The following is a 142038-nucleotide window of genomic DNA, read 5'->3' on the forward strand; positions in this document are numbered from 1 at the left end:
GCCCTTCAGTCCGTTCCCAGACTTGAGCCAGTGTATAGGCCAAGGAGCTCTTGAATGAAGTGAAGGCCAGGTCCCTTGAGGAAGGGCTCTGCTAACACGGCCATATTTTTATACAGCCCTGACAATCATTTTCTCAGTCTTCCCCAAAGGGACATGATCTGCTAGCCAAATGCCATAGGTCTCTGTGAGTCAGATTCCTGGGATGACTGCTTTGGCGCAGCTGTCCATCATGGTAACCACACCCATCTTTTGTGATTGAGTCTGTCCCTTGGTGTCGGCCACTCTGGGGATCTCCTCATCCCCTCGCAGTAGGGATCCCGGTGTGGTGGATGTAGTTCCTATGGCAATGTTTGACCTACAGAGAGAAGTGGCCACAGAACTCCTCAAGGGGGCCGAGGCTCCCCTCCGTCTAAGACACTGAATCCGGAATCTCTGCTGTGGGCTCAGATCAATACACGCTGTCTGATCCAACTTTATATTCTTCCTCCCATAATCCTAGACTTTTAGGGTCTATTCTACACTATATTCCCCAGATCGCTATACATGTAAATTGGAAAAGTCATGCAGTTTTTGGTTTGTTTGTTTTTGGCCACACCACACGGCTCGTGAGATCTTAGTTCCTCGACCAGGGGTTCGAATCCGGGCCCCAGCAGTGACAGTGCTGAGTCCTAACCACTGGACTGCCAGGGAATTTCCCATGTAGTGTTTTGGGGGTTTTTTTTTGTTTTGTTTTGTTTGTTTTGAGCATCGTAGATCTCCTCATGGATCACACTTGGTATCTCACTTGGGCCCTGCTGGGACTTGAGTCTAATTATAGTCCGAGAGGTTTAGGGTTGCATCAGGGAAAGCAAACTCATACAGGCCCTAACTAAGGCACGGTGGTGGGGTGGGTAGGAAGATGTGTCAGCTTGACTGGGCCATGGGGCGCACATTATTCTGGCTGTTTCTGTGAGGACAGTTTCGGCTGAGATTAACATCTAGATCGGGGGCCCAGCTAAGATGATTGCCCTCTCTAATGTGGGAGGGCCTCGCCCAATCTGTTGACGGTCTGAATAGAACCAAAAGGCTGACCCTCCCACAAGTAAGAAATAATTCTACCTACCTGACTGCCTTCAGACTGGGGCATTAGGCTTTTTCCTGCCCTTAGACTCACACTGAAACATTGGCTCTTCCTGGGCATTGAGCCTGCCAGCCTTCGAAGGAGAACTTTACCACCAGCTCTCCTGGTTCTGCCTGGAACTACACCATTGGGTCCCCAGCTCGCAGACTGTAGGAACTGCCAGCCTCAGCTCTGTAATAGTGTTATACATAATAAGGATTTGGCTTATATAAATCTATATCTGTCTATCTATATCTACCTATCTATCTATCTATCTATCTATCTATCTATCTATCTATCTACCCATTATCTCTTATTGGTTCTCTTTCTCTGAAGAATCCCGATTAATACAGAGGAGAAGGATGAGAGAGACATTAAGGAGGAAGATGGATATCTTGGCAACTGATAAAATACAGATTTGAAAGACAGGGGAAAACACAAGAATGAGTTTTATCTTGGAGACCCAACCTGTGGAGAGTGTGCTTAATTGAGATAAGGAAGTCAGGATGACAGGTAGGTTTGGAGAAGAGCGTGCACCCGATTTAGCAGGCCTGAGTCTGAGTGGCACAAGATACATCCAGGGCAGATGTGTAGGTTCCTGGAGGGAACTTGGGACTAACTCTTGGAAAATAAGGCTAGTCATGAGAAAACAATGGAAGTCACCTCCACAGGGAGAGTTAACATTTCAGAGTGGATAAGACAATATAGATGATTTCAACAATCATGTACAACTTTGACTCTGATGAGTTTGAATTCTGGGATAACAATAGTCTTAGTTCTGAATATTCTTTAAATTATCTTGATGTGCAAGTCTCTCAATAGTTACAGATTTATATTGTTGAGTAGTACCTCAGAGACCACTGCTGGCATCCCTGTCACACCACCCCTGCCAGATGGTCACCCTGCGTCTACTCACCCCTGCAGCGGCAGGAAGCTCGCTGCCTCCCGAGGCAGCCCATTCCCCTTTAGTCGGGATGGTTAGGGTTCGTCAGAAGTCCAGGATGCAAAAGGGTTGGGGAGAAGGTATGCCATTAAAATAGAGAAAGCAGTAGGGGGACCAAAGGGGAGCAAAGGGATGTAGGTACCAGGGAAGCCAGCGGAGGAGAAGGTCAGGAGAGGACAGGGGAATGAGAATTTAGGCTCCTGGAGTTAGGGATTCGGAGGCCCCTGACGACTGAGGAGAGGATGATTCCCAAGGAGTGGTAGAGACCAAAGTCAGATTCCCACTCTTAAGAGAGGTTTGGTGGGAGGAGTGGAAAGTTAACTGCTTATTCAAACCATGGCTCCTTTAGTGGACTTTGTATGGCCTCCTCCATCCACAAGGTGCATTTGCACCTTCCCAGGTACTGGCGGGTGGAGGACCCACCTCAATTATGAACACTCAAGACTACATGAATGCAATTTAGAAGGCGGGGGTAGAAGCTTCCAGCTTTGAATGGTTGCTTTATAAAGCAGGATGAGCTTCGCAGAGAGAATCTTATGTCGGCTCGTATCCTACACAACTAGGCTGGAGGCCTCTATTGCTGTGTCACAAGTCACCCCCACACCTTAGTGGCAGAAAACAACAGTAATGACTTATTATCCCATTATTTTTGTGAGTCAGAAATTCAGACGGCACACAGCAGGGACAGCTTATCTTTGATCCCTGATGTCTGGGGTCTTTGCTGAAGACTCAGATGCTGAGGAGCTGGAGTCATCGGAAGGCTTGACTGGGACTGGAGCATCTGCTTCCAGATGTAGCTCATTCAAGTGTCGGGCAAGTTCATGCTGGAGGCTGGCTCCTCCCGACATGCTCTCTCCACGGTGTTGCTTGACTCTCCTCCCGATATGGCGGTTGGCTTCCCCAAGGGCCCGAGGCGGAAGCCGAAATCGTTGTGAATGGTCTTCTCGGGAAGCCGCACACCATCAGGTCCGCAATATCCTATCGGTCACACGGGTCCGCCCTCTTCGCTGTGCAAGGGGATTACGCAGCTGTGAAAACCAAGCGATGAGGCGTCCCCTGGGAGGCTGGCGGCCGCACCTGCCATGGCAGCGGCCGGGTAAAGCCAGATGGAAGCAGTACGGACAGACAGCTAAAGGGCAGGTGGCTGAGAGGAGTGCGTCACTGTCCTGGCTATTTCAGCCCAGGGCTCTGTGGATGGGGTTCTTGGTCTATCAGATTTTTCATCAGCCCAAATAACCTTCCAAAGGTGAGGCGTTTATAGTTTCCCGAAAGGGAAGGATCAGCCGGGAACCTCAAAGCCAAGGCACACAAAGCTGCTTTGCGTGGCTGCACAAACTCCTTGTCGGCTACGTGTCTGGGCTGCCCAGTTTCCTGATGCGTATTGTCTATGGCTGGGAAAGGGTAGGGAAACAACAGCAGGGCTTCAGAAGTGGTTCTCCACTGAGCAAAGCTGAAGAGAAATCTACATGGCGTGCTGGATGTGGAAGACAACCGGCTTCTCGCTCTCGGCCGACAGAACGCCATAAATCTGTATGTATGTTTGGTGATGGGCGGCACTCTGTAGGACCCGCCAGTGTCCACTTTGGCACAGTGTGATTTCACGCCAGAGCACCTCAGTGTCTATTCTACTGCCCACAGGACAACTGAAAGCCTGACATTTTTCCTTCTCATCACCTCTCCACCCCCTGGTGGGAGGTTTCCTGTCATTTTGCCTTTCCGGATGGAGTGATGCGGAGGGGACCTCTGGGGACAGCCGAGAGAGCTCATGCCTGAACGTGAGGGGTGGGGAAAACCAGTGGACAAGACGTGAAAGAGCTTGATAAACATGTGAAAGATATTGAAGTGCCAAGACACAGCCGCAGAGCTGCCCCATGAGAGAAGTGTTGCCTGGGGTGTGCTCTCTCTTCTTGCTGGGACTCGAGAAGGGCAGAAGCACCTCTGGCAGGTGTGACCCTGTTCTTCATGGAGCTGCCCAGCCAAGACCTGATGCTTCTGCACAGCTAAGTCATGCTGAAAAGGGAGGGATTTTCCTCCAGGACGAGGGTTTCTGTTTCCAGTACGCAGCCCCTGCTCTTACGGTGCTGTGAGACCAGGGCAAAGTCTCAACCCTTCCATCTGTAGTTTTGTCATCTGTGGATAATAACAACCTGCTTCTCTGGGGCTTGGACCACTTAGTCTTCAAGTGCAGGAGGAACGAGGAAATAGTCACTGAACCCCAAAACATCATTAGGTAAAAGACTTATGGGGGAACTTTGGGCAAAAGTGTCATTTTTCTCTCCAGTAATTCCCAGCACTGTGTGGCAGTAAGACAGGGCCACTGACTTGGGGACTGGATGTCTGAACACCTGATGGCAGTGCCTTGCCTCGTACCTGGAACACATCCCCTCAGGGTGTCCCTGTATACTACTGTCTGCTCTGGTCTTTCATGGCCTTGAGTCTAAAGGCTGCAGTGGCCGCATGGTACGTTGGTGCATTGTGGAATGTCAACCAGATGGACACAAGCATTCAGGTGCTTGTCCAGCTCTTCCCAGCAGCTCAGAAATTCACATACTCTGTTTCTTCGCCTTCTCTATGCAATAGATCATCTAGGGGAACTTGTAAAAAATACCACCTGCCTTATGCAGACCAACTGAATAAGAATCTGAGGGTGGGGCCCTGTTTAGGTTTTTTTTTTTTTTTTAAAACTCCCCACGTGATTCCAATGTGTTTTCAAGGCTGAACTCACTTGACCCCTCACCATCTACAGCTCTGGGAGGAGAGAAGCTCAGGTCCAGGGCTGACTCAGACACCCTGTTAGCTGGCTGCAGAGCCAGGACTGGGCCTCAACGCTTGTGGCCCTTAATCCTTGAAAAGTACCTAGAAGTGACGTATGGAAATTGCTGCCTTCCCTGTCTATGGAAACTGTTCGGTTTCCTCGATAAAAATCATCCCCCATTCTAAAAATATCCATGGAGGGGCATCCCCTTCCACACCAGAGGGCAGCTGGACCACACACTGCAGTGGCCGGAAGTCACCTTCACCTGGGTGGACTCACTCATCACAGATGCGGCTGCAAAGCTGGACAGGGGACCCCTCATCCCCAACGAAACACAGCGGTCCTAAAAAGTGGAGGGACACCTGATGCGAAGTAGCCGCAGAACGTCACCTCTACCAAGAAAATCTGTTCCCACCGTCACTCACTCATCTTCTGAAAGTGTTACCAGACAGAACCGGGGTCCACTCACCCACCACGTAGCAAAGCCAACTTACTGCCACTAGGTTGTGGTGAAGGAACGTACAGCGTTCACTTGCAGGGCCCCAAGCGAGGGGTGTGGGGGGCTCGTGCTGAAAAGACCCAAACTCCCCAATGGAGTTCAGGGAAGGGTTTTTGTTTTTATTTTATTTTATTTTATTTTATTTTATTTTATTATTTTACTTTATTTTATTATATGGAAGGGTTTTAAAGACAACATTTGAGGCGAGGGCTGCAGGGGACATGGCTCTTTTCTGAGTGGTTGGTGGTGAGGTCACAGGGCGGTGTTTGGGGAATCCATCATCGACCTTCTGGTTCCGACCAGACAGGGTCTGCACGCTCAGCCTGTAGTTGCCATCCTCCACGTCGGGGCGGGGGGCGGCGGCGGTTAGATCCTGCAGAGCAATTCGAAGACGTGTCAGGTTGTTCTCTGCATCCTTTGAGGAAGAACTCTGTTTCGTGGCTGAACGATCGCCTTTCCTTTTCTTGTTGGTCTGTTTCCCTTTGTTTCTGCATCCCCCTGCTACCCTGGTGACTAACTGCTGTGCCTGCTCCTTTGAGTTCAGGGAAAGCCTAGGAGACTAAAGCCTCGTGCTGCAGGCAAGGAACAGGGAACACGGAAGGACTTCTGTACCCAGAAAGGCCCCACAGGGTCCGGCTTCGTTTCAAGAGGGATGCCTGTCAGCTACCCCCACGCCGGGGACGTGTGGCGAGGCTGTTCTCTTTCCCAGCAGACCAGGCGGTTCCATCAGGCCTGATGGTGGTCTGTCAAGTCCAGAGCAAGGGAGAAATGCCAGGAGGCAGTCTAAGGTCCATCTTCTCTCCTTGATAATTGACACTTGGAAGGGCTACCTCCCCTCTAGTCTCACGTCTCCCACATTCCCACCGCTGTAATACCTCACCTGGTCCCCTTCTCCCTTTCAGGAAATGCACTGAGAATAAGTAGTAGAGGGGTGGTTTTGCTATCCTAGCTACGAGACCCAGGATCCTGTCGTCATAGAAGGAACTTCTGGCCCTCTAGCCAGCAGGTCTGGATACAGGTATTGAGTGTTTCATTTACTTGCTGCAAGACCTTGGGTCAGTTCCTTAATTCCTCTGAGCGTTTGGCATTACAACTTCAGAACGGGAATCTAGAAACTCGTCCTGCTTACTTCTCAGAGTTGTGACAAAGATCAGCCTCATTAGTGTTATTTGAAAGACCTTTGTATACTGTAAAAACTGAATGAGGGCCTTTATAATTAGGGAATTAAGGGTTGGATGGGCATACAAATACTCAAAAGAATTGATTTTTCAGAGAATTAACGCAAATCACTTTGGAGTTGAGAAATAGCTTCAAGGGATCTTTTTTTTAAGGGACCCTTGCTAAAGGGTCTACAAAGGAACACCGCTGGCATTTATGGGCTCCCCAAGGCTTACAGAGGGAGGTCTAAACGTAGACCCTATCCTCTCCTGGGTGGCAGAAGCTTTCCCAGAGCCAACACCTCTATAGGGAAGGCTACATGCACCTGTGTTGTTGCAATAATCTTCACTACAATCATTTACTGGGCTGGTACATGGCAGACACCAGTTAATGTTGGTTGAGTGAATTGATTCCAATATAAGGTAATGCCCATGCTAGTCCCACACTCTCCTGAGATCTGCAACATGTCAAGGCAGAAGTGATAGACATTACTGAGGATTAAATTAATCGGGGGGGAAAAGAAGTAATCAAACCTCTCCAATTATAGGATGCTACACACTGCATATATTTATCGTAGCTAAGGAGTATTATAGAAATGTGTTATACATAACAACAAAAAGAAGTAAGAACACAATTCAGTGTCATAAAACTTTACTAGTGACCGTTATTCATATAGGCCCCAAACCAGGCTGGGCATTGCTGTAGGCAGAAAGAAATCACCCATAGTTATCATTGAGGTGAAGCATTGAATGGTGCTTGACGGGTGTCAGGAAGGATTTAAGGAAGAGATGGCATTTGATGTGTCAGAGAAGGGGAACTGGGAGAATAAGCCAAGCAGGGAACCATGTGACAAGTGGAACTCTGGGCGTATCGTGATTAAGTCACAAGAGCTACCGCATTTGCTGTGTGGACACTGTGCTAAGTGTTCTCTGTACACTATCTTATTTGTTCCCCGTGATAACGCTACGGGGTAGGTACTTTTATTCCCATTGTACACATGAAGAAACTGGAGTCCAGGTGGTCATGAAGCGAGTTGACGGCAGGAATAGTATTCGGACATTGGCCTGACCGCCCCCCCCCCACCTCCCAGGTCCTTGCTCTCACGTCGTCCAGCGTGGGTGGCGTTAGCTGCTCGTGGAGCCACGCACTGGGAGGAAAGAAAGGACGGAGACAAGTCACGGAACATCTTGTTTATGGATTCGGAGGCGCTTTGTTGAACGCAGAGATGGAGGGGCATGGGGGTTTTACGGAAGGGGAGGAACACAACTAGAAATGTGCCCCGAAAGAGTGGATGTACGCACGTGTATAAGGGAGTCACTTTGCTGCACACCTGAAATGAACGCAGCATGGCAAATCAACGATATCCCGAGAAAAACATTTTTTTAAATGTGCATCAAGGTCACTCCTGCGGCCAGAGGGAGGGTGGACTAGAGATTAGTTAGGAGGCCGTGACCAGGATCCAAGCTTGGGGAGAGAGGATCACTGCTTGCCTTCAAGCTCTGCTAACCAGACAGTGTGGGCCCAGGGCCAGCAGCCTCCACATCACCTAGGGCTTGTCAGAGATGCAGGCTCTTGAGTCCCACCCAGACCTAAGGCATTAGAATTTACATTTTAATTTGATACCCAGCTAATTATTTTTTTAATTAATTAATTAATTAATTGGCTGCATTGGGTCTTCGTGGCTGCACATGGGCTTTCTCTAGTTGTGGTGAGCAGGGGCTACTCTTCATTGTGGTGCACGGGCTCCTCATTGCAGTGGCTTCTCTTGTTGCAGAGCATGGGCTCTAGGCACACGGGCTTCAGTAGTTGTGGCACATGGGTGCAACCGTTGTGGCACACGGGCTCTAGGGCGCAGGCTCAATAATTGTGACGCATGGGCTTCGTTGCTCCGTGGCGTGTGGGCTTTTCCTGGAGCAGGGATCGAACCTGTGTCCCCTGCCTTGGCAGGCAGATTCTTAACCACCGCGCCACCAGGGAAGTCCTGATACCCAGCTAATCCTAACGCACATGGATATTTGCCCAGCATTGCCACAAAGAACAGGAGTTCTCCCTGGGGCCGGGTGAGAGGTGGGGGGACCCTCTGCCTACAGGGGCACCTCTCTTTTGGATGGCAGACTCCTCTGAGCATCGGAGGAATGAGAAGGCCCCTTGCCCCAGAAAAAAGGGCCCGTGGTTAGCAACATTTCACCTGCACCTTCAGGGCCTTCACAGAGCCCTGAAGAGCACAAAGACCCCTGCCGGGTCTGTAAGGAATCCCCAAGTCTTAATCCATTAAATTGGGGAGGAGTGTCGAGGAGTTTACAGCTTAAAAACGTTCAAGTCTGACGCCACGGGCTGCCATTTTAGAGAACCCTTCAGAGCCTGGACAAGCCTTGGTCCCCGCGGCCAGAGCCAGGACTCTGTTCCCGTCCCCCTCCCCCCTGCATTGTTCTCCAAATCCCCTGTGATCTAAGCAGACGCCCTGGAGCGATGCACCAAGGCCCAGCCCCGCTGCCTTGAGCTGCCGGGGCCTGCCTGCCTGCCTGCCTGCTTTCCTTTAGTCCCAGAAAAGCCAGAACGAGCCTCGCTGTTGTTTCTTTTCTCAGGAGCCGTCACACTGCATCTCAGGAAAGGACTGCCGTGCTCTGGGGACCCTGTCTTATCGTGGGGGAGGCGAAGAGTGGGAGGAGAACGGTCTTTGACAAATTGGTCGAATTCGGACAATCCCGCGACTTTCCAGTACTTGCCCACCGCTGCTTCAGTAAGGCTATTGTTTCAGCTCCCAAATATTTAGCCAAGTAGGAGGCCGTGGCGGGTTGGGGAGGGTTGGGGAGCGGTCAGAGGTCTGAGAGCTTGATGATGTGGGGAAAGGACTTTTCTGGTGACCCTCTGGCATTTTGATGGAAATGGTGATACCAGGAGGCTCTGGCCCCATGACTTCTTTATCACTAACTGAGTTCTTTGGGGGTAAGGGGACACCTTGGGGTCACTGCCAGCATGCAGAGGGCAGGGGAGAGACTCTTTCCGAGGGGTGGGTTCTGGAGGCTCTGAGCATTTGAGCCTCATTTGCTTCCGCAATCCCCTGCGTCATGGCTGGACAGGCCGCCTTGCTGACGCCTCTGGAGAGATAGGGAAATATTCATTTACTTCTCACAACGAGCACTGCTCAGAAAAACAAAACCAGGCACAGGGCGTCAGGGGGCAAAGGTGACTTGAGATGTCAGAGCTAACGTTTTCACACAAAAAATTCAAGGCACAATCACGCGTTTGCCCTTAGACAGCTTTTCAAAAACTCCTGCGTCTCCAGGGAGCGCGTTCCCGCTGACCTCAGCCAGGCTTGCTCAGGCTGACATCATGGGACATTTGGGAGATGAGGCCAGCAGCGCCGGCAGCACGTGAGCGCGTGCGTTATCGACGGGGAACACTTTTCCCCTGCGCTCATGCGGTCATCTGTCTGATATGCCTGTGGGTGGAGGTGGGCGGAGGGGAAGGGTGTGTCCAGTCCCCGGCGACAGAAAAGAGCCATGAGGTCATCGGAGCCCAAGGCTTTCCTCGCTCACCAGTGGCAGCAATTGTCTCCCCGGCTCGCCTTCCCAGGGGTGCACCTCCGCGCCCGCGGAGGGTTCTGATACTGGGATTCCTGCTTTGGACATACGTTTTCTTCCATCTGAAAATATGCCCTGGGCAAGCCACTTGAGCTTTCATTTTGAGACCTGCACAGAGGACAGCCCCCTCCGGTCTGAGCCTCCCTGAGAAGCCCCGCTGCCTTGCATAAGCCCCTGCTTCCGCGCCACGCTGTGGGCAGCCCTCCACCCGCTACGCCCCCACCCTCCCCACGGGCCTCTTCCATGGCATCGCCCTGGGGTTTGGGATTTCTCCCCACGGCTCCACCCCCAGACCTCCCGAATCAACAAGACTCGAGAATCTCTGATGGGCAGACCCCGGGGATCCTGCTGCCCTGAGTCTGGGAATCATTGAGTCAGCTGATCTCTAGGGACGGATTTAGCTCTGGTATTGCCGGGTCAGAATGTTCTGAGGCATGGCAGCCTCCAGGGAGGAAGCCCACAGCCTCCCTTTGGTACAGCTGAATTTTCCTAACCATTAGGTCTCCATCTTCTTACTTGAGTGATTCTTACCCTGGCAGCATATTGTTGACAGAATCACGCATGGGGTTTTTTAAAAACTACATATCGTATGATTTCCAAGCAGAGATTAGACCTGTGGAGTTTCTCCTCTCCTCTAACAAGCAAAAAGGGCACTTTAGAATCCCTGGCAGTGGTCCCACCAGAAGGGTATGTGTTGACACCTGCTCATCTCTTGGGGCATCTCCCTAATGAGGGCCAATCGCTTGGTGCCGCAGAGGACAGACAGCCCTCCCAACAAAGAGGGGCGGGGGGACCCCACGACTTACCCTAACTTCCTTCAGAAGAGTAGCCTGGGGAAAGGGATGTGTTCAGATGCTTTAGGCTCCAAGGTGGTCACAGAAACCTCAGACACCAGGGTCGATCTTTGCGGGGAAGAAGGTGGGCGGCTCTGCCAGCTGCTGGGGCTGGCACTGGGCCTGACTCAGCACTGCAGGGCCAGCTGGTGTCCTGGGAGGAGGCTGTGTAGGTGAACTGCTATATCAGGAGCCCACGTCTCCCCTGGCCACGGTTAGCAAAGGGAGAGGCAATGGTCCCCTCTTGGAGGGCCACAGCTGGGCCTGAAAGGCTGCTGGGAGCACCGGCGGGCACCAGCTGAGGAGGGGGTGGGACCAATGTCCAACAGTGACACCACGAGGCAGCCAGAGGTCACAGCAGAAGCCAGGATACCTGCTAATATTTCTTTGGTGTGGTTTGGCGCCGATCTAAGTGCCAAGCCCTTATTCATTTATTTAATAACAGTTTTGTGAGGGAGTTATTATTACCCCTTTCGTACTGAAAAGGAAATTGAGGCACGTAGGTCATATGGAGAGCAGCTGGCAGATGGAAGCAGGCAGCCTGGCTCCAGAGCCCACACCCCCACTGGCAGGCAGGCCTGGCTGCCTGCATAACATTAGCCACTGTTTCCTGAGGGCTCACCACGTGCCTTCCTGTCCTCTGAGTTCACCACTAACTTATGAGGTGGGAACTGTTCTTATTCCCATTTCACAGGTGAGGAAAGTGAGGCTCAGAGAAGATCAGTAGTGGACTGCTCACCATCCATTCTCTCCCCTATGGGAACGGAGGCCAGACTAATCCCACCTAACCCCACCACAGCTCCTCCGCTTTTTGGAACTTCTAAGCCTTTAGGGTTCCTAGAAAACTGCAGCTAGGTAGGAATCTTGACTAGGGGATACTGGGCTTCCTGCCATAAAACATGTGCAGTCTTTAGCGAGGAAGTGGAAAAACAAAAGTGGGACAATATTGCTACCTCCAATTTCATGAAAACAGATCACACCAATTTCAGGGGTCCGGACCCAGATTTACTTTTTTTAATTTATTACTTATTTTTGGCTGCCTTGGGTCTTCGTTGCTGCGGACGGGCTTCCTCTAGTTGCAGCAAGCAGGAGCTACTCTTTGTTGTGGTTCCCGGGCTTCTCATCGCAGAGGCTTCTCTTGTTGCGGAGCATGGGCTCTAGGCACGAGGGCTTCAGTAGTTGTGGCATGCAGGCTCAGTAGTTGTGGTGCAGGGCTTAGTTACTGCACAGCATGTGGGATCTTCCCGGGCCAGGGATCGAACCCGTGTTCCCCGCATTGGCAGGCAGATCTTAACCACCGCCTGTCAATGGAGCCACCAGGGAAGTCCCCAGATTTACTGAACGAGAGTTCATGAAGGGTGGGGCCAGGAAATGTGAATTTAAAACAAAACGAAAAACAAACCTCAGGTGATGCTGGTGCACAGTCTGGGTTGAGAATTACTGCCTTTATTTCATAGTAATATTTCACAGCCCCCAATGACCAGACAGCAGTGTTTCCAGGAACTGTTTCTAGTTTCCAAATCCTCCTGCATAGAAGGAAGCTGCCTGTGGGAGCTGACCAGAGGGAAGGAGCTGGCTAAGGACCGCAGCAGAGCAGCCAGCCTGCAGGGCGCAAGATCCACATCCACACGCTTTGTTCACGCCCTCCGCTTGCCTTCTCTCCTTGGGAAGTGATCTGTTGAGAGACAGGTTCAAGCGTCTTACTCTCCCCCTGTCCAGCCTGCCTTCCCGGCCTCACTGCCACAAAGGCTTGTGCCCTGTGAGCCCCAGCCCAACCCGCCCTCAGAGCCCTGCCTGCCTCTTCCCGCCTCACGCCAGGCAAGACACACGGGCAGGACTGCGTATTTTTAACATGCGCCCCAGCCCAGCAGGGTGTCTGAGATATGGGACCCTCTCAGAAAGTGCCAGCTGACCGAGCATAAGGGAAAGGAAGAAGAGAAGGGTAAAGATGGAGGGCTGGGGAAGCCAGAAAGGGCAAGGTGCTGAGCAGGGACAGAGGATGGCCAATGCCGTCGGAGTCAGCGCTGACCCCTGAGCATTTGTGACCTCTGCCCTGACCCGCAGGACATGCCAGTCCAGGCGCTCTCCTGGTCACCCAGGAACTGTGGGCAGAGGACTGAGGGAGGGGGGAGAACGTTTATGGTTTCACCAGCAATCGTTTTGCATCTGTATTGATGCTTCTAGCAACCGGATAAGTAGGGTAGGTGTTAATAATCTCATTTTACATCTGAGAAAACCAAGGGTCAGAACGCTAAGGAACATGTCCAAGGTCACATGACCAGTAAGCAGAGGATAGCTTAATGCAAATTCATTGCTGGACAAAAAGAGCTCCGATTCTTAAGGTTGGAAGAGCCCTGGAATATCATCTGATCCATCTCTGGTCAGTGGTGCATCTTTCCAAAACATCTTAAAGGAGGGGTGATGGAGCTGTGTGGGATGATTTCAGTACCAGGGAACTCCCAGCCACCACTGCAGCTGGGACAGGGCCAAAGGAAAGTTCTGCTTTGCACGGCGTTGAACTCCTTCTCTGTAGCATATAACCACTAGCTCAATCCTCTCCTGAAGGCAAGCTAAAGGCATTGCTCCCTTTGCACTCTGTCAGCTCTGCCCTACCGCCCCTGAGATGCCAAGGCCAAAATCCTGGACTGAGTCGAGGCCCAGGTTCCCCTCCCTTGCGGCACTCTGGCTGAGGGCCACCCGTCCCCCGCTCGCTCAGCTGGGACACTCACTCACTCACTCAGGACGGTGTGGGGGTGAGTCATGGCTCGCCTATGGGGATTTTTTCCCAGTTAACGTAAATCAAAGGGGGTAACGTTCTCTGCCACTCTCTGCCTGTTCAGCAGAAACTAGAGCATCTCAAAGCATCTCCATCCTGCCTCCTCAGAAGTGTGAAAGGTTTTACTCATACAACCTCATAATAAAAATGTACTCAGGGCCTAAAAGACATCCAGGTGAGCTGGGCCTGAAGAGGGGGAAAGCTACAAAATGAATTGCTTCCTGCCTAGGAAGTCCTGATAATAACTGATATCTCGATGGCCTTTGGGAGTTGAAAAATTCTTTCGTGGTTTGTTTTCAGTTTCTGCAACCCATCAGTAAGGCAGGTAGGAGAGAAGCAGACATTTCTTTTGTGAACAAGCGTAACAGAATCAGTCTCGGAGCTGGCGAGCGGTGGGATTAGGACTTGCCCCCAGGCCTTCTGGGTCTGAGGTCACGGACTTTGCCCCCTGTGTGGCGGGCCAGAGTGAGCCCTCGAGAGACCCCCCAGGTGCCGGACAGCACCAGGCACCCACGTGCCGCGCGTCGGGCCGGTGCTGGCTGCTCCCGCTGGTGGCAGCATTCCTGGTCTGGCGCTTTACTGCACACTATCTTATCTCAATAGGAAAAGGCAATTCAGGGAAGAATTTCCTCATCACGGTGCCCCCGGCTTTGCACTGTCCAGCTCCGCAGCCCGGGCGCATCCTCTGGCTCTGGCCATTACTCACGTCCACGCAGGCGCCTCATCAGGAATGTCTGAGATACAGGGCCTGTTTTTTCCCTCAGGACCAGACAAACAGGAATCTGCCCACCCTTCGTGGCCTGACATCATCCCACAGTTAGCCGGCTCCGAAGCCAGCTGCACGGGGAAGCCGCTCTACCTCGTAACCCAGCTGTTTCCTCCGCAAAGCCCTAGGACTGCAGGGTCCCCTGCCGGCAAGGACGATGGAGAGCTGCCTCTCGGTGAAGCCGACAGTGACAGCGTTCACTCCTGTAACTCCTCCCTCAAATTTTACTCTGAAAAACTTCAAACCTACAGAAAAGTTGCAACAAGAATACAATGGACACGCTTACGCTATTCACGTGGATGCATCAGTTGATCCTATTTTGTCACTTTCGTTTTATCTCTTTCTCTGCATAGACACATATACCTGAAAAATATATGCTTTTTTTTTGTCTGACCGTTTCATAGTTGCCAAATCACGATGCTTCTCTCCTAAAGAGCTGGCACGTCTATCCTAAGAATAGGCCGTTCTCCTCTACAAACATGTTATCATCATTCTCAAGAAAGTGAAATCATAATGTTAACTAATATAACGTGCATATCCCAATGTCCTCCATCGTCCCAATAATCCCATGTAGCTTCCCACGTACCTCCCCCGCCGGCCGACACTAGTCCTGTAACTTCTGGGGACAGCATACTTTCCCAGTCCTGGAGGGGGTCGTGCTGACTTGCAGGCGCTTTGCACGTGCTCATCTCGACTGCACAACCGTGGTGAACTTCATGTAAAACATCATTTGCTGTATGACCCTTTGTCTTGAAAATGCATATGACTATGCCCTCCACTTCTAACAGCAGGAGCAGTTCTCAGAGCTCTCTGAGAGTCTGTTTCCTGGGTTATAATCCTCAGTTTGGCTCAAATAAAATTCCCCTTTTCTTTCTGCTTAGCTTGATTATCAATTGAATTTTCATCGATGGGTGGGACTTTGAGAGTCTGTGATTATCCTATTCCCAATAACCTTTCTCCTGTTTTTAGCAACTACTGAGGTCCTTGCCTGTCAATTATTATGGTGGGTTACATTGTTTTTAACCTAAAAAAGAAATACTCTTTATGGAAAAGGTATAAAATAAGGAGAAGAACAACAGAAATATAACTTCCACATACACACAGAAAGCACGATAAAAATACATGCACAATACACAGTATAGTTACTTATAAATTTCCCCTCTTCTACTATTTCTGTGAATGTTATCTGGAGGAGCATTTATGTATTTATAACTTGCTTCAGTTCATTTTGTCTGATTATATAATAGACATATACGGGTACTAACTGAAAAAAGTTTATAATATTCTGTAACAACCTACATGGGAAAAGAATCTGAAAAGGAATATGAATATATATTATCTATAAACGGATTCACTTTGCTGTACATCTGAAATGAACAACATTGTAAATCAACTGTACTCCAATAAAAATTTTTTAAAGTTTATGAAGCACCAAGTGTTAAAAAGCATAACATTCATGAACATAGGTGACAGAGTTACTTCTATATTCTTTTCATAGGCCTCTTTTCTTATTCATACTAAGAACTTTAAAAAAAATTTTTGTCCTTTTAATTCTTCTGCCTTGCTTTTAAGTAGCAACTAGGCAGTCATATTTTCTCAGGCGCTTCCTCCTGCCTATTTTCCCTGGTTTGGGAGTGATGCTATCTGGCCTCCACTTACCTTTCTTTGGTCTTGGGGGACGTGATTGGCAGTGAGCTGGAACTACAGCAGCTGCTTGAGCCAAGGGGTATCTCTTGGAACCAAAGGTTTACGCTGCAAACTTGAAAGGGAATTTGGGGGAAATATTCTTTAATTGGGGGATGTAGTCAACTGCTTCCACAGTCAGAAACCACTATGTTCTACAACATAATTCCCTTACGACGTCTGGAAAGTCTCATAATAAGACTCATCTGATACTGTCAGAGCACAATGTTTTGAAAATAATTGCTAAAAGTGGCATGCAGTCTCTTGGTTCTACTTTTGTTACGTGGCATTGTCTTCTGCAGATTTTTCTTACCATGTCAGAATTGGGAATTCATGCTGTGAGAACGAGCAAGCCACTCAGGCGCTGAAGTGGATGATTTCAAGGTAACTCAGGTCTGTTCCTCAGTCTATGGGTCTGTGATCTTTTAGGTTTAATGTCAAAATAGCATTTCTTCATGAAACTGTAATGTTTAATCTTTCCCAACAAGTGGAGTTTGGGGGCCTTATCACTTTTCCCCCCTATTGCAAATAGTTTTATGAGAACATCTCACACAAATAGATCCACTTTATAAGTAATTTCCTTAGGGCAGTGTTCTCAAAGACTCACGTGAAGAGCTTGTTAAAGATTCCCAGACCCTGCCCAGATGCAGGAAATCACTGGGGTAAAGACGAAGAGCCTATATCGGAACAGACATCACACACATCAGAGCTTCAGGACCCACATATTCCAAAAGGCAACTGCTGGTCAGAAGGAAAGGCTTATGGGATAGCTTGTCTCACACGTGGTCAGGCTGCCCTTGGGAAAGACTGTGGTGGTTGCAGTGTATGAGAGCCCTTGCTCCAGCTGTGGGTTTAGACAATTTCTCAGACTTGCATTGGAGACGCCCCAAGTACTAGGACACCTGCAGGAAAGATAAAAGGATGAAGGTCAAGGTCAAGTTCCGAGCAGAGGCATGAGACTTGCCAGGTTGCCCTGAAAGCAGATTTGAGTTGGTGCGGTCTGGACTCAGAAGCTGGACACCAGCTCAGGAATAACCGCGTGGAGAAGGGCCCTCGCACGGATTGCACAGCAACCGCAGGATGTGAAGACAGTTTTGACAAACAGTTCTCGATACTCTGCTGGCCTTGTCCTAGCTGCGCTGTCTCATTAGCCTGTACTTAATGGAAGTTGAAGGTAATCTACCTGAAACAAACAAACCAAAAAATGGTATAATCTTAGAACCTTACAGCTAGAAAGCATGTTTGATATCAAACCTAAAGGAGAAAACTGCTAGGGATCTCCCTGGTGGCGCAGTGGTTAAGAATCCGCCTGCCCATGCAGGGGACATTGGTTTGATCCCTGGTCCGGGAAGATCCCACATGCCAGGGAGCAACTAAGCCCCTGCGCCACAACTACTGAGTCTGCACGCTAGAGCCCGCGAGCCACAACTACTAAAGCCCGGCGCCTAGAGCCCCTGCTCCACAAGAGAAACCACCGCACTGAGAAGCCCGTGCACGAAGAGTAGCCCCCGCTCGACACAACTAGAGAAAGCCCGTGTGCAGAAACGAAGACCCAACACAGCGTTCCACACGCCCCCTCCCCCCCCAAAAGAATCTGCCTGCCAATGCAAGGGAAACAGGTTTGATCCCTGGTCCAGAAAGATGCCACATGCCCCGGAGCAACAAAGCCTGTGCGCCACAACTACTGCATCGGCGCTGCACAGCAAGAGAAGCCACGGCAGGAAGCAGCAGCACGAAGAGCAGCGCCTGCTGAAAGTCCCAGCGTAGCACCAAAGGCCCGGCACAGCCAAAACATATCAGCTTAAGAAAAAGAAAGAAAAGAACACTGCTAGAACAAACAAAACAGTTTAAAAACTGATGGCCTCCAGAAAAAAAAAAAGTGGATGCGTGAGAAGCAGGACCTTCGGGGGCGGAAGGAAGGAGGAGGAGGGCACTAATGTTTTCCTTCATAAGCCTTAGCCTTTTGTTACAATCTGATTCTCTTTTTTAAAAGACTGTGTACCTGCCCTATATTTCAAAACATATTAAACATGTTTAAAAACAAAGAAGAGGAGGCGTCCCAGGACACCATGAAACGGGCTCAAACACTTTGAGAACCGCAATCCTGTCATTCCCTTACAAAACCAGAGGCGTGAGACGCACGGCAGGAGCCGCCCCCCGCAGCTCCCCGAAGCCCCGGGCACGGAGGCGGCGGCACAGGCACCCGGCGCGGCGTGGGGCTCGGGGGGCCGCGCCCGGCCTCTCCTCCTGGGAGTCCCGGGCGGGGGCTGGACGGGGCCGCGGGACGCCGGGCTTCGGCAGCTTCTGCCGGGCAGAGGGAGCAGGTAGGAGCCGGGATGCTCTTCCGACGGCGCCAGCGGGGGCCTCCTCTACTGCCCGCCAGGCTGGCGGTGGAGGAGCCCGGGGGAGGGGGAGGGAGGCGCGCGCCCCCGACTCCCGCTAGGGGCTCAGCCCTCCTGCAGCCACAGCTGCGGGAAGCAGGGAGCCAGGCCCTCGGCCGCCAGCACCTGCCGCGGGTGCGGCGTTTCCAGTGCAGTCGGGAGGCGGTGCTGAGTTCTCCCCGGCAGGTAAGCGGAGACCCTAGACGTTAAGGCGCTATTCAAGGAAGGGTCCTGTCCAAAAGCAGCGGCGTTGGATGCCTTGTTTGGCTTTCAGAGTTGGGTAAAGAAAAAGCAAATCAGATTTGCTCTAAGTCACTTGATTTAGCAGCATTCCTTGAGCGCTAAGATTGTCTCTCTCACTTGATGATGACCTTTGGGATAATGGCAGACAGGCGCGCGTAAACTCCTTGAAGAGATGTTCCTCGCCATCACAGCACAGCCTGGGTTTGTTCAAGGCAGAGCCTCTTCTGCCAAAATATGACTTGAACATCAGGGAAAACAATGAAAAGTGGAAGAGAGTAGAGCGATACCCTCATGGTTGGAAATGTGGAGGGGATGATCAAGAAGGGATAGAAAAAGCGGAAAGAATCTTGGAAATGCGGCGAAATTAGTCTTGAAACACGGAGACACTGCTCTTCTTTTTCTTAATGATTGATACAGAATTCTTTTTCTGTCTCTGTGGAAGATATTATTCACATATCGTATTTTAAATTTTTCAGTGCTGGAAGGAAACTGCAAAAATTTTAAATGTCAAATGCTGTGATCTCTTCTTGTTAGAGCAAAGCCTGGGTTCTTCATAAAAGGGGAATTTTATCTTAAATGGATAGTAAAATCCAAACAGAGAGAAGTGTGCAGTATATGATGAAACCTATTTTTAAAGTGTATCTGAAATCTCTTGATATTTCTCTTTCTTGAGAGTTTTATGAAGATGGCACTCTAATGCAGGAAACAGAAACTCACTGGCATATTCATAAAAGGGAACAAAAAGGAAAGAAATCTGTCCTTTCATTTTACAGATGAGGAAACTGTGGCCAGAAAGGGAAATGACTTGGCGGGGATCACACCAAATGAGACCTAGGAGTGGAGCCCAGCCATGCTTCTTGGCCCAGTGCCTCTCCCTGCTCTGGAGGAGCTCAGCCTCCACTGTGACCGTCACATGTGAGAGTGGCATCAGAGGACTGCTCATAAATCTCTTCATCATACTGAAGCACGGGGGAGATAAGGGGATGGGTTCTTCAGGATCTAGACAGGATCTTAACAAAATCTTATTGATAGAGCTCTCCCTAAATCACAGACTTCTTTCTTTGGGAGATTAAAATGGTCCTTTTTTTTTTTTTTTTTTTTTTTTTTGAGTAGCTTGAGCAGGGGCTGGGTAATCACTTTACTCACTTATTGGGGTTGCTGTCAAGGCGATTCAACCCTCTGAAGTCCCTTCCATCTGTGGATCTGATTCTTTGGTTACCAACTGGCTTTCAGGGCATATGTGGCCAGGAATCATAGGAAGGATGGAAACTAAACCCTCTTCAGTGGCTACTTTGAGTCATGTAGTGTTATGCATTTCACATATGTTACGTAATCTTCACAACAAGCTTTCTAGATAGGTATTATTCTCCGTCTACCCCAGGAGCTGACAGAGGTTAGATAACAAGCTCCAACCCATGCAGATAATAGGCAGCACAACTATACCTATCGCACTATCTCTCATCTCCAGATAAGTGGGCACGAGAGGATACTTACACAGTTGGTTCCCAGGCTTCTCCCTAGTGTAGGTAACCCCCTTGCACTGCCCAGTGAGGCTTCAGGGCAAGTAACTCCCGTTATCCTCCCAGTCTGACTAACAGCTAGGGGTGAGGCTACAATGGAGGCCCAGGGCTTCCAACCCTGCTACTAGGAGGAAGGCATTTGGGTTCGCACCTCTCCACAAAGGCTGCAGAGTCCCAGAGCCTTGCAGATTGGTTCTTGCCTATTACAGGCAGATTCCCATTGAACAAGGCCAAACTTTGCTTCCAGATTCTCAGTTTAAAGGTCACTCTGGGGACTTCGCTGTTCAGGCAGTGGTTAAGAATCCACCTGCCAGTGCAGGGGACATGGGTTTGATCCCTGGTCCGGGAAGATCCCATATGCCTTGGAGCAACTAAGCCCATGCGCCACAACTACTGAGCCTGTGCTCTAGGGCCCGTGAGCCACAACTATTGAGCCCGAGTGCCACAACTACTGAAGCCTGCGTGCCTAGAGCCCGTGCTCCACAACAATAGAGGAGCCACTGCTATGAGAAGCCTGTACGCTGCAGCGAACAGCAGGCCCTGCTCGCCGCAACTAGAGAAAGCCCATGTGCAGCAACGAAGATCCAATAAATAAAAAAATTTATTTAAAAATAAAAAGAAAGTTTCACTCTGGATGAAGAGATTTGGGATTCCATTTGTTTTTTGTTTTTGTTTTTTAATTAATTAATTAATTTGTTTATTTTATTGGCTGTGTTGGGTCTTTTTTGCTGTGCGTGGGCTTTCTTTTTAGTTGCGGTGAGTGGAAGCTACTCTTCGTTGTGGTGCGCGGGCTCCTCACTGCCGTGGTTTCTCTTGTTGCGGAGCACGGGCTCTAGGCACATGGGCTTCAGTAGTTGCAGCACACAGGCTCGATATTTGTGACTCACAGGCTCTAAAGCACAGGCTCAATAATTGTGACGCACGGGCCTAGTTGCTCCGCGGCATGTGGGGTCTTCCCGGACCAGGGATCAAACCTGTGTCCCCTGCAATGGCAAGTGGATTCTCAACCACTGCACCACCTAGGAGGCCCCCATTTGTTAATTGAAAAAAAAAAAATTTTTTTTTTTGGCTGCATTGGCTCTTCATTGCTGCACACGGGCTTTCTCTAGTTGCAGTGAACGGCAGCTGCTCTTCATTGTGGTGCTCAGACTTCTCAGTGCAGTGGCTTCTCTTGTTGCTGAGCACAGGCTCTAGGTGTGTGGGCTTCAGTAGCTGCAGTACAAGGCCTCAGTAGTTGTGGCACAAAGGCTTCGTTGCTCTGAGGCATGGGGGATCTTCCTGGACCAGGGCTCGAACCCATGTCCCCTGCACTGGCAGGCAGATTCTTAACCACGGCGCCACCAGCGAAGTCCACAGCTTCAGTGACTAAGATCACAAAGTAAAACTGACTTTAGCAAACTGCATTACAAGACAACCAGGGTCCAAGCAGCTGGATAAACAGGGTGGCGTGGGGCTCACTTCTGGTTCCGAGGTCTCACAGGGGACTGAGATCTGTGCGGAGACCTGTGGGAACAGCCTGCCCCCCTGAGGCACCCCTCTTTCATGCTGCTGGGACTCGCGTGGCCCCCCAGGAGCGACGGCACAGCTGCAGCTGAGTCACACAGGCCGCCGGGGCCAGCCAGCAGCGGAGCTGGGCGTCTTGGCATTTCTCCCAGATCCCCCCGTGGCCAACGCTGTGGCTGTGCAGAGACTCAGACCGGGCTCTGTGCTTCACGGTGAGAGGCTTCAGTGCACTCACTCAGCATTTATTCATGCCAGCGTTCCTCCCATCTTAGCGCCAAAATAATCCTGAGAGGGGATTTCGGTCCTTGGATTTAACCCCTCCCGCCATGCCTCTGGCCCTTTGCATGTTTTCATTACCTCCTGAAGCAGACCGTTCCCCGCACCTGCAGACCCTCGCCCAGCACACACCTTGCCAGACTGGGGCCAGTCCTGGTGCCTAGAGCAGTTTGCTTGGCTTGCCCTCACACCACCAGTGACCTTGCAAGCACTTGGTTGACCACACAGTCCTCTCTCAGCTTCCAGCAGCACACTCAAGCAGGGGACTGGAGGGCGGGAGCCAGGTCCCGTCAGAACCTGTGATTGTGCCCCAGACCCCCAAACCGGGGGCCCACCCCTCTCTAGGCTCAGCCAGGTCTTACAGAGCGGGGCTTTCCTGAGACCCAAACATATTCGATGTTTGTTAGGTGAACGCGTTTGTAGCAGATATTCAGAGTATGGTTGAATCCAAAGGGAAAGGGAAAAGAGGGTCCAAAGTATTTTAGATTATATTTCAAAGCAGGAGTGGTTTGTGAACTTCGAATTTTCAGAACAAACTCTGGGTGTGTCCAGGTCTATCCACAGGGCCCAATCTTAGCTCCATTCTGAGCCATGGTGCAGACCAGCCAAGCTCCGTGACAGCTCCTGGTTCCTCACTTGCATGGGCGGCCTCAGCAGAAGTTTAAGTTCCTGCCGTGGCTGTTTCTGCAGGTTGATCTCTGCTCAGTTCCTGACAAATCTTTGACCTTGGGCTCTGAGCTGCTGAGCTGGCTCCAGAAAGGCTTACTCATCCGCGGTCAAGTCCACTGGCTTCACAGACCACCTGTGCACCTGGGGTCTGAGTATCTCCATGCTGTCTTTGTTCCCTCCAAGGTTTACATCTTCAGGATCCCACTGTGGAGAAAAGACACAAAAGATACCTTGGTGGAATAGGCCCTTCCCATCTCGTACAATTTCCCCAACAGCGGCTCCAGTCCTGGTTCTCGTGGCCCAGGCACAGACGAGAACAAACAGGTAAGGACAAGTTAACCAGGCCTGTGTTTCTAGAACCTAACAGGGCAAGTATAACTTTATATCAAGGAATTAATGGACAGCCACCCTGAACAGAGCAGCCCTACTTCCCCTCCTACTCCCTTTTCCCCTGTCTTCAGCAAGTCCTTCTCCAGTGAGACCGAGTCATGTTCCCTTTATCCTGAAAATTCCCATCTCTGTGCCTAACTCATTCCTGGCAAAGACCAGGCAAACTCAACCCATTCTTTATGGCCCCAGTAAAGTCCTCTCTTCCAAGAAGCCTACCCTGACACGCATTGAGTCCTCCCCTCCTTCTCTCTACTGCCTGTACCACTGGTTTGCAGCTGAGCACGGGCACCCGGCCCTGGGCGTCCACCTGGTGCTCTCAGGTAGGTGACAGAGCTCCTTCAGAGCAAGCCGCTGGTCTGTCCTCGCCCCCCACATGGTGTTTCCTCTAAACCTGAGGTCAGCAGACTTGTCGAGAACAAACACTTAAAACCTAATGCAGAGTGGTGGTCGCTGCCGGCGACGGTTTCATCACTCTGACTCAGACAAGTCTGGGAAATTGAAATGTGCAGGGGTAGGAGTACAAGGTTAAAAAAAAACAGGTGAGCACCCAAGCCCTGATGAAGCTGCTTGAGTTCTAACGTGACGGGTGAGAGAGAGAGGGCCTTGCGTGTGGGCCAGGAGCCAGGGAATCACCTTCAGTGATTCCAGCCACACAGGCGAGTGGGGCTCAGGCTCAGGTCCACCTCTGCCACTAAACTGCTTTCTCTCCTCTGGACCTTGATGTCTCCATGTGCAAACTGGGAGGCTGAATCAGCAACTAGATTAGACGATCTCTCATTCCTGAGTGTCTATGACCGGAGATTCTGAGTCACCAGGTTGCACCTGACAGTAACAAAAGACCCAGGAAACACAAGCAAAGGCTACACAGGATGTGTCAGCCCGGGCCAGACAAGCTCTTTGGGCAAGAAAATAGAGCCAGGCTTGGACATGCACTCCAAGAAAAGTGTTCCACCAGCTACTCAGGCCTGAGCAGAATCAAAGCGTCCAGTCCTTAGAGGGTCAGGACAAGGTCCTCAAGGCTCCCTGAGCCACTGACAGACAGTTCATGCCCGCAGCCTGCTAGGTATAAATCACGACTTGTAGCTTTGTTTTGAACAGAAGGAAAGAGTTCACTTCAATAGTGATTTACTGATAAAAACTGAATTGAGTTCTACAACTTGGTTGTGAAAAACAGCATCATGGTAAAAAGACCACCTCATCCCCAGTGACCCTGCAGGCCAGGGAATGAGTGGATTTCACTGGTGCAGCTCAGCCCCCTGTACGTGTCTGGGGCTGTGTCAGGCACTTCTAGCGCTAACTTCTCATCTACTTGTAGCTATGGACATAGGCGGACACCCCTAAGCAAATTCTTTCCAGTTGTTATCAGAGCTCCCAAGTAAAAGAGCTCCCCGACCGCTCAGCCTCCGAGACCCAGTGGCCTAGTAGTGGAAGTGGGGGCCTGTTCCATTCTCTGAGAATGGACAGTGTGCTTTTTCATAAATTCTGTTTTCAAGTGGAGACCCATGTTCTAGATCTCAGTTCTGGCCCAGCCTCACTGGGAGGGCCCAGGGTGCTCATTAAAAAGACGGATGCTGGGGAACCCCCCAGACCCTATCTGTGGGTTGGGACCTAAGGGCTTGGCATTTGAACAAGCTCCTAGGGTGTTTCTTAGCCACCCTGATGGGTCAGAACCACTGCTCCAGCTCCTAAAACGTCGTCTTAAGAGTTATCCTTGCTACTCCTGACCAATTCAGCTGCCAGCAAACAGAAACCCACCTCTCTGACCAGGTGCACTCTTTAAAGTGGGTTAAGCCTTCGAAAACATTTTAAATCTCTTCCTTCTGAGTTCCCAAAATAATGTGTTTTTAAAAAAAGTCATTTTAAGTATTAAAAACATCGCTGGAATCCAGGCATTCAGAGAATTTGAGCAAAAGATAATCTAGTCTTTTATAAGAAAAAAAATCCTGGGAGGTGACAGGCACAGGTGGCTGTCATGAATCATGTGCTTATTTGTCACTTGGAGGCCAGAATGGCATGGAGACCGCAGCCAGCTGCCCAAGGCCCCACAGTGACAAAACAGGGGAATGCGGGTCTCAGCTCCCGCGGCCACTCCCGGCACCACTCCCGTTAGTGACCTGCTGGGCTTCCTCTCGTCCAGAGACTTTTGTTCCAAGCACTTTTCCTCTCTGGGTTATGCATCTTCCCTGAGTCCCTACTAGATGGTTTGGACAAAGCAGAAAGAACTCTGAACTGAGAGCCTGTAAAAAAACCTCGACATTCAGACTCTCCTCTCATTTCCACATTCTTTTTTTTCTTAGAGGAATGTGGCGTGGGCCCAGCCATCCAAGGGGACCTCACAAAAACAGGAACCACAATCAAGCTGCAGGAAGTCCCTTCTGGAATAAAGAGACAGCACGACTGTCCATACCTGCTCCGAGTTCAGGGCCTCCCAATACTTCTGCTGCAGAATAAAAAGAGAGAGGGGGATAAAAGTGTTGACTAGATTCTGCCACCATCACAGAGCAGAACAGAGATCAGCGCCAGCCCGTCTGCTCAGTGAGCCAGGAGGCAGGCCCTCCGCTGGTCTAGAGGCAAAGGAATAGCTGACTTCAGCAAGCAGAAAGGCAGCAGCTACTCGCGGCTACACTTTAGTTAAATGCTCAGTAGGATAACTGTGATAACTATGAAGGGCTATAGGTCCTCGAAAAAATTATCATCTATGCAGATTTTTAAATTACTACTATTAGAAATTATTAGGCATCATAATCATCATCATAAAAAAGATTCCATTTATTAACCACATGGCTGAGATGAGTCAACTCAAACCCATAAAGCTAAGAAAGAGATGCAAATAAAATCCTCACCTTGAAAAGGTTCATTTTTTAATCAGCCTCTAATGAACGGTTGATTCCACCTCAAGCCTCAAGTATGTCTGACTCAGGTTCTTAAAGGGTGGCATCGCTGTCTGCTCTCCTTCCTCCAGCACCTCCTGCCGCGCCCGGGACACGTGTGTGTGTGTGTGTGTGTGTGTGTGTGTGTAAGCTATGAACCTGCAAATGTCTGCTATAGTGCTCTGTGTGTGTCGGTTACACTGAATAGCTGCTAACCTGAGCAGTACGCAGGATTTGGCATTATTGTCACATTAAAACAAAGCCCCCAACTATTCAATTCCTTTAAATCTCCATTTCGAACAACGTCTGTTTGTTTGCTTTCTTTGCTCTTTCTGAGCTCCTTGAGGGCTGCAGTTTAACTCAACGTTGAGTCTTAGGGCCTGGCAAGGCTGCGTGGCATGCACTCAGCAAGTCTGTTTTGGGAATCTGTGTGTGCATGCATGTGTGGGGCTGTATCTGAGTTAAGATTACAAAAACTTTATTGAACACCTCTACTTGTCTGCTGATAACTGTGCTAGCCCAGAGATGGGGCTCTGCTCTGGGGCCTGCACACGTCCCGCTCTGAGTCAGAGCTGGAGGTAGGGGTAGAGTCAGGCAGAGAGATGTCCCAGGCTGTGCCCCAAGGTCAGTGCCAGCGCGCCTGGCAGACCGGGGGCAAAGGGCAGAGGCCGCATCTTGAAACTGAGGAGGGCAGGGAAGGGGCACCAAAGCTGGGTCCTTGGTCAGCGCCCCCCACACGAGTTCCCTGCCCCCCTGCTGGGCAGGATGTGGTGACTGCTGCAGGAGGGAGGGCAGGATATGGGGGTGGGGGTGACAGAAATGAAACCTGACAATAGTCTCCCCAGTTCCTCCCTCTCCCCTCCCTCCCACCCACCCTCTCCAGGTCACATGCTTCCAGCCAGGTACCTATGAACTCCTTCCCCCTTTCCTCGGGAGTACAGAATGGACCTAGAAAACTTGTCACCACTGACTTCAGCTGTACCATGGCTTTTTCTTTTGAACAACTTTTTAATTATAAGATTTTCAACCATAAGCAAAAGAATAATCTAATAAACACCATGCACATATCCTCTTTCATTTGCTCTAGCTCCCCCCAATTTTTTATTTGCTGAAGTATTTTAAAGTAAATAGTTTCATCTGTAAATGCTTCAGTATGCATCTCATAGGCAAGGACTTAAAAAAATTCCCAAGCACGATGCCTTTAATACCTAACAGAACTGTGATAATTCCATAGCATGCATCCTTTAACGACACCCTGCTGGGGGAACATAAACTGAAAAAAAAAAGATTAATTGGGGGACACACAGAATTACTCAAAATGATGGTTCCACACAACACTGCAAATGACGGAAATGTTGATGACAGCACAGGGGTTGAAAAAGTTACACAACTTCTGCAAATGTAACGGAAATAAAAAGGGATGAAAGAGAAAATGCTAATAAAAAGAACAGCAGGGACTTCCCTGGTGGAAGCGTGGTTAAGAATCCGCCTACCAGAACACTCTACGACGTAAACCAAAGCAAGATCCTTTTTGACCCACCTCCCAGAATAATGGAAATAAAAACAAAAATAAACAAATGGGACCTAATGAAACTTAAAGGAAACCATAAACAAGACAAAAAAAACAATCCTCAGAATGGGAGAAAATATTTGTAAATGAAGCAACGGACAAAGGATTAACCTCCAAAGTACACAAAGCAGCTCATGCAGCTCAATATCAAAAAAGCAAACAACCCAATCCAACATCACTAATTATTAGAGAAATGCAAATCAAAACCACAGTGAGGTATCACCTCACACTGGTCAGAACGGCCATCATCAAAAAATCTAGAAACAATAAATGCTGGAGAGGGTACACAGAAAAGGGAACTCTCCTGCACTGTTGGTAGGAATGTAAATTGATACAGCCACTATGGAAAACAGTATGGAGGTTCCTTAAAAAACTAAAAACAGAACTACCATATGATCCAGTAATCCCACTCCTGGGCATATACCCAGAGAAAACCATAATCCAAAAAGAAACATGTACCATAATGTTCACTGTAGCACTATTTACAATAGCCAGGACATGGAAGCAACCTAAATGTCCATCAACAGATGAATGGATAAAGAAGATGTGGTACATATATACAATGGAATACTACTCAGCCATAAAAAGGGATGAAATTGAGCTATTCGTAGTGAGGTGGATGGACCTAGAGTCTGTCATACAGACTGAAGTAAGCCAGAAAGAGAAAAACAAATATCATATGCTAACACATATTTACAGAATCTGGAAAAATGATACTGATGAACCTAGTGGCAGGGTAGGAACAGAGATGCAGACGTAGAGAACAGACTTGAGGACACCACGGGGAGGGGAAGCTGGGACGTAGTGAGAGAGTAGCATCCACAATATACACAAATGTAAAACAGATGGCTAGTGGGAAGCTACTGCAGAGCACAGGGAGACCAGCTTGATGCTTTGTGAAGACCTAAAGGGGTGGGATAGGGAGGTTGGGAGGGAGGCTCAAGAGGGAGGGGATATGGGGATATACGTATACATGTGGCTCTTTCACTTTGTTGTACAGCAGAAACTGACACAATACTGTAAAGCAATTATACTCCAATAAAGATTAAAAAAAAAAAAAGAATCCGCCTGCCAATGTGGTTCGATCCCTGGTCCAGGAAGATGCCACATGCTGTGGAGCAACTAAGCCCGTGCGCCACAACTACTGAGCCTGTGCTCTAGGACCCACGAGCCACAACTACTGAGCCCGGGCACCTAGAGCCCGTGCTCCACAACAGGAGAAGCCCATGCTCCACAACGAAGAGTCGTTCCTACTTGCCACAGCTAGAGAAAGCCCCTGCGCAGCAATGAAGACCCAACGAAGCCAAAAAAAAAAAAAAAAAAATTAATGGAAAAATTGGTGAAATTCAAATAAAGCCTGTACTTTAGTTAATAGCAGTGTACTGATGTTACTTTCTCACTGTTGACAAATGCAGTATGGCGGTGCAAGATGCTAACATTAGGGGGAACTGAGTGAAGGTATACAGGAACACTCTGTCCTACCTTCGCACTTTTCTGTATATCTAAAATTATTCCAAAAGAAAAAGTGTACTTAAAGACAAGCAAAGAAACAAAGAAGCTTAAGAGTCCTCCAAATGAATTTGAAATGAAATCTTGAAACCTCCTTTTCAAAATCTTCAGTATCACAGGCAATCTAAAATTTCAGAAGCGTACCCTTTAGTGGAAGTAGTAGCCAGGATTTCTTTTTTAAGTTACTTTCTAAACCAACGATAATATGCTAAGGAATACAATTAACCTAAACCTTTGTAACTGAGGTCTCTCCACTCCCCACAAAAAAGTAAAAATAAACACTTGTTTATTTCAAGACCAAAATTTGTTCATTCTTGTATAGAAACTTTTTCAAAAACCAAAATAAAGATTGTCCATAATTCTATTCCTAAAAGAGAGCCTCTATGAACAGTTATGGAATACTCTCTGAAATACACACACACACACACACACACACATGGCACAAATCAAATTATGCAATGGCTTTTCTCTCTTAACATATAATGAACATTTCCACATATCCTTAAATTGTCTTTAGGACCACAATTCCATCACCTCCAAGAACCACAGCATGTAGGACTTCAATTCACCTCATTTCTAAAAGCACATTTTTTCATGCTTCTGAAACCAAGAAGCATCCTGTAGCCCCCTGTCCGCAGGGCATGTGGTAACTTCTCCTGTGTTCTTTTTTTTTAAATGGAAGGCCCAGTTGAGTCTATTTATTTACTTATTGGCTGTGTTGGGTCTTCATTGCTGCACACGGGCTTTCTCTAGTTTTCGGACAGCCGGGGCTACTCTTCATTGCGGTGCGCAGGCTTCTCAGTGCAGTGGCTTCTCTTGCTGCAGAGCACAGGCTCTAGGCGCGTGGGCTTCAGTAGTTGCAGCAGCACAGGCTCAGTAGTTGTGGCGCACAGGCTTAGTTTGCTCCGAGGCATGTGGGATCTTCCTGGCCCAGGGATCGAACCTGTGTTGCCTACATTGGCAGGGATTCTTAACCACTGCGCCACCAGGGAAGCCCTCTCCTTGTTCTTGAAGGCCCTGAGCTGCGTCTCAGCCACTGAGGAAACAGGGTCACTTTCCAGGCTTGGGAGCTGGATGGGCCCTCAGAGACCATTTGTCCAGTTCCTTCCTGCGGGGAGCTGCCCTGAACAGGGGTCCTGGTTTCCGTAGTTGCCCCCAACAAGGGCCTTGGTCTCCAGGACATAGCCCTGGGAGCTGCCTTACTGTAAGGGCTTGCCTAGGCAAGCATAGCTCTCTGTCCCGCCACCCCTGACCTTTGAGTAAGTGCTTAAACAAAGAGCATGTGATCCCCTGGGCTGCACGATGTGCGCCCACAGGTCTGTGATCTCGCTAGTACACCTAGAAACAATCAACAGGAGGTCTTATGCTCGCTACGGTAGATGGTTATGGGAAAAACACATTGTTCTCTAAAGAAAGAATCATTTTTCTGTCAGCCTTGCTGTCAATGACTCCTCTGCTTTAATCTGTATAAAAAGCCACTGTAAAATAAAGACGTTTGTCAGTTGCCTATGAGCTTCTGACCCTCTCGACCCCACCTTTTGTGTGTCTGTCTGTCTTTCTTTCTTAGCCGCATCGTGTTTGCCTAAGGACCTGATCGATTCTGCCGGCAGGCTCCGGCACCTTCCTCTTACATCTGGGGAGAAGTGACTCCCCCACGACTGCGGAGGTGAAATGGTGCAGGACTCAGGACCCATTACAAAGGTTTCGTTTTTTCTGACCATGAAGTTTCCAGACTGGCCAGATACACACCAGCTACATTTCCATCTTAGATTTCATCAAGTAGATTTCGTTTTTGATATTCCTGGCACCTTACAGGCTTTTAAACCTTGACACCGTATGCTTCAAAATCTCATCCTTTCTATTTCTTTGGTTAACTAAGCAGTTTTATAGCACTCACTCTGGATCGAGCATGGTTTCACCTCTCATACTTTCTTTCCTCCTCTCTACCAGCCCAAACTCCCCACGCAGCTCTTCCTTCCCGGCTGTCGTGAGGAAAGCGGGACGTGAGATGGGAACACGGATCGCAGACCGAGCAGTGCTGTACGCAAGGCCCGCGGTGAACCGCATCAGTGAGAGACGTTCTGACCGCCACTGGGCCGCTTTCCTTTACGAAGACGACGGTTTCACCGCAGGGACATCCCACGGTTGGGACGAAGGGCCGAGGTGAGAAGCCACGTGCGTGACGAGGGTGAGGAGCAGGGGTCGGCAGCGAGCACCTCCGAACTCTGCTCACCGGGAGGAGGTACAGACACTGCAATCAGGCAAACCCCAGGACCACCAGTGGGGGCCTTGGCCACCTGGCTCCTGTTCCTGATTTCTTTTTTATTATTCTTTCCCATGAAAACATGAGATATGATTGACACATAACATCGTATGCTCGGACTTTTTTTTTGGAAGAAATTTTGCTATGCATATGCTGCTCAAAACCAAAGAGGTGGCCCAGGGATGGGCCGGAAATGGGCACGATTAAGTTTGATTCAGGAGCAGGGTTGCAGATAAAACACAGGATACCCAAAGGACTTCCCTGGTGGTGCGGTGGAAGAGACGCCACGCTCCCAATGCAGGGGGCCCGGGTTCCATCCCTGGTCAGGGAACTAGATCCCACATGCATGCTGCAACTGAGAGTTCACATGCCGCAGCTAAGGAGCCCGCCTGCCAAAACTAACACCAGTGCAAACAAATAAACAAATATTAAAAGCAAACAAAATCCAAACACAGGATACCCAGTGAAATCTGAATTTTGGATAACAAATAATGGTTTACTATAGGTGTTTATCTGAAATTCAAATTCACTGGCCCTCCTGTACTTTTTGACTGTTAAATCTAGCAACCCTACTCAGGAATGCAGGGAAGGCTTCCTGGAGGAAGCAAGATTTAGCCAGGGACTTGAGGGGCACGGGAAGGAGGGAAAGGAACCCAGAGAAGGGAAAGCTGGCTGGATGTATAGAGTGAAACCTAGAGAGGTGGCCCAGGACAAGACAGAGAAATGTCCTGGAGGTCAGGCTAAGGGGTCTGGACATACGCTGTAAGCAGTAAGGAGCCACAGAGGGCTTCAGAGCAGGGGGCCCTGGGGCTGCTCGAGTGTGAGGAAGATCTTGGGTAGGACAGTGACGAGAGGAGAGGAGACGGAGGCAGGAGCTCAGTCAGGAGCACCTGTGCTGGTCCAGGCAGAAGTAATCCGGCTCTTCCCTGGGTTTCAGCCGGAAATGCTTCTAGAGACCGCAGAGGCCAGAGGAGGTCTTCTGAGTGGCACCCAGGGAGACGCAGCAGCCCATTTTGCTGGTGGATGACCCTGCTGTGTCCTGATGAAAGCCTTTCCATTTCTAAGAACCGACTCAGGGCAATAACCTCCGCCTACCTCCCCCAACAATACACTTTCCCACTCAGGGTCACTTGCTAAATGGGACCTGAACGATGGCCCAGTTCACAGCTGAGCACGTGTGGGAACAGTGCTCTGCTGGAAGCCTCACCAGCTCCCTGAGCTCATCATCTCCACTTACAGAGCAAGCCCAGAAAAACGAACGGCGTCGCCTGCTTCAAGTGCTCCCAGGGCCGGCGTGGGTGTCCGAGCCCACCTGCACCCCACTGTCCACTGCGCTGCATCGAGCACCATCAGCAGGCTTGCAGGGCCCCGGCAGCACCCCATTCGGTCCTCATAACCACTCTGTAATGTAAGTAGGGCAGGTCTCCTGACTGCCATTTACAGAGGGAGAAACCAAAACCCAAGAAGTCCAGTGCGGAACCAAGGCTGCCTGGCAGGTCAGGGAGAGCCTGGAGCCCTGGTCAGCGCTCTCCCCCCTGCTCAGCCCCGCTGCCCTGGGTGGGGGCTGGGGGGGTCCAGTGCAGAGTCTTTCCTCACCAGCTGACTGTCTACACATTTCCGGATGTACTGTCTGTCACAGCTACAGGGCACACAGGAGCACACATCTGTGCAGGGCACATGCCACGTCCTGATTTCTGGCCTTTGGGACTTGTTAGAAAGTTCTGGTCTCTTTCTTCATATGTATATGCATTTTCTTCTAAAATTAGCATTTTTAGAGTTTCTGTGTGTGTGTGTGTGTGTGTGTGTGTGTCTATCCTTTTTACTAACTAATGAATTGTTTTCTCCTTAAAAGAATGATTTGGCTTTAAGAATGACAAACGTCCAAGGGACTCTGCCCTGGTCTGCTGGTGCTGGAAGCAGGGTTGGGAGAGGGAACAAGCAGTGCTGGTTGTTAAGAGCCTTAGGCAGCGAACTAGCAGGACACAGGGACCTGGGACTCAAGCGTCTTCAGACAGCTATCTGGTGTCTGGCTCTGTACACACACATACACACACACACAACGGCACCAGCTCCAGGCACAGTCATTCTCAACGTGCAGACTTTCTTGCATTGACAGAAACAGCTTCCTTGCAGAATTCCTACAAAACTTCTGACACTAGGTCAATGGCTTTGCCAGGAAACACAGAAGGAAAAAAACGACTCAGTGCTCCTTCGTCATAAAGCTGGACTCAACCTTTTCTTGCATCCCAGAGGCCAGGGGAAGAAAGCCTTTAAAAGGCACAGGAGCAGCCTCAACACTGTGGGCGTTCAACCCTGCACTCCTAAGGCAGGTGCTGGCTGCCCCGACTTGTGAGGAGGCCGCTCCGGGGAGCCCTGCTCCCTCTGGCCCCGGTCCCCCAGCTACAGACCACGGGTCAGGGACCCTTCCTCCACATGTGTTCAGGACGCCCTCCGACGGCTGTGCCAGGAGCGGGGCTGCCTCGTGTCGGACGGCTGAGTGAGCGAGCGGGAGGGCGCGCGATCTCCGCGGACTGTGCCTTGTCTCGTGGAGATGTCCAGAAATCCGCACAGCCCGCGCACACGGCCTCTCTTGAGGGGCAGAGGTCACATTCAAGCTCCATCACCACCTGTCTGGTGCCCTGACCCGTCCATCCAGTGGACACTTGAGGAAAGGCGGAAATGATCCAATTCTCCCTCCGCGCGAGCTCCCACGCCTTAGCTGTCTCTGCCTACCTCTTCTCATGGGTGTTCTGCATCCCTGGAATTCCTTGTAAATCCCAGTGCTTCATCCTGTCTATTAGACAGGGCCCTGCCCGAGAACACAGGCAGAGCCCAGGCATGTGGAGAGAGTCCTGCGGAGAGAACTTTCTCATCTCTGAAATGGGAATGACAGATAACAAACCCGGTCCTGCCTACCGCCCTGGGTGGCTCCTGCTGAGGCAGTGGGGGCATGGAGGGTAACAACAGGGTTTCAGAGCCAGACAGAGCTGGGCTCGGATCCCCGGGTCTGCCAATTATAACGACGACGTTTTCTCCATCATCGATGACGACGTTTACGTAACCTTAGTAACCAACAGCCTACGTTTAATCCACCAGCAGCTGCCTTAAACGTAAACCTTAAGTTTAAGGCTACTTTGCACTCACTGAACCCCAGTCTTCTCTTCTGGGAGACAGGAATATTTAAAGGTCCTTGCCTCAGGGCCGTCAGCAGGATTATAACAACCAGTGCTTGTCATGTAGAGAGCACAGCACACCTGGCTCAGGACGCACGCGCGGTCCCGCGAGCAGCGGGTGTTACAACGCTCCGTGAGCTGAGCACCGTGCATGGAGTGTAGGTCGTGTTGAGGGACCGCTCTTCTCTCCCCCTCCCCCAGCACAGCAAGAAGAGGGCTTCAGACCTGTCAGAATGTGCCCCAAGGACATGGACACAAAACCACCCTGAGAGTGGTTCCCGGGCCTCCACAGCGGCGGCGCCCAAGCCTTCACTTATGGACCGAGGGTCAAGCAGAGGCCCAGCTTGTTGGCAGAAGACACAGACAACGCGAGGTGGGCGGGGACACGGAAGCCCACTGCAGCCAGAGAGTAGACAGATGCCCTGGGTGTCTCAGGCCAGTGTGATGAAATATCTGAACTGTGTAATCCTGAGAGCAAGAGGAGAAGCAGACCACAGGAAATGACGAGATCTGGGGCCCGGCATCCGTCCACAGGCTTCAGTCCCTTGGGGGTGTGGTCTGGAGGAGCAAGGTCACGATCAGACTGTGACCAGTCCGTCCAGCACCTCCCACCCCTTGAGGTGGGTCAGACTGAGGCAGGAGACAGATGGGCCCCCAGGGCAAACGATCTGAGCGCATTCCCTGTGGACCGATACTCTGAGACAGGAATAACAGGGCACCTGGGAGAGGAGGCTGGGCCCTGCCCAGACAGGAGGTAAGAGACAGCACAGTCCTCATTCTCCAAGTCAGCAGAACTCCCCCGACCACACATGTGCAGAAAGCCTCCTTGGAGGTCAAAAGGGGAGTGATGCCAAGTGGCCAAACCTACCCATAGGCCTCTTTGGTGGAATCCATCTTGGCTAAGAGCTGCGCCCGCACACGTGGGAAAATCCTGAGATACACCAAATACGGACTCTGAACCAGGCAACTCAAAATGACTGGTCAAAGGAAACATGGAAGAAATGCCCCATATAAGTGATTCAAACTGCCACAAGGGCATGACGCTCTCTCTGAGCCCGCCCCTGTGTCTATCCACACGCATTCTGCTCCTTTTCTTTTTTTTCCTAATAAATACTGTACTTGTTTCACTACTCTCCATCTTTGTGGGAATTCTCTTCTGCAAAGCTGCAGGGCCAGGGCCTTGTCACCGACCACTGGTCTAGTGACTAGGATTCAGAGCTCTCACTGCCACGACCCGACCTCAGTCACCCACTGGGAGCTGAAACCCTGCTTCAAGCCACTACGGGCTGAGGCCACCTGAGATGGAGACCAGCCCATGTGTCCTCATGCATTTTTCTTTGAAATCCTCCCCCCACCCCCCAGGACATGTTTGCTGAATGAGTGACCAGACAGGTGGGTGAAATGCTCTGTCACACTCATCGGCTAAAAGACACCCCTTGCTCGCCTCCAGCCACCCAGGAACCAGAACTTTTAAGGAATATTGCTCTGAGAAACCAGGGAGTCCACCTAATCCCAGCACCCCGAGGCAGCTGCTGGTTGATAGGCTTGTGGCTTAATTTTAATTTTCTTCTTTACATCTTCCAAAATTTCTACAATAAACATGTATTACTTTTTTTTTTTTTTAAACACCATGACAAAGTGGGATTTATTCCAAGGATGCAAGGAAGGCTCCGTATTTAAAGAACAATCAAACATGTATTACTTTTAAGAAGAGGACATACAGATTACCAGAAGGCCCGATGGGCCACATCCCTGACAAGCTACCCTGTCCCCCGCTCACACTTTATCCGTGTCTATGTTTACTGAGATTCTACGTTATTTCCATTCAGGACTCAGAGCTTTGCCGTGTGCAGCGTACGTGTGTGTTAGGGAATGAAGTCAGGGAATGAAGTCGGGGGACGGCGCTGAGGGTTCTGGAGGGGGTGGGTGGGGTGGGCGGGGCAGCTGAGCATCTACAAACATCCTCCTTGTTTAACAAGGGCAAAAGCATTCATTTCCATTCATCTCACTGATGAGTGTGCCCCTGGGATTTACACAGTCAAACAAATAAATGTCTAAAAAGAGAGAGCGCGAATAGAGGGAAGGGAGAGAAGGGCTGCAGAACAGAAACGGCCCAAAACAGCCACAAGACCAACTTCCGAGCTTTCAAGGGCACTGTCCAGTCCTCACCTCAGCTGAGGGTTTCCACAGAGCGAGTGTCGCTTCCACCCTCCCCAGCGCCCCCTCGCCCATCTCACCAACTCAACTGTCCTTGCCCTCACTGGGCACACTCTGCTGTCAGGCTCCCGCTCCCTTTAGCCTTAGGCTCCGCCCAGACTGCCAAGCCATGCGCCTTGGGCTGTCCTACACATTCTGAGACCAGATCCAAGAAACAGCACCAAACGAAGGACTCGGGGATACACGGACCCCAAAAGGTCCTCCGTCTGGAGCAGAATTTCTTCCTCAAAACCCAGCTCTGAATGACCCGCTGTGTTTGTTCCAGGATGGAGACATAAAGAGGGCAGCCCAGGCTCCTAGACCTGAAATTTGTGCACAGCCTGGTGGGGGAGACAGGTCCCTGTAACCCTCCAGGTGACACGGCAACAAACAAGGGGCAGAAGAGCCCTGGTCACCCAAGGGAAGGAGCCTTTACTCTCTGGTGTGTATGTGGGGAGCAGGTACGTTCACACAGCAGGTGGCATCTGGGCAGGATTCTGACACACGGAAACTGGGCCTGAGAAAATCCCAGGAAGAAAGGCCCAGGGTCCCGGGGACGGGGACGAGGGAACAGTCCACGGCCAAGGAGGACATGTAGGTAAGGGCAGAGGACAGGCACGAGGCTGGGGCAGGGGTGCAAGGCCTCTACCCCCCGCCCTAAGGGATCTGGACTCTACCCGGAAGGTCACGGGCTCTGAGACCTTCAGATTTCAGGATGCGCTACACGTTGAACATATTTGGGAGACTGACTCAGGACCGCTGATTGATTCCTTTGCCAAATAAGGCCATTAAGACCAAGAGCAAAACCTCCACACCCACTTAGCACTTCCTATTATCATCAGTTCATCAAAGGGCATTTAAATATCAAAAGAACCCAACAAACCCAGAACAAAGGGCGGCTCCTGCCCCCCCGCTGACACCACCTGTCCTGGTTCTCACTGGCCACACACAAAGGGAAACTTCCTTCTGACGGGGGCCACAGCTGTGGGGCCGAGAGTGACAGGACCGCAGTCCTGACAGACCCATTTCCGGTGTCCAAAATGTGATGTGTTTTGTTCGCCGATCGAAAAATTCAAAACGAGGCAACGCTTATGAAAGTGCCAGGCACGAAGCCCACCGAGGGCCCCCGTGCCCGTGTACGACCCCGACAGTACCCCAGGGAGCAGCCGGTGCTCCTTGCAGGGAAGAAAGGCTTTCATGGTCAAGTGGGTTTGGGAAACATTGAGACACTTCGTTGGTCAGCATTTGCTTCTGTAAGACTTGACTGTACCCAGTGACTCAGTGTGCAGCGTTTCCCTGACTCACTTGACCACGGAGAGGCCCCCTCAGCACGGACAGTGTGGGAAAGTCCCGGGCAGACGCTTGCTCACTACTGAGCGGGCGCGGTGCTGGCTCGGGCAGAGGCAGCAGAGCAGTGCAGGCCCCACGGAGGCACCGGCCAGCACAGGTGAAGGAGGACCGCCGGCAGACACAGCACGTACCTCGAGGTCAGAGCTGATGGAGGAGACCTGGGAGGAGCTGCTGGAGGACACGCGGGCCCGGATGACCTGAACCGGAGGGTATGAGGGGGGCTCCTGCAGGGACGCGGCTCCCGAGCTTGTCTGTCCATCTCCAGGCAGCCTGATGGCACTGCAGCTAGCCTGCAAGGTGTGCGGGAAAGGGCAGGCAGGAGACTTGGTTTGCATCTTTATTGTTTGCACTGTCAGGGTATTTACACCCTTCAGGATTCAAAAGGTAGGAAAGGGTGCAGCCTGCAGCGCCCGCCTCCACCCTCCTCCTGCAGCCACCCGGCTCTCCTTGGGGCAGCCAGCCCTTGTTTGTGTGTCCTTCCAAGTCTTCTGTGCACACACAAATGCATGTACATATGTCCCCCGTTTCCGCTAATGGTAGTATACTCTGTACTCCCTTATGCATCTTGCTTTTTTTTCACTTAACAACGTGCCTTAGAAATAGTTCTACAGCAGGCTTTTTGGTAGCACCGTATAGACGTTCACAGTCTATGTAACCAGTCCCCGGCGCATGGACGTTTAGGGTATTCCCAATATCTTTCTTTTACAATCAGTACCGATGGCAGTAAATCATACTGTACACTCAAAGTTTCAGCATATAAAGGATCAATTCCTAGAAGTGGAATTGCTGGGTCAGAGGGTATGAGCACTTGTAACTTGGGTAGCTCCTGCCAAAAGCGCACATCCTCCAACAGCACATGGGGGTGAGCTGGGAAGGGTTAAGGGAGGAAGAAACTTGTGAGATTACCTATCTATCTTTCTGTCTATCATCTATCTAGCTCAGAAAAGATCTTCCTCCCACAGGCCTCAGAGGGGTTTCCACGAGACCCTCGAGGCTCTGGGCTGGGGTCTCAGAGTCGGGCAGTCATCCCACAGACACAGCACAGGGGGAACAACCTGCCTCTGGACCATGTCTTCCACCAACTAACCACATGACCTTGGCAGAAAACGTATCCTCCTGAGTCTCAGTGTCCTAAACTATAGAAGGGGCTCGTAATCCCTGCCTTGCCTCCTTTGAAGTGGTGTCACGGGGCTCAGATTTAGTAAACGCCCTGGACACATGAGAAGAACAGCTGCCTGTACTGGTCCCCAAATCATGAAGGGCTCCAGCCCTGGATGGATCAAGGGGACAGCTCCCTGTGAGAGTCAGCTGGAGGGGGGAAAGTCCGCAAAGGAGACAAAGGCAGCTTTCTAGGTGGGGGAGGGAGGAGGCGGGGCAGCAGAGGCCTCCCCGGCCACAGCAACGAAAGAATCTATAAATTCCCCAGGCTTGACCACATCTGAGTCCATAGATAAAATGCAGTTTTCAAATACTGCAAGCTGTTGACCCCATGCCCCGGGCCCCTCGGGCTCAGCCTGTCCCCAGCCGCATCTCCTGGAAAATCTCTCCTTCGGCCGGTGCTCAGGAGGGGATGCCGGGAAGGTGAGCAGCGGCCCGCTCTCTTGCCCACTCCAGATGGCCGTCCAGACAGGGCGCGCATCAAGGCACACGGCAGCGGGGTGCCGATATCACCACAACATGCCCGCCGGGACATGCTCACAAGAAAAAGGAAGAAAATTCGCTACCGTAGCAGGCGTGGAATGGTGGCGTAAAAAGCATGTCCCCTCTACAAAAGCTCAGGTCCCAGAATCAGGCAGGCTCCGTCTGAAACCTGTTTGTGATGTTCTAGCTATGGGATCTCGGGCGAGTGAGTTAACCTTCTCTGTGGCTCATTTGAAAATAATAATACAATGATTCGCTATTAATAAATAATAGAAGTAGTAACAGTATCTACCTCAGGCTGTTATAAAAATTTGTGTTGATAACAATTTACAAACACATGTATCAAGCGCTTGCTTGGTGGCAGCCGTTAGGCCAAGTAAGCAGCAGCACAGCACTGACTCCTGGCTCTGCCACCAACAGACCCTGTGGCCGCGAACAAGCTGCTCAACCTCTCTGGGCCGTTTTCCTCCTCTCGGAAATGAGCACACTACCTCCAGGGCTGGCTGTTGGGATTAAGTGAGTTAATCTATGTAAAGCACTGAGACCAGTTCTCTAAGCACGATAAGCATCACGGCAGTGTGGGCTGTTATTATTTACTCAGAGCCTGGCAAGGAGTGGGCCTAGAGCCAGGGAGGTGGCTTCTGCCCAGGCAAGAGGGTGGGGCTCCAGGCTCCCTGCTGGGAGCTGTCTAGAAGGCAACTCTCACCCTCTGGTGGACGCAGAAGGAAGAGGCCGAGCGGAAGTATTTGCTCACACATGTGCCGGCGGGCCTCCGTGGGAGAGAACGAAAGAGGATCGCAGTCTTCTCTCAAGGAGTCTGTTCCCCAGAGGGCATCCACTCAAGATTCAGGTACCGGAAGGGCTCAAGTGAATGCAACGTTTGCACTATTATTTGTCAGAAGTTCCGCGATTTAAAAATTTCTAGTGCACGACGTTGGCCGGATGCTGCCAAGGCTCCCTGTGCATCGCCCAGACACCCTCCTGTCAGAAGAGCTTAACGGCCGAAGTGGGCTCTTAATGGTGCACGCATTCTCTGAATCTCCCTGGAGGTCACTTACATCACATACAGCTTATTCACACCCACTTTCCAAGGAACAGCAACGAAGGGTAAAACCTCTCTCTCAGGCCCAAACTCTGAGCATCAGCAAGTCCCAAGAGCAGCTCAGCAGGGCCACCCCCACTGAACGCCGAGTTCCAAACACACCTGTACCGAGAGCCCGTGACCTGACGCAAACAAGACGGAGGAGACAAAGTTTACATCCCAGCAGGAAACAGAAAACAGACAAAAGGAAGAGACCAGGATAAGTACTTTGCAGAGCATTTCAAAAGATAATAAAATAACCCAGCAGAGGGGTGGAAACAACTTTTGAATGGGTGGTGGGGGAAGGCCTTTGGAGGAGGGGACATTTTTACTGAAATCGGAGCGACAGGAAAGACGCATCGACGTAAAATATCAGGAGTAAGAGCCTGCAGGCAGGGGCCGGAGAGCCAGTCTGTGCGGCCAGAGAAGCGTGGGGGGCAGAGAGCAGGAGGCGGCCCGGAGGCGACAAGCAGCAGGCTGTTAGATGGGGTTCTATTCTGCCTGGAATGGGAAGCCAGGGGGGTGCTTGAAACCGGAGAGGAACAAGGTGTAATTTACATGTGCAAGGGACCCTTCCGCTTACGGGTTGTAAATGAAGGGGGCAGGACAAGAGCAGTGAGAGGGGAACCGGTGAGGAGGCTCCTGGATCTGCTGCCCATCCCCCGTTTTACAGTGACGTGTAGCTGATTCACAACGTTATGTTAGTTTCAGATGTCCGGCACGGTGATTCGGTTACACATATTCATCTGCATATGCCTGTATTCTGTGTTTCAATTCCTTTCCATTGTCGTTTATGGCAAGATGCTGAGCACCGTGCCCTGTGCTGGGCGGTGAAGCCTCGCCGCTTACCTGTGTGCATACGGTTGTGTGCACCTGTGAATCCCATACCCCACTGTGTCCCGCCCCTCACCCTTCCACTTGGGTAACTGTGAGTCTGTTTTCTGCGTCTGTGAGTCTGTTTCTGTTTCGTGGATAAGTTCATCTGAACTACTTTTTATAAGCGATATAATATCTGTCTTCCCCACGTCCCTTACTGTGACGATCTCCAGGCTGGATCTACCTTAAAAGAAGTATTTACGACTCGCACGCGGCTGAGAGGGGCAGCGGCGCGCGGTGAGCGGAAGAGGGGAACCAAGGTCGGACCCGCTGTCCGGACAGCCGTGTTGCTAACTGACACAGGAAGGTGGCGAGGGGAGCAGGTCTGGACGTGGACACTGAGAACCCGCGCCGGACACGGCCCGTGTGAGACGCCACGTGGGGACGACGGAGGGCCGGGACGGAGAGGCGGCGGGGCCGCCGGGCCTGGCCCTGAGGGCGCGGATGAGGACGCAGACGCCGGCCGGCGGGGCTGCGGGACCAGGAGCGTGCGTCCTGGGAAGGGCGCCCTCCGGGGCCGGAGCTGGGATGCTGCCACCTTGAAGTCAGCCCCCCAGGAGGAGCCCGCAGAGGTCAGGGTGGCACCAAAACCAGGGCAGGGAGGGCCTCAGAAATCAGGTGGCCGAATGAGCTGAACCTCCACTAGGACAGAAATGACCCCGGGATTTAGCAACTGGGAGGTCACTGTAGCCTCGACAGGGATGTCTTGGTGGGGTGTGGAACACAGAGTGGGCGTCTCATCACCTCTTTCCCTCTCTTCTCCAACCCTCTTCCTCCTGAGCACCCCACGTGCAGACCAGGAGCCTGGGGGGCACCCCCACATGCTCACCGCCCCCCTGCTCTACCTGCTGACTCCACCGCAGCTCTGCTTCTCCATGGGCTCCAGCCTTGGTTCAGGCCACACCACCTCTTTCCTGGACTTACAACTGTCCCTCACTGACCCCCTGCTTCTAGTCTCCACTCCCTAGTCTGCCCCCAACACTGCCTGAGTGACGGCTCTCAAATGCACATCTCTGCAGCGCAACTAAGCCCACGCACCACAACTACTGAGCCTGCGCTCTACAACCCGTGAGCCATAACTACTGAGCCAACACACCACCACTACTGAAGCCTACGTGCCTAGAGACCATGCTCCGCAACAAGAGAAGCCACCACAATGAGAAGCCCATGCACCGCAACAAAGAGTAGCCCCCATTCACTGCAACTAGAGAAAGCCCGCGTGCATCAACAGACCCAACACAGCCAAAAAAAAAAATGTTTTTTTAATTAAAAAGATTTTTCTTAATGATTAAAATACATGCATAAATAAAATGCACGTCTGACCCTGAGTCTCTGGTCCTGAAGCCTCCTGGACTCCTGTCACCCTCAGGATGATGGTCAGACTCTGCAGTGTGAAGATCTCACCATCTCACTCTTGCCTCCTCTCCACCCTTTCATCTCCCGAACTCCCCTCCATCTGAGAGCTCCTTCCTTCTTTTACATGCTCCCCTGGCCTCATCCTGTCCCTTCTGCAGCTAAACTGTTACCTCCTCCAGGAAGCCTTCCAGGATTACCTCCCATCCATCTGGACACCCGGCAGTGGCCCACAGCCACTTACCTGCTGCACCGGCTCAATGGTCAGCTCCATGTAGCGACTGATGGCTGCCATGCTCCTGAGCGGCTTGCAGTGCGGTAGTGTGGTGAGAGGCACCCAATCCGAATTCTTTCAAGAGGAGACAGGGAGACAAAAAGTCAGGAGACGTTTTCTAAAAACAAGATCCCATTTTCTTCGAAAGAACCCCTACAGTATTTTTTCTGTTCTTTTACAGCACACCTCACTTTCTGCTTCCTACAAGATGTCTCTATCTGTCTCTTTGAGGTCAGAGTAGGTGGGCGAATCCCAAAGTTTGCTGCACAGTGGAATCACCTGGGCTTCTTAAAAAACAACTGATGGTTACCTCTCATCCCCCCACCCCAGACATTCTGATTTAACTGGTATGAAAGTGACCTGGAGAGTTTAAAAGCCCCTAGATAATTCTAAAGTTTGGCAAAGTTTGGGAGCCACTTCAGTGGGTGCTAAATTAATGCTTTTGTAAAGAAGTGATTCTTGAACTTTACTGTGCATGGGAAGCACCCAGAGGACTTATTAAAACACCTTGAGCTTAGGATTTGGTGGAGCTCGGTGGAGCCCTAGAATCTGCATTTCTAACAAGTTCGCAGGTGATGCTGGTCCAGGGACCACACTTTGAGAACCACTGCTGTAAAGATTGCTTAAGAGATTGTGAAGGCTCTACTTCCTCTCTTCAGAATCCTAAACACGTGGGGCTCTCTTGAAATATTTTAGCTCCCTTTTGAAATATAATTTTATAACAGTTTCTAGAGTGGAATGAAAATAACACCCATTAGAGCCTTTTTGGGAACTTGGATCTTTGGTCCAAGCACCTGTATCACCCTTTACCTTGATCATACCCACACTACCTTCTGTTTCATTAACTCAGTCAGGTTATGCAGTTAACCCTAGAACATCTGGAGGAGTGGACCCGGTTCACCCACAGGGAGTCTCATTTCCACTCTGAAACAATGAGGACAGTGAGGAGCCCAGGTAGCAGATGAGACTTTTTCCCTCAATTCATGGGGGTTGGGATGGATTGGGAGATTGGGATTAACATATATACACTACTATGTATAAAACAGAGAACTAACGAGAACCTACTGTGTAGCACAGGGAACTCTACTCAATGCTCTGTGGTGACCTAAATGAGAAGGGAATCCGAAAAAGAGGGGATCTATGTGTACATATAGCTGATTCACTTTGTTGTACAGTAGAAACAAACACAATATTGTAAAGCAACTATACTCCAATAAAAAAACTATCTTAGAAAAGCGGGAGCTGCTTTATGTTCAAGTCTTTACAAGTTCTCTTGTTATTATGAGGTACTTTCCAATGATTTGCAGTCAAGGACTTTTGATAAGCTGCCTCAGCTGGCATGGTTCTGCTTACTCACAGGGTCACCTGATTAAATCAGCAAAAGACGGAGACAGACACATTTACTGGTATGACAATTGTAAAGGGTGGACGTGATTGTAAACACTTAAAAATCAGCCTCTTAGCGATGCCAACTTAAAAAGCTGTGTCAGTGGTGGCAATGCGGTGGATGTCAGATGCATGCAAAAACGGGAACATCCGGTTTTACGAAATGAGGGCAAAAAGCACATGACTTCTAAACTAACGTATTAATTTATATAGTATGTGAACTTATATATATACACACACACACACACATATATGTAAATTACCCAGTAGCATAAGTGGACACTTGACTATTTTATCTACACTGCTAAAAACATATTCAAGTTTACTCAGTGATCAAAAAAACTTTAAAAATATTTTGTACTTGGGAAAACAGAGGATCCTATTTATTCAGGGCACTTAGCATTGGGTGTAACAGTAGTGTTTTAAAGTGACCGACTGGCTAAGCTCGTAGGGACCCCCAGATTCCCAGGCCCGGCCCTGGTGAGGCCCGCTGCCTCTGCCCGCGCTCTGCACAACGCTGGCGGGCCGCGTCCAGCTGTGAGACCACACCTCGGTCCTTGCCTCCTGGTTTTCTCCCTCCTCTGCACAGGTCAAAAGGGCTTGGGTGTCGAGGTTCTCTCTGGCTTCAGAGGCAAATCCCAAGGCCTGTCTCATCTTGCTCTTCATCACCCAGGAAAGGAAAATGATCTGAGAAGTGAAGTTAAGGTCCCGAGAAGCAGAGAACGTCAGTCCCCAGGCTGCCTTCACCTCTGCATCCCGAGGGCTCCACCAAGGGCTGGTTCCCTCCCTCCCCGGGATCATCCCACTAGGGTCGGCCCCAGAACCAACACGAGCTCATCTGAGGACAGAGACTCCCTCTAGCGCCTGTCCCCCCGAGGGCCCAGCACCCAGCCAGACGCGGCCTCTAACAGCACTCAGTAAATCCCTGTTAAACAAGAGGATGTTGAGAACCACCCTTCTTGGCTTACAGGGACAGCACGTGTAAATTCACATCCACCCGGAACCTCAGCACGTGACCTTACCTGCAAACAGGATCTTGGCTGATACAATCAGTTAAAAGAGGTGGCTGCAGATTAGGGTGGATAAGCTGAGTCCCATGGCAGGACCCTCATAGGAAGAGAAGACACGCAGAGATACACAAAGGGAAAAAGGCCAGGTGAAGATGGAGGCAGAAATTAAAATTGTGCTGCCAGGAGCCACCAGAAGCTGGAAGAGGCAGGGAAGGGAAGTTTCTAGTTTCCCCTAGAAACTTTGGAGAGAGTATATCTCTGGATTTCGGGCTTCTGGCCTGCAAAGCTGAAAGAATAAATTCCTGCCGTTAAAGCCATCCAGTTCGGCAGCCCTCGCAGACTCAAACAGTACATGAGAAAACCCATTTTTGAACTATGTAATCGAAATCCACAGGTTTTCCCACCCCTCCCCCACCCCACCCCCCAGCAGAGCATCTCCACCTGGCACTGTCTGAGCTTAGCTTGCCTTTGAGGCCCTCACACCAAGGTCCCTGGGGTGTCAGCACATCAGGCAACACCCCCCCGGGGATCAGAAAGGGGCTCAGTGATCACTGACAGCTTTCCTCTCTGCTGCCCCACCCCGTGCTCCAGCACCAAAGAGGACAGAAAACGGATGGTCACTCCTGCAAGTGTGCAGGGCAGAGCATCTGGCAAAGCCCTGTGAGGAAAACCTGCTCACAGAGGGTGGGGACCATCCCAGGTGGGGAGCAGACGCAGACAGGAGCCTGGCTCTTCTCTGAACCCAGGGCCAAGGAGCTCCGTGCTCCCCTCTGCTTCACAGAGCTCTAGTCTAGCGCTCTCGTCACAGAGCTCTAGATACTTCTTATTTAAAAAAAAAAAAAAAAAAAAGGAAACACAAAATTGCACACTGCCGTTGTGTCTGCCTGTCCCAGGCTTCAAACCACCCCCTTGGCCACTGGGAAAGAATTCCTCCTCTCAAGAGGGTAGGAGGGCATGGCGGGGCCGAGCCCTCTGGGCCTGGGGTGGATACAGTGAGGTCCAGCGCCGCACGGCCGAGGGAGGTCAGGAACCAGGGCGTGGCCCGCAGCAGGTACTCAGGCCGCCGGTCATGGGCCACGATGGCAGAGGCGTAGAGGAGGCCGGCCAGGGCCGACAGGAGCCGGGTCCACAGGAGGAGGGAGGGAAATGTCTTACCCCGGCACTGGGCAGAGAGAGAAGGGGGCTGGGCTGGGAGGAACACCGCCACCTCCCCCAGCTCCCTTAAAGCTGATTCTAAGACCCAGGTCATGTAAGAGGTTGGAGGGCAAGCCCTCTGCCCGTGGCCAGTCCGCAAAGGTGTCACTTCTGTTGGGCTTCAAGCTGCTTCCCGGAATTCCCTGGCAATCCAGTGGTTAGGGCTCCGTGCACATCCACTTCAAGGGGCATGGGTTCAATCCCTAGTTGGGGAACTAAGATCCTGTAAACCATGGGGCATGGTCAAAAAAAAAAAAAAAAAGTGCTTCCTTTGTCTGGTGAACTTCTACTCATCCCTCATAGCCTGGCTTAAACTCAACTTTGGGAAACCACCCCTTACCACCTCCACCCTAAGGGGAACAAGTAATTTCCTCTTCTGGGCCCCTCACACCTGACATATCCCTCTACTGGAGTGCGTTTCACCCTGACCATGACTTAGCTCCTTGAACGCCTGTCCACCCAACAGAGGGCTCCTGAGAGCAGGGCTGAGGTCCGCACCATCTTGATGCCCCAGAACCCCGCACTGGGCAGGGGCTCATGAATGTCAGTGGGGAGAGCAGGATGGAGACTGAACTATGGAAAGCCAGGGCCTGACCCTTCTCTTCCCAGGGCCACCAGCTCTGAACCAGGCCCGACGGGAACATCAGGAAAATCAGAGATAACATTCTGGAAATTTTGAAGCCAAGGGGATATTTTCAGAGAATGACTAATGGAAATGTTGGTTTTTAAAAAAGGAAACATATGCAATATTTATACGTAAATACCCTTTACAGGTATAAAGTCACTTTATATATATATACACATTAAGTGTATATACAAATATTACAGGTATTTAAATTAATACATAAATTATATTATATATATAATATATACATATGTATTGTATATATATATATACACGTGTAAACATATATATATATAAAACTTAGTTCGCTCATTAGATGACCATATTTAGAGGCATACAGGCCTTGGTCAAGAATGGAAAACAATTCAAGAGAAAAAGCATGCTTTAGCCAATTTCTCTCATTTTAATATTTTAACCCTCAAAAAGATTCCTGGGAATTCCCCGGCGGTCCAGTGGTGGGGACTCTGCGCTCTCACTGCTGAGGGCCCAGGTTCAATCCCCGGTCAGGGACCTAGGATCCTGCAAGCCGCGCAGCGTGGCCAAGAAAAGGGAAAGAAAAAAAAAGCTTCCTCAGGAGTGTTACATCTCCCTCTGCCTCTCTTCTAGGTTTGTTCCCAGCCTGTCTCTTTCTGGCCCGCCACCCCCTGAACAGATGGCACCTGGCTGGGGATGGTGGCCCTTGGCCCGCTGGCCCCAGAGGCTGTGGGTAGACCGACACCCCTTCCCACTGGCCCTTCCCACCTCACATGGCCCAGGCAGCGCCCCTGTGGTGAGAAGCCTCTGGGGTCCCCCAGCCCAGCCACCCCCATTTTACAGAGGACACTGACGGCCAGAGAGGGCGGTGACTTGCAGAGCTGGGCTGGGCCCTGAGCCTCCTGCTTCTGGGCCCTGCTCTGGATGAGGCCGGGCTAGGGGAGCCCCCTGCTCTCACTCCCGTGCCAACCCATGCCCGGCGTCCACTGACTCAACACTCAAGCTTTTCTCAGGGTCGGTGCTAGGGCCTAGAGGGCTCTGTTTGCCTGCGGCGCTGGACACTGCTTGAAGACTGGAACTGGCCTGGTGACTGGAGTAGCGGCAGAATTTCTCCAGCACACGCAGGCCTGTCTCGCAGGTCAGGACGGCCGGGAGGACGACCTGCCTGGTGGCTGCCTGGCAAGTCCGTGCTGGGGACTGGAAGTGGGCCACGCCTCAGCCGCTCCTGCAGCTGTCATGATTCCGGACGCTGTCCGCACCGTGCTTCACTGACCAGCGCATGTTTCACGCCCCTTGTCCCACTCAAGGACCCGCTCCTGGAAAAATGGGAACTTCTCCCACCAAAGCCACCCAGCCAGGCTGCTCCTCAACACTAAATCAGAAGCAGCTTCTGGGGGATCCAGGGTTCAAGGCCACACTGGCTCAGCTTCCCATAGCACCCCAAGCCTGCTGGCTTTCTCCCTAATGAGGGAAGCCTAGCTCTGCACTCTCATTCACGGGACCAGAGACACTCAGGGCCGGCAGCCCCCCTGAGACTGCCCAGCCCCCATGCAATCTCCCTCTCTCTTCCTGCCAAGGGGCCACCAGGCTTGAATGCCTCTGGCGATGAGGGGCCCGCTACCTCCTAAAGCAGGGATAACAATATCAATTGCTCTCAACATGCCAGGCACGGGGCAAAGTGTCTAACCCATGGCCTACTTTCTTTCACTGAACGGAAAGCGGCCCTACCAGTAATCTCTTGGTTATTGGTTCTGGTCTCGGTCTTGTTCTCCAAGATTGCAAAGAACAAGGCTTCTCTTTCTGCCCCAAGACAGCCCTCTGTTTCCTGCATCCGTGAGCTTTCTTTTTTCTAGGCCAGATCCAGTCACACACAAACAAGTATCTGCTGGCACCTACCCTGGGCAGAGCCTAAGCGCCCAGAACACAGCGGGGATGAGACAGACAGGGCCACGGCTCTCACGGTGCTGACCCTCCACGGGGGACCAGGCGGCGACTTGGTGAGTAACTAAAGGAGCTAATTTCAGGCTGTGATAGAGGCTATGAGAAAATGAAGCGGAGGGAGGACGCAGAGGTGGGGCTGGCCGGGGCTATTTTAGGTGGGGCAGTGTTATGGGGTGAGTCATGTCCCACCCCCCCAAAAGACGCTGGAGTCCCAACTCCCAGAGCTAGAAGTGAATGTGGCCTTATTTGGAAATAGGGTCTCTGCAGATGGTCAAAGTAAGCTGAGGTTATTAGGGTGGCGCAAATCCAAGATGATTGTGTCCTTAGGAGAAGGGGAAAGTCAGACACAGAAACCTATGGAGGGAAACCACATGAAGACACACACACACACAGGGAGGACACCACACGAATCCCGGGGCTGTGCTGTCACCGGCCAAGGAACTGCCGGAGGCTTGGAGAAGGGCCTGGAACAGAGTCCTCTCTGGGGCCTTCAGAAAGCACGTGGGCCTGCTGGCACGTTGCTACAGGACGCCTGGCCTCCAGGACTTAAAGAGAGTACATTTCTGTTGTTCAAAGTCCGTGATCCTTTGTTACGGCAGCAGCAGGAAACTAATACAGGTGGTCAGGGCACGGCAGCGGTTCCTTCAAAGGTCTTCATGTGACCTGGCCTCCCAGTCGCCACGCCACCCTGGAGACCCATCCCAGGGGTGGCTGAACCAAGCGCAGTGCTCCCCACGCTCCCCTCCCTTGATCTGGAGACGGCACCTTTACTGATGGGGCCCTGTGCCCTGGCAGGTTTCAGGCTGCAGCTCCCATGGGTGGTCAACTCAGCACTGTCCTCAAATCCTGTTCTCCTGGAATTGCTATTAAACCACAGTGCTCTTGGGCAAGTGGTTGCTTTAAGACTAAATGATGGTCCGTCACATTTCTGGTGTCGGAAACGGCCATTTTCACGCGCCCATAACACACGGCTCTTCTGCAGGTACCCTCCTGCCTCGGGGGCCTTTCCCGCACTCTCCTCTGTCCTGCATGCCGTCCCCTCACCTCTGCCTCCTCAGACCCCACCTGGCCTTCGCTGCCAATCCGGGGCCCCCTGGTACTCAGCGGCTGGCAGTGTGGCCAGTTTTCAGTTCTGCTCATTTGAATAACGTAGGTGGCTTCTCTCTTCTTCCAAAACCCCAAACACCTGATAATTCCTTAGAGCATTCAAACATCCTGCTTTCCATTTCTGTGTCTTCCGTGAGACTGTGAGCTCCCCAAGGACAAGCAGGGTGTCTTAAGGCACATCTGCTTCCCCCACGGGACTGGCCATCACAGGGCTTCCCTCACCCCCGATGCCTGGAAAATACCTGCCAACAAGACACTCAGGAGTACACAGAGCAGGAGTGGAATGATCCTATTCTCTAAAACCTCAAAGCTTCTCATTCCTTAATAGGTGCTTGTGCATCCAAACTCAGGGGCTACAAGAAATGGAGAGAACACAGTGCCCTCTCCCTGTGAGCCTCAGGACCCTCCAGGCCTGGGGGTGGCTGTCCACTGCCTGAACACACATATACACACCCACACACCCCCACGTACACACAGGCACACACACACGTGCACATGGAGACACCACCTCTCCACCCCGGTGGCGTGGAGCTGGGAGGACGCTCCCAGATGCCCTAAGACCTGCCAGGACGACCACAGCCCCAGCCCCAGCCTCACGATTCTGGAGAGTGGGGGGATCCGGGATGCCCAGGAGCCCAAGGCTGCGATGCCGCCCAGCAGGTAGCCGAGGATTTCAGTATCGTCCTGCGGGAACAGGGACACACTCAGCACCCTGAGGAGAGGCCCATGCACCCCGGACCCACCCTCTCCTGCTTTCAGGAGGTTCTTCCCACCAAGGCCTAACCCTGACCCCCACCCCCACGGTATCTGTGGGGACGAGGAGGAGGGGAGGGACTCTCCTTCCCCCACATCCCGGGCCCCCGAGCAGGCTCGGCCTCACCTGCACCAGGCTCCCCAGCAGCCTCCGCTGCGGCCCTCGGACGGGGCCCGGAGCCTTCAGGACAGCGGCCCACAGAGCCCAGCCTGGGCCCAGGCTCAGCGGCAGGGCCAGGGCAAATACGCTGGCCCTGAGCGGCCGCCTCCTCTTCCTCTCCCGGGAGCCCCGACCTGCAACAGACACCACGGTCCCACAGGGCTCCCGGAAGCTGCAACTTGACAGACTGCTGCGTGGGGAGGCCTGGTGTCGACCCCAGCCCCGGGGCCAGGACGGGCTCCCAGCCTGTTCCCCGTCCAGACCCTCCACACTCTTCAAGGGCCTGTGGCTGTCCCCCCAGCTCCCCCACGCCCGGTGCTCTCCCCCTCGCTCGGCCTCTCACAGCGTTCGGCGTTTCAAGGTGGGTCCACGTCACCCTTCATCACACGCATGTGTGTGTGCAGTGTCGCCCATCCTCCACTGGAGCCCCTGAGGGCAGCCAGGGCGGTTCTATAACCTGCACAGAGCCCGGCACAGGGGGGCACCGGCGCACGCTTGGTGAGTGTATTCTGACTGGGCACACGGCTGCCAAGGCCCCAAAACTGGGAGTAGGATAAGCATCGTCTTTGAAAGTCTCCTTGAAATAGAAGGCAGATCCTCCTCTGCGCAATTCCAGAAAAAACATCCCTCCTCTGGCAGCATCGGGCAGTCGAGGGCAACGTACACGACCCTCCAACGCACGCGTTTCCTTTCGGGACACGTGGCCAAGCACAGTGCTGCCCCTTCTCAGGAACGTCCTGGTCCCAGGTACTCAGGGCTACGCATCCCGTCTCCGTCACTTCCAGCCCCTGCTCTGCCTGAGGCCACCCAGACCCGTTCCTGGCATCCATCTCCAGAAGGGACGGGGCTTCGCCCGGAGCCCCCAGACTGGCACACCGGGTATCGCTGCCCCTCCCCAAAGCCCTGCCTCCTCCCCTTCCTGACCTCTGCCCATGCCGTTGTTTCAGCCGGAATGCCCGTCCCTAGGTCCCAGCTCAGACGTCACATCCTTCCCTGACACCGGCAGCGCGTCCCCTCCTCCGGCTGCCCACCGTGTGCCCACAGCCCCTCACGAGCAGCACTGACTACCTTTTAGGGCCCTGACTCCCCCGCTCTGGTGGAGGCCAGGGAGCGCACCCATGAGTCTGTGCCCAGCAGGGACCCGGCTCGGGCGTGACAGGGACAGGTACTCAGCACACCGATGGATGAAATGAGGGCATGGATGAAGACAGGAACAGATGGCAGTGTACGTACCCGAATGAGACGTGAACTTGGAGCCGCAGGCTGGGAAGAGAAGGGACACAAAGTTCACCAGGTCGATCGCTGCTAGGTAGGCACCGGTAAAGACCTGGGAGCAAAGGAAAGAGAGTCTTGGTGTTCCAATCTCTTTCAGCAACTGTAGCACCTCGCGTTCTGGATCTCCTCCACGTGTGCTCCACTGATGTGGGGCTTCCAGGGACACCTCCAACCGCAAGAAAGGCTGGTTGTCACCTCCATTTGACTGATGAGAAACTGGGGTGCTTAAGTGACCAATCCCACTATGCAGACACCCATCACAGAAACAGGACAAGAACCCAGCCCACCACACTTCCCACTGTACAGCACAGTCTCTGCTGTGCAACTTTGGCCCGGCCACTGAACTCTGGGCCTCAGGTTCCCCATCTATAAAGCAAGGATAACAACAGCACCTCCCTCATTGTTAAGTAGATTCTACGGGCCGATACCTGGAGAGCTGCTTAGGCCTGTGACTGGAGGAAAGTAAAATGACCTACTCATACATGCACTAGCGACTGAGAGGACAGTTGACACGTGAACAACTTGGGAACTGAGGCACCGACTCCCTTGCGGTGGAAACTCCGAGCATAACTTCACAGTCAGCCCTCTGTATCCGAGGTTCCGCATCCACAGATTCAACCAACAGTGGATCGTGCAGTGCTGTAGTGTGTTTTTATTGAAAAAAAATCCAGGTATAAGTGGATGCACACAGTTCAAACCCCTGCTGTTCAAGGGTCCACTGTATTTAGTGCGTGCGTTCTGGGGTTTGAATCCCGGCCCTGCTACTTACTAGAAGTGACTTTAGTGAGGTTACTGAACCTCTTTATGACTCAGTTTCCACACGTGTCAAACAGGTTAGTGAGAGCACCCATGATCTGAGGATTAAATGAGTTAATACATGAAAAGCCCGTAGTGCCAAGTATGTAGTTAAGTATTGAATAAATATCAGCTATTATTATTGGACTTGAGCTGGGCCCCGTGATAGTCTAGCAGCTAATGAGAAGGGGCTCCCAAAGTGAAAGGTGATTTGTTTCTGATAAAATGCTGCTCACAGCAGGGTCTACAACTCTTCAAATCTCTGTCCAACCCACAGGCTGCCATCCTTCACATCACCTGGGTGGCGAAAGGCCAGGACCTGCCCCCTGAAGTGGAGCCCATAGGTCCTCCTTGGGATATATGTGTTTTGGGATAGGCCCCTTCTACACAGATTTGTTTGAGGGAATAGACTTTGGAAAAACTTGAAATTGCTTCTCACATGCTCCAGAGCCCACATCACCACCTGGGAAAGGATTCAGACACCCCCGCACGAGCAGGGGCTGGGCCACAGCCTCTAAAAACACTAACAGCAACAATCCCTTTTTATTGGACATCTACTGTGGGTCAGCTGCTGTTTTGAGTGATGGGGATATGGCAGTGAAGAAAAATTTTTGCCCTTATGGAACTGACATTCTAGTAGAGGTTAACAGACAATAAGCAATAAACATAAAGAATAAGTAAAGTCGATGGTATATTAGGGGAAAAACAGAGCAGGATGAGGGGGTCTGGAGCCCCTGTGGTAGAGGCGGGCACAATTTTAAACAGGTGGTCAGGGAGGCCTTATTGAGAAGGTGAAATCTGAGCAAAGACTTGAGGGAGGTGAGCAGTGAGACACGTGGGTATTGGAGAAGCAGGAAGACCAGTAGGGGCACAGGTCCTGAGGCAAAACTGCCTCACACGGGGAAAGAACAAGACAGAAGTCACTGTCACCTGTGGGCCCAACACACCTGGATGGTGAGCTGTTTGGCCAGAATCGCCCCAATGGTGTCACACAGGCTGGTCAGGAGGCAGCACGCAGCACACAGCACTGACTGGTCCCGGCCAGATTTCCTCCCACATCTCAGATAGAGAAGCCTGTGGGGACAGACAGGGGTGGGGACAGAACACAGAGATGTGAGTTTGGGCTCCCAAAGCAGGTGTCTGAAAAGGGCAATTGTGACTTTGTGTCCTTCTGAATCACCTTCTTCCCCAGATATTTAGCAGGTTTTTTTTTTCTTTTTTTCAAATCTTTATTGGAGTATAATTGCTTTACAGTATGGGATCAGTTTCTGCTGTACAACAAAGTGAAAGAGCCACATGTATACATATATCCCCATATCCTCTCCCTCTTGAGCCTCCCTCCCAATCTCCCTATCCCACCCCTTTAGGTCTTCACAAAGCATCTAGCTGGTCTCCCTGTGCTCTGCATTAGTTTTCCACTAGACATTTATTTTACATTTGTGTATACTGTGGATGCTACTCTCTCACTACGTCCCAGCTTCCGCTCCCCCTCAGTGTCCTCAAGTCCACTCTCTACATTTAGCAGGCGTTTTTTTTTTTTTAAGAACTTTTATTGAGATACAGTTAACAGACAATAAACTGCATATATTTAGAGTATACAATTTGGTATCCCAAACTCCCAATTCACTCCCCCACAACCCTCCCTGCTTTTCCCACTTGGTGTCCACATCTTTGCGCTCTACATCTTTGTCTCTGTTTCTGCTTTGCAAACCGGTTGATGTGTACCATTTTTCTATAGTCCGCATATATGTGTTAATATATGATATTTGTTTTTCTCTTTCTGACTTCACTCTGTATGAGAGTCTCTAGGTCCAACCATGTCTCAACAAACGTCCTAGTGTCACTCTTTTTTACAGCTGAGTAATATTCCATTGTATATATGTACATCTTTTTTATCCATTCATCTGTTGATGGACATTTAGGTTGCTTCCATGTCCTGGCTATTGTAAATAGTGCTGCAATGAACATTGGAGTGCATGTGTCTTTTTGAATTATGGTTTTCTCTGGGTATATGCCCAGTAGTGGGATTGCTGGGTCACATGGTAGTTCTATTTTCAGTTTTTTAAGGAATCTCCATACTGTTCTCCATAGTGGCTGTATCAATTTACATTCCCACCAACAGGGCAAGAGCATTCCCTTTTCTCCACACCCTCTCCAGCATCTACTGTTTGTAGATTTTCTGATGATGCCCATTCTAACTGGTGTGAGGTGATACCTCATTGTAGTTTGGATTTGCATTTCTCTAATAATTAGTGATGTTGAGCAGCTTTTCTTGTGCCTCTTGGCCATTCATGTCTTCTTTGGAGAAATGCCTATTTAGGTCTTCTGCCCATTTTTTGATTGGGTTGTTTGTTTGTTTTTGATATTGAGCTGGATGAACTGTTTATATATTTTGGAGATTAATCCTTTGTCTGTTGATTCGTTTGCAAATATTTTCTCCCATTCTGAGGGTTGTCTTTTCGTCTTGCTTATAGTTTCCTTTGCTGTGCAGAAGCTTTGAAGTTTCATTAGGTCTCACTTATTTTTGTTTTTATTTCCATTGCCCTAGGGGGTGGATCAAAAAAGATCTTGCTGTTATTTACGTCAAAGAGTGTTCTTCCTACGTTTTCTTCTAGGAGTTTTACAGTGTCTGGCCTTACATTTAGGTCTTTAATCTACTTTGAGTTTATTTTTGTGTATGGTGTTAAGGAGTGTTCTAATTTCATTCTTTTACGTGTAGCTGTCCAGTTTTCCCAGCACCACTTATTGAAGAGGCTGCCTTTTCTCCATTGTATATCCTTGGCTCCTTTGTCATAGATTAGCTGACCATAGTTTATCCCTGGGCTTTCTATCCTGTTCCATTGATCTATATTTCTGTTTTTGTGCCAGCACCATACTGTCGTGATCACTGTAGCCTTGTAGTATAGCCTCAAGTCAGGAAGCCTGATTCCACCAACTCCATCTTTCCTTCACAAGATTGCTTTGGATATTTGGGGTCTTTTGTGTTTCCAAACAAATCGTAAAATTTCTTGTTCTAGTTCTGTGAAAAATGCCATTGGTAATTTGATAGGGATTGCATTGAATCTGTAAATTGCTTTGGGTAGTACAGTCATTTTCACAATGTTGATTCTTCCAATCTAAGAACATGGTATGTCCCTCCATCTGTTTGTGTCATCTTTGATTTCTTTCATTAGTGTCTTATAGTTTTCTGAGTACAGGTCTTTTGCCTCCTTGGTTAGGTATATTCCTCGGTATTTTACTCTTTTTGTTACAATGGTGAATGGGATTGTTTCCTTAATGTCTCTTTCTGATCTTTCATTGTTAGTGTGCAGAAATGCAAGAGATTTCTGTGTGTTAATTTTGTATCCCACAACTTTACCAAAGTCATTGATTAGCTCAAGCAGTTTTCTGGTGGCATCTTTAGGATTTTCTATGTATAATATCATGTCATCTGCAAACAGCAACAGTTTTACTTCTTCTTTTCCAATTTGGATTCCTTTTACTTCTTTTTCTTCTCTGATTGCTGTGGCAAGGACTTCCAAAACTACATTGAATAGGAGTGGTGAGAGTGGACATCCTTGTCTTGTTCCTGATCTTAGAGGGAATGCTTTCAGTTCTTCACCACTGAGAACGATGTTTGCTGTGGGTTTGTCATATATGGCCTTTATTATGTTGAGGTAGGTTCCCTCTATGCCCACCTTCTAGCAGGTGTTTTTGACCTTAGTTTACAGATGGGAAAAGAGCGTATGGGAAGGCTGCAAGCCTCTGACCAACAAGCCCAATGCAGGAACCAGACCTCATGAATGGAGGAATTTCTTTCCTCCTACAAATCTGACCGCCTCACGTTAACAACCCACCACTCAGTGCTGACAAATGAGCTGCCAGCTTTTATTTTTTGAAAGGAAACAGGCGGGTTATAAAAGTAACCCAATGACTGCAGTTTAACTGCAGAGCAGAGTTAACTGTCTACGTTCAAAAGGCAACTTGCTTCTCTGAAATTAAAATGAAATCCTACTACTCCATCTGTGCAGCGAAGCGGCCTGGCTTCTGCCAGCTGCATCCAAACTGACTTTATTTGGGGTGCATGCTCTTCACACACCAGGGGGGACTCATCGAAGATGCCACGGCACTTTGGGCTGACCCTCCCTTAGGGGCCCCCCTGCTGGCATCTCTCTCCTACTGCCCGCTTTCCACGCCCACATTCGCCCAGGAACAATCGCAGGAAGGCGGGACAGGCTGCAAGGGGCCAGATGTCTCTCCGTCAGCATTGTTGATAGGATCTTGGAAATACTTTGTTCTGGATGTTTCCCTGCCCCATTTCTATGGGGAAACTGAGGCGCAATTCGCAGCTCTGGTCTCACTTCCTTTAACCATGGGGTGGGACCGTTGGCTGGCTCTGAGCCTCAGCCCTTGGGACCAGTGGGTGAGGAGAGACGTCCACTGGGTTCCCAGACGTCCCCCGACCGGCCAGCCAAAGCCTAAAGCTCCCAGTGGGAACATCAACCATCCACGTGGGTCCTGAAACTGTTTCAAGGCCCTAAGAATGAAGACGCTGCACTGGAGACTCTCTGAGTTGGACCCAAATTACAAATAATTCCTTTCAACCCTCTCATGGGAGAGAGGAGAGAACTGAGGCCTGTGGTGAAAGGGGAGTGAATGGAGGCCTCCGTGTGCGGAAGCTCTGGGTGCCCCGCTGCTCCTCCGCCGCTTCCCCGGCTCGCAGGGGTCCGGGCTCCCGCGCTGGCCCCGAGCCAGCCCCCCCCAGCCCAGGCAAGGTGAAATGGCGGAGGCCCGGCTCCCGGCCTGGCTCCTGGCCGTCTCATCAGACCGGCCGCAGCGGCGCCGAGGAGCACGTGAAACAATGCACGGGAAGCGCCTCCTGAGTGCCCCTCCTCTGACCCGGGTGGTCTGCCCCACCAGCCTGCCCCTTTCTCGCAGACTCTGGGGTTCGGTTCTCCCCCATTTGGTCGCGCACGTTAGTCAGGCGCTCAGACCCTCGGGCTTCCTCATCTAAACGGGTCGTGACCGTCCCTACCTCATGGGGTGGTGGCAGGGATTCGTGACTAATGGACGCAGCACCAGGCCCTCCGGACCTGTTCTAAGCGTCTTCCCAGTCACATCTCGGAGAGCGGGCAGCGGGGCCGCAGACTCTCCAACCACGGCACCCGCCTGAGGGCAAGAGCCACTAAATGCCCACGGTGAGCCGCTGGCGGCCTCCCCCCGGGGCGGGCCCTCTCCCCTGCCAGGGAACACGTGGGTGGCACCATCGCCCGGAGCTTGGGACGGGTGGCACGAGCCCTGGAGACCGTCCTTAGCCAGACTTCACCCTTAGAACCCAGGCTGTGGGGACCACTTGGCCAAACCACGCCAGGTGTCGGGCGGGCCAAGGCGAAGTCTGCGGCCGGAGTCAGACAACCGCCTCCGCTCTTCTCAGCTAAGAGGAGGGCCTCGGGTAAACTGAGGCCGGAGACACTGAGAGGCTTGTCCGGGGCCCCGGCCCTCGGCCGAGGGCTGATGGCGGAGCCGCGTAGCGAGCGCTCAGGAAGCGCTTCACCGGCCCTGGCTGATGCTCCCAGCCGCCCCACCTGCCGTCACCCCCACTCAGCGAGGAAGACGAGCCCGGGGATGTACAGCTCGCCCCCCGCCTCACACGGCCGGCCGCCGGGGAGCCGCGGGCAGCGGGACCCAGCACCGGCTGCTTCCAGCCCGCCGCCCCGCCCGGCCTCCCCGCGCGTGGAGCCCGCAGAGAAGGGTCCGCTTTGCGTCCACAGCACAGCGCTCCTTCCGATCCCGCGAGGGTGCGGCCTCGCGCATCCTCCCTTCCTCGCCCTTCCCCCGGGCTTCCCAGAGCGCGCCCCCGGCCCCGGCCCCCTTACAGCGCGTGGGCGGCGACCCAGCAGCAGGAGGCGCAGATCCACAGGCCGAAGGACACGCAGACGCGGTGGCGGGCGAAGCAGCGCTCCAGGTAGCCCCAGTCCCCGGGCGCGGGCGCCTCCCCCATGGCTGCTCGGCCGCCCCCGCCCGGAGCCTCCCCGCCGCCCGCCCCGCGCGCCCCCCGCCGGCGGCAGAAGCGCGCGCCAGCCCCGGGCTCCCCGCCCCTCGCGCAGCGGCCGGGGGTGGGGGGCGGGGGCGGGCGCGCGCGCGGGCGGGAGGCCGCCCCCCAGCGGCGGGCGCCGGGAGCAGCGCTGCACGCCGGCGGCGCCCCCGTCCCCAGGAGGCCCCGGCGGGCCCCTGCGCCATCGCGCGCCGCGAGCGCGGCGGCCGGAGCGGAGGGCCGCGACCCGCCGTGTGTCCCGAGCCGCACAGGACGTGCCTGGCGCGCGCGGGGCTGCTGGGGCGCCGCGGACCCCGAGGCGCTCGGGTGGCCCACGACGCGGGCGCGGGCGCGGGGCAGGGCCCGCAAGGAGGGGCGCCGCGCGCCCTCGGCCTCGCGTCTCGCCCTCTCTCCTGGGGCTGCAGCGGCGCCCCGTGTCTCCCACCCGGTTGCCCAAGCGGGGCCCGGGCCGTTTGCAGTCTGTCCCCTCCCATGCGGCCACACGGCCACTCAATTCAAGTTCCCAGGGCTGTCTTTCTTTTCATGTTTTAAAATTCATTTATTTGTTTATTTAATTGGCTGTGTTGGGTCTTCGTTGCTGCACCGGGGCTTTCTCTAGTTGCTGAGAGCGGGGGCTCCTCATTGTGGGGGCCTCTCCTGCTGCGGAGGCCGGGCTGCAGGCACGTGGACCTCAGTAGTTGTGGCGCACGGGCTTAGTTGCTCCGCGGCGCGTGGGATCTTCCTGGGGCGGGGATTGAACCCGTGTGCCCTGCATTGGCAGGTGGATTCTTAACCACTGCGCCACCAGGGAATTCCCAGGGCTGTTTTTCTTGAAAACAAACTATAATTTTAAATTCTCCTTGTTGATTTTAATAACTTAAAGAAGGACATGGCTGTATCGTTTCTTTTTTTTTCAATTTTAATAGCTTTACTGAGATCCCATTCTTATACCATAAGAGTCACCATTTTAAAGAGTATAATTCAGTGGTTTTTAATACATCCACAGAGCTGTGCAACCACCACAATCATCTAATCTGAGAACATTCTCATTAGCTGCCCAAAAACCCTAGTACCCAGCAGTTACTCTCCACCCGCCTCAAGCGCCCCCAGCCCTGGGCAACCCCGCATCAACCTCTGTCTCAGTGGATTTGCCTGTGCTGGACACTCCTCGTAAATGAAATCACCCAATAGGGACCTTTCTGTGACTGGCTTCTCTCAGTTACTGTGATGTTTTTAAGGGTCATCCGTATTGTGGCATGTATCCATATGTCATTTCTTTTTATGGCTGAAACATGTCCATCCTATGCATGTACCACATTTATTTATCCTTTCAGGAGTTGATGGACATGTGGGTTCTTTCCGCTTTTTGGCTATTATGAATAGTGCTGCTGTGAACATTTGTGTACAAGTTTTTGTGCGGATGTAGGTTTTCAGTTTTCCTGGGCATACACCTCGGAGTGGAATTGCTGGATCCCATGATACTCTGTGTTTCGAGTTTGAAGGAACTGGACTGTTTTCCAAAGTGGCTGTGCTATTACTGGTTCGTTCACTTTTTAAAGTTATGACCACTCGCAGGAGAAATGAAACACTGTCAGGCATTGTACTAGGAGCTGGGAACACATTATTGAGAAAAACAGACATGGTCCCTTAACTTCATGGAATTCACAGTCCAGTAGAAGAGAGATTAACAAGCAATCGAGCAAATAAAGATAACATTAAAATATGTTATTAAGGGATTTCCCTGGTGGTCCAGTGGTAAAGAATCCACTTTGCAATGCAGGGGATGCTGATTCCATCCCTGGTCGGGGAACTGAGATCTCACATGCTGTGGGGCAACTAAGCCTGCGTGCCACAACTAGAGAGCACTCGTGCCGCAAGCTACAGACCCCGTGTGTCCTGGAGCCCTCGCCACTACTAGAGAGAAAACCCACATGCCACAACTGGAGAGAAGCCCGTGAGCCACAACAAAAGAGCCCGCATGCTACAACTAAGACCCAATGCAGCCAAGAAAAAAAAAAGTGACTTTGCCTATTAAAATATATATATGTTATTAAAAAAGGGGGGGGCTAAAATTGAAATAGTAAAATAATTAAGATGAAGTGATATAAAATTAATGCCAACTAAGATAAGATTAAATGGTTAAATTAAAAGGAAAACTATATGTAACCCAAGTTTCTCATAGTCCATAAACAATAAATACCCCTAGCCTGTTTCTTCTTTTCTTTCCTTTCCTTTTCTTTCCTTCCCTTCCCTTTCCTTTCCTTTTCTATTCTTTTCTCTTTCTTTTCCTTTTTTCTTCTTTTCTTTTTCTTCTTGCCTTTTTTTTTTTTGTGGGCTCTTCTTGAGTTTGTCCTCTGTGCTTCCAAACGGTCGTCTCTGCCTTGATCTCCCATGGGTGCTGACCAGTGACTGTCTAGATCCTGGGTTTCTCTGGTGATGCTGTCTACCTACTGCTCCCTAAGGCAGATCCATCCAAAGATAATCTATTCCACTAATTATCTAGCTAAAGTGAGGACACAGCCCACCCAGTCTTGTGTCACCCTCTCATCAGGCCCTAAGGTTGCCTTATGCTCTCAGTTTTGTTTTGACTTGAAAATACCACTATTTAATTTGAGTCACTCTTTCTTTAAAAAAATTTTTATTGGAGTATAGTTGATTTACAGTGTTGTGTTTGATTCAGTCTTTATTATGGTTTCCTTCCCCCTCAGGCTCAGCATAAACCCTGGGGAGGTGGGCCTAATTTAAAAGTTGCTTCAGGGAATTCCCTCTGTGCTTTCACTGCTGTGGCCTGGGTTCGATCCCTGATAGAGGAATTAAAATCCCGCCAGCTGCTCAGCATGGCCAGTCCTCCTCACCCACCTTGAACCAGGTTTACACATCCCAGCGTCTTTTTCTTAGAGTAGTAGTTGATACTCCACCTTTTCTGTGACTCCTCTAGGAATCTGAAGAAAACCTCATCCCTGAAGAATATGAACTGGTGTGCACACCCACACACAGTTTCTTGTATAATCTTTTTTTTTTTTAGATTTTTATTGATTGATTTAGTTCTTTGTTTTGGTTGCACCGGGTCTTAGTTGCAGCAGGTGGGCTCCTTAGCTGCCACTCCAGGGCTCCTTAGTTGCGGCATGCGACTGTTAGTTGTGGCATGCATGTGGGATCTAGTTCCCCGACCAGGGATTGAACCCGGGCCCCCTACATTGGGAGCACGGAGTCTTAACCACCGTACCACCAGGGCAGTCCCTGTTGTATAATCGTAAGGAATTTATGGAACTCCTGAAATTCAACTATTCCAGATTCCATGGTGGAATAGACTCAGACTAAAAACCCCTGGTTTAAGTGGTGAAGTCCTACAGGTCCCTGCCTGAGCAGTTAAGGTGGTATGGCCCATAGACTGTCGGTATCAGAATCACTCTGGCTGCCTGTCAAAAAGCAGACCTACTAAATCCAACTCCCTGGGCGGGTGTCTTTGGAAGCTACATGGATTAGTTTCCTAGATCTGCTGAAACAAATCACCACAGATTTAGCGGTTTAAAGCAACAGTTCTGGAGGCCGCAAGTCTGAAATCAGTTTCACTGGACTAGAATCAAGGCGTGGGCTGGGCCGCCTCTCCCCGGAGGCTCTGAGGGAGCAGCTATTGCTTGTCCTGCCTCTTCCAGCTTCTGGTGGCTGCCAGCGTCCCTTGCCTTGTGGCTGCATCCCTCTGATCCGTCTCTGCCTCCTGCCTCCGTGGCTGCACTGCCTTCTCCTCTTTTATGTGTTAAATCTCCCTCTGCCTTTCTCTTCTAAAGACACTGTGATTGCATTGGTGGCCTACTCAGATCATCCACGATGATCTCCTTGTCTCAAGTTCTTTCACTTGATCACATCTGCAAGGACCATTTTTCCATGTAAGGTAACATTTACAGGTTCCAAGGATCAGGACTTGAAATCTTTCGGGGCCATTATTGAGTCAGCTACCCTGCGTTGCACAAACTTATTAGGAGATTCTTACGAGAGACCCTGGGTTGTGAGGTGGCCCTCAGTGGTGGTGGAGAAATGGCGGCGGGGGGGTGTGCTTTTCCTAGTCACTGGATGTCTTGGCCCATTGGATGATGCAATGGGAAACTGTGGGCTTTGGAAAATCTTCACTGGAGTTCATACTCTGCGCAACCTTGCACCTGTGATTGGGGCAAGCTGATTCTTTCTGCATGGGAGTATTTTTACCTATAAACTGAGAAGAGGAGTACCTACCATAGAGTTATTGTGCTTATTCGAAACTCTGCAGATAAAGCATCTGGTGCATGTCAACAGTGGCAGTAATGATTGTTATTGTCCTTCCTAGGAAGAACCTCAGATCTGCTAAAAAAAAAAAAGTACAAAGAAAATGTGAAAAGGAAGGTCAACTGATGGAGGGAGACACAGAGCTCAGTTCTTAGTTCTTTTCTCTTCTCCGCCACATGCCAGAAGCATCTGTTTTTGTGCCTGTGCTTCCCGAGTGAGTTATCTGCAGCTCAGAGCTCCCAAATTTTAGACTCACATACGCAACTGCTACGTGACGTGTCTTGCATGTCCTAATGGAGCATGTCTAAAACCACACTCAGTGATTTTCTTCCCAAAGCTTCTCCGCTGGTGGGCCTCCCTACACAGGTGGTTGGGCGTCCTGGTCCTGCGGGGGTCTGGTGCCTGCTCTCCTCCTCTATTAGGGCGCCTCTCAAGCGCCACGAGTGTTGTCTTTCTACCATGCTGGGAGCATGTTTCAGCCAGGGTTGTGGAGTTCGTATCTGTCTCCCTAACTCAGTGCCTGGCGCATAGTTAGGAAAATATTTACGGAGTGAAAATATTGACTTTTAAACAGGCCAAAGAAATGTGACATGTATTTAAGAACATATTGAAAATGCTTTGTTGATACCTAACATTGTGTGTGTGGCTACGCTGGGGAAGGCTTTCGAGAAACGCATGAGCTGGGCTTTGGAGAGTGTTTGCTTTTGGCTGCACTGCCATGGCACCAGTCCTGCAGAGGCGCTCCTGGACCGGGGAAGAGCTGGCCTGTGGGCACGGCAACAGCGGAGTGCTGCAGGGGGGAGATGGGCAGCAGGGCAGTTGGTCTGGTCCTGAGGGAGCCAGGACTTCATCCTGTAGGGAACACTTAGGATGATGTAGTCAAACCAACCCCCTCCCTGCCATTAGGACCCCTCCCAAACTCTTCCAGTACCTTCCATAGGACTCTCCACCTGATCCGCCCTCAGGAAGTGACTCAGTTCCTTTACCAGGCTCCTCTGAGGCCCAGAAGTGATTTTTTTTGGCAGTGGTCCAGAGTTTGCCTGAAAGAAAAACTAACAAGGGGACGATAACACACGTCCCCCCCCCCCGCCCCCCGCCCCCCCCCCCGCTCATAAGCATGTCCTGTTGGCAGAGGCACTGCGCCCACAGGCATTGTCCTGAGGAAGGAAGGGCTGCGGTGGGCTGGGCAGTCCTGCAGGAGCCGGCGGCCAATCGGGCCATAAATCCCGGCTGCCTGGGGTGGGTGGATAGGCAGGTCAGCAGCTCAACAGCTTTTCTCTTCTGAGGACACACTGCCTCTTGCCAGTGTTCTTATAAAATGCATTATTTAGAGGAAGGGCTTGTGGCTACTCCTCAAACAATAACATTAAAAAAAAAAAAGCTCTAGGTCAGTTTGATTTATTTGCTATAAATACAGAAAAATTAATTCTAAGAGAATGCATTTTTAAAATACTGGCCTTTCCAAATCTTAATCAGTCCCACAGTGGACAAGTTGGAGTGTCATGATTGAAGCAGGTGGAAGGATTGTTGGGGTCCTGGGTTCTATTTTTTAAATTTGTTTATTTATTTGGTTGTGCCCGGTCTTGGTTGCCGCAGGTGGGATCTAGTCCCCTGATCAGGGATCGAACCTGGGCCCCCTGCCTTGGAGCTCGGAGTCTTATCCACTGCACCACCAGGGAAGTCCCGTGGGTTCTTTCTAAGACTCTGTCATCAACACACAGTAGGACCTTGTGAAGGTTTCTTTACTTTTTTCCCCTCAAGTGCCACATGAATCACATCTGATTGCTGAAAGTCACTTCCTTCCCGACACTCAGAAGCTAGGCAAGGGCTATTGGAACTAACCAATGTTGAAATATTGCATCAAGGAAGGCCCTTTTTAAAGGAGCTTTAAAGCAAGGCAACTCACCTTTTAAAGAGCCAACTAAATAGAATTCATATTTGCATTGAAATAATTATTTAAAAGAAATGTAAGTTCTCACTGCCATTTGCAACTCAGAAGGCAACCAGCATGCTGCCAAGTTCCTACATGCCAGTATGGGAGCTGGATAACCTCACTGCCCAAAGGCCAGCAAAGGCAAAGAGTAAAGACAGAAGCCCCGCACCTTTCTGCTAGTCGTGGTACTGTTTGATTCTACTGTAGTCTTCGGGTACAGCCCTGTCTGTGCTTCTGGATGGCTCCTGAGCCCCTGTGGCATTTAACTGTTGACTCTTACGACTCTTCACTCTCTGATTTTTTATTTTTTATATACATTTTATATACATTACTAATAAAAAATATCAGGGGCTTCCTAGGTGGCGCAGTGGTTAAGAATCCGCCTGACAATGCAGAGGCCACGGGTTCGATCCCAGCTCCAGGAAGATCCCACATGCCGCGGAGCAACTAAGCCTGTGTGCCAAAAAAAAAAAAAAATAACACAAAAAATATCAAATTGTACGCTTTAAATATATGCAATGTATTGTATGTCAATTGTATCTCAGTAAAAGTTCTTAAATAAAAGGGCAAGATCTTAAAAAAAAAAAAAGAAAAATTTCAAAACTACAGAAAAGGTGAAAGAATACCTACCTAGATTCAGCAGTTGTTAATATTTTGCCACATTTGGTTTCTGTCTCTATCTCCACTTGGAACCATTTGAAATTGCAGGTATCACATTTTACCCCTAGTGTGCATCAGGGTGTGTCTCCAAGGATGCTCTCCTACAGAACCACACTTCTATTACACCGATACAATAATGTTATCGAACTCAATCCGGGGTGGGAGTGGGGCTGGGGGTGGGGGTGGGGTGGGGGAGGGGGAATTGGATGAAGGTCACCCAAAGCACAAACTTCCAGTTATAAGTACTAGGGATGTCATGTACAACATAAATATAATTAACACTGCTGTATGTCACGAATGAGTTGTTAAGAGAGTAAATCCTAAGAATTTTCATCATAAGGAAAAAATTTTCTTCTTTTTCTTTAATTTTATACCTATATGAGGTGATGGATGTTCACTAAACTTACTGTGAGAATCACTTCATGATGCATGTAAATCAGATCATTACGCTGTAACTTTATAAACTTACACAATGCTGTATGTCAATTACATCGCAATAAAACTGGAAGAAAAAAATGTATCCATATTAAAATTTGTTCAGTTTTTCTGATAACATCCAATACAGTGTTGTTGATTTCTTTTTTTTCAATTCAGGATTCACTCATTTAGCTGTGTGTCTCTTTTAGCCCAGGTCCCTTGTTTTATAGATTGTCCTAAATTTGGAACCGTCTGGTTGTTTCCTTGTGATGAGATTGAGGTTAAATGCTTTTGCAAAAGCAGTACAAGGTGATGTCGTGTACTCCCGGATACACTGCACCGGAGGGTGCAGAACGCCAGGCTGGCGTTCCACGGGTGATGCTGAGTTTGATGACTTGTTTAATGTAGTGGTTGCCAGGCTGCTCCATTGTAGAAAGCACCTTCCCTTTGAATTTAACACGTAAGCGCGGGTGATACTTAGAGGGGTGTGACTATCCAGTGCCACAACAGCCTTTTACAGGTGCTTTCAGCATCCGTTGGTGATCTTGCCTGAATCCTTGATTTCTGGATGATTACAGAATGATGATCCTATCATTCCTTCTACATTTCCTTGCTGGGGTTCTTTTGTAAAAAAGATTCCATTCCTCTCCCTTTTTTGAATATTACTATGGATTCAAAAATCCTTTTTAAAAAAACTCAATGTTTTATAATCCAAAAGATTATAAGTGTTTTAATACCGTGAGTTGCCTACTTTAGAAGTATATGAGATGTATAAATTATAAATGTGAAATTCACCCCTATTCTCCCCCCAGCCCTGAAAAAAAAAATCTCACCATTATGACCTTTGATTATTGCGTCAGGCTGGAGTTAGCAGTCATTACCTTCAGCAGCTAACTTCTCAAGATGTCACTAGCCACATTTTCAGTGCTGAATAGTCACATATGGCTGTAGTTACAGATTATAGAACATTTCCTTTACGGCAGAAACTTCTATTGGACAGTGTTACAACATCCATGGCAGCACTATTTTAAAAAACCAAAACCCATTGGATGATAAGGCTGTGTTCCTGTAGGTTCATCCATTGTAACAAATGAGCCACTGTGGTGCGGGATGTTGATAGCAGGGAAGGCTGCGCTTGTGCGGGGAGTGGGGATAAATGGGAACTCTGTATTTTCCACTTAATTTTGCTGTCAACCTAAAACTGATCTAGAGAATAAGGTTTACTAATTAAAAAATTTTTAAAAACCCAAGCCTGAAAAACATCCTCAGTTCCATCAATAATAGAACAGATAAACTGTGATATATGCACGGCATAGAATACTATTTGGCAATGAGAATGAACGCTTTACTGCTTATTACACGTGAGAACACAGATGGATCTCACGACGCTTGATTTAAAAAGGCAGATAGGTAAGGGTGCACACTGTTGACTGTGCTTCAGTATAACACAAAGCCAGGGGAAAAGGTCCGAACAGCGGTCGGGAGGGGTGCCGGTCGTGCCCTGTGCCTGCCTCAGGGTGCTGGCTGCATCAGTGTGCTGTCTCTGAAAATTCAGCTAGCTGTGCACTTACCATTATGCACTTTCTGTATACATACTGCACGTCAATAAAACATTCAAAAATTTTATTCAGGGTCTACTGCATGTGAGCACTCTAGCTAACATCATGCATTTTCTTTTTAAGATTTTTTTTTAATGTGTACAATTTTTAAAGTCTTTATGAATTTGTTACAATATTGCTTCTGTTTCATGTTTTGGGTCTTTTTGACCAAGAAGCAGGTGGGATCTTAGCTCCTCGACCAGGGATTGAACCCACACCCCCTGCATTGGAAGGCAAAGTCTAAACCATTGGACCACCAGGGAAGTCCCCTGCCCTTTTTTTTTCCAAAACAGACAATAAACAGCATATATTTAGAGTGTACAATTTGATATAACAATCTCCCAATTCATTCTCCCCCAACCCTCCCCACTTTCCCCACTTGGTGTCCCTATGTTTGTTCTCTACACCTGTGTCTCTATTTCTGCCTTGCTAACTGGTTGATTTGTACCATTTTTTCTATAGTCCACATATATGTGTTAATATACGATATTTGTTTTTCTCTTTCTGACTCATTTCACTCTGTATGACAGTCTCTAGGTCCACCCATGTCTCTACAAATGTCCCAGTTTGTCTACTAACTTTGGGTTTTGTTTGCTCTTCTTTCTCTAGTTTCTTTAGGTGTAAGGTTAGATTGCTTATTTGGGTTTTGTTTGCTCTTCTTTCTCTAGTTTCTTTAGGTGTAAGGTTAGATTGCTTATTTGGGATTTATTTAGGTAGGATTGTATTGCTATAAACTTCCCTCTTAGAACTGCCTTTGCTGCATCCCATAGGTTTTGGATTGTTGTGTTTTCATTGTCATTTGTCTCTAGGTATTTTTCGATTTCCTCTTTGATTTCTTCAGTGCTCTCTTGGTTATTTAGTAGTGTATTGTTTAGCCTCCATGTGTTTGTGTTTTTTACAGCTTTTTTCCAGTAATTGGTTTCTAATCTCATAGCATTGTGGTCGGAAAAGATGCTTGATACGATTTCAATTTTCTTGAATTTACCAACGCTTGATTTATGACCCGAAATGTGATCAATCCTGAAGAATGTTCCATGTGCACTTGTGAAGAACGTGTAATCTGCTGTTTTTGGATGTAATGTCTTATAGATATCTATTAAATCAAGCTGATTTATTGTGTCATTTAAAGCTTGTGTTTCCTTATTAATTTTCTGTCTGGATGATCTGTCCATTGGTGTAAGTGGGGTGTTAAAGTCCCCCACTATTATGGTGTTCCTGTTGATTTCCTCTTTCATAGTTGTTAGCATTTGCCTTATGTATTGAGGTGCTCCTATATTGGGTGCATGTATATTTATAATTGTTATCTCTTCTTGGATTGATCCCTTGATCTTTATGTAGTGTCCTTTCTTGTCTCTTGTAACATTTTTTATTTTAAAGTCTATTTTATCTGATATGAGTATTGCTACTCCAGCTTTCTTTTGATTTCCATTTGCATGGAATATCTTTTTCCATCCCCTCACTTTCAGTCTGTATGTGTCCCTAGGTCTGAAGTGGGTCTCTTGTAGACAGCATATATATGGGTCTTGTTTTTGTATCCATTCAGCCAGTCTGTGTCTTTTGGTTGGTGCATTGAGTCCATTTACATTCAAGGTAATTATTGATATGTATGTTCCTATTACCATTTTCTTAATTGTTTTGTTTTTGTAGGTCCTCTTCTTCTCTTCTGTTTCCCACTTCGAGAAGTTCCTTTAGCATTTGTTGTAGGGCTGGTTTGGTGGTGCTGAATTCTCTTAGCTGTTGCTTGTCTGTAAAGCTTTTGATTTCTCCATCGAATCTGAATGAGATCCTTGCTGGGTAGAGTATTCTTGGTTGTAGGTTCTTCCCTGTCATCACTTTAAATATATCATGCCACTCCCTTCTGGCTTGTAGAGTTTCTGCTGAGAAATCAGCTGTTAACCTGATGGGAGTTCCCTTGTATGTTATTTGTCGTTTTTCCCTTGTTGCTTATAATAACTTTTCTCTGTCTTTAATTTTTGTCAGTTTGACTACTATATGTCTTGGTGTGTTTCTCCTTGGGTTTATCCTGCCTGGGACTCTCTGCGCTTCCTGGACTTGGGTAGCTATTTCCTTTCCCATGTTAGGGAAGTTTTCAACTATAATCTCTTCCAGTATTTTCTAGGGTCCTTTCTCTCTCTCTTCTCCTTCTGGGACCCCTATAATGGAAATGTTGGTGCGTTTAACATTGCCCCAGAGGTCTCTTAGGCTGTCTTCAGTTCTTTTCATTCTTTTCTCCTTATTCTTGTCTGCATCAGTGATGATCACCATTCTGTCTTCCAGGTCACTTATTCGCCCTTCTGCCTCAGTTAATCTGCTATTGGTTCCTTCTAGTGTATTTTTCATTTCGGTTATTGTGTTGCATATCTCTGTTTGTTTGCTCTTTAATTCTTCTAGGTCTTTGGTAAACTTTTTGATCTTTGCATCCAGTCTTTTTTCAAAGTCCTGGATCATCTTCACCATCATTATTCTGAATTCTTTTTCTGGAAGGGTGCCTGTCTCCTCTTCATTTAGTTGTTTTTCTGGGGTTTTATCCTGTCCCTTCATCTGGTACAAAGTCCTCTGCTTTTTCGTTTTTTCTGTCTTTCTGTGGCTGTGGTCTTTAGTTCCACAAGACAAAATACTGCTGATACTGCTTGATTCTGCTGTCTGCCCTCTTGTGGAGGAAGCTATCTAGGAGGCTCGTGGGTGCTTCCTGATGGGAGGGACTGATGGTGGGTAGGGCTGGGTGGGCGGAGCTCAGTAAGACTTTAATCTGCTTGTCTACCAACGGGTGGGGCTGTGTTCCCACCCTGGTGGTCGTTTGGCCTGAGGCGACCCAGCACTGGAGCCCACAGGCTCTTTGGTGGGGCTAATGGCGGACTCTGGGAGGGCTCACGCCAATGAGCACTTCCCAGAACCCCTGCTGCCAGTGCCCCCGTCTCCTCCGTGAGCCACAGCCACCCCCCACCTCTGCAGGCAACCCTCCAACACCAGCAGGTAGGTCTGGTTCCATCTCGTATGGGGTCACTGCTCCTTCCCCCTGGGTCCTGGTGAGCACACTGTTTTGTGTGCCCTCCAAGAGTGGAGTCTCCATTTCCCCCAGTCCTGTGGAGGTCCTGCAATCAAATCCCGCTGGCTTTCAAAGTCTGATTCTCTGGGGATTCCTCCTCCCCTTGCTGGACTCCCAGGTGGGGAAGCCCGACATGGGGCTCAGGACCCTCACTTTAGTGGGTGGACTTCTGTGGTATAACTGTGCTCCAGCTTGTGAGTCAGCCACCCAGCATTTATGGGATTTGATTTTAACGCGATTGCGCCCCTCCTAGCGTCTCATTGCGGCTTCTCCTTTGTCTCTGGATGTGGGGTGTCTTTTTTGGTGAGTTCCGGTGTCTTTCTGTCAATGACTGTTCAGCAGTTAGTTGTAATTCCGGTGCTCTTGCAAGAGGGAGTGAGTGCAAGGCCTCCTACGCCACCACCTTGACCCCGTCTTCCTATCTAATCCCCTGCCCTTTGTTTTTAGATTGCTCAGAATGGCTGTTGTTTCCTCTTTATACTGGAGCCTTTTGAAATCACCATCTTTCCTTTCTGTAGGGCCTCTCACCCTCAACTGGTATTCAGTACGTTGAACAAAACGAACAACAGATGGTTGCTAAGGGGTGGAAATTTAAAACGACTTTCCCCACTTCTCCACAAAGGGCAAAGGGCTGGAAGAGTAAAGCAGCACGGAGTAGGTTCTGACCTGCTGCCAGGTTTCTCCTGTTTACCCACCAAGAAAACACACGCTGCTCTTGGCTTCTTAAGGGAAAACAACCCTTCCTTCTAATTTCCTGAAAAGTAAACAGATAAAGGGTGGCATATTCCTTACAATTAAATATTGGGGAAAAAATTTCAAAGCAATAAAATGGTAACGACCGCACTTCATAAATGTAAGCACTTAACTTGCACAACACAGGTGAGAATATTTTTAAAAAACTGCAAGGATGCTTAAGACATATTCTGAGCAGAAATTCCCTTTTCAGGGTGTTCTCATTTGGGTTCCTCAGACTCTAAGCAAGGGACTTAAGTTCAGTTAATCTGGAAGGCACTTCCGTGAAGCAGAAATGAGGAAGAGAAAGTGAGACAGGGAAGGGAGAAAAGGAAAGGTGAGTTAATGAGATGGTTTTAGCCGTGGACAAGTGAGGCTCAGTTCCACTGAGGAGGAGCATAGAGAATATACACCCTGGGGGACAGGGAGGTGGGGTGTTTACCAACCGGCCCCCATTCCTTACTGCTTGGGGGTTACACCAAAGGGTGTTAAGCCCCTAGCCCTTCTAGACTGCCCTGTGTGCAGGCTGAGCAAACTCCCAGGGTGCAGGGCAAAGTCCTCATGTGCAAAAGCAGGAAACACAGGGCTTGTGGAAAGCAGTCCACTTGCCCAGGAACCATGCACTGGGCAGCAGGCAAACTCCAATTAGGCTGAGGGATGTGGCGCGGGTTGGGCCTCTGCACAGACATCATCTCTTACCAGCAGTACTTGCTAGAAAACAGAGTCAGATACTCTTGACAACTGTTACACAATCATGAATGTTAAATAGCAAAGGCATACATCCAAAAAGAAGCCCTCACATTTACGTTTGACTTTTGACAAGGGTATCAAAATAATTCAATGGGGAAGGACTAGTCTTTCCAACAGATGGTGCTGGGACTACTGGATATCCACGTGCACAAGAGTGAAGCTGGTTTCTCCCCTACCTCACACCGTATACAAAAATGAACTCTGGTCCAGAGACCCAAAATTAAGAGCTAAAACCCTAAAACTCTTGGGAAAACATATGAGTAAATCTTTAGTAACCTTGTAGTTGGCAATACTTTAATTATAACACCAAAAGCACAAGAAACCAAAAAACAAACAAACAAACAAACAGATACATCTGGACTTTATCAAAATAAAAAGTTGGTCAATGAATATCTGTTAAAGTAATGAATGAATAAAAATTTTTATTCCCCACATACAACACATTTTCAAACATACCAAATATATTATAGTCAAAGGCAAGGCTTCTTAACTGTGCATTCGTGAACGTGGGGGGCCTGTGAATCTTCTGACACACTTTGCAAAGCTGTGTAGCTGGGAACGTGCATTTTTCTGGAGGAAGCATCCGTAACTTCCTTTAGATTTCAAAAACGTCTATGACACAAAACAAGATGAGGATCTGAATTAAGGGACTAATGAGGCTCAGAGAAAAAGAGACAAAGGTGAAGGAGAGGCTGAAGCGGCCAGTGTCTTATAAAGGTGACTGGAAAATGTCCACTGCCCTTGCCTTACTCCCGAGGGTCCTAAGTGCGAGGGCCTCAAGGACCCCTACACCTGAAACAAGGACTAGCTGCTGAGCTGCCCCTCCCTCGCTCCCTGTGGGTTCCGCTACAGAGAACACACGCTCCCCGCTGGGGTGGCGGCTCACGGGCCTCAACAGAGGATTATGCCCTTCAGGGGCTCCTAAAAGCCCCTGTTCCAGTTACCACGCCAGCCCCCATTCCAGCCTGATATGCTTCGGCCGCCTCAGGGGGTGTGTGTGGGTATGTGTGTGAGGCTGAGAATCACAAATCTAATCATGTACTCAAAAATCCATCTAAAATCCCAGTCATGTTTTAGCAAATTTAAATCGTTTAAAGAACATGAAATGTCTAAATAGCAGTGTGTCTACGTGAACCAATAAAAAAATCCTTAACTGGCCATTTAATTTTAATATCTTTTCAAAATTTTCCAAATATACAAACTGCTGTGCACTTGTGTATATGTAAATATACATCATTCATCCCCTCATCTTAGATTCGGCCTCCCACAGGAGCAGGTTTCTGGGGCTCCGAGACGACTGCTGGTCAGAGCGGGTGCTCTGAGGAGCCCCTCGGTCTTGGTATCGGCTGCTGGGTGTGCATGACAAGGGCCCACCCTAGAGCACTACAGATGCACAATGCACAGGCCTTTTCTGTTGCAGCCCAAGTTCACGTATCCAGGTGCCTAAAGAGTCTGCGACTTTTCTCTTTTTTATTTCTATTGCCATGTTTTTTCCAGGGCTTGCCAGCCCCCCTCTCAGAGCTCACAGTGGCCGCCGGCACCAGGCCACTCCCAGGCTTGTAGCCCATCACAGCCTGGACTCCTTTGGTCAAAGCTCTCACATTTTCCTAGGAAATAAGAGAAAATATTATTTGCAATGTCAGCGGTCTCCTTTAGAGGATATGCACAGGACTGCTTATGGAGAACTCCAAGACAGTAGACTTCCATCTCTCACTGGTCCTCTCTCTCCCCATTCCTTAAATAAGTTTCTCATTGTTTTGTCTTCAATTCATTCTCTATGTCCTCAACTTTGTTTAGTCCATGGCTTCAAACACCATACATAACTAGACTCCTAATACCGTCTACTTTCTGGAAATCTCTATGTTGATATTAAAATTCAACCCGTCGAAACCTCAAGTTAGTGAGAAGCTGACTCTCCATTGCATTTCAGCCAGTGGTGCAAGAATCTGCCCAGCCCCCAGATGGCACACACTCTATCTTCCTTATCTACCCCATATAGTCAGGCACTAAGTTCTGTGGGTTCCAGTCTCTAGAACTTTGTACATCTTTCCCCTCTTCTCCATCCCCACTGCTCTAACCTAGGTGTTCATCTGCTTTCACTGGACCACTGCAAGACTCCTTGAATCCAGTGTCCACAGTTCCATCCGAGTTCTCTCGAGTTCTCTACTATGCATCTCTCCAGTCCTGTCCTCACAGATGTCTGATGGTCCCCTGTAGCCTTGAGACTCAAGTTCATATTCCCTCAGATGGCACACAAGGCCACCTACAGCATGGGCTCTGTACTGATAAAGCCCACGCTCCCATAGCTTTCTGCCTTTGTTTATGCTGCTTGTTCTGCCTGGAAATCTGGCCCTCACCACTTCTTCCAACTGACACGTTTTTATTTGTTCCTTAAAGTCTAGCTTAAATATCACTTCCTTTCTGTAGCCTGCCAAGGATGTGGAGAAATTAGAACCCTCATACATTGCTGAGGGGATGTAAAATGGTGCAGCCACTTTTGGAAAGTTTGGCAGTAGCTCAACTGTTAAACGTGGAGTTCCCACATGACCCAGCAATCCTACCTCTAAGTATACAGCCAAGAGAAATGAAATAGATGTCCACACAAAAACTTACACATGAATGTTCACAGCAGTATAACTCATAATAGACAAAAAGTAGAAACAACCCAAATGTCCATCAACTGACAAATGGATAAACAAAATGTGGTGTATCCATTCAATGGAATATTATTTGGCAATAAAAAGGAAGAAAGTACTGATACATGGATAAGCCTTGAAGCCTTCAGGCTAAGCTGAAGAAGCCAGTCACGAAGGACCACTTAGTGTATGATTCCATTTACATGAAACGTCCAGAACAGACAAATCTGGGTAGTGACTGCTAAATGGTACTTTTTAGAGTGATAAAAACATCCTAAAATTCGACAGTGGTGACAGTTACACAACTCTGCGAATATACTATAAACTACAGAATCATATATTTTAAAAGGCTACATTTTATGGTATGCAAATATTTCAATAAAGCTGTTATACAAAATGTGTTAGATCAGAAGTTAAAGAAAAACTTTAAAACTTACTTGATGGAAAAAAGTTTTGTCCACTACATTTTCAATCTGATTTGCTTTTCTATTTCTGCCCCGGTGCACTTTTATTTCCCCACCATTCACTTTTTTCTCTAGGAGTCGATGGTGTTGATACTGAAAGGTCACAGGATCGCTTCCAGGCGGGGGCTGACAGTACAGGAGTTTACCCTGCAAAGACCACAAGCATGGAAACAGCGTATCCTCAGTGCCATCTGTGTGAAAGTCCTCAGAGGAGGCCTCTCCACGGGGCACACTCTGACGGAACTTTCTGCCTTTGATAGCCGAGAGGAGTTTGGGTCACTACAGCTGAAGAGTCCCAACGAACACCCTGAGGACGATCCTTCGTGTTCTAGAGGCTAGATCTTCCCGCAGCTCCCACACGAGAACGAAATCTTTCTTCTCTGTGCCACCTTTTACCTCTTCAGTACAGGTATGTGATTATACGTAAGATGAATATTTTCCAATACAAAGCCAAGACGCAGTCGCCCAGGGTGGCTGCACCAGCGGGGCGCGGGGCCTGCCGCGTGGTCCACGGGGTGCCAAGTTGCCTCTTCCCGCCATAAACATTCTAAAAACTGTGGTTGTTTTTCACTCATCTCCCCCATCCTCCACAGTTTTACAAGGGGTAAATGAATAAATAATTCATCTATACAAATACTGTATTAACTATTTTCTTCCCAAATTAAAGCAAAGAGAATATGGCTGCCCTCTTTTATTTCTACACTCCCAAAGCTCCGCTGATGATGTACTGAGAAGAGGAGGGGATAAAAATGAAATCCTCACAACCCCTGAGGCCCCTGGAATGCTTTCTTGTGGAAAGAAGTAGCTTAATAAGTAAAAACTACTGGGGCTAATTATGCGCCAGGCACTGAACTGAGTGACGTGTGCGTGTGTAGGTGTGTGCACGTCTCCACACACATATGCTCTTCTCATTTATGTCCCGTAACAATCTCGAGAGAGAGGTACTATTAGTTCCTATTTTACTGATGAGAAAAACCCAAAACTTAACATGTCCTCAGTTCTGACAGGAGAATAATACCTTACAGGCTTACATGTTTTTAATTAGATGACAAACATAAAACATTTAGAACTATTCCCAGCAGGGCCAGCTTGCAATACATGTTAGCTATGATTATTACTGTTACCGGACAAGTGCTGGGAGATGGGCACACAAACAGCTACACGACAAGGAATACTATGATATAGCTGCAAGAGAAACACCGAAGGCCTGGAGGAGATGGAAAAACTGGAGACATACACTTATCACCTTCACTGATAACAGGTATTCAGAGATCTTCATCTCTTTCATATTATGTCACGTCTATGATGTATATGATGCCAGTAGCTCCCCTGGGTCAAGAATATAATTCCAGGTATAGCACAATATCAATGAGAAAATATCTCCTTTATAACCCAGCTGGTTGCCATTACCCTAAACATACACTGTGGAGAAAGACCTACTTATTTCAGAGGAACAAGCAGCAGGGTTCGCTTACATTGACATAATCCTTCAGGATGTAGCGTGCAGATCGAGGCTGGTCTGGCTGTCCATGTGCTGTCCTGAATCCTCGCATATCTGTGAGGAGAAATGAATTTAGTAAAACCTAAGTCAGAAGACATCACAACAAAGACAACCGAGGAGACAGAAACCTAGCCTTTTCTGTTACTACACTGTCCACTCAACCTTAAAAAAAAAAAAATCAGTTAACAATGTAGAGAATATTTTGGTTAGCATTACAAAAACATCTGATAATTCAGGAGAACAGACTATATTTTTACATCCGATCTTTTGACAACCACTTAGCAACATGCTGTGACAGGCACATTCAATCTCTACTCCAGTCATTTCTTCCGTCTCTTTGATTTTAAACACTAATTCAAGGAGGTTACTTGTACAATGCTATGTTGTCAATATTTTTTTTTTTTAATATTTATTTATTTATTGGCTGTGTTGGGTTGCTGCATGCGGACTTGCTTTAGTTGTGGGGAGCGGGGACTACTCTTCATTGTGGTGTGCAGGCTTCTCATTGCTGTGGCTTCTCTTGTTGCAGAGCACGGGCTCCAGGCGCAAGGGCTTCAGGTAGTTGTCTCGCATGGCCTTAGCGACTCCGCGGCATGTGGGATCTTCCTGGCCCAGGGCTCAAACCCGTGTCCCCTGCATTGGCAGGCGGATTCTCAACTGCTGCGCCACCAGGGAAGCCCTATGTTGTCAATAAATCGTTAACTTCTACAGGGCTAAAGAAACCATAAATAAACACTGGGGAAAAAATTGGCAGCACAGGTAACAAAGAACTCCTACAAATCGTTAAGACAAAAACAAACGATGCATAGAAAAAAGTGACTCTCAGAAGATAAAATGGCTAACAAATATATGGACAGATGCTGAATTTCACTAATATCTTAAGAATGTTTAGTCATCTGTTTTTACCAACTGGCTTTGTCCTTACTCTCTTTGATTTTATCAGAGAGAACTAGATGAAAAGTCTTAGAAGATTCACATTACTCTCAGTTTTATCTGGAAATTAAACCAGATGCAAAGTTTGGTACAAAGTCTACCTTTTCCCATCTTTCAGGCTAGCACACTGGAGAGGTCTAGATTAGGAAATCTGGGTTCTCACTGAAGCTATGCCACTGACCAGACACCACACCTTGGGCAAGTCATTTCATGCTCTGATTTCAGATTACTTGTCTTAAGAAAAGGGGGATGAGAAATGGGGGAATCCTTAAGGCCCCTTCTGGTCCTATGATTTTGTGACTATACCAGTCTCACCACAAGTGCTTCATATTCATCCTCTTTAAAGTCGCTCAACTAAGGTAAATTCAAGGTCTGATTTAAGTGTGGTTTATATCAAATCATCTTTCTCTGTCAGTAAATATTCAAATAACCTGAACTCTTTCCCAGCTGGGGGCAATTCCTTTTAAGAAAGCCACACATACATGGAAACTTTTTTCAACACTGCTATTTCTTTAGGGAGATACAGGTCTCTCCAGATTACCTTTAAAGTTTGTGTTTAAAGTAAATAAATCACAAACAGTTGGAGAAATGACAAAGACAAGTCCCACACGGAAAACGAAAAAGCCAACGTAGCCTCAGATCAAAGCCCTGTGTCTACATTTGGGTCCTGGGCCTCCTATAGGAACAGGCCTGAGACCAGAAGAGCCTGGGAAGTCACATCTCCCAGACACTGACTGCTAGGATGAAGACCTGGGGAAGAGGCAAGGGATCCGAGCATCTGCTTCTCTAACTCTAGAGAGCACTTAATGCTGCAGTAAAGTACCACTCGGGCAGCAGCCTGCTCTTCCTCCTTCACTGCTGGACCCTGAACACACTGCCAAGTCAGCTACCTGGAGGCCACTCTGTGGGCAAGCCCAACAGGACAACAAAAACATCAACCCTGAAAGATGACATGACAAATGCTAAGGAAAAATTATGAATCTGTACCTTTGTAGAGTATTCCTCTCAGTAACTATACTGTTAATTTTTGTTCATGTTTTCAAATAAATCACAACTCACATCCATAAGCCGTCAACAGCTCTTCTGCTGTTGGAGGTCGCTGGGGGTCTTCGTCTTCTCTCGGCTTTACAATGTCAATGCCGTATGTAGCTTCTAAAACATGTCTCGGAATATGCTGGCAAATGTAAGCCTGTCAAGGAATTAATTTCTTTGAACTGACCCCTACCTCCTCCCCACGGCGTCTTCTAAGAACAGGGTATTTCAGCACCTCTATGACAAAAAAACTTTTCACCTCTCCAAAGAAGTACGATTATTCATTAATTTAAAAAGACTTTTCTCCCCTCTTTTAAACAAAGCCTTATGCACCAATGATCACTTCCAAATGTATCCTTTAAAAATATTAAAATATTATTTCTAAAACAGACCTTAAAGATAACGTTTACTTAAAGACACTGTAGATTTGTAAGATGATAAAACACAAAGTCTTTGCTTCTAATCCTTACAACTACGTAAGGAGCGATTATTTTTTCCTCCCCTAACTACCCAGGATTTTTCTTAAGCCCTAAAACGCACATAAACAGCCATCATTTTGGCACAGCACAAAGGATATTAGTGATACAGGCGGGACGTGGTCTCTCATCTGGTCAATCGGGAGGATTCCACTGCAGATCATCTCAGCTTTGGTAGAGACGAAGGATGGCATCACCAGGCCTGGGCAGTCACATAAGCAGAGGCCAGGTTCCACATAGAGCGTCTGAAAGACAAGTAAGCATACAGCACAGGAAGGGAGAGCAGAGCAGCACGTGAGTGGCGAAGAACTTCAGAAAATACCCAGAGGGAGGAAGTGGCTGAGAAGGAAATACAGAGGCCGGCGCTGTGGAGATACCTGAAAGTGCTTGGTGTGACCCGGCGTGGCAGACACAGACACCTTCTTGTCGCCCATGATGGTGTTGATCGTTGAACTCTTACCCACATTCGGGTAGCCCACCTAGAAGGAGTCAGAGGGAATGTTTATGCTGTAAGCTGGCAAGGATCACAGGATGCCAAAAGCCCACCCCATCTAAAAAGCCTATCTCAAGGTAAGAACATGGACCGGAAGTCTGAGGGCAACCTTAAAAGCGCTCATCCGAGGGTCTCCTGCGAGTCACATGAGGGCAGGCATGAACTGGGAGACCGCAGAAGGTAATTAACACCAACAAGGGTGTCACCAATACAACCCTTGAGAAAGTTCACTCTGAGTTGGGCTTTGCCTGACACATAGCCTGCTCCCACAGTGCCCGAGGGCAACAAGAGGGCGTCAGTGTTCCCGATGACACCAGAGCCTGACTGGTCTCTGGGGTTCCAGCGTAGCTACCAAAGGATGCGGAATATAGAGCCTCACGTAACAATTTTATGGCATATTTCACCTTACCAGTCCAACAGTAAGTTGTCCATCCTTCACCTTCTTCCCTGGGTGTATCTGCTTCAAGATCTCCAATAATTCCTGCTTTGATACCAGGTGGCTAAAATTGTGTATTTGCCTCTTCTGCGGGGTTCTCCTTCCTTGAGCCTCAGAATTCACAGTACAGCTTTCCTTCCAATCCTGGCCACAGGCCTCCTCGTCAGGGCCGCTGCCCTCTTCCGAACACGTCTGCCAGTCCTCCTGCTCCTCCTCCTCCGGGCAGTCCTCATACTCGCTGTCATCTTCATCACTCCTGGCAGCTTCACTAAGTGAAAGATGCTCAGTCTCTTTGTGTAGAATTTCAGATTCGTCACAACTGGAGTTTTCAAACTCAGCTCTGATGGCTTCTCCGGTGTCTTCGTTTACTTCTTCCTGATAAAATAACAGAAACCACGAAAGTTCAGAAGTGTGTAACAACTGCACTTTTCACTCTGGTGAAAACACTCAGAGTTGGTTACCTAAGATGAACACAAGACAGGGAGAATTATGAAGGAGAACAGAAAAGGTGAATAGAGGGAGGAGATAACGAGGGTGTAACCAAACTATCCACAGTGGTGCCCTCTGCAGTGGTGGACCTTCACTTTACACACTTTTGTATTACTTGAACTTTATGCAAACAGCATGTATTACTTTTCTAATAGATAACTCCTTTATCTATTAAAAGAAAGCAGGGTTTAGAAAAGCCTATATCAAGCTGAACTCCTTGGCAGTACATTTTTCTGCAGTGGGTTGTAGAACAAAACAAAGCATTTCTCACTAACAATAAAACATTTAACATTCTCTTCTCTGCACAAAGCAAGAGGGGTATAATCTGTAATTTGAGCTTCATTGTGTATTTGCATTTTCAAAGACAGTGGTTTGCATAGTTAAGGAAACTGCTCTTTTTTTATAACCGCCTTTAATAAATCACAGCACTGTGGAGCACAGGTCCCTGTGTGTGAAATATGAGAGCAAGAAAACAACTGTGTGTGTGGAAATTATTCACCAACCAATGATTTCCTTTGGAAAGAGAAAGGTAAAAATCATTTACGCTTCATGGGTGTGTCAATCCTTATGAATTTCTATGGATAACAAAGCAGAAATACGGCAATTAACAGTATTACCAATTCGTATCAACAAGGGTGAATTGATTTGGATTTAGAAGTGATGCAAACCTTCTATCATTTCCAGCTAATCTAGAATGAGTAGCCACCTCAGGAGAGGGCATGATGAGCTCAGTTAACAGGTATCCTATATTTTAGGAAAGAGATACGAAAAAAAAAAATATCAAGGAAAAGAGGTATGATTTCACTGTAATTCCTGGCAACTTAAAAAGAATTGGAAGCAGTTTCTATGATAAATGAGCAATAAATGTAAAGAAGTCCCTCTGCTCTTATCATTTAAAAATAATGTGAACTGAAAATGGATGTGAATGAGGAAAACTAAGGCTAGAAGTTGTTTGGGTTCAGGAAAAATGATAAAGGCAACAAAAGGAATTTGCAGTAGTGACACCAAAAATAAAAAGAAGGGAAAAGTTGGTCTTTTGGGGGAACACAATGTCATTTAACATATGGCCAAGAGAAAACCGAAGTACTCAAGTCAAAAAATGTCCTTTTTTTCTTTTTTCTGTTTTTAAATAAGAAAGGTTAAGCGACCGTAGAGAAAGAACCAAACCTCAGGTGAGAAAACAGTGAGTATCTATGTTTAATAAGTTTGTGTTTGATACTCAAATGACAGATGTAAAGATTAGACATGATATCACAACGGTAGCTGGTGACTTGCGAAATCACGAATAACAGATTTCAGAAGACCTGGGAGGGATAAAAATGGGGTTTAACTTTTAAAAAGGAAGGAAGAATATCTTCCATAAACCATGCACTGTTAATCCAGAGGCTGACAGGGAAACTATTCCACAAATTAGCTGACAGCAACGGGAGGCAACAAGAGTTCCCTGAGAACAGATCATGCAAACAAATCCCATTTCCCTTTGGAATCTACTCGTTGGTTGACAGGTCAGGGAATACCACAGATGTAAAAACTGATCCTTTTCCCATTTTTAATAGGGCTACTGGGTTGGTGCATCAGGGCTGCGCGATATAGTGATAAATATTTACTGAAAAACTGCAGCAAGACACCGAATGCCAGGAGAGATCTAAAACAACAGGAACAATGGTGAAGAGGACAAACCGTGAGGCCAGACTGCCTAAGGGTGACAAGATGAAATGAATGAAACACAGAGAGTACTCAGAACAGTCGTGCCTGGCTAAGAATAAGTTTTCTGTGGGTTAGTTTTTATTAACAACAGTAAGAACAGAATAACTACTGTTATAGTCTTTCAAATACACCTGAATTCAGCACACTAAAATGCTTGGTACCGGGCAAAAGGTCACAGAGCTCGATCCTCAGCCCGTCTATGCATCAGCGTTATCAATGACCAGAAAGAACGTATAGAAGGGCCAACACACAACCTGCAGATGATTCAAAGCTGGAAGAAGAGAAAAGCAAATGGCATATCCAAACGGAATTCTACCTTGTTCCCAAGTCACTCATGTTTAAGCGGAACAGGAGTGTCCTAAGCTGAGCTAAAAACAAACTGAAACCCTTTTCCCACGTGTAAAGACAGGACGCGACCTGGTCAGTAAGTTTGGTCGTTTAAACATCGGAGGGGTGCGGCTGTGCAATCATAAGGTTCAATCATAAGCCAAGAGCACAAGCTCCCTCGAGAGGGGGTGAATGGACAGAAGCTGAAGTACTGGGAGCACTCTGACCACAAGAAGTAAGAGTGCACGCCCTGGGCAAACCGCGCCTGGAATACTGGACTCAACCAGCCGCCACCCATCTCAGGTGTCACCCTGACACAGGCAGACAGGCACTCAGGGCGACGAGTGCTCTGGAGGTCACGTCTGCAAGGAGCAGGAAAGCAGGAAACATCTCTTCTGTGGACGAGAGAACACAAGGAGAAAGGAAGAGGCCTCAGGTCAAAGGTAGGGAAGCTGACCTAGCGTCACTGGACTGAAGAACTTTCTCACCCTGGAGATGAAAGGAATGAGACCCCTGGTCTCCGCCACTTAAAGCAGTCACACAGAGAGTATGTGCCTGTTTGCCAGCGAGCTGGAGGGAGGAATCCCTTCACAGAGCTGGCGCTCACTGACTTGTGAGCTCACCAAGCGGGTGTTGTATTCCCAGCACCCAGCTCAGCACACTAACTAGTCAGCAAATGCTGATAACAGAGGGAAGAGGCAAGGGGGGAGGCTAGGAAAAGATACGACTTTACGTCTCTTCCAGCTCTAAGATTCTACCACTAATTTCTTCTCATAGTTTGTTATCATTAATTTTTACTAGAAAATAACCCTCAAACTGTTTCTGTAAAAATTGGGTTAGAAGATATAGAAAATAACACGGTATATTTTAATTTAAGACTACATCATTTCTTTGTTTTCAAAACAAAGTTAAAAGAGATTCTCATCAAGTCCAGAGAAGTTACTACATTCAGTTGTACCTGACTTTTTGTTCTGATTTCTCTTAAACGCAATTACATACAAGGTCATTATGAAACTTCCTATACAATTTTCTGCCTAAAATTTAAAAAAACTAAAAATTATAGTATATCACAGACTCCTGGGGTAGCAGACTATTGAACAACCAGAGAAAGCAACCTTGTGACTCACTTTTCTATAGATCACCCTACTATCACAGAACTTAGGGAAAAAGAAACAAATAAAACCCCACACATCAACAGTAAGAAAAAACAAAGCACACATATCAGAAACCGAAATCCTCCTCCCTGAAACCCAACCTCAGGAAGTCCCCCAGCTTACCTTAGAGTCACGAATCAGTTGAATGGCTTCAGCCAAAGCCGACCAGAAAATGACCTTCACATTTTCCTTTTCGAAGAACTCAGCCCAGGCACTCCGCTGCTCAGTAGTCAACAAGTCTGCCTTATTTATCAGAATAACATTCTCCTTGCTGTCATCGACTGTTTTCACGTAACATTCCTAGGCAAGATAAAGATATTTAGATATTTCTCCAAAAGGGGAAAAATTAAGCTGATTATACTGAAGACCCCCAGCTATGACTTAAAGTTTTTACTGCCCCCAGTTTGAAATTACTCCTAACTGAAAGGTTTTTAACCATGATACATTCTACGGATCCGTTCAGCAAGCTTCGAAAAGAAGTTAGGTCACATATACTTAGAAATACTCTTCACAAAGAAACTGGAAAGGGTAAAAAAACATGCTTTCCTGCCCAGGTTAAGTATAACAGGTCCTTATTTCTTTAAATCATATAGTTCCTCTCTTTAACAACCCTGAATTGTTTCTTTCCAGCAAAGTTAAAGAACAGTATGACTAGATTCGTTAGCCAGCAGGGACTATTTTCAAGCCAAGTGATGACAGCTGATAATAATCTTACTTTTTAATATAAAAAATGTTTTTGAAGTCTAAAAGGAAAATAAGACCCAGTGATTAAATTAATTCCCAAGCACAGCTCTCCATTAAGAAATATCCTAGAAGTATGAAAGCTGAATTAATAATAGTTTCTCCATTAAGACTGTTATTCATCAGTGGATTCTAAAACAATCAGTATTATTCCTACTGTGGTCCTCAAACAAAAATAGCAATACTTCATGTGTGTTCAGTGTCTTATCACTTGAAAGCCTGTACCACATTATTTCTTGTGATCCTCACATCTTAATGATTACCCCCTATGGTGTTTTACGAACTTAGTGCATTTGTAAAATGCCACAGGAGATAATAACTATGGTGTGAGAAGAGAGAGCTTAGTGGGATGGATACGTGCAGGGACTAGGCACATGCTAAAGTAGGCAAAATGCTATTTCAACTAGTGACTCTTAAAAAATGAGAAACATTGGCAAATGCCTATTAACAAAGTGGCTTCTAAACTAACAGCAGGAAGTTCAAGTGTCTGTGCCTTCCTGCGGATGGAAACAATTGTTTGAAGAAAACAACTACCTAAAGGGTCCCACAATGCAAACTCCTGACCTTGGGAGGCGGGGGAGGCTTGATTAAACAAAGCTAGAGGAGGGTGCAGAAGGCCTGCCTAGGGTCACTGCTATCAGTGATGCGGTCCTCCCACGCTGCCCAAGGACTTTAAGTCTGAATCATGTCACGTTTTACTCACCAAATCCTCGCACCTAAACAGGAGCGGATTTCGAGCATCTACTATCTGGACGACGACATCACTGAAAAAAAATGTGAGATACACTGATCACTGTGGAGTAAAAGGAAATAGTAGCAAACACTTTCCATACATTAAACACTAATGCATTTAACTTTTTAAGCTACAATTATCCCCAGTTTACATATGAAGAAACTAAAGTTTAGAACAGCTAAGTGGTTTACTCAAGGTCGCCAGCTAAGTGAGGGAGCCAGAATGAGAACTCAGGCACCCTGGACCAGAGCTCACAGGCTCTGATGATGCTTCACCATGAAAACCTTTAACTGTATCTTCTAGTAGACTCTCCCGGAGAGATCAAAGAGTATCCCACAGACTTCAATCCAAGCTGAGGTCTACTGTATACTCAGTACCTAGTGTACACTTGTGTAAGTAAGGCCTCAAAAAACCCTCATACATCACCTGCTCACAGCTGCCACCATCACAGCCTCTATCTTATTTAAACCTAGGGCTGACAAGAGAAAGTGTACAGCTAGCAAATCATCACCCACCAGTTTCAAGAATGTGTTTAAAATGGCAAAAATACAAAACAGCAAAATATCAACTTAAGTTGCCGTAATGAAGCAAGACCGATGAGTCCAACTCCTTCCATCACGTGTAAGAGGATGTAGCAAGATGTAAACTTGCTGAGGCGGACAGCAAGCCCCTCGAATCCCTCACAGATGCAGTGGGGACTCCAGCAGCTCAGCACTGTAAGAATAAATACTGCACTTCTCTGGCAGCATCCTTCCTCCCTTCAGCCCCTGTGGCCAGGAAAGCTGCTCCGAGGGCCAGCTGTGGCTGCCATTGGAAGGAAACAAGCTGCGGGTGTACTACCACCTTCCAGCAGTGCCCCCCAAATCCTTATCTGGTCAGCTTTTCCTGAGGTCACTCCTATGCAACCGAAGGAAATGTATTAAATCGACGTTACCACTTAGGGCAGGGCTTTTGACAAAGTGCATTTTCCTTCAGAACAGTTAAATTTCCAGCATGATCTTGTGAGTCAAATTCATGGACCCACTAATTTATAACAAATTGCTTTTAAGTTCTCTAGTTAAGTGGGTCCCTCTTTAAGGTAATAGCTACCACCTTCCAACTGTGAGGATTTAATAATAAATGCAAAAATGACTGCAAAAAATGAACAAAGCCTAATGAACTAACATTACAAGGTCCACACACATTACGTCTACCTACCAAACAGGCAGAAAGAATGACCAGCTTGCACACACCAGTAAGAAAAGAAGACAGGTTTAAGACAGCTTGTTCCGTGTGCTGAATTAAGATGCAGAGCAAAGTGCCACCTATGCAGTGGGAAGGGTTGATGCAACAAAACGGAAGCTGCTTGTTTTACTGGAATGCAGTGTTCTGCCCCCCGTGCCTCGGCAGTTTCCTCCATTTCAGTGACATATTATACATCAAATCTTTTCTGGTAACTATTCTTGAAATTAAAGAGGCAGATGGCGTAGCTAGCCTGTTACCAAACAGGAGACATCTGCTGTACAAAACATATCAATAAATATTTCCTGTTAAGAGACACGGCAGTAGTCACTCTGATATTTCTATGTAACTCAGATCCACTTCCATGTGATATAAACTATATTCCTTGAGTCGGAAACATTTCTCTCCTATAAAAATACAGAGAAATATCACATAATAAAGTAAAAGAGCAAGTAATGCTGTAATCCAACAGAAGCTAGACGTTTCAACAGTACAGGCTCATCCCAGGCAAACAGAACGCTTATTTAAGGGGCATAAAAAGCAAGGGAAGAACACATATGGTCACCTCTGTTCCCTCTAAAAACCCACAAAAAATGAAAGGGAAGGCTGGAACTCATTAGGACAAAGAGAAAGAACAGCAACTAAGACGTGTTGGCCCAGTGAGAAGCGAGCCTGTTTATGCCCCAGCGCTCCGAGAAAGCTCAGGATGAGAAGCGTCACCCCAGCTTCTGAGGCAAGGGTGCGGTATGGGGCTGAAATCGCTCTGAACAGGGAGCAATCAGGTCCAGGCCCCGCCGCACTCAGCCAGGCAGCCACGCCCCTCAACCCCCATCCCAACGGCAGCCCGCCAGATTCAGTGTGGAGAAGAGGAACCGAAGAGGCTCCTGAACTGGGACCTCAAGCACAGGAGCAGGTGGGAAGGAGCCGTACTGGAGAGGAGGGGAAAACTGAATTCCACACCCCAAACGGTGGAAATGCCCAGCCCTTGTATGACACCACCACCTCAGCCCCGTTCGCTCCTGGCAGGAGATCGTCCTTCACTTTAGGAAACTGACTGATTCCAGGGAAAACACCCATAAAGACTAACATCTTGGGGGTATTCCAGAAAACTGAAATCCCTGTTCAGTCACTGTCCAGTGACGTTCACCAGTGGGCAAACTCCACCCAAACAAAAGTGCTGTCGATCCGCTCTGTAACGCTTTGTTCTTAAATATGAACAGACAACAAACATCACTTGACATCTGAGGAAGGCCTCTTACACAAAAGTCAGAAACCAGAATAAGTAGGAAAAAAAAAAAAGGAATGCAGAGGGAAGACAGACAATAAAGGAAGCAGGAGAAAACCTAGAATGAAATAGTAAACTATAGGTGTGCAGATGGGGGCATTCCCTCAAGGTTGAGCTTTCAATATCTCACACTGTCACCATTTCTCTCTGGAAATAAGAACACAGACACTTTCAGCTGCACACACACCAGCTGCTAATGAGGCACTGCGGGAGAGATCGGCGCACTCTGCTCCCTCGGAGAACCACACTGGGTCTTTTCAAGCCCCACTCGAGCCTGCATGGAGCCTGGCAATCAGCAGCACGCTTCCCCTTTTCAGGCTTAGAGATGTGCCTTGTGTGCCTTGCTGCTCTGACCTCCTCGCAGAGGCCGGCAGCTGCTTCCGCCCAGGATGCAGGGGCAGGCACGTAAGGGACTTAGGGAGAGAGACAAGTCACATATCATAAAACCCATCTTTTAAAGTGTACGATTCAATGGTTTTTAGTATAGTCACAAAGTTGTGCAACCATCACCACTATCTAATTCCAGATCATTTTTATCACCCTGAAAAAAAAAATGTAACTTATACCAATTTAATCCAAGTCCTTTTTCTTAGTAATGATGCTAAATGTGCTAATATTCTTTCCTAAGAATCCCAGTTAAAGCACTCTGTTTCCTAATGTTCTTACTGGGTGTATTTTATGGATTAAACAAACAAATCCGCATCCTAAAGGCTCCATGTTAAAAGCATCATTTCAAATAAGGTTGATTTATGGAGTCCTTATAAATAATTCACATACTCTGTGACAAAAGGAAAAACCTTTTAGCTATAACAAAGAGGTAAGATTGGAGAAAGTTGATTCATCAACTTCTAAGAATCAGGATATGGAAAAGACTGAAAAATCTCCCATCCTCAACTTACCAAAGTCATTCTCTTCTTTTCAAAGCCCAATTAAAACAAATCACTCTTTAATTTCCCCCGATACTACTAACTGCTCCTCCCTCTGCTCTGACTCAGCCCACGACCCACCTTGAATTTGACTAATACCTTGGTGCAAGGACTGCACTTCATCCATCTGTGTGCCCCTGGTGCTTGGCCCTTTGCTTGGCCTCCCCCCATAACATATCTGCTCTTTGCAAGCAGACACCTACCCCTCAACACACCCATATTTTCCACATTACCAGTAGGAATTCATATACATTTCCTGAAATAACTATAGGTGCTTCAGAACTCATTTTACAGAAAATAGTCGCCACTCTTACAAGCTTATCAATGTTTATCTAATAACAAAAACCCCCTATATTTTATTTTATTTTTTTTTTTATTTTATTTTATTTTTTTGGCACACGGGCTTAGTTGCTCTGTGGCATGTGGGATCTTCCTGGAGCTAGGATCGAACCCGTGACCTCTGCATTGGCAGGCGGATTCTTAACCACTGTGCCACCTAGGAAGCCCAAACCCCCTATATTTTAAAAAGAAGTACAGTACCATATTTTCAGTTTTTATAATAATTCTCAGTAGCCCTTTGCATAACTTGATCCTGTCCCCTCAACCCCTCCCTGGGCTCACAAACATATAACTTCCCAATCTAATATACCACCACCACCACCACCACCACACTGTCCTCACACAAAAAGAAAATGGTAGCCTACCTTCTCTCAATCACCCTCCAGAGCTGGCGCCAAAAGTCCAAATTTCTTTCAAATGGAGTCAATATCAGGTTTTGTTCCTCTTCCAACCTGGTTTTAGAATGAGACGTTTATACCTCTGCCAGATTATAATAGCAGGGTTCACGTAGTATAAACACTCAAATTCACTGCATTCAAAAATAAGTACACAAGCATTAACTGTCAAGTGATTTTTATATATTTTCTGCTGAGTCAACAGGCAAATTATATTCAAATTTTATACCTAAGCTTTTTAAGCCCTGGAAATTTGTTTTTCACACAAGGTGACACTTCTCCCAGACACCCCTTCCTGGAAGAAAGCTCCAGAGAGCAGTGATCCACTTCAGGGCGACTAGTGGCTAGCGAAGGGTATGAGAAGGAGAAAAGGCCAGGAATGGAGCAAGTGACCCACCACCTTTGTGCGAGGACGCGTGTGCACACAGCAATGCTGTCTGCACACACACAGCAATGCTGTCTGCACACACACCAACGTGCACTTATAAGATGAACTCGACCACCTCTCTTTTAAAAGAACAAAGCCTTCAAAACGCAAAAAGCAATGCAAGCACACTAAAATGCCTAACTCAAAATTTCAAGGCAAATCTTCCTGTAGACTAACACTCACCGGACAAGCTGACGTCGCCAATCTAGAAAGTTATCTTTCTCTGCCTGTCTGAGTTCTTCTGGGCTAGTTTTTTGGTCCCACTTTGGTCTGAAACAATCACAAGGGAAAAAGAAAATTCCACACGAGTTACCAATATAGGAGATTTGAATTTAATAATGGCAGCTGAGAAAAGAAAGCAGAAAAAAGTGAACACCAAATAAAAAATTTTATATTTAGTGGCCTTGTTATGCCTTTTAGTGTCCTATGTTCTTATTCAACTCACCTCCTTGGTATACACAAGAACTGTTTGTTTTCTTCATGGAGTTTCTTAATTCTCTGATTCTCCTCAAAAGACAATAGTCCAGTTCTAGCCTCAGGAGGCACAAATTTAATATTAAGCTTCTCTGTTCATAGGGGGAAGAAAAAAGTAGTTATTTAAGAGGAAGTATAGAGAGTGAATGTTGGTCATTACTTAGAAAACTAAAAATACGAGCACCTAAAACAGAATTTAAGCTTTCTTGATTTAGATAGATTCCCCAGCCTTAATTACAATTTCCAAAGGAAGTTTTCTACCCCCCAGAAAAGAATACAAGAAAACATCTTTACTAAAACTTTCAAAAGTTCAACCACTTTCCCAAGTACTGATTTTACAAAAATCCACATGCTAAATGCATTTCCTGGAAACAGAAGCAATAAGAGTGGGAAGAGACAATAAACATTCATGACAACCAACCTCCTCATTTTGCATATGGAGAATAATTGTAAGCCAACGGGAGTGAAGGGGGAAGCAGACTCGCAAGGAGGCTCACTCCAGGTAGAACTGGTGAGCTGCTACACAGCTATAATCTATATATAATATTTCTGAACATCCACAATTGAGCTGTATAATGAAAACAATCTCCCAGCCTGTGTGTGGAGCCGAGGCCTCTGCTGCAGGCCTCTCTGCAACCACACAAAGCCGCCTAGCCTCCTGCGCAGGGGACTCCCCTGAGATAAGCCCCTGAGAAGCCAGCTAAGCTTCTTACCAAAATGCCAAGGGGAGGTCCTATCCAAGGATAACAGGACACCTTCAGCAGTGTTCCTCTTGACCTTTAAAAAGCAAAGACTGCAATCTGCTACCCTCACTGGACCACAAATACTGCACAGTCCAGTCACCTAGAGTACCGCCAGTTCAGTCACCATTCTCATCCACGTCATCCTCAACCAACAGTCAGGACATATGCCCCTCCAGCCCCGTGCCTGATAATCCTCTCACATTAACTCCTCCTCCCAGCAGTGATCTGCCACCCAGTGTTCCCACTCTGCTTGGTCCAACCTCTGAGAATGCCTCCAGCCCCTTGATTCTTCCCTCTTCTCCCAGTGCACCACCCAGCTCCTCGCTTCACTTCTCTCCCGATCTGGCTAAAACCACATGGTACACCCATTCCACCACTCGCTGACCAAATATCAAACTCCTTACCCACCGCACGGAGCCAACTATCCTCTCTCATTCTTCAGCAGTGACGCTAGGAGTGCTGCTGGAGGTAATCACACACGACTGCAGCCACCGGTCTCTGAACTGCTCTTACTACCAACACTGCTGACACCAAACATGTGGGTTTTCCAACCAACAAGCAGTTCTCCAACTCCCCAGACATCAACTGGGTGTCCTACAATTCCCTTCTGTTCTGACACTAACCATCAAGTGACCACCCCCCGCCCCCAGATGCCAGGTCTCCAATGGGTTTGTATGGAGGCCCCACAGGTTACGTCACTGGCCGCTGGTGATTAACTCGACCGCCAGGACATCCCCCATCCCCAGAGGTTGAGGGAGGAGTTTCTTAAAGTCCCAACCCTCAAATTACAGGGCTGCTTCCTGTGGCAAGCAGCCCCCACAAAGAAAATTACCTAGGGGCTCACCAGTCACACTTCATTAGCATAAACTCTCGTAAGGCTGAAAGGGGCTTATTATGAATAACAAAAAACACTTCTCTCACCCCTATCACTCAAGAAATTACAAGGGTTTTAGAAGCTCTTGTATCAAAGAATCGGAGATGAAGACCAAATATACCTGTATTTCTTATTATATCACAATATCTCATCTTCCTCTGACTTGCTGAACGTAAGACGTGAATACCGCCTGTGCCACCCTTTAAAGGTAAAGAGTTCCCAGTGAACACTCAGCACTCCTCATCATCCTGCTCTCCTCTGTAATGTCAGGGATCCACAGGAGAACCAGCTTAAAAGGCACCGAGCTAACTCGATTCAAAAATGCGCTATGCACCCCCACCCGCCCCACGCGCGCGCGCGCGCGCGCACACACACACACACACACACACACACACACACACACACACACACACACACACAACGGTGCCTGCAATCTGAGGGGTTCACAGACAGCTGAAACTTGCAGCCTCCAGGTTAAGAATCCCTGTCCCTGTGTGTCCAGGAGACAAGTGCGGTCTGAAGGCCACAGAGAATTGAGACAAAATTCTATCACTTCTACATTATGAAAGGAAAGGGAAAAAAGGCATGAAATTAATTTCAATGAGGAATTCTTACCGATTTGTGAAAGGCTTACGGATATTCATTATGTAGGCATGAACGTACTCTCCAGCTCCTCTCTTTTCCCCAGTGGGGTGGAAAATTCCAAACGTCTAACCATGCTTACATTGCTCACAAGACCAACCCCATCCTGAAGCTATTTCGGGGCCCTCGTTAACATGCGAAAAGACACTCCTCAGTCTTCACTTGCTCCATCCCCTCCACAGAGTCTGGTTTATTCTAGGCCACTAAAAATGTTCCTATTCTTTCCTCCATTCTTCTACTACTACTATTTCAGTTCTGCCCTGACTCTCTTGCTGGACTAAAGCAATAGTTTCTAAAGGAGTCTTTCTTCCTTGAAATCCACCAGCGATCTTTCAAAAAATGTTTCATACTTGCTTATATCCCTCTAAAGACGCCTTTAAAGCCCTTATTCTCTCCTGGCCCTTGCCCTCCTCCCTCGTGTTTGTTAATCACATCCTGTCCCCATGTACTTTAAGCACCAGCGAGGTGAAACTTCTAACCATTTTCTGAACAAAGTAGGCTGCTGCTCAGATCGTAGCTTGACGTGTTCCGCCTGCCTGTGTATAACGTCCTGTGTCGTCTCACCTGTCCTGCTAACATCTACTCATCTTTCAAGACTTAGCCCCTGGGTAAAGCTTTCCCTGCCTGGCCCTACTTTTCCTTCAGATAGAAATGAACACCAACTCCATCTTTTATGACCCCATTCTCTGCTACAGACTTCTTTTATAGCACCTAAGACAAAATTTTGCAGAAACAAAATCTGTCTCATTCAACACAATACGTTCAGTAGCCAGTATAATACTTGAGAGTAGCTGGGACTCAATAAAAGGATTTTGAACAAATGAATGAATTTACTACACAACATAATAACACTTATAATTACAGAAGAGCAATAGAAATGATAGTTTATAATGCTATCTCTGTACCAGGTACTTTTCTAAGTGCTTAGAAGACACATGCAAAATACAAACCAAAAAACCAAAAAACAAACAAACAAACAAAAAACAACCCACAAACAAAAACAAAATGAAAAAAAGGGAAAGCAGTGACTGAAACAAATTATACGCATGGAAAAATTAACTATAACGTGTTGACAAGTGCTTTAAGATACAATTCAAATTGCCTAAGTAACAGCAGCAGGCCCAGGATTTTGCTTGTAACAATGGTATCAGAAAACCTTTTCTGGAAAATGCTGGAATTGTCCACCATAATGTTAACTGGTCTCTTTCCTCATGAGACTAAGTTTCCTGAATTTGCTACGATGACAGATAGCCTTAAGCGTCTGTTAGAGCTGAATGTTAAAACTGTGGCACCTTCTATACCTCCCAGCTGAGTTCCTCTGGACCTCCTCACACTGCTTCCAAGATATCTGCCTTTGGGTTAAAGACAGCTCCTTTATGAGTTTTGTAGGATGGGCAAAACACTTCCAAGTAGACTTATTTGTTTGTATATAGTCCGCAAAGACAGAAATGTGTTGTAGGCACTCAGCAGCAACTTACCAGCAACAAACTCTGTTCCTGCAAGTTCTGCAGTGGCAAGGAAGTCATCCAGAGAGCTCTGTTCAGTCACGGACTGAAGATTAAGACGACCCCAATCATAGCCATCGTTGAGTTCACTCGTGTGCAACTACAAATAAAACGCAGGGTGCTAACACAGCTGCTCTTCTGCTCCTGACATCCAAACAAGTGCCAGACTCCCAAGGAACTATTCTAGGGTCTCGAGGGTGCTGTCAGCCCCTTTAGAGTCAATACTAATAACAGTTACCATTTAAATGAGCACTTTCTCACCTCATGATAGTTACTCTCCATTTATTTTCTCATTTAATTGTCAAAATCTTTTGAGATAAATTTTACTGTATCTCTATTCTACTGATGAGGAAACAGGATTAAATTAGATAAAATAATCTGCCTGTATCTGCAAGCTGATATGTGGTAGAGACAAGAATCTGACCTCATATACCATACACTCTGGTCCTGGCAGCCACTGTTAGTCAAATTTTTTTGTTGGAGACCTGCAGTAAGAAATACATTTCACACAGTGACCCAAATGCTGTGAGACACTTAGTGATACAACCGTGTACCATACAGTACAGTAAAATGGAAACAAAGGAATCCTGAAACAAAGCTACCTTATCACATGCCATACACACTGGTATCTGCTTGAATTCTATTCTGCAGGGTGAAAAACCTGGCTAGTTGCGACCTACTGAACTGATTTCCAGAAACAACCGATGGTTTGATAAGACAAGCACCACCCTAAGCTATATGCTATATATGCTGCATACAGCATCCTAAGCTATACACAGCTACAAACAAACGAAAAAACGGAAAGTTACATGATAGGTGGTTTGCCCAAGGCCACCGAATCAGCAAACATCAGAAAAAGGATTAGAACCCAGTTCTTTAGAATTCCATAACCAAATCTTCCCCCTACTTCCTGGCGGGTACATTAACAAATTGCTCCAAAATCAATTAAAATTACTGATAATCTAATATCCAGAGTAACTCTGACCTGATGAATATCGATAAGCTCTGCAGGCTGTTTACTCTGCAGATTACACAGGTGGAAGGTAGAGGGTGTGGTGTGCACACGGGTAATGAGAATCACCTTTGACTTCACACAAATCGTTAATGAGCACTTCGTGAGTTCTCAAATACACAGGGAAATGAGTATCAAAATGACAAACACAAGTCAAACTACTTCACCCGCTTTTCAAGGATCCTAAAATCATGATCCTTCCCCGGCCCAGGGAACTATTAGGCCCGTCAAACTTTGGAGATAAGTTGCTCAGCTTTGAGTGAAACCACCAGGGAATAAAAAGGGTGAAGCAGGAACCTGAGTCATTTTGTACTTCTGGTACCAACCAGCGGCTCTTGGGCAGTCAATTCTTTGAACAAACGAATATAGAAAACAGTTCTCATGTCTTTCCTGTGCAGAAACTTCCAGACACTTCCACGGCTTACAGGGCAAGGGCCAAGCTTGTCCCCTGGCATTCAAGACCTCCTTCCAACCTCATCACCACGTCAGTCTCCACCTCCGGGCCCCATGCCTTGCCAGAAGGAGGGCCTGTTGATCGGCCAGGTCGCCTCCGAGGGACCTGAGCATCTGGTACCTGCGGGGGGTGGGGTGGGGGTCCTAGGACCGCTGCCCGCCGCTACCGGGGGACGGCTGTACTCGTCCTCAGAAACCCTGTTTGACATCATTTCCTCTGGAAAGTGTGTCCGGGACCTCTGGCTCCAAGCGTCACAGCTTTCAGACTCTCACAACTAAACAGACTGAGAAAGGAGACAAGGTCTGTCTCACCCAGGAGTCGGTGTGCCGATGGCTACGGCTCCGCTGAACTTGCTGGCGGATAAGGGCCCGGCCGAGGGGCCCGGCCTCCGGCACTCGCCTCCGACCCATGGCCGCGCAGCCGGCGCAGGAAACGTCCCCGCGGCACCCACGCCGGGCTTTTTCCGGATGTTATGAGCGCCATCTCCGGAAGTGACGTGTAGGCGAGCCCAAGTAGTTAAGGCCCGACGTTGAGGAGACACGGAATAATTTGCTTCAAATCGCCACTTAGGTACCTCCCATTTGCCACTCTGATAGGAAATAAATGTAAAGTGGTCTGGGAGCTTTATTTTCAATATATATTCCTCTGAATATCTCAAATTTGTATCAGGTGGGTCGATGAAAAGAATGGTACCTTCCAAGTGTGTGCTTCGGCCTTTAGTGTCCGGTGCGGAAGCAGGAGGCGTGGAAAACGTGGCCGTGCACAGTCGCGAGACGAGCCCCGCCGGCCGGCTTCCTCCATCGGAAGCGGGCGGAGGCCCGGGCGGAGACCCGGGCGGAGGGTGTTGCGGCGGCGCTTCCTGGCGCTCGTGTTCGGCCGGTGGCCTCAAGGGTGGCCTCGCCGCCGTCACGCCCGGCCACCAGACAGCTTTTCGTTTACTTGGCCTTTCCGACCTGTGAACGCGTGAGCAGAGCCCCCGCCCGGATGGCAGCTCGGAATGGAAAGAGCTTGGCAAGGTGGCGAGGAAAGCCGAAGGGATCTGACTTAAATGCTTTGTTTTTTTTTTAAATAATTTTTTAAAAAGCGTTTAAAAGTTCCACCTAGACTTGTATTTAAATTTTCCCATAAATTAAAGTGAAAACAGTGACCCCGCTCCACCCTTGGCGGCCTGGCTTCTGTTTCTCCCTTTACGGCTAGAAACGTCGGGGGAGAGTCGTGTGGCTGTTGGGCGTTTTAGCTCCGTTCTCGTGGATCGGGAGAACCGCCTCGGCGCTGTGATGCGCAGGGAGGTGGCGGCTTGCCCGAGTCGGAGATGAAATCTCTTCGGAGTCGGGCATCCAACGCACGTCTCCTCCCCTTTTATTCGTTCCCGGGGCGAGGGGAGGATGAGGGTTGTTAGTGTGTATTTTGGAACCCAGTTCTTCTCAAACGTTGGTGTGCTTGTAAACTCCCTGGGAATCTTGTTGACCTGCAGCTTCTGAGTGATCCTGTCTAGGGTGGGGCCCGCCACTCTGCTTCCAGGAGTTGCTGCTGATGCTGGTCTGGCCCATAGGCCCCTCTGAACAGCAAGAGAAGTCCACTCCCTGCTGGTGCACGTGAAGACACTGAAGTGGACTGGCTGAAAGTCAGTCGCAGCAAGTTTGGGTCAGGAAGAGCTGGGACCGTATCACCCACCCATCTCTGCGTTCCCCGCTAAGCCCCGGCCGCGTGCTACCCCTCACTGCTGACTCTACTGAATTGGAGTGAACTCTGGGAAACACCCAAAGGACTGCTGACAAGCCATGCTGTAGCTGGCAAGGCTCTGGGAAGGCAGTGCTCACAGATGGGCGAAGGAATACATCAGAACGTGGCTTCTCCCGTTTCTCAACTTGGAAACAGGGTGTCTTTAAAAAACCTGAACATCATCTCCAGAAGTAAGATACGGAGAAGACCCATGGAAGAGAATTAGCAGACAGTGTCTGGCATTCTCTTGGAGCTGAGTGGTTAAAGATAAAACTAATGCATAAAATTAGAGTCAATGAACTTTATGTTCTAGTGACAATGACAATAGTAGATGATATAAAGAAACCTGCTGCCTTATTCCTTGAGCTCCTTCGGAAACTTGGGACGTCACCCTCATCTCCTCTTCCAGATTTTGTCACCTTCAGAGATTCAAGGAGGACAAACACTTTTGGTTTCTATTGTCATTCTTCTCATGGGCTCCAAAAAGTCTTGCCCAAATGAAGTGATAATTTGATCAAGATGGGTGGGGCGTCAAAAAGACACTGAGGTTATAAAATTAAAATAGCAGCAACTATTCTTAGCTGACAAATAAGTAAGGTATAAATAATTCTGTTCCCCCCAAGATGCTCCTCAAATCTACCACTGAAAAAGAACTAACTGAGCCTCCGTTTTCTTATCTGGTTAATGGGGGCAATAATTCCTGTCCTGCAGAGGAAGCAAATGAGCGAAGGCTGCGAGTTCCTTGCCTGCTATTTTGTGGGGTACCTGTTTTCACAACTGAACAATTTTTCCCCAACGACTGGACAGTGCAGGTGAGAATCTAGATACATAACTGGTCCATGCTGCGGGATTATGAGGCTAGGTCAGTGAGAAGGGCAAGGAGAAACGGGAGTCGAGGATGCTGATGAGACACGATCATGGGATCCAGATTCAGAGGAACCGAGGGAGGTGAGGGGGACTGATGATGGTGGTGAAGGGTGGGGCAGGTGTTGGCTGCTGCTCCCGAGTGAGGGGGTTGCAAAGATGAGTCAGCCCAGTCCCTGCCCTCTAACTACAGAAACCATTCCACCCACACACTTCAGGGAACCACACAACCCAGCCAAACTCCCCGCATCACTTCGTCACCACAGTGGAAATGTTAGTGTCTGGAAGACTGGTCAGATCCTCCTGAATCCACATGTAGCTGAGACCTGTTGACGCCAAGACTCTCTGAATAGCTGACCCTTGGAGAAAGTTGCATTGATTTTGAGACTGGAAGCCTCCTATCCAGTTTCCAAATAGCAATACAGAGTGTTCCTCATTCATGATGTTGCGTAATACTTGATTTATTGTGATTCAACAAATGTAGTTCCAAGCCCCCCAAACCCACACTCAGGAACAAACCTGGGAGTAGTAGCTTTCTGCTTTCCGGCTCCACCCCTCTCTGGGGAGAGAGAGGTGTGAGTGGGTGGGTTTCTGTTTCGGTTTTCTTTTCACCCTTTGGCCAACGATGTGTTACTGGTAGAAAAATTGTTCCAAGGCAAGCTTGCAACCCTGCCCCTCCCTCTCTCCCGTTCTCTGCATCAACTCCTTCCACAAGGACATTAAAGCAGTTTGCATAAGGCTGAGGGTTGTGAAAATAGAAGTCTGGCAGTCTCTGCAGAGACACTGAATCAGAAGGGAAACTCCCTTCGATTATCTTCGATTCTCAATTTATCCCTGTTGAAAATGAGTGGATTCTCACACATAAGTGAGTTTCAATAGTTCAGCAGCCCTTTGTGGTTATTATAAATGAACTTGAGTCACTTCAAACATTGATTTCCTGCTTGTGCAAGTCGTATGTGCAACAAAACGTGTAAGTGACCTCTTCTTTTGGTATATAGGCTACAAGATCCTATGTGTACTGTATTTAAACCTATGAATTTTTTCCCAACTCTTATATGTGGAATTTCTGGGGTCTTTTATTCACAGATGACTTTGCCATTTTCTACCCCTCACAACAGTCAAGTGAGAAAGGGCACTGTTGTTTTCCTGAACTTTTAGTTGTAGAAATTGAGACCCAGTAAAGTTCAGTGAAGTAATACAAAGTAAAGGAGGCTCCAGGTAGAATGAATAATCACCATCTCTAAAATCTGCAGATGGAAGGTGCCAAGCTTCTCCCATTCACTCATTCATTCATCACGAGGCTCTGGGGATTCAGCATTGGACAAACTCCCTGCCCCCATGAACTTATATATTAGTGGTGATTAGCCTGACAGAGGGACTCATCCAGGGTTAAGCATGTCAAGTCAGTGGTGGAGCCATGAACTACACCACCAGTTAGACCCTAATCCACTGGGAAAGCCTTCTGACCACTGGGATTTTTTTACTTTTTGTCTCTAACTGGGGCCCCTCCCCTAAATCACTTTAATAGATACATTGATAATGTTAGCAGGTACACTTGGATGGTGAGGGAATGAGGAAAAGGTGGAGGAATTATGACTAGTTTCAGGAGAAGGTATGAATGTCTGTTACTATTTACGTGAAGGACTGCCCTAGGGACAAGAGAGAAGACTGTTCTGAGTAGGCATGAGGCAAGCGGAACTAGAACAAACAGGAAGAAGGTACAGAGTTGCCATTTCAATCTGTCTGAAGCTTCTTACAACTGGAGGGGTTCAAAGATGGAATGGGTAGCTTTGAAAGTGAGTGAGCTCTCTGCCATTGGAGGTGTTTAAGCAAAGGCTGAATAACCAAGCACCAGGATGTTTTCAAGTCGGTTCATGCTTCAAAGTGGGTGTTGGAATAGATCATCACTAAGGTGCTTAGCAGATTCCTTACCTCGGTGGGTTCCCTTCTGCTTCATGCTACCCTGTGTTTCACCCCAGTATCTGAAATAACGGGCACAGTGATGGTCTCAGAAAAGGTGCCCAGAATGGCAATAGCAGGGTGGTTCCTTCACCATGTAATGTGGGTAGAAGACTACATTCTGCCCTCTTTGCCATGTGAGGGTTGAGGGCACCATGAACCAACCATCTAGCAAATGCAGTCATCATTAGTTACAAGTACTCTTAGCATAAATGGAAATGTCAAGATCTCAGGTTTCAGTCTTAAAGCTAACCATGCAGGCATAATAATTTCTCCACCCTCTGCTTTCAGAGGGGACAAACTCAGCATTCCTTGCCTCTGGTGGCACTGATGAAAAAGGCTCCCTTGCAAGGCTCATAGTTTCACTTCTCTTGACTGCCTTCCTATGCCATTGCATTTCTGCCTGGCCCCTGTCCAGGTGGTAAACATTTCAAGTAAGCAGCGCATGAAGGGAGGGACTTCAGGGCAAGCAAAGTCATGGTAAGAACATTTCTGGGGGCTTAGGACACAGGGTGACCTCCCGAGTTTATACACATCTAACTTGCCTATTTTCTTCTCTTACCTCTGAAATTTCCTATCATGGCCTGTGCTTTGAGTTGAATGGTGTCTCTCAAAAATAGAGGTTCCAGTCTTAACCTGGATATGACATTATTTGGAAATAGGATCTTTGTAGATGTAATCAAGTGAAGATGAGGTCATATGTGCTTAGAATGGGCCCTACTGCAATGACAGATGTCTCTATAAGAAGACACAAATCTGGGCACACGCAGAGAAGACACAGAGGGAGAGCACCATCGAAGGATGGAGGTAGAAATTGGAGTAATATGTGTGCAAGCCAAGGAATGCCGAGGATTGTGGAAGCTAGGAAGAGGCAAGGAAGGATGCTTCCTTCTTCCAGGCTCAGGAACTGTGAGAGAAAAATTTTCTATTAAGTCACCGTTTATGCTAATTTGTCATGCAGCCCTATAAATCCAACACAGCCTCCTCTGATGTTAGAACCAGAGGGGAATTTGCTCAGCTCACAGGCAGGAGGGTGAGGGCCCAGAGAGGGGCAGCATCCTGCCCTGGGACCCTCAGTGAGTCAGAGCTGGGATGTGGGTGTCTGAGACCTGACTCTGATCAAGGCACTTCCCTACTCACGCGCCTCCAGTGACTCACCCCGGTTGTGAGATGCCTCCACCTGTTATTCAAGGTCTTCCAGAGTCGGTCCCTGACCTGAGTCAACTCAAGGAGCATAGGCTTTGTACAGACTGAGAGAAGATACTTGCAAATGATGCAACTGACAAGGGCTTAATTTCCAAAATATACAAACAGCTCATGCAACTCAAAATATACAAACAGCTCATGCAACAAAAAACCAAACAACCCAATTGAAAGATGGGCAGAAGACCTAAACAGACATTTCTCCAGAGAAGACATACAGATGGCCAACAGGCACCTAAAAAGATGCTCAACTTTGCTAATTATTAGAGAAATGCAAATCAAAACTATAATGAGGTACCACCTCACACTGGTCAGAATGTCCATCATTAAAAAGGGTGTGGGGAAAAAGGAACTCTCCCACACTGTTGGTGGGAATGTAAATTGGTGTAGCCACTCTGGAAAACAGTATGGAGGTTCCTCAAGAAACTCAATATAGAGTTACCATATGATCCAGCAGTCTCACTCCTGGGCGTATATACAGGCGTATAATTCAAAAAGATATGTGCATTCTTATGTTCATAGCAGCACTATTCACAATAGCCAAGACATGGAAACAATCGACAGATGAATGGATAAAGAAGACGTGGTACATACATACAATGGAGTATTACTCAGCCATAAAAAAGAATGAAATAATGCCCTTTACAGCAACATGGATGGACCTAGCCATGATCGTACTAAGTGAAGTAAGTCAGAAAGAGAAAGACATACATCATATGGCATCCCTTATATGTGGAAGCTAAAATATGACACAAATGAACTTATCTATGAAATGGAAACAGACTTACAAACATAGAGAACAGGCTTGGGGGGGAGGGGGAGGGGGAGGGATGGATCGGGAGCCTGGGATGAGCAGATGCAAACTATTATATACAGGATGGATACACAACAAGGTCCTACTGCATAGAGCACAGGGAACTGTATTCAATATCCTGTGATAAACCAGAATGGAAAAAATATGAAAAAGAATGTATATATACATATAACTGAGTCACTTTGCTGTAGAGCAGAAATTAACACAACATTGTAGATCAACTATACGTGAATAAAATAAATTTTAAAATAAAAAGAGCATATGCTTTGGAAATCTTGGACAGGTTTATTTTCTCCCTTCCTTCCTTCCTCCCTCCCTCTCCCTCTTTCCTTCTTTCTTTCTTTCATTCTTTCTTTCTTTTCTTTCTTTCTTTCTTTTCTTTCTTTCTTTTCTTTCATTCTTTCTTCCTTCCTCTCTTCCTTCCTTCCTTCCTCTTTTAATTGAAGTATCATTGATTTACAATATTAGTTTCAAGTGTACAGCACAGTGCTTCAGTGTTTTTGTAGATTGTACTCCATTTTAGTTTATTACAAGATAATGGTTATAATTCCCTGTGCTGTACAGTACGTCCTTGTTGCTCACCTGTTTTTTACATAGTAGTTCATGTGTTAATCCCATACCCCTAACTCGTCCCTTCCCCTCCACCCCACCTGTTCCCCTTTGTCTTCTGTGTCTGTGAGTCTGTTTCTGTTTTGCATGTTCGTTCAGTTGTACTGTTTTAGATTCCACACATACATGATATCATATAGGTTTCCTAACCTCTCTCAGCTTCTGTAAAATGAAGGGAATATCATGCACCTCACAACACTCTTAAGAGGATGCAGTGTCCAGATGGATGTGAAACATCGGTGCAGTGATACGTGCAGTAGGTGCTCAATAGGCTTGAGGTCCCAGCTTTTGCCCGTCACTTGGAGTTGGACACCAACGCCATGGTACGAGCTCTTCCCTCCCTCTAGACTCCTCGCTCTCATCTCTGTCCACAGCAACCTGCCCATCCTTCAGTGAAGCCTGCAGCCCACCCTCTCCATGAGGAGGGCCCTGGTCTCTTCCTGTTTGACTAGAACTTCTTTTTCCTTTTGAGCCCTCAGAGCACTTTAGCTCAGCCTCCACTATCTCAGATCAAACCCATTTACACCTATGTTTCATCCCCTATGACACACCCAAAGCACCTCCTCAAGTCCTCTCTGAATCAGTGAACACTGAAGTAGAGCCTCCTGCAGGGTGAGACCCTGTGCATCTCCCCAGTGCCCAGTGATTGAAGAGCTGTGACCCTGACAGCTCATGTGCGTGGCCTAGCTAAAGGCCCACATGCCCGGAGAGTTCAAAACCGAGAGAGAAACAAAAACATAGATTGCGTAATATCCTCTCTACCCTCAATTTGAGTCTCTGAGTATTCACCACACTCATTTAATTTTATTTGTATGTTGTTTACTATTTCCTGAGAAGTAAGAACTGCTGCAGCTCTCCCTGTTTTGGAGGTGAAAACCCCAGCTGGGTTGAGGGTTACTGGATAGAGCAGAGGAGCCCAATGGGCCACCGGACTCTCGTGGACCTGGGTGAGCGCTCCACCCCTAGGGAGACCAAAGTCCCACCATGTAGATCCCATGACAATCATGTTTGCCTTGAACCTCTTTGGTGGCATGAAGGCTGGTAACAAGGTAACGTTTCAAGGGCCCCAGTGAGCGGCAGCTCAATCGTGTCACAGGGAGACGTATGCTTGATTGATGAGGGTGGCTTCTGCCCAGTTTACCCAGGAGCCCCCACACATAGTCCTTCATAGAAGGGAGAGAGTGCAGAACATGTGTTCCACACATTTATGTGTTTAAAAGCCTCTGGCTTTATGTTTAGCTGAACAAAAGTGCCTGGATTGAGATTCAGGCCACACAGGTTATAATCTTGGCTTGGTCAGAAAATAAGTGTATGGCCAGTGCATGTACTCTCAGGACCTGAGCTTCCTGTCTACAAAACCAAGGGGTGGATTAGATTATCATGAGGGGCCTTTTCCAGTCCTGACAGTCTGTGCTTATGACAGTCCGATTGCTGTGAAAATAAACACACGGTTGATGTCCATTCCACAAACGTTTACCATATACTGACTTGATGGCAGGCCTTGTGCCAGGAACTGGGGACAGAAAAGTGAATTAAATACAGTCCCTCCCATTGAGAAGCTCATAGTCTAGTGAGGGAGGCAGAGAAGGAGTGTCGTACTAGTAAAGACACTCGTACGACAAACGGGTGATCACAGAGGTAGAGATACATACAAGGGAGCATGGAGGAGTTAGGAATCTCAGGACATTCTCCTGGAGAGGGTGGGACCTGGGCGGGCTCTTTAAAAATGAGTCAGGGTCAGCCAGGCAACACGGTAGGAGGAGGCTGTTCCAGTCAGAACCACATAAGCTATGGCATGAAGACAAGAAAAAAGTCTCAGGAGCCCGGGAGAAGCACAGGCTACTCTCCATCGCTGGAGCATAAATTATGAGGCCAGAAGAGGTGATGAATGAGGCTGCAGAAGTGGGCAGGTGCCAGACCTGAACATTCTCACGTGTTATACGGAGGAGCTGGGGCTGTAACCTGTGGCTGGTGGGAAGCCACTACAGGGTTATAATGGGAGGAAGTGCAAGGTCAGATTTGTGGTTTGGTGATAGCGGGAAGGATGGAGTTGAGGGGGGCAGGCAGAGAGACTTTTGAGCCTCGAGGAAAGAGGTGGGAATGGGTATAGATGCAGCTAAGAGACCGGGTTATTTGGGATTGGCACACAGTTACTGTTGCTCTAACTGCCTTGGTTTTTTTAAGGAAGCACCAGGTCCTCTGCTTGGCTCCGATGGGGAGTGGGTGACTTTGGAAAGTGCAAGGATTCAGGGTACTCATTGAGGGGAGTGATAAGCGGACTGGACAGCTAGATGGTAGGTGTACTGCTGCTGTAACAAGTCACCACAAACTTGGCTTAAATCAACACACATTTACAATTCTGCAGGTTCAAAGTCCAATACGGGTCTCACTGAGCTAAAGTCAGGTGTCAAAAGGGCCTCTTTTCTGGAAACTCTAGGGGAGAATTCATCCTTGCCTTTTCCAGCTTACATCCTTGGGCCTGTGGCCCCTTTCTCCATCTTCAAAACCAGCAAGGGAGAGTAGAGTCCTTCTCATATCACATCACTCTGATCCTCTGTTCTGTCTCCTTCTTTCATTAAAAAAAATTGAGGTGAGATTCATATAACATAAAATGAACCCTGTTAAAGGGAAGAATTAAGTGTATTTAGCATATTCACAATGTTGTGTAACCACCACCTCCATCTAGCTCCCAAACATTTTCATCCCCCCAAAGGAAACGCCATTCCCATTGAGCACTTGCTCTCGCTTCTTCCATCCCTCCAGCCCTCAGCAACCACCAATCTGTATTCTGTCCTTGTGGACTCACCCATTCTGGATGGCTCATGTCAATGGACTCGCACAGCCTGTGACCTCTGTGTCTTCTTTCATTTTAGCTTAATGTTTTTGAGGTCTCCCCTTTCACTGTTAAGGACCCTGGTGATTCCATTGAGTCCATCTGGGTAAGTCAGCTTATTTTCCCTTTTTAAGGTCAGCTGGTTAACACCCTTAATTCCATCTATTGTACAGTCTTCCTTCCCCTTTGCCATGTACTGTAACATATTCACAAGTTCTGGAGATGAGGACACAGACCTCTTTGGGGAGGGTCATTGTCCTGCCTACCATAGGAGGGGTCGGGATGGGTCGAGGCACTGCCCGAACAGCTGAGGGATCCTCTCTTTTTTTTTTAGGCGCACGGGCTTAGTTGCTCCGTGGCATATAAGAATCTGCCCAGGGCAGGGCTCGAACCCGTGTCCCCTGCATTGGCAGGCAGATTCTTTACCACTGCGCCACCTAGGAAGTCCTAGCTGAGGGATTCTACTCAGCATTATGGCTCCAGAAGCAGAGCACAGAGGTTGTGGCAGTGGTCCAGGGGTGGGGTGGATGCGGTGCACAGAAATTGTGGACCCGATGCTCATCCAGAAGGTCTTGGATGGGGAGGAAAGCAAGGATAAGAGGCTAAGAAGGAGTTGATAGTGGGAAAAATGAAGTGGGCTGGGGCAGGGCTCCCTAAACCTTAGTATCTGTCCAATCATGGAGGAGTTTAAGCATGTATACTCCCAGCCCCTGACTCCAGAAATTCCCATTTAAGGGTGGGATTCAGGACTTGCCCCAGGGAATTCTGATGCAGCCAGTGGGTCCGTCTACTTGCGAGGAATGCTGATGTAGATCCTGGAGGTCTTGAGGAGGTTAAAGAACTGATGTGATAGAGTCAGGAATGAAGAGGGCTGGAAGGGTAAGAGGCTGTGATCACACAGTGGGATTTTGAAGCCGGGGAGTCCTTGAACCCACTGGAGTCATTCCCACCTTGGAGACTTCCTATGGGCTGTGCCCTTTGTCCAGCACAAAGCTGTCCATATGTATAGCTTTAAATGGTCTGGCAGCCACATTAAAGAAGTAAAAGGAAACCGGCAAAATTAATTTTAATAGTATATCCTCTTAACTCAATATGGCCAAAATATCATTCAATATATAATTAGTATAAAATTATTGAGATATTTAACATTCTTCCTGTCTTGCTCAGTCTTTAAAATCCAGGGTGTGTTTTGCGTTTGCATCACATCTCAGTTTGGACCAAGTACCTTTCAAGTGCCCGTTGGCCGCACGCGAGCATGACTACCACTGGGGCCAGCACAGGCTGGGACGTTCTCCTCCGTACCCTTGCCTGGCTGGCTCCATCTCATCCAGGGCCCTGCCCAGGGATGCCGTCCGTGGCTATGCGGTCTACACCAGCTACGTTCCTCTCCTAGCACTGTTTTCTTTTCCTCAGAGACTTATCACTAACTGATACTTTATTAGTTATTTGTTTGCTTACTGTCTGCCTCCCCAGAGGATATAAATCCCATGAGGGCAAAGATCTGTCTGTCTGCTTTGGTGCAGTATCCCCAGCAACAACATCACATCCACAGTAGACTCTCAACAAATATTTGTTGAATGACTTTGAAGATCCCAGATGTGTCATTTGTCGTCTCTGAAGCCAATGTTCAATCAGTGGGATGTAGGGGGAGGGGGACCAAGAGGGAGGAGCGTTGTGCGAGAAATAAGGTGGGACAAAGCCAGCCTCAAAGCTTCCTGCGAGCTAAAAGGCTGACTCTTGGATGTTATGTTAGAGGCTGGGTTTCCTTCCAGCTGTGATGTGGCTGTGTACTGATTCAACTGCGGGCTTATCCGGTTCCATGAGAAACCACCTCACCAAGTGTCACTTCTGCCTGTCACCAGTAGGTGGGGCAGTGTCATAAAAAACAAGTGCAGTCCGCGGTCCCATGCAGTTTCTTCGGCCTTTCCAGCCAACTTTGCTAAGGTCTCTTTTGGAACTGCTCTGTGTCTCAGATCTGCACAGAGCGTGACTCACATGTCAGGGTTCACATTTGCCTAGAATTTCTCTGTCCTCCCCAGGTTGAAAACAGTCTTATTAAGAAGGTAGTCCAGGAGCAGTTCTATAGGCCTGTGCACATAGGACTGACACTCTGGCTCCACTGGAAAGCCTGGCCGGTCACTGGAGTCCTCCCTGCTGCTGTGCTCCACTGGTTTCCCTGCCATTGCACGAAGCCCAAGGAAGTCCCTCTCGCAGAGGCTGAGACCAGCCTTAGCTCCCATCACTGGTCCCTCTTCCTCCTCAAACACTTCTGGTCCTTGGACCTCTGGGTAATTTGGAACTGTTACTGCTTGAACATGATGTCTGCTTCTGTAGAGTCTAGACTTTGAGATTGTGGACCGGCTGAAAGTTACTTAGCACAGGTTAATTTGGTGTGTTTTTTATCGGAATTTTTTGTTTGGAGCACATACCATCCACTTTATTGCCAAGGCAAGATATTCCAGAAATGTGAGCAGAAGAGAACTTAACCTTGGTTTAAATAGCTTATTACAGACCTAACCAGCTCATTGCAACACCATGCCTCCATTAACCCATCAGTGCAGCTGAGGAGTAAGGCATTACAGCTCTGGTCTAATGACATTCTGGGATCAGCCGGCCATGAAAAGACCATTTCTTCCCTCACAGACTAGAAGGGCATGATCAGGAGACGTCCTTGTTTGATCAGGAAATCTTCTTTCATTGTCACAATCGTTAAACACTATCCTCAACTACACGTGTGCATGCATTTTTATGTTCTATAATTTTGCTGTTCTCTATATCTGGAAAGCCCTTTAATTCTTCCCTACTTGGCAAAATCCTGTCTATACTTCAAATATTACCACCTCCATGGGACCTCTTCTGATTTTCCTAGTCGTAAAGAACCTTTTCTTCCAGCTTCTCAGAGTACTCTGGGTCTTTCTCAGGGCATTTAGTTCACTCTGTCTTCTTGTTTACATGCATGTTTCATGCATTCATTCATTCAACAATTAAGCAGTGTCAGGACCTGGGGGAGACAGGGTGCTCTCATAGAACTTACATTCCAGCAGAAGCCCAGAGCTGGGTGTAGTTTACATCCTTCATTGGACTGGGAGCTTCCTGGAGGCAGGAAATAGGTCTGCTACCAGCTCAGGGCCTGGTACCAAAAGGTATTCAGGAAAGTTAAACTGAAACTCAGCACCAATGACTCCAGAAAATTGGGTTAGAGTTCAAAGAAAGGTTAAAAGTTAGCAAAGGTAGAGAGGCCAGAGAATTTCCACGAGGTGCTACAGTTGTTCTGACATCAGGACCTGGCATGGAAGCCAGGGACATTCAGACCCCGGGTAGACTGGGCCTGGGGAGTGGGAGGGCCTCCTGACCTCCCCTGAGATGAGCTTGGGAGTCTGATGCAAGGCATCTGGACATTTACCACACATTCCAGCTAGAAGTGGTTTTGCTTTGAGTGAGAGGACCACAGAGGCAAGCCAGTTGTTTCAAGGGCCCAGAAATGAGTTACTAGCCAAGGGTCAAGCTGGCCAGATGATTAAAGCGACATTGTCCAGCTGGCACAAGAGAAAAGAATGATTAATGCTAATCACTCTCCATGGAGGGTGGCCGGACACAAATAAAAAAGGTCATTTGCATTTTTACTAGGAATTCTCATCCATAATGTGACAATAATGTAATAAAACTGAATGACTGGTCTGCCAAAGTAAACTGAGTTTTAACCACACACAGGCATTACTTTGAAATTGCATGTATCTCAGAAAACTGCTCTACTCTGAGGCCTGACAGGAGGAGGGGGCACTGCTGGGGGTTAGGAGCTGGAAGCACCTTATTTAAATGCATACTATAGCGCTCATTCTAATCATCTTACTACCACTCATCTCTCTTTTCACTGTCTGCTCTTTACCTGCGGAGAAGGGGCTCCAAGATAGTGAAAGATAAGCCCCCGCGTTTTCTTTGCCCCTCTTTATTTTCCTTAATAGCGTAAGATTACGAAAAAAAAAAAATTAAACAGCACTCAGTCATTTTCAGAAAGCTATCACACACGGAAAGAATCACTATTTCCCCAACCTCTTTGCATTTCATCGTCTAAATCTCACCTTCCACCACCTCCCCCAGAAGTTTCGATGGAGACATACATTTATTCAGGGAGTTGCAATTCAGCTTGGGGGTGGAGTGTCAGAATTCAACTTGCTTTTCCTGAGGGGTAACCCCTGGTCCTGGAGATTTCTGTAGATGAAAGAGATGCTGGTGAATTTGGGATGTCATTGCCGGGTTGGACCGCTCCCCCCTTTCCCTCGACCCACGGCCGCGACCCGGCCCCTTTAAGAGCCCAGGAACCCGCCGGGCGCCCGAGCCCAGCGGATCCTCTTCTCCGCTCCTCCCCTGTCCCCGCGCGGCGAATGGTTCGCGCCGGCCTATATTTACCCGAGGTCTTCCCCCCGGACGGCAAGGATGTGAGGCAGGCGAGGGCGCCACGGCTCGCGGCAGCGGAGGGGCGTGCTGGGAAGGCGAGCTGCCGAGCCGGGGGTTCCCGGGCGCCGAGGCGGACGCCGTCCGGAGGGAAGCGATGAGGCCGCGGCCGTCCCCGGAGCCGGCCGTGCGCGCGCCGCGCCCGCGGAGCCCCGCGCCGCCCGGGCCGCGCCAGCCCGGACAGTGAGCCGGCGGAGCCCGAGTCCCCGCGCCCCGCCGGACGGAGACGCCGTGAGCGGCGCGGCCCGCCGCGGGCAGCCGGGCCCGGCACCTGAGCGCGCCGCGGGCTGGCGGCCGACTCCGGGACCGCTCCGCGCGCCAGCACACCCGCCGTGGAGTTTCCGCGCCCGCTGGCCCTCGCCCGGGGGGGTGTGTGTGAGTGAGAGGGGGCCCCTTCACCTTCGCCCGGGAGTCCCTGCGGCTCCGCGCACCATCCCGGCTGCGTTTGCTGGCGCGCGCTCACGGACTCGCACGCGCGCATCCCTTTTTTCTAAAGACATTTTGCGCCCCACGCTCGTGCTCTGCCTCTCATTCCGCTTGCCTGAAACTCTGCCCCGGTCCTGCCCAGGCTGGGGTGAATCTGTGGGCCCCCCTCCCCCGCCCCCTGCCTGCAGTTCAATCTTTTCTGCTTTTTAAAAATCCCACCCCTGCCTCTTTCGGCGGGGTTCTCGGGCGTTACACCCGCCCCCGCCCCCACTCCCTCCGCCCGGACCACTCCCGGCAGAGTTTTATTTTTCGGTCCTGCCCGGGCCGAGCCCGGCCGGGGCGGGTGGCTCAGCCCGGCGCTCCCCCGGCGCCCCGCCGCCGCCGCCCAGCCGAGCGGGGGTGCCCTCCGGAGATGCTGCCGTGGAAGAAGCACAAGTTCGAGCTGCTGGCCGAGGCGCCGCCACGGCAGGCGTCCAAACCCAAGGGCTACGCGGTCAGCCTGCACTACTCGGCGCTCAGCTCGCTGGCGCGGGCGTGCCCCGAAGGCGCGCTCAGCCGGGTGGGCAGCATGTTCCGCTCCAAGCGCAAGAAGCTGCACATCACCAGCGAGGACCCCACGTACACCGTGCTCTACCTGGGCAACGCCACCACCATCCAGGCGCGCGGCGACGGCTGCACCGACCTAGCGGTGGGCAAGATCTGGAGCAAGAGCGAGGCGGGCCGTCAGGGCACCAAGATGAAGCTGACGGTGAGTGCGCAGGGCATCCGCATGGTGCACGCCGAGGAGCGGGCGCTGCGCCGCCCGGGCCACCTCTACCTGCTGCACCGCGTTACCTACTGCGTGGCGGACGCGCGACTGCCCAAGGTCTTCGCCTGGGTGTACCGGCACGAGCTCAAGCACAAGGCGGTGATGCTGCGTTGCCACGCGGTGCTGGTGTCCAAGCCCGAGAAGGCGCAGGCCATGGCTCTGCTGCTCTACCAGACGTCGGCCAACGCTCTGGCGGAATTTAAGCGGCTCAAGCGGCGGGACGACGCGCGTCACCAGCAGCAGGAGCTGGTGGGCGCGCACACCATCCCGCTGGTGCCGCTGCGCAAGCTGCTCCTGCACGGCCCCTGCTGCTACAAGCCGCCGGTGGAGCGCAGCCGCAGCGCGCCCAAGCTGGGCCCCATCACCGAGGACCTGCTGGGGGAACAGCAGGAGCAGGAGCTGCAGGACGAGGCGGCGGAGGAGCACGCGGAGGGCTGCCCGGAGGAGGAGGAGGAGGAGGAGGACCACGCCGGGGAGGGAGGCCCGGCGGAGCCGGAGGCCGAGGCGCCGCGGGCGCTGGTGGTGGCCATGCACTTGGAGTGCGGGGACCTGCTGGACACGCTGGAGAGCGGCCGCGGGGAGGCGCTGGGGGGCGGCGGGGTCCTGCCGGGCCTGGAGGCCGGGCCGCCGTCTCCGCTGCTGGGCAGCGCCTCCGACGACGTGAGGGCCGAGCTGTCGCAGCTGATCGACGACCTGGGAGAGCTCAGCTTCGGCAACGACGTGCGCAGCCTGCAGGCCGACTTGCGGGTGACGCGCCTGCTGTCGGGCGACAGCACGGGGAGCGAGAGCTCCATCGAAGGAGGGGGCCCGGACGCCAGCCCTGCCGCCGCCGGGGACCCGTGCGGCCCCGCCGACCGCGCCAGCCCAGACGAGCCTCACTCGGGCTGAGCGCCCGGCAGTGCCCTGCGCGCGCCCCCGCTGCCCCATCGTTACCCCCAGCCATCTCTGCACCGCCTGCTTACCGCCCCGGCCCCCTCCAGAAAGGGGAAACGGGACACGAGGCGCAGACAGCCCCCCCCCCCCATTTGGCTCTTTGAAGCGAGGCTCAGATTGCACGTGCAGATGTGGGGGAGGGACCCCTACAAGGAACCGGAGAGAGGCAGCCCTCTGGGGTCTGGGGAGGCGAAGGGCCGCTGGTGTTAGCAAAGCCCCGCAGGCGTCAGGTGCCTGCGGCCGGTTTCCTGTTGGTGGGGCAGCTGGGCCCGCGGGGGAGGGTGAACTTCCTCCACCACCCCCCAGCTGGGAGCGGCCTAGCGGTCACTGCCATGTCATTAAATTAAAAAAAAAAAAAGAATTTGCTCTCACAGTGTTTGAGGCTTTAATGCCATCTCCTTGCCCCCAGTGTTTTTGGTGCGAGAGCTTGGGTTGTTTACCTCAGACTCAGACCCTTGAAGTTCTGCCAAATTCCTCAAATAACTGGTGGGGGGGGGGGGGGGAGAAAGAAAGTTGCGTTTTGTTTACAGTTAGAGACATCTAATAGCTAAAAAGAGGAGTTTTCCTTTAGAAACACACCTTGCTCCCACTCAAAAGGTCTCACTCCATGATACTGTGTAAAATATTTTTGCACTGTTGTGAAGTATTTCTGACATCTTTTGGGTTTTTTTTTTTTTGTACATAACTGTGTTCTCAGAGTCCAATGTTTATATCTTTTGCTGTGCAAAAGGGACATGTAAAATGTTGTTCAGTTGTATATACAGAAATGTGTATAAAACATTGTTATTTTTAAAGAGTAGCACTGCTCTGGTTCTGTCTGCACGCCAGCAGGGAAAGAATAAAGAGGAAAATTTAACAGAACAGGTGCGCGTCTAGAGCTGCTTCAGAAAATGCTGGGCCGTGGAGGCGGGCGGGAGAGGGTGTGACCATGGCTGGGATGGTGTGGGAGACAGTCTTTGTCCTTTTGGGGGCTGGGAGGTGTTTGGGGAAGGGGAACCCGCTGTACGGGTAGCCTGGGGCCTTTCTGGTCCTCTGCAACTCTGGGTACTGCATCTGGGCCCACATTCTTCACTTATTAAGTTGTGTGAGTGTGGGCTTTTCCTGGCTTCTTTGAGGCAATTATTGGAGATGCCTGGTGAATTCTGTTCCACATTGCCAGACCTGTGAGTTTATTTACGAAGGGGTGACTTTTGAGGTCTTACCACCTCCTTCCGTAGTTCACCTTTTCCTTTCTAAACAGTTCGAGGAGCTTTCAAGATGTGAATTAGAGAACTAAGGAAAGTCCCCATGAGGCTCTCTGAGGGATGGGAGCATCTCTGTTTTTCCTGGGAGGAAAATCAAGGAGAGAGAAGAGCAGAGAGGTTCCAGTCACGGCTTGAATGAGTCATGGTGCGGGGAGGTGGGGTGGGGGAGCAGGTGGAAGAGCCTATTTCCTTTCCTTCTACAGCCCAGCGTGACCCAGTGGGAGAGTGGTTTGGAGGTCAGGGTGGAGAAGCAGTGCTGGAGCCTGGTCTGTGTGTGTGTCTGAACGTTTTCATGCTTTCTGTGTGTTTGTTTCTGTTGTAAACTCCAAACAGATGTCTGGCGTTTGGCTACACCCAATCAGCTGGAAGCTGTACTAAGATGCTGCCAAAACTGCCTTCTGCAAATTATTTTTTCCCTTTGCCCCTACGGGCCCCTTTTCCTGTGTTGCAGAAATTGATTGCTCTTCTGGCCCTCCCTAGTGTCCTGAGGCCCTTGGTTTTGTTTTCATCAAAAATATGTTCTGAGCAGCTAAACCCAGTGATCCTAAGGAGTCAGGCATTCACTGGAACCATGGAGGGTGGGGGTGGGGTAGATTTTCTTCCTAATTAACAGGAATGGTTCAGGCATAAGGTGATCTTTAGAAACGCAAAGGATGGGTGGGTGCATGGGAAATTGAAAAGTACTCAGTCACTTCTCGAGGGCATTACAACAAGGTCCATGTTATATTTCTCTTGTATTATATTTTGGTTGGGTTGACTGTCCCTGTCCCTTTCCCTGAATACCTCAGCTACACGTTACTGTGTGAGCCATCACTAGTTTGCATGATTAGATTTCACATTTCAATAATTTCATATTTCAAATTATTTACGTGCGTTGCCAAGTTCCTCTGCTGGTTAAAACTGATGAGAACATGAATTACGGCGAAGAGCATCTGATGAATACTTGGGGGGTGGGGCAGGGTCTTCATGTCTTCCTTCTTAATCCAACTGATGTGTCCAGTGAGAATGCCAAGGTGGCTTTTGTCTGTGACGGATGGTGATTGGTCAGAAAGTTCAGACAAATGACATTTGCACCAATGCCATCAGTAAATATAAGGCAACTGTCTCTTTAAAGTCGGGTTTTTCCTGTTATCTGATTTATGCATAGGGAAGGGGTGTTTAGGGGGTGAGGAAGGAGGAGGAAGAAAATCAGGAGGCTGCAAGAGAACCAGCTCCCTCTTTCCCTGCCCCTTCTGCCCTCCCCTTCCCTTTCCTCCCCTCTGCTTTTTCTGGCTTTTATCCCCACTGCACCCCAGGGCTCTGGCTGATGTAATTCTAGAAGAGATGCGAAGGTGATACGTGATTCACCTCTTCTTACATCTCAGTCTTCCAGGGATGATATCACTAGAGTAAGGAGAGATGTTTTGAATGAGGAAAAAAAACAAAAACCAATTTACTCCTAACACTCAGAGGGGAAAGAGTGGTGCCACAAAAGCACAGTGAGGTAGAGGAAATACACATTCCCAAAAGCACCTGAGGTCTGGTGTATTCATCAAATTTAGCTTTTCCGTTTTGCAGGGTGAGGCTCATGTTTCTCTTGTACTACCTGATGGTGCTTTAAATGCAGTGAGACACTTGCCACATTCTCCCCCAGCCTAAGTAATTCTCCATGTCCAACAGTGCAACATTGACTGCATGAAACACAGAGTGACTTCCGGCGGCAAGAGAGATGGCTGCAGGGGTGGCCGCGTGCGTCCACGGAGGAGGCGTTCCTCCGTCTCTCTCGCCACAAACATTCCCTGTTTGTACAATCTGTTGTGTGTGTTGAGGCAGAAGGAGGGAGGAGTAGGACGGTGTAAAATAAACAATAGTATTATGTACCCTCTCAACTATTACAGTGTCAGATAACACCCACTCTACACACACGCATGCCCCCCCTAAAGCAAACCTTCCCTCTCACTGCCCCACAGTCAGCAAAAGCGTAGATTTTAAACAGAGTAGAAAGGCTCTGTTATGCTAAGAAAGCACAATGCCCTCCCCGGGACAGAGCTGCTTTTAAGGGTTCTGCTTGTGAAAGGAGAAAGAACTGGCTGGTAGAATCCACCCCGGCACCACACTGGGGATCAGAAAAACTCATGGGAGTCGCCAAGAATCCTGAGAAACATAATTCTATCAGGAGCTCATTGCCCTCCTTTCTAACAGGGTTTAGTGATGTAATGAGCAGAACTCTTTCCTCTGTGTGAAATGCATCAGTAGCCTTAGCATCTGCTGGTGGGTGATGCATGACAGAGCTAGAAGTGTGCACGGACTGCCGGGGCTAGGAGCCTTGTCTGACATGTGGAAAACTACTCAGGGCTCCAGGTGGGCAGGAGGCCACTGGGGCCAGGAGGCTACTGGGGCCAGGGTGCTCTGTACTCTCAGCACCAGGTTTTTCTGTACTTGGCCACATCTGTCTCTAGGTGTTTTTTTTTAATTGATTAATTAATTAATTAATTTTATTGGCTGTGTTTGGTCTTTTTTGCTGTGTGCAGGCTTTCTTTAGTTGTGGTGAGTGGGGGCTACTCTTCATTGTGGTACGTGGTCTCCTCATTGCCATGGCTTCTCTTATTGCGGAGCACGGGCTCTAGGCATGTGGGCTTCAGTAGTTGCAGCACATGGGCTCAATCGTTGTGGCTCATGGGCTCTAAAGCACAGGCTCAATATTTGTGGCACACGGGCTTCGTTGCTCCATGGCATGTGGGATCTTCCTGGAGCAGGGATGGAACCCGTGTCCCCTGCATTGGCAGGCGGATTCTCAACCACTGCGCCACCAGGGAAGCCCTCTCTAGGTGTTTTTTGATTTCCTCTTTGATTTCTTCAGTGATCTGTTGGTTGTTTAGTAGCATATGGTTTAGCCACCACATATCTGTGTTTTTTGTGTTTCTTGCAGTTTTTTTCTTGTAGTTGATTTCTAGCCTCATGGTGTTGTGATTGCAAAAGATGCTTGATATGATTTCAGTTTTCTTGAATCTGCTGAGGCTTGCTCTGTGACCCGGCATGTGATCTATCCTGACGAGTGTTGCATGTGCTGGGCCACATCTGGATCTGGCTTTATGGTTAGCTGGGGCCTTTCCTGCTCCTGCTGGCTCATCCATGTTCACAGTGTGCCTGGGACCCTCCCCACTTCCAACCCTCCCCGCCCCCCCCAACCCTGCCCAGCCCAGCTCTGGAGTGACCCAATTTAAACAGCCTTGACTAATCATCGTTTTGGTGGTTTGCAAGGCTAGGTGGCCCTGGAGCTTGGCACTAATTCCTTCACCTCTCTAGGGCTGTTAGTGGCACCAGCACAGGCCCTTGTTTCTAACCCCCAGGGAGAGCAGCCCTTCCAACCACCTCCTTTCCTGTTTCTCCTCTTCACCTCTCTTCCACCTCAGTTCCTCCTGTAACACATCATTCCTCTTGGGCTTCTCCTATTACCCAGCTTCCCACCTGATCCTGGCTTCATTTCTCCTCCTTCCCACAAACCTAGTTCAGTCTTTAATCACACGAAAGAAAAGGAAACCCAAACTTTAAAAGAAAAACAAACCAAGCACATGGTCATTCATCAGCACCAATCCTGCAACTCTAGGGCATGCTCTGACCCTGCCCCCCACTTAGAAATGAACAAGTGAGGCATAGAGGGGTGACATCCTGCCCAAAGTTACACAAGGAGACACCAAGACCCAGGGGTCCAAACTCCTAGACCCATGCTCTTTTCACATTCCTCCAGTTCTTATGGCTTATAACTAGATTTCTAGCTTTGGGAAGGCGGAAACTGGGAGTTGAATTGTTTCTGTTCGCACCTTTCTTATGTACCCCCATAGCTTGTACATGGCAGATGCTGGATGATAAGCGGGTGTGCTGTTCATCAACATGCCACTCCCACTACCAACTGTGCACGAGGGTCTACTGGCTGCACACTACTGGAGGTAGAGGGCCCAGGTGTCTGTCTTCCTGGCAAGGGTGCTGCTGGTGGCTGGGGTGGCAACCCCCAGAGGAACTTGGTCTCCTCTTGCTTCCATCCCTGAGATCTGGTCTGGCAATGCCCCGTGCTAGAAGATCAGGTATGGTTTGAGGGTGGGGGGCGGGGCTCTTCCCACCGTTCCATGTTTGTTAATCATCTGTATCCCTCCTGGTTGGCTGAGTTCTCCAAGGACAGGCATGTGACTTTAGGCATCTCTGGTTCACCAAATTTAGCAGAGAGCCAAACACCTCTCAGTAGGTGCTCAGGAAATGCTGAGGGGGCTGATTCCACTTCCTGCTATGAAAATAGGACTGATAAAGTTCAAGGTCATCACTCAGGGAGGAGCCAGAGTTTTAAGGATATATGTTTGGAGAAGAGGAAAGATTGGGATTCAGTTGACTCCTCTTTATAAGGTAGATTCAGTTCTCAAGATTTTCCTTGGAACTTCCCTGACCTTCTTAGGGAGGGGTGGTTTTGGTTTGGAGAAAGATGGTTTACTTGGAACTGGCTTTGAGTGGAATTGTAGTCACCAAGGGTATTGCCCATATCCCTTCCTGTAATTTGAGCCAAATGAAGGCTCACATAATGCGGTGTGGCAGAGGCCTGCAGGAAGAGCCTTGAATCCAGGCCTTCATGTCATCTGGACTCTGTTTGCATTGACCCAGTCAAGTCACTTCCCCTCTCTGACCTAGGGATCCTCATAGGTAAAATGGATGGGTTGCATTAGCTAATAGCAAAACTAATGTTCTGAACGAAAGAAGAAGCAAAGGTTAAGGTCAAGTGCATTTCTGCCTTCCTGCATCTATCTGTTCGTGGATGAGAACAGAAGAAACCTCTGACTGCGGGCTAGACACTGTCTGGGGCTCTGGGGCCATCTTTAGGACTCCCTGTGGCCTGGACCCTCACCCGAGTCTAATGTGGAGGTGATGTTCTCTCGGCCAAGCCAGAGCAGCAGTTGTCTGCTAGGCATCTCTTGCACTACCTCAAGACGCGGAGGCCGTGCCGTATCCTAAAATGCAGACTGATACTGCGCCTGAGGGCCAGGTTAGCGAACATACAATAACTTGCCTAAGGTCACTCAGCAAGTCGGGGCCAGGCTCAGCTGTCCTGACTCCACGTCGACTCTTTTCCCCTGTATCTTTTTGGTTGGGATAAGTTGGTTTGGAAGCAACCCAGCCACTCTCCAAGGAATTTGGCAGAGCCCAGGCATCTGATCAAAGACCATGAGGGCACCTGGCAATGTTTTCTTCTCCTAACGAGGGAGACCAGGACCCACCTGCAACGAGTCTGGAAGTAAGAGGGAGTTGGCATCCTGGGGCATCTTCCCTACCCCCTTGCTCCTCCCTGCTCCAAGACCCATCCCAATCCTGGATCCCTCTCCTAAGAGAATTTGCTCTTTGCTGCCTGTTCAGGGATTATCCCTCTTCCCTGTTCTAGGATTAGCCAACAATGAATGGCTCTAGAAGTCACCAGCTCACTCCAACATCATCTACTCTCCCTGAGAGCCAGACAGAACCTCAGCGCACCTCCAGACCAGTACCTTCCTTTTACAGATGGGAACACTGAGCTCAGAGAAGGGAAAGGACTGGCTTAGATGTTGCGGGGAGCTTATACATGATTAGAACTCAGGCTTCTAATTTCTCCCAATCTCTTTCCAAGGTGCCACACTGCTGCCTTTCAGGTGCCCTCAACAGTAACTCAGGGAGCGCCACTGCCCTGGTGACGTGGGCCAAGTGTGTGTGTGAAGCGCAGGGCCCACCTCCCTTCCCTAAGTTTGCCTCCTCAAGCTGTGGTTCCTAAAGCCTACAGTGAGTCGCAAACTCTTACCTAAGTGGCCTTTGCAGGGAGCCGATATTTTGATAGGGGATTCTTGGATATTAAAAGCCTTTGAGATATAAAAGGCCAAATATGAGGGTGAGTCAAAAATTATCTGCACTCTGGTTATATTAAAACTTCTGTTGGCCACACTGTCTAATCAGCACTTTCCATTCAAGGCTACTGTCTCCCCAGTCACTGCTGTGCAGGTGTGAACGTGTTACATTAGTTCATTTGTAGCTGCAGGGTGAGCAAACATGGATGCCCCACTTGTGAAGAAGAGCAGTGTGCAGAGATTCGTTTTTTGTGGTCTGAGTGTGTGCATGTCCGCACACTTTTGCCCACACTGTCGGCACTCTGCAAAAACTTTGTTTTGAGGTGTTAAATCGTCCTCCCTATAGTCCTGATCTTGCTCCACTGGACTTTCACCTGTTTGGTCCCCTGAAAGCAGCCCTACGAGGATGAAGATTCGCTTCTGATGAAGAAGTGAAGACAGCGGTGCATTTGTGGCTCTCAGCTCAGCCTAAAACATTTTGTGAATGAGAGAATACAAAAGCTTGTTGACAGATGGACAAAGTGTATTGAAAAGCAAGGAGACTCTGTCACAAAATGATGTATTTGTCTTTTCCAAAAGTTAATTAAAATAAATTCTACAGCCAGAGTGTGGATAATTTTTGACTCACCCTTGTAATAAGAGAATTTCAGGCACCATGATGGAGGAGGCCAGAGTAGGCAGGAAAAAAAATATTTTAGTGTAGGGAACACCTCTCCTAACATTGCAGATGCTCTGGCATCATAAGCCGTGTTCCTAAGGGTTTCATTCTTGCAGCTGAACTCATACACAGAGAAAGTGATGCTTGCAAGGTCACATGAGTTCAAGGAGGGAGGGTGGGTAGGGCCACTGGGTCCTACTCGCTGTCCTGTGAGCCAGATCAGGGCTTGCAAATGATTCCCAGGCACCATCTAAAGATCTACAGAACCATCAGCAGTTCTTTGTCCACAGCTGCTGTCTGTCCTCCACCAAGGCTTCCTCTGCAGGTAAACCTATCTTAGCCTTTTCAGGCCAACTCGTCCTCCGTGTCCTTGATTCCCAAGGAAGACGCTCACACTACCTGATTTCCAGTGGAGGAGCTCATCGCTTTAAAGGAGCACCATGTGATCAGGTCCTCCTGTTGGTGCCCACACCAAACCACGCTGCTTGCCCGAAGGAGATGTGGAGCCACACCAAGGTGTGTGGGGTCCTTCCTCTCATATCTGCTGTAGTAGTTGCTGCTGATGAAGGAAGCCTGCAGAATTCATGGCCGGTCAGACCCTTTCGGAGGTGTTCATGCTGACGAAGTCCAAAGAGGTTTTAGTCACGTACTATCTTGGCCACTTCCTTTGTTTGACCCAGGTCTTAGCGAATGTCCAATATTAACTGACAAATGTGGGATCGGGGGGCTAGGGTGGGGTGGGGGGCAGTATTCCTGTGGGCAAGAGCCAAAAGAGAACTGGACTTGAGAGCTGGTACTAGCCTTGGTTTTCCCGTATATCAGCTCTTTGACCTTGGGCAAGTTTCTTTGTGCAAAATGGAGGTAGTAATAGCTAACCAAACGATCTCTCAGGTTGCTTTGAGGCTCACAACCTAAGTGTTGGATGCGTTAGTGCTCTTGGGAAAGAGCAGTCCGGGAAAGGAGTGGTGGCTGCTGGAATATTCAGACTGAAATAACACCGTTGGGATGAGTGAGGCCCAGGGGGGCTCCCCCGCAGAGCGAACGTGTACCCGGGCAGGGACATTTTCCATGAAACATATTCCAGGGCCCGAGGAGGGAGAAGAGGCGAACACAAGGAAGTCACCTATTAAGAACAGGAAACCGTAGGTGGGCTTTTAAATGGCATGCTTTGTGTGGAAAGATTATGGGCTAATTTTCCGTCGGAAGCTCTAGATATCCACCTGAACCGCGTGGTTCCTTCTCCAACCCAATCTCTTCCATCGGCTGTGGCAGGAGAGTGTGGCCACCGCCTGTGTTCTCTGGCTGCATTTTTATTTGTTCCCTGTAATGAGATTCATTTTGTCAGCATGTGATGACCAGCCCAGATGAGTATTTGTAGTGTGATTGCTGTTCTACACTCAGACCAACAGACACACACACACACACACACACACACACACTATGTCCTGAAACTTTCCACAAATATTTACAACCATGATTTCATTTACTTCTCAAATAGATGTCCATGAAACGGACATGGTTCTCTTAAAGTAATTCTTTAGATTATTTTCTAGAAGTGTGGAAGTTCTGGGGTGTTTCTTGGAGACATGTTCTATAGAGGACACACAGGAGTTCTTAGGGTTCTCTTGCCCCACTGGAATTGGTGTGTGTGTGTGCACACGTGTTCCTGTGAGTGAGCCTGTGACTGCACTCGAGGGCACAGCTGAGCTGTGCTGTAAACTCAAGCTGTTGAGCTTGGCATTAGTGTGAAACGATCAGTGAAAACTCCCAGTGCAATGAGAGAGCTATGCTGATCTCCCAGGTTTTGGCCAAGAATAACTTCAAATTCCATCACCCTTTCCTTTCCATTGTACTCTCAGTCTTCTGCTTGTTTTTAATCTAAAAGGGTCCTTAAACTAACAGAAATCACGGATTTCCGAGGAATGCCCTACATCGCAGGGGACCGTGCCCCACAGAGGCCGCTGCTAGGATGACCGCAGCGTCTGGTTTGTTCAGGACAGTCCCTGTTTGTGCCTGACGTCCTCTCATAATCAGAGTCGAGTCACCTTTCCCTCTCAAGTGTCCTAGTTTGGATGTTAAATTATATGTTTCCCCACCTATTACCTAGATAATTTTGACCTTTACCCGTGCATGTCTTCATCCATGTATTCCTGTTCTCTACTTCACTGAAGAAATATTTATAATGTACCTACTGTGTGCCAAGCACTGTGCTGGTCGTGGGGCTGAGGTGAGCGAGTCTGAGGTGGGGGATGGGGTGGACTTGGGGAAACAAGAAGACATCCCCGCTCTCCTGCAGCCTGTACATCCAGTGGAAGAGATCAGAGCATGCAATAGCTGCGCAACCTATAAAGAAGTACGGTCCATCGATGTGTAAAGTATTGAGGGAGCACAGATCAGGGGCAGCCGACCCACCCTACCCCCCCACCCCCAGGGAGAGAGGGATGGTCACTGAGGGCTTCACAAAAGAGACGGTCATCCTTTTCCACCGTCAAGGTGGTTTTCTCAAAGGCTCTGACTGAGTTACAAAACGTTGCCTCATCTAGGTTTGGGGGAAAGCACAATCCTCCAGAACTTTTTGTTTTTTTTTTTTAAAGGGGGAGATTGGAGGATGCTTTTGAAATTTTCCTGCCTGCAACCTTTCTCCAGCTCTGTGCTCCTGGAAGCCATTGTAGAAGAATATTTGGGTTTTCTTCCTCATTGGTTCATTTCCTGATCTGTGACCTTGGCAACCAGAAGTAAAAGGATATTGTGGGTATAATTAACTAGGTTAAAGAACGCCAACTGCTTTAACAAATCCCACATTCTCACTGGCTTAACATAAAGAGAGTTTATTTCTCACCTGTGCAATATTCAGTGTGAATACCTGTGGTTGTCAAGGCGTTGTTTAGGGACCCAGGTTCCTTCTATGCTGTGGTTCCGCCATCTTCCAGAGCAGGAGACGTGGGCTCAGTTGGACCGGCTGGCTACTTTTGCGTATGAAGTTTGGTTGTAACACAGCTGTGCTCGCCCACTCACACACTGTCTCTGCGGCCTTGGACTACGGCAGCAGACCTGAGACGCTGCAGCCGTCTGTATAGCCCACAAGCCGAAAAGAGTTGCCATCCGGGCCTTTACAGGAAAAATTTGCTGACCCCTATCCTAGTGCCTCAGAATTCTCTCTGGGTCATCTGCTTCCAGCTAGAGAATGTCTTCCAGTGGACAGAGAAGAAGCGTGCACGATCATTTGGAGGTTTTAATAGGCAGGCCTAGGAGGAACACACGCTTTCTCACCATGTTGCATTGGCCGGAATTGAGTTCATGGTTGCCTGTAACTGCAAGGCAGCTGGGACACGCCGTCCAGCAGTGTGTTCAGAAGGAAAGGGCAATGGACTTGGGGGAGAGATGCACCACAGAGCTCTGCACTTCTCAAAGCCATTTTAGAAGAGACTAAATGCAACAGAGACTCTTCATCGTATGAACATAGGCCCAGGTTTACATGAGCTGAGACGTTAGGAGGATCAGAGGAAAATGATTATTTATAAGAGTTTGTGAAGACAGCCATCATTCAGTCTGCACTTGGTCCTAAGGGCTGCTTTCAAGAGCTCAGGACCCAGCGTTCAAGTAACTTTTCAGAAACAGATGCTGCAGACGTTCGCCCAACACTAGAAGGAATTTTGAGGGGAATTATCCCTTCTCTGGGGGTTCTCTGAATGACTGTAGCCTTTGGGAGCAGATCTCTCTTTCTTCTGAGACAGCCCAGCCCCTGGATGGACAGCTCCAACTCTTGAAAAAATTCTTCTAAGATTTGTCACACTGCCCTGTGAGGCTGCAGAGAGAAGTCGGCTCATTCTTCTTTGGTCAGACCCAGCTGCCTGCAGGGAGATGCCTGGGATCTTCTCTCCTGTAAAGGCCTCAGCTCCTCCCACCAGGGACCTAGACACCTGGGGAGAAGACATCTCTGCCTTCCCGGTGAGAGGGAGACCTGGATAGATGCGTGAGTAGTCACTGAACACTCTGGGAAAGTCCTAAGTGAATTCCACCGCCGCCCACCCTCATCCCATCCCACCCGAGGTCTGAGAGAGGTCCTACGGTCCTGTGTCGGAAATGCCTCTACTAACCAGCTAAATCTGCATACTGACCCGAGGGAGGGCCGGAGAAGGGGACTTCACAGGATATTGGATTGGCTGAATTTTCATTTTGTTGGCATGCTACATTTATAATAAACTAATCTAATTAAAAAAAATAAAGAATTGCATAGGGCAGCTTAGAAATATTTTAATTCAAAATAGTGTTTTTTAAAAAGGCTTAAGGTTCCTAACAGGATTACCTGGGAAATTTACTGGTGTGGGTGTTCGTGGAGTATGACATGACTTTACTTGTCATCAGTCTTTGATAAGTTTAAATAGTTTAAATAAATGAATCATTATCAGGGGAAAAAAAAAGAAGAAAGGAAGGAAGGGAGGGAAAAAAAGAAAACCAAGGCCACAGGCAGTGTGTCTTCCGGAGGTAACCACCACGTGGGGAGAAGCGCAGAGACCTGGCTTTGCACTCCGTGCCGTGAGGCTCGCTATGTGACGCCGCACAGAGACGGGCAAATCTCTGAGGCTGGTCGGGTAAATTGGTGAATAGGGATAATCACGCTTCCTCATGGCGTTGTGCAGTTCAAAGGAAATCACGCATGTAAACCACTTCTTACGGAGAAGCATGACAAAAATGTGAGGAATTTTCCTTGCTGACTTTCTGGATAGTTGGATCTGGGGCAGACTGGGAAGCATGCCCGAGACAAATTCTGGCCATGTGGTGGCCAGGCCTGCTCTGTTCTTCCCTCGTTGCTTCCTGGGAGTTCCGCTTCCCCAAAAACGTCTTGAGGATGGAGGCCTGTTTCCTCAGGACCTGCGTCACTAAAGGCTAGACTCTAGATTGAGGTCTGTCCGAGGGACGGTGCCCCTGGGAGGCTCGTCTGGTCAGTGATCCCTCAGGCACTCCAACCCTCCCTCCTTCCGAGGAGGCCACCCTTCTGGGTAGCATGCCTTACAAAGGATGCTCTTAGCCATCTTCTCTTCTGCTGCTCATAAGCACTCAAGGGAGGCAGGCAGGGCAGCATCCGTCACTCCGTTTCAAGGAAGACACCTGGGGATTGAAGAATGGGATGGAGTACAAAGGAAGGCCACCGCAAGTGTTTGGCACCTACTGTACGCAAGGCAAAGTGCTGGGCACTTCAAGTGCACGCAGCTCATGGTGGTGGAGTTAGTAACAGGCAGATCTGGGGCTGTGGTCCAGGTCTCCAATTCCAAGTGCTCTACCAGCACAGGATGGCATGAGGCAGGGGGATCATAAGCCAGGGGTACTGGGGGGTGGTTGGGCAGACAGGCAGGAGGGTAAGAGGGAGGGGCAGGTCAGGGCGGGGAGGGGAGGTTGGCAGCGGCTGGCGAGTACGAGGCTGTGGGTGGGGTCCAGGCCGTAGTTCCCCTTATGTGGCTGTCATCAAAGTGCCCAAATAAAGAAAGGTTTGCAATTACAGGGAGACATGGGTTTGGGACTCTCCCAGCAGCAGGGCCCAGATGCTAATTAAGCCTGAGATAGGTTATTATCTCTGTCCGCGGGACTGAGCAGAGGGAACCTGATGCAGACGGCAGGCTGGGGACTTGCCTGTGTGGCTGTTGTGTGCTATTATTCCTGGTTTTTAAGAGACACCCAACCTGGGGCTCCGGGGTGCCGCCGAAGGGAAGGAGGCCACAGTTAAGAGCTAGTCACTGAGGGCGTTTCCCACTCCTCCCTCACAGTGAAGGAGGGGCCTGCCCAGGCACTCAGCGTTTGCCCTGTGGCTGTCTGAAGCCACCTGACTTGTGTTCTCACAGTGGGGCTGCCACGGAGCCAGAGAGCAGAGTGTGGAGTGCAGAGTGCAGGAACGCTGCAGCTGTCGCGTCCTAAAGTCCTCCGTGCAGACGGGCAGGGAGATGTTAAAACGGTCAACAAGCCGCGCGGCATGCTCACCCACCCATCTACAGGGACGATGGCTGCGGTACTGACCTAGTGTAGGTCTTAGGGACCTCTGTTTGGCCAGGCGCTAACTCTGTGGTTGCTGGGTCTTAGGTGTGTGTGTGTGGAGGCGAAGGGGGCCCAGAGGAAGGTCCCCAAGAAGTACTACTTGGGTCAGTGGCTATTCACCAACAGATACGGAAATCATTCTTTTTTTTTTTTTGAAATAATTCAATGTTACCCATCCGTATGGCTGTAACTCGCAGAATATCAATCATGAGAGTACTTTTTTATCTGTAATTTACAAGTATCAAAGATTTTATAATAATAATATTTTATTATTAATAGTGAAGATGATATTTAATCCCTTTGTAACAGCATTTTTGGACTTTGCTTTCATGCCTGTTTCCTAATGGGCTGCCTTTCAGGTACCAAGAGGATATTTCTGATGGGCTGGTCAGTGGACTGGGATCCGTGGGTAGCTCTTGCTTTTGGGGTCGTGGGGAAAGTCAGATTTTCTTTCTTCCTCAGTGTTCTCCATCAGCAAGATACATTTACATTGTTGCAAGATAGACGGTCCCCTGTGAAAAGGTCACCTGTGTCTGTCCACCATTGTAGATCAGGTAACTGTATGTTGATGAAATGTGGGGTGCTTAGGAGTCAACCTTTTATTCTAAGCATCAGTTGGAACCGCTGAACAGAAACTGCACTCCCAATATCACGTATGTGGTGAGGGGTACAGACGGAGGGCCTGGGTGGCCAGGGTGACACAAGCAGGGGGACCACGGGGAGGCTTGGGTCAGCGGCTGCTCACTCACAGGTGTTTACCAACCTCCCGAGCAAAGGAAGAGTGTCGCTCTTCGACGGCCGGCTTGAAAGAGTGGTCAGCCTTCATTTTCAGGCAAGAGCTGTGTGAGCGACATGGACTCCTCCTGCCCCTGGCCTCAGTCGCCACCAGAGTCCCAGTTCTCAAGGACACTGTAAAGATTTCCTGATCAGGCTTTTACTGTGCTTGGAGATACGGGACGTAGGCTGCTGAGCAGAGTGTGCCCGTGATCTTGAAGATCAAAGTAACATGTAGCTTACTTCTGAATCCTGACCTTGGTTTTGAAGGGCTGAATAATAGTAATGATAATAAAAGAGATGGAATGAAGACGTTTTGAAATACTATAGTGACCTAGTTACACTCCACCCGGGAAAGGCGAACAGGCGTGAGTTACTTTAATTCTCTCCAGCACGTCTGTTAAAAGGCTGACTGAACATTGAGGACAAGGCTTCGGATAAACAGCCATGCCCAGATGGCAATGGCCAGTCCTTTGTGTAGATCTGTGGAATAAAAAAGCCATGATGAAAACTACCGACACAGGCCTGGCCTGTAACGGTCCGTAGCGCACCTACGAGATGTCTGACCTATGAGTCTGCCCAATTATGTGAAGAGTCCCCACTTAGGAAGCCTTGCCTTTAGTGTACTCTAGCTTTCCTGCTAAATTCACCGTCACCATGATGACTTCCATCACGTTAAAATCTATTTAAATCACCGAGAAATGTTTATAAAAGACGTTTCACGCGCTCATTAAATTTCACAAAGAGTAACTCATATTTTACAGTTACAGCATACAAGAATATTCTTATATCCATTATCTCTTTTGATCTTCACTAGCCCTCTAAGATGGGTGGATATTATGACCATTTTATAGACGAGGAGATTAAGGCGCGGGAGGGGGAACTGGCTTAGGATCCGTGTCAGAGATATCAGTGGTCAGCTGGTCACTGGCTTTCTTTTTCAGATGGAAAAACCAGCTGGAGGGAAGAGAATTGTTGAGTCCCTTAGTACTGGAGCAGCGCTGACTTGCCAAGGGTGTTTTCTTGCCATGATTTTAAGGAAACTACATGAAATCCAAGACATTGTCCATTTGGTCTGGGACTTAAGTTTGAATGTGTTTGGGGAAAGGGGAGTGGCTGCCCTCCAACCTTGGGGTCAGGGCCTGGACCAGAGCCTTTAACATGTGGCCCAGTGGTTGTTTTGAGCCCATAATTACTCAATTTAAAGCAACATAACAGACACAGAACCTAAGAGATGAGGTTTTAACTATGCAGAGTGGGGCATTCCGTCCCAGAAGAGGGATAGAGAAAACAGATGGGGGTGGAGTCCTGGGCGCCTGGGCCACCGTAGAACATTCTGGAAGGGCTCCGGGTCCTTACCTCCCTCCACGCTCCCCCACCTGCCTCAGCAACCTGCACCCCTGTCTGCCAGTAGCCTTTTGAGGCTTTGGGGTAGGAGAGGTCCGCGGCTTGGCGCATCCCCACTGCCTCAGCCCGTTGACCTCCTAGCACCACCCTCCCCTCTCCAGAGCCAGACACAGTGCCGGGCAGGCGCGAGTAGGAGACTTGCTCTGTGCTTCTGCCCTCAAGGAGCTTGTGGCTTTGGTGGGGGGAGAGAAGGGCAGAGGGGTACGGAAGCAGCCGTGGCTCCTGGTAGTAAGTTCCCACACTGAGTTCTCCATAAAACGCCACGGACATGTGGACACAAGAGGGACTGGAGGAAGAGGACAGGAGGAGCGGCCCTGAGACTGGGGACAGGGCGTTTTAGGTTGTAGGAAAATCAAGGGAGGGCATGGAGAGTACCATCGTTCATCGGACAAGTGCCTTGGGTTCCGTGTGCGCGTGTGCACGTGTGTGTGTGTGTGTGCGTGTGTGTGTAAGATGATGGATTGGTGGACAGGGGTCAGGTCATAAAGAGCTTGTACACCCAACGGCTCTGACCTTCCCGTTGAAAACCGTGGATCTGAAGGATCTGAAGGACGGGCAGTGTGGTGCTGGGAGAGGACGGTGTAGGTGCAGGAGAGCCCACTCCTGAGAGCGGGGAGCAGGGCTAGGGTGAGAAGGGGGGTCTCAGAGGCAGGGAGGGCAGGGAAGAGGTGCTGGCAATCACCCAGGCAGGAGATGCTGAAGACCTGGGCTGAGGGAGAGCTGCTGGGCACGGGGGAGGGGACAGGTCCCAGAACATTTCAAAATAATCAAGAGGACACAGATAAGGAAGAACGAGATGTCTCAGTGCAGGGGTGTGTTGGAGCCGGCTGGCCCTGGCTCAGGAGACCGGGTATGTCTGTATTTTCCTAACTTGGCACTCAGGAACATCATCTTGGGGGCTTTAAGTCAGCGGCGGGAGAAGTGTTAACACCATAGACATTTTTTTTAAAAAGTGTGCAAATCAGGACCTTTTCTCCTCAGAGAGCCGGTTGTTAAGCATTTACCAACACACCACTGCTGAGCTTCTCCTGCTGTGGGTGGTGCAGAGGGCGACATCAGACGTGGTGGCCTTGGGACGCTTCAGAGGCACTTGAGCTGAGCCTTGGGCAAAGGATAGGTTTATGGTGAGTCGGGGATAAGGGAAGACGTTCTTGGTGGATGCTCAGTGTGAGCAAAGGCCTACCTCCCTCTGAGGCATCTCGGCACAGAGCACGGGACTTAAGAGGTGCTTGGTGGCCATGTGCAGGCTACTTCTGTCAGAGTCTTCAAGGAGATCTTTACGAATTGATAGATGAGATGCACCAATGAAACGTGCCCTAAACACTTAGCGGTACGTGATACACGTTTGCCATGAACTGGCCTGTTTGTGCCAGGAGTTCGTCTCTACACAGAGCGTTCCCTGAATCCAGTTGTAATGGTTAACTAATTACCTTAAGAATGACTCAGAAATTTTCCTGGGTTATTTTTAGCAGGGGAGCACCAGAGAGTGCTCCAAAGACTTTCTCAAGATCATAGCTGGTTAGTGACCTTCACCAGGACCAACACTTTGGAGGTGGAAGTTGTATTAGTCACCTCAACTGCAAAGCACAGCTCCCCCCAGCTTTCAAAAAAACAGTTAAAAAACGGGCTTAAAACAACAATAAACATTTATCATCTCAGAGTTTCTGTGGGTCAGGAATTCAAGAGTGACTTGGTTGGGTGGATTTGGCTTGGGGTCTGTATTAGCCTTTTCCAGAGAAAGAGAACCAATAGTTTTATATATATATGTGTGTGTGTGTGTGTGTGTGTGTGTGTATATACATATATATATTTTATGTTTAAATATATATATTTATATATAAACACTATAATATATAAACTATAATATATTAATATATGTTTATATGTTATACATAAACTATAAAACTATAACTATATATATATAAAAATAAAATTTGTTATGGGAAATTGGCTCACACAGTGTGGATGCTAAGAAGCCCCACGATCTGCTGTCTACAGCCTGGTGCCCAGAAGAACTGGTGATGTAATTCAGTCCGAGTCTGAAGGCATGAGAGTTAGGGGAGCCAGTGATGTAAATCCAAGTCAAGGGCAGGAGACGCTGAGATGAGATGTCCCAGCTCACGCGGTAAAGCAGGAAGAAGAGGCATGAATTCCTCCTTCCCCTGCCATTTGTCCTATTTAGGCCCTCAACGGATTGTATAATGCCCACCCACACTGGGGAGGACCTTCAGCCTTACTGAGTCCACACCTCCGAATACTAACCTCATCCAGAAACACCCACACAGGTACACCCAGAAATCATGTTTAATCTGGACACCCCATGGCCAGTCGAATTGACACAGGAAATTAACCATTATGGGGTCTCTCATGAAATTGCAGTAGAGATGTCGGCTGGGGCCGCAGGCGTCTCACGGACTGGAGGACCCGCTTTCACGGGGGCTCGCTCACGTGGCTGGCATGTTCCTGCTGGTGTGGGCAGGAGGCTGCAGTTCCTCACCGGGGGCCTCTGTGGAGCTGCTGGAGCATCCTCACAACACAGCAGCTGGTTCCTGCTGAGTGAGTCATCGAGAGAGATCAAGGCAGAGGCTCCAAAGTCTTTTACGACGTAGCTTCAGAAGTCATCACCATCATCTCCACGATATCCTAGTGGTCACACGAGTGGATCTTATTCAGTGTGGGAGGGATAACACAAGAGACAGGGATCGTGAGGGACCAGATTGGATGTTGGTCACCACAGAGCCCAACACAAGAAATGAGTTAAAACCGGGAGACTCTTCTTTTGTTTTTTTAAGAACTTTTATTGAGATACAGTTAACAGACAATAAAACTGCATATATTTAGAGTGTACAATCTGGTTTTTTTTTCTCATTAGTAATGTATATATGGCAATCCCAATCTCCCAATTCATTCCCCCCCAACCCTCCCCACGTTCCCCACTTGGTGTCCATATGTTTGTTCTCTACACCTGTGTCTCTATTTCTGCCTTGCAAACCAGTTGATTTGTACCATTTTTCTATAGTCCGCATATATGTGTTAATATATGATATTTGTTTTTCCCTTTCTGACTCACTTCACTCTGTATGACAGTCTCTAGGTCCATCTGTGTCTCTATTTCTGCCTTGCAAATTGCGGTTGATTTGTACCATTTTTCTATAGTCCGCGTATATATGTTAATGTATGATATTTGTTTTTCTCTTTCTGACTCACTTCACTCTGTATGACAGTCTCTAGGTCCATCCATGTCTCTACAAATGTCCCAGTTTCATTCCTTTTTATGGCTGAGTAATATTCCATTGTATATATGTACCACATCTTCCTTACCCATTCATCTGTTGATGGACATTTAGATTGCTTCCATGTCCTGGCTATTGTAAATAGTGCTGCAATGAACACTGGAGTGCATGTGTCTTTTTGAATGATGGTGTTCTCTGGGTATATGCCCAGCAGTGGGATTGCTGGGATACATGGTAACTCTATTTTTAGTTTTTCAAGGAACCTCCATACTGTTCTCCATAGTGGCTGTATCAATTTACAATCCCACCAACAGTGCAAGAGTGTTCCCTTTTCTCCACACCCTCCCCAGCATTTACTGTTTGTAGATTTTCTGATGATGCCCATTCTGACCGGTGTGAGGTGATACCTCATTGTAGTTTGGATTTGCATTTCTCTAATAATTGGTGATGTTGAGCAGCTTTTCATGTGCCTCTTGGCCATCCGTATGTCTTCTTTGGAGAAATACCTCTTTAGGTCTTCTGCCCATTTTTTGATTGGATTGTTTGTTTTTTTGATTTTGAGCTGGATGAACTGTTTATATATTTTGGAGATTAATCCTTTGTCTGTTGATGCATTTGCAAATTCTTTCTCCCATTCTGAGGGTTGTCTTTTCGTCTTGCTTATAGTTTCCTTTGCTGTGCAGAAGCTTTGAAGTTTCATTAGGTCCCACTTATTTATTTTTGTTTTTATTTCCATTACTCTAGGGGGTGGATCAAAAAAGATCTTGCTGTGATTTACGTCGAAGAGTGTTCTTCCTATGTTTTCCTCTAGGAGTTTTACAGTGTCTGGCCTTATATTTAGGTCTTTAATCCATTTTGAGTTTATTTTTGTGTATGGTGTTAGGGTTGAAGTCAGAGGACATGTTTCTGCCATTCAGTAGGTAGAGATCCTGTTAAAGACCCAAATTCCTTTATCTATAAAGTAATCCATGGGTCCTACCTGGTTTGCCATATGGGTTGAGATGAGCAGCAAACTGCAGAGAACAGTACAGATGTTAGTTCCAGTAATTATTCCTAAGCCACCTTTGTTTAAAAAACATACAAGAGAGAGAACCCTACATCCTTGCTTGTTGACTATTCAGCAAAGCATAGGGATAGAGGCCTCCAGGCGAGACCGCTGCAGTGTGGTGGGTACAAGGACGCACTCTAGAGTGAGGCTTGGTGGGCTTACAGCTCAGCTCCACCACTCACTGACGGTGCGACCGGGGCCAGATACTCAGTTCCTTTGTGCTACAGTCTCCGCACCTCTTTCCATGGAAATGATGACAGTACATGCTTCATAGGGACGTTGTGAAAATTAAATTAGCTAATTCAGGTAAAACAGTAAGAACAGTGCCTCCTGACATTTAGTGACTGCTTGATCTAAATCCTAGCTTTGGCTCCAGAGTGGCCACAACGTCTGGAAACATAGATATTACTTTATCTTGTGTTATAATGCAATATCCATGAACCATTTATTATATGTTGGCCTGTGTTGCCAGACTTGGTGGCCAACCTCTCTTATGCCCTCTGATGCTGACTGCCAGGCAGTTTACTCTGTCCCTTAGCTGTGCCTCTATCCAGTTGGCTGATCTGGTGTAAGAGCCTAATCTCTCATTAGAGAGGAGAAGGCCATCATCGTAGCTATTCATGTCGGCGCCACCTCCAAACCTCCCCAGATGTGGGTGCCGCCAACCCTGCTCTCCAGGCTGTTGCTCACCCCAGTGGGCGTCTTTATTACACGAGCACACGGGGCGGAGCAGATGCCCCGTGCTACTAAGCTGGTTTTGCCAGCCGCAGTGGCCAACTACATAATGGCACAAAGATACACCTCACCCTGAAGTGTGCAGGGTACCAGACATCACGTGAAAAGGGTTCCGAGCAACCTGTAAAAGTGCCCTAGGAAAGGAATGTTCCAGAGCAGGAAGGTTTGGAGGTGCAGAGATGTATCCCAGGTTAATAGGATTGAACATACAAAACTCTGAGCCTAGAAAGTGGTACTTTTGATGGTGTTATAACTTAAGTTATAAAATGACTCTTTGCAAATAATTGACCAATTTCTGTAAATATCCAGCTCTCTGGTTTGTTTAAAAAAAATTTGTTTATTTTTAAAGGATTTGAGGCATATCTTTCTGGAGAACATCTATCACCTAGGGTTCCCCAAAACGTGTCCTTGGAACACTCATTCCATGGGGTGTTACTGGATGTTACATTAGAAAAGATTTCAGTGATCAGATGAGGTCAGGAAACACTGAATTAATCATAGTTAAACAAGTTCCCTTTTTACAGGACTCCTCAGAGCCTTTCATATACTAATATTCCTTATGGATCTCTATGAGGGTGATAGAACCTAAAGTTTTCCCCACATTTATGTGATCATAAACCCTTTTTTGGGGGGGAAGATATATTTCAGAAAAAGTACTCAGTAGAATATAAGTATAGGAAAACATAGACCTGATAATCGCAAACCTACTGCCTCATCTGCGTGGAACACCCACATTCGATTATTTCTGGCCACACCGTACCCCACACCTGAGAACGGCTCCCAGCCCCATTCATATGGTTCCCAAGGGAGCTGGCATTTTCTTGACCACAAGCAGCACATCTCCTAGCCATAGGAGTGAGCACCAGACTTGGGCTGGGCCACTCAGTCCCTTTTCTGAAATGTTTGGATTTGCGACCGGTAACTCTTTCCCTGGTGGCTGAGGCTGTAAGACATAAAACATAAAGAACCCTTCGTTGTTAGGTTTTCTCGTATCCAGAGAAAGCTGTTCTGTGATGGGGTTTACTGGTACTAACAGGCAGAGGGAAAAACATGGGAGACAGAGAGTCCAGATGTGTTTAACTCCTTGGTTCTGGCTCTGGACTTCTCATTCCATTCCCACTTGTGTAGCTAGGATAATCTATGTCGGTACTACTCAAAGGGTACTCAGGTGTGTTTGTGGACCAGTGCCATTTCACGAACTTTGCATTACCAGTTCATAATGAGGTAAATTCAGAAGCTGAGTGTTTAGTAACTTTTATAGTAATTAACTTTGTGGAGACATCAAGAGGCATTTTATTTTTCTAGTAATTCAAATTTATGTAATTTATCAAAGTATTGATCTACAATGGATAATAATAATAATAATAATAAAAACAAACCTGGGCCTTCAGCACAGATAGTTGGAGAAACACTGTCCTATGAGATAGTCCAGCAGGGCTGCTCCGTACGTTGTGTAGGTAGTGCACTGCACAACTCTAGGAAGTGCCATTCATATAGATGGCAATGTGAATGAGTCGTACAGTGTACAACCAGCCCAACAGTTGACACGGTCCTTTGATCCCAGTATCCTTCCAACAAATTCCTTTTTGTTTAGCTTAAATTAACCAGAGTCCTTTTGCTGTTGTTACTTTCAACCTAAAGAAATTTAAATAATACATCTTCTACTGTCCCAGTGGCCTATTTCAAGTGTCTACTATATATGAGACTTGATTCTGGAGTCTGACTTTCCCACAGTATGATTCATTCATTTTGCTGTCTTGTTCGTTCTCATGGAAGGAAAGCAGCTTAGTACATACTGCTTGGGAGGACGCCAAACATTCTATCCCACCAAACCCAGCAGTCTGTGGCTGGGCGCGCCGGTGTTTAAAGGTTCCCTTTCCTTCACATCTGAGCCCCAGTGTAACAAGCTCTCACAGTTAGCACAGGTGCAGGTAGGCCAGCTGGGCATTCTGAACATTTTGTCTGTGGGCTTGTAACATGGATGTCTTTCTAGAACAGTTTTATAATATCGAAAGCTTTAAAAATGCTCTTTACCCTTCTGAGAATTATACTTCTAAGATCCTCTCTTAAGGATCTGAAAGGTCAGCGAAGATTTAGCCCCAAAGATGGCCACTGTGGTTTGTTTGTTTGTTTGTTTAAAATTATTTATTAATTTTATTTATTGGCTGTGTTGGGTCTTCGTTGCTGCGCGCAGGCTTTCTCTAGTTCTGGTGAGTGGGGGCTACTCTTCATTGCGGTGCGTGGGCTCCTTATTCCAGTGGCTTCTCTTGTTGCTGAGCATGGGCTCTAGGCACGTAGGCATCAATAGTTGCAGCACACGGGCTCAATAGTTGTGGTGCACGGGCTTAGTTGCTCTGAGGCATGTGGGATCTTCCCGGACCAGGGCTCGAACCTGTGTCCCCTGCATTGGCAGGCGAATTCTTAACCACTGCACCACCTAGGAAGTCCTGACCACTGTGTTTTAATTGGAAAAATAGGAATTAGGAATAACCTAAATATCCAATATACAGTTGACCCTTGAACAACACAGGTTTGAACACAGAGTCCACTTATACCTGAATTGTTTTTTCAATAAATACACAGTTGGATCTCCTTATTCGTGAACTTTGTATCTGCAGATATGGAGGGCCAGCTGTGTTCATTGTGTGCCAGCATTTTATATAAGGGACTTGAGCATCCCAGGATTTTGGTACGTGAAGGGGCTCCTGGGACCAGTCCCTCATGTATACAGAGGGGGATTAAGTAGATAATCAAGTATCTAAGTAAGTAGACAATAGAAAATTGGTAAAAGAATAATCTGAATTCATTAAAATTATGTTTATAGAGTTTCTAACAATATGGAAAATTATATAATATTAGGTTAAAAATCAGAATACAATAGAATATATATGTAAGGGGAAATGCTAAGAAAAAAGACTGAAGATATTTATGCTAAAATACCAATAGTGACTGTTTCTGACGAGTGATATTTTAAGTGATTAACGTAAAACATATTTTTCTAATATTTCTAAAATTTATATTGAGTACTTATTACGAATTGGAAATCAACTGTACTTCGATAAAATTAAAAAAAAAAAGAGTATGTGTTACTTTGATAGTCGGAGGAAATAAAGTTCAATATTTGAAAAGAAAAAAATAAAGAGAGGGCAGCTATGTGTTTGAGGTTAGGCCCCAAAACGTAGCTGGTGAGGTCACTGCAGGCTTCAGGTCTCAGTCGAGTAATTTGATATTCTTAGCTCCCAGAGAACATCTGGGCCAGAGGCCCCGACTCACTGACAAGCACACCCAGCCCAGCTTAGAATGGGCACTCATGTAGGTACTGGGAGCTTATGTCCAGCAGTTTCTGTTTCCATGGCAGCATATCCTGATCTCATCCTTGGTGCCAGGAGTGCCTCTGAAATACGCACAATAGCAAGGTATCGGCAAAGGGGCTCAAAAGAGACTGAGGCATAAGATGAAGGATATGGGTCCCCCCAGCCCAGCAGCTCCACTCCTGGGTACACAGCCTGGACAAACCCACGCATATGCACGGAAACTCATTATGCCATTGCTTGCAACAGCAAGAAATTGGAACACTGTGGAAAAAGTGGACAAATTGCCTTCCGATGAAAGGAGGATGAATATATAAAGTATAAATTTTCATACAATGAGATACTATTCAGCATCAAATTAAATGAATTAGCATTAACATAGACGAATCCCTGATCAAGAATGCTAGCGAAACACAAAGCAGGTAGCAGCTTGATTCCATCTATATTAATATCATATTTATTATCGTATTTCATAAATTATTTATTATACCATATAAAATATATTATGATTTATTAATACTATGTTAATTTATATTGTTTACACTTATGATTCCATTAAGTCAAAGTATGTGAAAAGATCATTATTTGTGCATGTCCACTCGTAGTGAAAGTGAAGGGATGTGTGGGAATAATAAACATCAAATTCCAGAGAGTGACTTCCCCCGGAAACAGGGTATATGGAGGCTTCAAGGATATCGGTGTTTTTGTCTTTAAAAATATGTATCGGAAACAAATACGGAGAAGAACGTTAGGATTTCACAAATCCTGGTGATGTGCACAAATTATCCCATTTTCTATACTCTCGCCTTTTGGAACGATTGCATAATTAAAAAAACATAAAGTAATAAAGGGAAAGTAGGGCACCAACCCAGGATGCTCTGAGCATGAGGCAGGTGGAGGTGACCAGGGGAGAGATGGGTTGGCGTGCACTTGGGGTGCAGGTCTGGATGTGGTACCACCTGGCTTGAGGACCCTGGTTGCCACCCTGCATGGTGCAGTCTCAGCTCTGCCCACAAACACGTGCGGTGCCACTTTCCCCTTCCTGTTTTCATGTCTGATCTGCAGCTCCTCTCCGACCTGCTGTCTGCTGGCACTCACACCTCTCCGCATGAAGGGTCAACCACCTTCACACTGGTGAACTGTCTGCCTGGGTGCACCGCCTTGGGCGGCTCCAGCCTTGTACTTCTGGGGCTTGTGTAAGAACAGCACAAGTTCACATACACCTCCTGCCAGGGGACAGGGGCATCTTGGAGGCCTGGAGATCCTGAATGTTTTCTCTCCCTCAGGCTTTCCAGGTGCTCAGATAGTGCATGGGTCTCTGATGTCCTGGTTTCTGGCGTTTATTAATGTCTATTTCATCTTCTTTATTCTTCATAAAAATGGGTTGAGTCCAGGTCAGCGCCAACATTTCAAGCAAATCCAGTCTGGGCTTTCTCATCTGGTCTTGGAATCTGGAGATCTACCTGCTCTGGAAAGCCAGCTCAGCCCGCAAACAGCCAGATGACTTTAGGCAAACCATGTCACCTCTCCAGATCTCCCTTTCTTCCTCTAGTAAATGGAGCATGGAGGCTTGCCTCACTGGGTTGGTATAATGTCACGATTGCATAATGTCTCACTTGTCAAGGCTCCAAGCACGGTGTCTGCGCAAGACACAACACATTAATTTAACTTTTCCTAAGGTCAAATTCAGCAATTAATGTTGGCAGGCCTTTTAGGTTCTGATCGTTTCTTTCCTCCCACCAAGCTGCTTCCCCCTCTTCCTTCCTCCGCCCCTCTCTTCTCCCAACTCCCTTTTCCCAGGTTACCTCTGAGTGCGCAGGCTCCTTCAGAACAGCCTGAACCCCAGCCTCCCGCTCTGGATAGGACTTTCCCACAGTGCTTCTCAACCTTGCAGAACCTCAGAGTCCCCGGAGGCGCTAAGAGCCCCAAACACCGAAGCAGCACAATGACAGCAATCTCCCAGCCCCACCCCGTGGAGAATGTGATTCACGTGGTCTGGGGTGGGGGCAGGGGGCAGACGTGGTATCTTCTTTTCCTCCCTACCCCCCAGGGCAGGTGCTCCTCCTGTCCATTTGATGACTCCCATCCTTGCAAGCACCCCAACTTCCTCTTGGGCCCCTTCCCTCCTTGGCATGCTCCTCTATTATCACAGCAGGGGGGAAACCCACCACACCTTCACTTTTCCTGTTTCTCAAACTCTTTTCTGAAAAACATTTAATAATTTGCAGGTTCTTCCTGACGTTTTCCCTTAGCTTTCACCTTGGATAACTTGTATGGTAGACAGAACAGAAATAACCCCCAGGCTGCTCTGAAGGGTGGATTTGGTTTTCCTCCCAGAGCTGGTGTGTGTTCAGTACTTCTGTTCCAGGAGCCAGCGACCAGTCTGCACACGGGCTGGCTTTTCCTTTGCTGCAGACCTGGAATAAACAGTCAACGTGGCACCCAGCCAAAGCACTGCACAGCCTCTGTGTTCAAGTGATGCTTCCCACGTATTTTTGGCTCACCTGCTGCTGAGGCACCGATGCTCCACTCTGGCTGTTAGCTTTGAGCAGCCCTGGTGTCCGCGGCCCTTGCAGGCATTGTGGGCTCGCGGGTCCTTCTGGAATCTTCCATCTAGGCCCGTGTCCTTCCCTCTGTGGCTCCTCCTAGCTCACTAGACCTCCCAGACGGGCATGACACAGCAGGACTCGGAGCTTCCTGTTCTCTCCGAGGCTGCTTCTCCGACTCCAAGCACAGACCCCAGGCTAAAAGAGGCTCCAAAGCCTGGAGGGTGGAAGTGACTTACCCAAGGTCATGGCTGCTGCCAGAGAATTGAAAATGGTGTGGCTGGTGGGTTGTGCTTGGGATTCTTGGCTTTGCTTCCTTCGCGTCCAGAGGCGAGGGTGGGGACGTTGCATCTGGAGCCACACGCCTAGATGAGCAGCACTTAGCTTTGGATGAGCAGCGCGGCTGAAGTCTCTCATCGGCGATACGAAGTGACGGCCCCTGGGACGTACCACAGGCCTTGGTTTAGAACTTGCTCTGAGAGGTGGTGGGGGAGGGGGGACGGGACTCCTTTATACTTTAACACTCATATCAGGATGGGGATAGACAGAGAGAGGCAGGAGTACCGAGGAGGGTTGGCTGAAATTTGGGGTACGTGTTTTGATATTTGATTAGGCTCTTGATGTCTTGGTGGAATTTCATACTCTACTCCCTGCTCCTGTAAAACAACTCTCACGCTTATGCCATTTGCTGACTTGTGCCATTTCAGCCTCACAACACCCCTGGTTGAGGTGATCATCCTTATTTTATAGGTAAGGGAGCTGAGGACCAGCGAGGTGTGGGCTGGGTTGTCAGAGGAGCTAGGAGTGGCCGTGGCTCCTTCCTCTATAGCAGTCCTCCTCCAGGTTTTTCACATCAGCCCATGAGTTTTCCAGGTTTCTACCTCACCACTGCATACCAGCCCTGACCATTTCAAAGCAAGGGTTTACCTGTTGGTAAGACTCTATGTAGTCCGGATGATCTCCTAACTCACAACAGGGAGGTATCAAAAATTACGCTGGGTAACACAGGGAGATCAACTCGATGATGGGTGATGCCTTAGAGGGCCAGGACAGGAACAGTGGGAGGGAGTTGTGGGAGGGAGGGGATATAGGGATATATGTATAAATACAACTGATTCACTGTGGTGTACCTCAAAAGCTGGTACAAAAGTGTAAAGCAATTATATTCCAATAAAGAACTTAAAAAAAATTACATTGGGTAACATAGGGAGATCAACTCGATGATGGGTGATGCCTTAGAGGGCTGGGATAGGGAGGGTGGCAGGGAGTCGCAGGAGGGAGGGGATGTGCGGATATACGTATAAATACAGCTGATTCACTTTGGTGTACAGCAAAAACTGGCACAATAGCATAAAGCAATTATATTTCAGTAAAGAGCTTTAAAAAATTATATTGGGGAGAGAGGTTTTGTCTCAGGTACTGAACCCACTTATTTCCCATGCCGTCCCCTCCTGCCTTATACCACTATGGCAAGAAGCACAAGACAAGTAATTATTTTCCTGCACATTTGCTGAGTACCTTTCATGTGGAGGGTCCTGGAAAGCGTTCATGGGAAGACAGAAATGAATTCGATATGTCCCTATAGGAATGTGTGACTCCAGTAGACCCACTCTCCTTTCTACATCCAGGGTGGACATCACTAATCTATCAGCTGTGCCTTCCCATTAAGCCCGAACATGACCTCTCCAGACTCTGATCGAGGCATCCACGAACATTCAGTAGAATTCGTACTCCAGCTGATAAGGGCTAGAATCTGTAAGCACTTACTCCGTGCCGGGCACCGTGCTGCCTTCACTACCACTTCACTACACAGAACTCCAGGAAGCAGGCGCTGTCATCCGCCTCTTTTTACAGATGAGCAAGCGGACTTAGAGAAGTTAAGTATGGTACTCTCTCCCTCCACCACACCCACCAATGGCTCTAAGATTTGAACCCAGCCAGTCCAACTCCAGAGCGTTTTACTCTTTACTGCTATCTATCTTCCAGCCCTGAACTGCTGTTGTGTCTGCCTTTCCGAGCACGCAGCTGGTGCAACTTGCGGGTGAGAAGACGTTAACATCGCCTGGCTGCTCTGCAAGCTCCCCTGATGTTTCAAAGCCAATGATCGTAAGGCTCATTTCACAGAAGGAAGCACATATGGGCTGTGACATCTCCAAGGTGGCCGTTCACGGGACAGGAAGAAATGGGAGAGGGACTAGTGAATTCCCAAACCCTAGACCTCTAGGTCAGTCCAGGAACCTGGGGGACTTTGGGGGTTTTCTAAATGCCTCTTCTCTTTCCTCAAAGCTTAACAGGGTTTACTTTTGCAAACACACCTGGG

At 48.6% G+C, this 142038-nt stretch overlaps 4 protein-coding genes and 1 long non-coding RNA gene across 14 annotated transcripts; 1 reads left to right on the forward strand and 4 right to left on the reverse strand.

Moving 5' to 3' along the window:
* Positions 1-12301: 12301 nt before the first annotated feature.
* Positions 12302-17264, reverse strand: LOC130855717 (uncharacterized). 2 transcript variants are annotated; one of them, XR_009054362.1, is made up of 4 exons: positions 16410-17264; positions 16073-16172; positions 14700-14776; positions 12302-12546 (listed from the first exon to the last, which is right to left on the reverse strand). It is a non-coding gene; the product is annotated as an uncharacterized LOC130855717 (long non-coding RNA). The 2 variants fall into 2 exon arrangements; XR_009054361.1 differs by having other exon boundaries at positions 16073-17264.
* Positions 17265-21973: 4709 nt separating this feature from the next.
* On the reverse strand, positions 21974-59475 carry TMEM44 (transmembrane protein 44). Of its 4 annotated transcripts, XM_057740186.1 has the most exons (11): positions 59309-59475; positions 54401-54527; positions 52617-52710; positions 51351-51517; positions 51068-51154; positions 46622-46792; positions 45170-45307; positions 43205-43309; positions 38141-38299; positions 25486-25518; positions 21974-22892 (listed from the first exon to the last, which is right to left on the reverse strand). In XM_057740186.1, the coding sequence occupies exons 1-11, from the start codon at positions 59431-59433 to the stop codon at positions 22782-22784; spliced, it is 1317 nt and encodes a 438-aa protein (XP_057596169.1). In that variant the 5' UTR covers positions 59434-59475; the 3' UTR covers positions 21974-22781. The 4 variants fall into 4 exon arrangements, with proteins under 4 accessions (XP_057596169.1, XP_057596171.1, XP_057596170.1 ...); XM_057740188.1 differs by lacking the exon at positions 38141-38299; XM_057740187.1 differs by lacking the exon at positions 25486-25518.
* Positions 59476-73271: 13796 nt separating this feature from the next.
* On the reverse strand, positions 73272-96753 carry LSG1 (large 60S subunit nuclear export GTPase 1). 6 transcript variants are annotated; one of them, XM_057739003.1, is made up of 15 exons: positions 96593-96752; positions 94789-94915; positions 91765-91828; positions 91023-91143; positions 90761-90847; positions 90121-90207; positions 85955-86015; positions 84634-84810; positions 80807-81208; positions 80282-80383; positions 80004-80149; positions 79456-79577; positions 77438-77517; positions 75936-76109; positions 73272-74469 (listed from the first exon to the last, which is right to left on the reverse strand). In XM_057739003.1, the coding sequence occupies exons 2-15, from the start codon at positions 94834-94836 to the stop codon at positions 74290-74292; spliced, it is 1851 nt and encodes a 616-aa protein (XP_057594986.1). In that variant the 5' UTR covers positions 94837-94915; positions 96593-96752; the 3' UTR covers positions 73272-74289. The 6 variants fall into 6 exon arrangements, with proteins under 6 accessions (XP_057594986.1, XP_057594984.1, XP_057594988.1 ...); XM_057739001.1 differs by lacking the exon at positions 91765-91828 and adding an exon at positions 95240-95300 and having other exon boundaries at positions 96593-96705; XM_057739005.1 differs by lacking the exon at positions 96593-96752 and adding an exon at positions 96154-96526.
* Positions 96754-110318: 13565 nt separating this feature from the next.
* On the reverse strand, positions 110319-111218 carry LOC130856053 (methyl-CpG-binding domain protein 2-like). The gene is made up of 2 exons (XM_057740237.1): positions 110693-111218; positions 110319-110494 (listed from the first exon to the last, which is right to left on the reverse strand). The coding sequence occupies exons 1-2, from the start codon at positions 111216-111218 to the stop codon at positions 110451-110453; spliced, it is 570 nt and encodes a 189-aa protein (XP_057596220.1). The 3' UTR covers positions 110319-110450.
* Positions 111219-111575: 357 nt separating this feature from the next.
* On the forward strand, positions 111576-113404 carry FAM43A (family with sequence similarity 43 member A). Its single transcript, XM_057740236.1, has one exon. It carries the CDS (start codon positions 111576-111578, stop codon positions 112857-112859), a length of 1284 nt encoding a protein of 427 aa, XP_057596219.1. The 3' UTR covers positions 112860-113404.
* The last annotated feature ends 28634 nt before the right edge of the window (positions 113405-142038 follow it).

Source organism: Hippopotamus amphibius, chromosome 6, assembly GCF_030028045.1.
Source record: "Hippopotamus amphibius kiboko isolate mHipAmp2 chromosome 6, mHipAmp2.hap2, whole genome shotgun sequence".
Lineage (NCBI taxonomy): Eukaryota > Metazoa > Chordata > Mammalia > Artiodactyla > Hippopotamidae > Hippopotamus > Hippopotamus amphibius.

Coding starts and splice junctions, on each gene's coding strand:
- TMEM44 (XM_057740186.1), bottom strand. CDS start 59,433: ATGGGGGAGGCGCCCGCGCCCGGGGACTGGGGCTACCTGGAGCGCTGC. Junction 51,518..52,616: donor CAAGTTCACGTCTCATTCGG/GTACGTACACTG, acceptor TGTCTGTTGCAG/GTCGGGGCTCCCGGGAGAGG. Junction 51,155..51,350: donor TGCTGGGGAGCCTGGTGCAG/GTGAGGCCGAGC, acceptor CTGTTCCCGCAG/GACGATACTGAAATCCTCGG.
- LSG1 (XM_057738999.1), bottom strand. CDS start 96,282: ATGCCAGGGGACAAGCTTGGCCCTTGCCCTGTAAGCCGTGGAAGTGTC. Junction 90,208..90,760: donor TGGCGACGTCAGCTTGTCCG/GTGAGTGTTAGT, acceptor TTCTAAAACCAG/GTTGGAAGAGGAACAAAACC. Junction 76,110..77,437: donor TCCTGAAGGATTATGTCAAT/GTAAGCGAACCC, acceptor TGGTCTTTGCAG/GGTAAACTCCTGTACTGTCA.
- LOC130856053 (XM_057740237.1), bottom strand. CDS start 111,218: ATGCGCGCGTGCGAGTCCGTGAGCGCGCGCCAGCAAACGCAGCCGGGA. Junction 110,495..110,692: donor GTCCGGGGGGAAGACCTCGG/GTAAATATAGGC, acceptor TTTCATCTACAG/AAATCTCCAGGACCAGGGGT.
- FAM43A (XM_057740236.1), top strand. CDS start 111,576: ATGCTGCCGTGGAAGAAGCACAAGTTCGAGCTGCTGGCCGAGGCGCCG.